The sequence below is a fragment of the Phascolarctos cinereus genome, unplaced genomic scaffold (genome assembly GCF_003287225.1).
Source record: "Phascolarctos cinereus isolate Bilbo 61053 unplaced genomic scaffold, phaCin_HiC Scaffold_2;HRSCAF=192, whole genome shotgun sequence".
Classification (NCBI taxonomy): domain Eukaryota; kingdom Metazoa; phylum Chordata; class Mammalia; order Diprotodontia; family Phascolarctidae; genus Phascolarctos; species Phascolarctos cinereus.
The window spans coordinates 21,656,991-21,798,215 of NW_027555625.1; the positions used below are offsets into that span (position 1 = coordinate 21,656,991).

At 49.6% G+C, this 141,225-nt stretch overlaps 5 protein-coding genes and 1 pseudogene across 5 annotated transcripts; 3 read left to right on the plus strand and 3 right to left on the minus strand.

Annotated features, from left to right (window-relative positions):
- Positions 1–3,145: 3,145 nt before the first annotated feature.
- Positions 3,146–46,202, plus strand: FBXO41 (F-box protein 41). The gene is given in 14 exon segments (XM_021001198.2): positions 3,146–3,640; positions 16,499–17,541; positions 19,187–19,397; positions 21,503–21,576; positions 21,869–22,043; positions 22,045–22,225; positions 23,019–23,260; positions 27,672–27,787; positions 28,634–28,786; positions 29,525–29,620; positions 31,418–31,536; positions 32,042–32,200; positions 33,099–33,214; positions 40,296–46,202. Coding segments are annotated over 13 exon segments (2,589 nt in total). The 5' UTR covers positions 3,146–3,640; positions 16,499–16,657; the 3' UTR covers positions 40,359–46,202.
- A 1,426-nt stretch (positions 46,203–47,628) lies between these two features.
- Positions 47,629–62,894, minus strand: CCT7 (chaperonin containing TCP1 subunit 7). Its single transcript, XM_021001003.2, is given in 13 exon segments — positions 47,629–47,939; positions 47,941–47,985; positions 48,417–48,623; positions 48,852–48,984; positions 49,359–49,456; positions 50,121–50,309; positions 50,583–50,747; positions 53,216–53,387; positions 53,704–53,756; positions 54,266–54,391; positions 54,877–54,983; positions 56,943–57,096; positions 62,765–62,894. Coding segments are annotated over 13 exon segments (1,629 nt in total). The 5' UTR covers positions 62,771–62,894; the 3' UTR covers positions 47,629–47,765.
- A 4,763-nt stretch (positions 62,895–67,657) lies between these two features.
- Positions 67,658–72,519, plus strand: PRADC1 (protease associated domain containing 1). Its single transcript, XM_021001005.2, has 5 exons — positions 67,658–67,861; positions 70,829–70,929; positions 71,318–71,427; positions 71,739–71,906; positions 72,012–72,519. Exons 1-5 carry the CDS (start codon positions 67,795–67,797, stop codon positions 72,130–72,132), a joined length of 567 nt encoding a protein of 188 aa, XP_020856664.1. The 5' UTR covers positions 67,658–67,794; the 3' UTR covers positions 72,133–72,519.
- A 1,038-nt stretch (positions 72,520–73,557) lies between these two features.
- SMYD5 (SMYD family member 5) lies at positions 73,558–88,743 on the minus strand. Its single transcript, XM_021001004.2, has 13 exons — positions 88,602–88,743; positions 85,894–86,002; positions 84,141–84,280; positions 81,261–81,382; positions 80,562–80,631; positions 79,883–79,987; positions 79,277–79,339; positions 77,618–77,688; positions 77,065–77,171; positions 76,746–76,802; positions 75,771–75,865; positions 75,273–75,343; positions 73,558–75,115 (listed from the first exon to the last, which is right to left on the minus strand). The coding sequence occupies exons 1-13, from the start codon at positions 88,695–88,697 to the stop codon at positions 74,959–74,961; spliced, it is 1,263 nt and encodes a 420-aa protein (XP_020856663.1). The 5' UTR covers positions 88,698–88,743; the 3' UTR covers positions 73,558–74,958.
- Positions 88,744–92,957: 4,214 nt separating this feature from the next.
- LOC110218434 (homeobox protein not2-like) lies at positions 92,958–102,802 on the minus strand. The gene is made up of 5 exons (XM_021001153.2): positions 102,284–102,802; positions 101,746–102,154; positions 95,569–95,795; positions 94,664–94,817; positions 92,958–94,034 (listed from the first exon to the last, which is right to left on the minus strand). The coding sequence occupies exons 2-5, from the start codon at positions 102,077–102,079 to the stop codon at positions 93,904–93,906; spliced, it is 846 nt and encodes a 281-aa protein (XP_020856812.1). The 5' UTR covers positions 102,080–102,154; positions 102,284–102,802; the 3' UTR covers positions 92,958–93,903.
- A 28,829-nt stretch (positions 102,803–131,631) lies between these two features.
- LOC110218454 (fatty acid-binding protein 5 pseudogene) lies at positions 131,632–132,281 on the plus strand (annotated as a pseudogene).
- The last annotated feature ends 8,944 nt before the right edge of the window (positions 132,282–141,225 follow it).

Below are 141,225 nucleotides of genomic sequence, written 5' to 3' on the forward strand. Positions count from 1 at the left end.
AGGTTCTGTCAGCACCTCAATGCACAGGGGAAGAAACAGGCCCAGACAAGAGAAGAGATTTTCCAAACTCACATATCTGGACCATGAAGGAAGATTGTTCTGACAGCTGAATGAAAGATGTGTTGGAGATGGGAGGCAGGAAAGCCCATTAAAGTAGTTCAGGAAAAAGGAGGTGAATAAAGGAGGCAGCAGTGGGAATACCAGGACATTTCTTTGATGCTCAATTTGCTCATAGCAAATTTAAGTATGCAAAGAGTATATAACAGCATCTAAAGGACCTAATAAAGACTATCTTTTATATAGTACTTTTAAGGCTTGCTAAGTGAACTCCTCAGCCAATCCTCACAAGAACCCTTGGAAGCCAGAGCTATTATTATCCCCATTTTACAGATGAGAAAACTGAGGCAAATAGAGGTTAAATGACTTGCCCAGGGTCAAGTTAAGACACTTACTGCTAGTAAGTGTCTGAGGCCACATTGGAACTCAGGTCTTCCTGTCTCCAGGCAAAGCACTCTCTTTACTTCTCCACCTAGTTATCCATATTTACAGGATTGTTGCAAGGATTAAATAAAATAATAGAAAAAGAATGATCCATAAACTTAAAAACATTCTGTGTTCCTATGATCCTATGTGCCAGCGATTATTTGCATCACTTGCTGTCTATCCTGTGTAAGAATTCGTCTATAGTCTTCAAGAAACTCTGTCTCAACAGTTATAAAAATACTATGGTGTAGATATATTTTGAGGAGAGCTAATTAAAAGCAAAGGCAGCTAAATGGCAAAGCGGACAGAATGCCTACTGCTGAGCCTAAAGTCAAAAAGACTCATCTTCCTGAGTTCAAATCTGGCCTCAGACACTTATAACTGTATGATCCTGGGCAAGTCACTTCACCCTGCTTGCCTCAGTTTCCTCATCTTTAATATGAGCTGGAGAAGGAAATGGCAAAACCACTGCAGCATCTCTGCCAAGAAAACCCCAAATGGGGTCACTGACCAACAGTTAAAGGCAGAGAAGTCTATTTTTGTTTTCATTTTGTTTTTATATCACCAGCCTTTTGCACATAGTATGGGCTTAATAAGTGTTGAATTGAAGTGGAAAGAGCCCTGGAATTTGGAATCCCAGGACCCTGGTTAGAATCCTGGCTTTGCTCCCTATTACCTGTGAAACTATGACCTTCAGTTTCCTCAGCTTTAAAATGAATGCTCTCTAAGGTCCCCCAAAATCATCTGAGTCAGGGGAGGTTCAAATTCCCCCCTCTAAGTCATATGTCATAGACTTGGAGCAGTCATAGTCACATTTCATCTAGTCTAGGCGGTCTTAATCTGGAATCTGTAGGTTTATATCTTAATAATATTTGACATTTAATGCAATTATATTAATATTATTTAGCATTTAATAAAATCATAATTATTTAATATTTTGATGGCATTGATATTTTACTCATTGGTTTCCTTTGTAATGCCATGTGTTTTATTCTATGCATTTGAAAGTATTATTCCAAGAAAAGATCCCTAGGCTTCACCAGACTGCCCAGGGGATCCAGGATGACAAAGAGTAAGACCCACCCTCACTAGTCCAACCCCCTCACTCTAAAGATATGGAAATGAAAGGCATGCAGAGATGATGTGACTTACTTAAGGTCACACAGGAAGCAAACGGCAGAGTCATAATCTGAAATTCCAGATCTACCACACTAGTGAGCTAGTGAGCATAATTACAGTTATGAGAGAGTGTAAGCCCCTACCTGGTTGACATCTATGTAGCAGACTAGGCATGCAACTAATCACATAGCAGATTGTCAGTTGGGGTGCCCTTTCCCCTTCGACATGCTCAGGTCTTTGGGAGACAGCTCCAGAAGGGTGACTGGGGCACCAAGGGAGAGGCCTTCCCTATTGTCTCACCCTACTCCTTCCCAAAATGCCCATACCCCCCAAAATAGAGAGGAGGCAGGCGCTATAAACTCTGTTCAATTCAACAAATACTAATTAAGAGCCTACTGCACGCCAGGCACTGTGCTAAGGGCTGGTCCTCTAAAGGGCCCGCGTTCCTCGGCAACGCGATCTGCACCAAGCCTTGGTGCAGGGCGCCCCCTGATGGTCAGCGGAGAGTAACCGGCCGAACCGCGGCTGGCTTGACAGAATCCTCCTCCACGTGTGGCAGAAGCTCCTGGGGTCACCTCACGCTTCCCGCTGCTTCCGAGGCAGTCCGGGCAAACAGCAGGATGGACGAGGACCGGATGATAGGGAGGCAGAGATCGGGCGCGGTCTCTCCTCCCTCCCCTCTCTGCCCAACAAAGGTGCCTTCCCGCGCCGCCCAGGCGCCAGGTGTTCAGCACACCTGCACCCAGCTCGGAGGAGGAGGGATGGTCTGGGTCCGGTTCCTCTCGAAGGTCACCCTGCCCCTATCTGATCCCTGGCCCTTCCCTTCCCTGGCAGGAAAGCAGGCACAGACCGGGGGTCCCGGGAGCGGCGCGGTCAACGCCAGGATGAAGAGGAGGCAGAGCTTCGGCCCAGACTCGGACCCGGGACGGGCTCAGATTGTCGGCCCAGAATCCCAGTCCCAGACTAGGAGATTCCCAGGGCGCGTAGTGCGTTTCTAAGCAGAGTCCAAAAATGTCTACCCCAGGCTGACCTCCCCCTCCCGGGCTGGGTTTCTTCCAGCTGCCCGGGGAGGTGAAGAAGGGTCCGTGGCTTTGAGCGGAGGGTGGAGGAGAGCCAAAGGCCCCCACAAGAAACGGAGACTGTTTGGGACTTTGGTGACGGTCCCTAAAGGGGGGCAGCGGAGGTGGTCCACATCTGGAGCTGCCCAGGAGTGGGCGCAGGAGCCGGAGGAGAGGATACAAGGTGGGGGGTGGGGGATCCCCAAGAGGAGGAGCTATGAGGGCTCCCTCGGAGCGCCTGCGGGGGCTCAGCCTCCATCCCCACCCCGCCCACCTGCCTCAAACCCCCGATTAGGCTCGGCCCTCCCTTCCCCCACTCCCCCCACTCCCACCGCGGCCTGGCTCTCCCGCGCTGCCCACCTGGGAGGAGAATGTGGGGCTATGGAGGCACGGAGCTGAGCCGGGCCAGGCCGGGCCGGGCCGGGTCAGGCTGAGCCGAACTCTGTGCTGGGCGGAGCTGCGCTGAAAGGTCTGCGGCGGCGGCGGCGGCGGCTGCTGCTGCTTCTGCTGCTGCAGGGCGGGCAGGGTAAGGGAGGGGGAGGGGGTTCCGAGCGCCCAGCCCCCCGCAGCCCTGACTCCGCCCCTTTCGCCCTACTCCTTGCACACTCCTCCCTCCCATCCTCCTCCTCTCCTTCCCTCCTCCTTTCCATCCCTCCTCCATCCTTCTCCATCCTCCCTCCTTCACCCCCCTCCTCCCCGGCGGCGCATCTGTCTGGGCGTCCCTCCCTCCCCCGGTGCAGCCCCCGGCGGCGGTGGCGGTGGCGGTGGCGGCGCTGTCCGCTGCGGCTCGACTCGGTAGGAAGACAGGCTTGGTCGCCCCCTCTCCAGAGGGGAAGGGAGGTAGAGTCAGGAACGGCGGCCGAGGACCTGGGGAGGGCAGGGCAGGCGCAGGTACCGGCCCCTAGCACGGACCGACAGACCCCACGCCTGGGGCCGCTTGGGCCCCCAGCAGGGTCCCACCTCTGCCGGCCCCAGAGGAGGTAAGTAAAGGGGAGCCGACGGCTGCGGAGAGGGAGGATGGGGAACCCGGATCCCACCCGCACCTCTTCCTCCTTCCCCAAGATCCCCCAGTATCGTAACCACGGGGCCTGGCGCGACCCGCAGCTCCCCGGAGGCTGGGGGCTGGGGGCTGGGGACAGGGGGCGGGCCTGGCAGTGCGGGAGGGAAAGGGTTAATGTTCCCTGGGCAGGGGAGGATTAAAAAGAGAACGATCAGGGCTCTAGAGGCTGGGCCTCCCCTCCCCCTCGGCCCCTGTGTTGGGGACAGATGGGGGGAGGGGAGCATAGGACCGGATTGGGGAGGGGGCGAGATTTGGGAATGGAGGAGGGGCAAAGCTGGGCCCATCCAAGGGCCCTGAAGCCACCGAAATGGAGAGGTAAGGGTTGAGGCCGCGTGGGAGAGGTCAGCTCCAGTCCCTCCCCACCCTGCAATCCTCCAGATCTTCCCCCACCCCAACCTGCTTCTAGAACAGAGGGGGAGGGGCTGAGGCCAAGCTTGGCACCTGTGTGTATGTGACTATCTGTGAATGTGAGAGCATCCGTGGGCAAGTGTGAATCTGTTTCTCTCTTAGCTTGCACATAGGTGGATGTATGTGTGCACGTGTGGGGATCAGGTCAGTCTTATTCATGTATGCAATTCGGTACATATGTACACCCAGGTGCAAGTGGTCTCAGAGGTGTACATCGAGACTACATGTGTGTGTCTACACTTTTGTGGGATTGTCCCTGAATCTGTCTCAGTAATGTCATGTAGGCTGCTCTCCACCATAAGGAGAAGTGATGGCACTGAGGGTTACATGAGCCAGTGTGGGATGCAGACTAGAATCTGTGTGGCCTGTGGGCGTTTTTAAGGTTGTGTGTATTCCTGCAATTCTTAGGCAGCATCTGTGTGTGTGTGTGTGTGTGTGTGTGTGTGTGTGTGTGTGTGTGTGTGCGCGCGCGCGAGCACATGCAGTAGATAAAGCCCACCCACACTCCCTTGGGAGAAGGACTGCCTGGAGGCAGGGGGCTGAATGAAATGACCCAGGGACCTTGCAGAAGGTACAGGGTTTCTGGATGTTTGTCCAACCCAGAGCTGGAAGGAAACAGGACTTACAAAAGGTTGTCAGTCAATGACCCCTTAAGACTCCAGGGGCACATACAAGGTCCCAGTCTTGTGGTGGGACCTAAAAAGTGGGATGAGGAGAATATGAGCAAAATTCCAGGGTAACCAGTTGGTCAAGAGCATTTATAAAGTGCTTGCTATCTTCTGGGCACTGTGCTGATCTCTGAGGGAACAAAGGAAGATAAAAACGTAGTCATTGCCCTCAGGGAGCTTCCATTCTAATGGGGTAGCTCACATTCCAATAATGATTTCATACAAGATATATAAAATGAAGTGGTTGGTAATCTCAGAGGGCCAAGCTGTGGAGACGGTAAGGATTTGAAATGAGTCTTGAAGGGAGCCATGGAAACCAAGGGCAGGTGAGGGGGAGAGAGCATTCCAGGCATTCCAGTACAAAAGCCCAACATCCAGAGATGAATTGTGTTTAAAGAAGAACAACTGTAGCTGGATTGCAGAGTAGAAGAAGGGAAGAAAGCAAAGAGGGAAAAGACTGGAAAAGGTAGGAAGGAGGCCTGGGTTGGGAAGGTTGGGAAGGCCTTTAAATTCGAGCCAAGAATTCTATATTTGATACTAGAGGAAGAGGGAGCCACAAAAACTCATTAAGCAAGGGGCTGTCATGGCGGAATGTATGAGCTAGAGAAATCACCTTGGCCGCTGAGTGGAGGATGGGCTGGAGTATTAATAATAATGAAGAGAGTTCACATTCATATCGGGCTTTACTATATGCCAGGCACTATACTGAGCCCTTTCCAGTTGCCATCTCATTTGAGTAGGAAGTGATGAGGCAGGGAGAACAGTCAGAAGGGTCTTGTAGCCTAGTCAAGAGGTGATGGGGGTCTACACCAAGGTGACTGTGTGAGTAGAAAAAAGGGGAAGGATACAAGAGATGTTATAAAGGTAGAAATGACAAGACAGCAACAGGTTGGATATATGGGGTGAGTGCCAATGAGGAATCGAGAATGATACCAAAATTTTGACCCTTGGTACCTAGAAAGATGGTGGTGCCTTCAATAAATAAGGGGAAGAGGGGAGGGTATGAATGGAAAGGTGAGTTCTATTTTGGATATGTTGGGTTTCAGATGCCCATAGGATGATTTGAGATCAAAAGCCAGCTGGTGCTATGGGACTGGAACTCAGAAAAGGGATTGGGTCTGAATATATAGATCTGGGAATTATCCACATAGACAGATAATTGAAGCTATTGGCGCTAATGAGATCACAGAGTGAGAGAGTATACAGAGAAAAGGTCACCCAGGACAGAACCTTGGGGGATACCCATGGTTAGTGGGCATGACCTAGATGAAAATCTAGCAAAGGAGACTGAGAAGGAGCCATTAGAGAGGTAGGTAGGAGGGAAACCAGGAGAGAAAACCTAGACAGGACAGAGTATCCAGGCGGAGATGGTGATAGACAGTGTCAGATGTTGCCAAGAGGTCAAGAAGAATGAGGATTGAGAAGAGGCCATTAGATTTGGCAATAACAAAGTCATTGGGAGTTTTGGAGACAGCTGTCCCAGGTGAATGATGAGATCAGTGGGAAGGCAGGTTGCAGAGGGAGAAAATGGACATACGTTGTTTGGGCCTGATGGGTTTGGGCTAAAATGTACTGACAGTTCATGCTGTCTTCCCCCTTCCAATTATGTTGTATTTGTTTGCTTGCCTGTGCAATGGGATTGGCTCAGGTTTTTTTTTGTCCATGTCCAAAGTGCTTAGCACCAAGCCCAACATGAAGTATTCATTAAATGTGGAATCGAATTTGTATCAGAAATTAGTAGGACCTAACCAGGGTTGATTTTAGGGGTAGCACCACACCTCAGAGGACCTTTGCCCCCAAATCTCCCACCTTCCATTCAGTTTCACATTTATTAAGCACCTACTGTGTGGGAGGTCCTACACCAGTTAGGTCAATAGAGAGATGGAAAGGACAACCCTTTGCCTTCATGGCATTACAATCTAGTAAGAGGAGTTAGACACAAGCATGACTAATTATCATGTGAAGGAAGTCTAAGTGCTTGAAAGCAGGGCTTTCTGAGGGTCAGAAGAAGGTAAGGAAAGGAATCACAAAGGGAGCCAGGGAAGCAGGAGCTAGGGAGGGAGGCATCATGCCCAAGGCTTGGGCAGCTGGCTGCAAAGAATGGTTTCCTTGGAGTCAGGAAGACCTGAGCTTGAACCCTGCCTCAAACACTTACCAGTTGCCTGACCCTGGCCAAGTCACATATCTCTCAGCCTCAGTTTCCTTTTCTATAAAATAGGGAAATAGTATCACCTACCTCTCAGGGTAGTTACAAGGACCGAATAATATAGATAACATGTAAATTAGAGTTTGTAAACCTTCACTAACAATAGATAGCATTTATATAGTGTCTTAAGGTTTGCAAAGCTCTAATTTACATGTTTTCTCATTTGGTCCTTACAACAGCCTAGAAAGGCAGGTACTACTGTGATACCTTAAAGAGCCATATACATGTTGGCTGTCGAGAGAATGAAGAAGAATTAAAAATGTTGTCATTAATGAGCCAATGTCAACTTGGGTTGAAGTGGATAGACAGTTTGCTCCATTGATATCTTCATGATATCTAGAGAAATCAAGGAAGGCCACCAGCATCTTGGGTGGACCACTTGTGTTGAACTTCTGGGAGGAGGTGGAGGAGAGGTGCCCAGGATGGACAGGTATGGATGGGATGGGATGGGCATGCCTGGAGAGAATACCTGAATCTCACAGGACTGCAGATCCATTGGAGTCAGCTTGGAGAGAGGTCCCTAGTGGAGTACCCAAGGAATCTGACATGGCCTTATGTTTTTTTCATTTCATTTTTTATCAAAAACTTAAATAAAGACATAGAGGTTATGCTTATCAAAGTTTCAGGTGACTCAAGAGTGAAGGGATAGATAACATTCTGGGAAACTGTCAGGCTCTAAAGAAATCTCATCTGTCCTGTCATTCAGGCTAGAGCACAAGACAGGTGTAGTAAGATTCACTTGAATAAAGCTCAATGTAAAGTTCTACACTGGGTTCAAGAAATCACTTTCACAAAAATCAAGTTTCGTAGGATCCCAGGTTTACAACTGGCTTGGGGGAGGAGGGACACAAAGATCTTCTGATCTCATCTTATTGTACAGATGAGGAACGTAAGATTAAGAGAATCTAAGGGACCCAGATCTCTTAAGTTCCATAAACCCACCAATCATACAAGTAATGAAAGAGCAGAGATTTGAACTCAGGTTCACTGAGTACATAGTTAGGACTTTTTCTGAACACCAAGCTACCACCCAAATAGGAGAAGTCTGGCAGCCAAAAGAGCTAATGGCCTCTTCAGTCGAGTTCACAGATGCCTGCTGAGGTGGTGCAGTGGATAGAGCCCTGGGCCTGGAGTCAGGAAGACTCATCTTCCTGAGTTCAAAGCCAGCCTCAAATATTTACTAGCTGTGTGACCCTGGGCAAGTCACTAAACCCTGTTTGCCTTAGTTTTCCCATCTGAAAAATGAGCTGGAGAAGGAAAAGGCAAACCACTCCAGTATCTTTGCCAAGAAAACCTCAGATGGAGTCATGAAGAGTCAGACATGATACATAAATGACAAGTATTATCAGAAAAGAAAATATTTATACAGCACTTAGCACAGTGCTTTGCACATAGGAGATGCTTGACAAATGCTTGTTGCCTTCTTTACCCCCTCTAATAGCATCCAGAATTAGGGAGGGGAAAGTCCCTACTCTGCCCTGGTCAGACACGTCTGGAAGATTCTTGGTGCCACATTTTAGGAAGGCTATTGACAAGCCTAAGTAAGGCATCCAGGAAGGTGAAGGGCTTTGAGCTAATCTAATATGGTGGTATCCAGTCCTCTTCTCATCCCGGAACCCATGTCCCTATTGAGATCTCCATTGGGAAGTTCCATCACCAACTCCAATGCAACATATCCCAGACAATTCATTATTTTTCTCCTGCAAAACTCCCTATTTCCATGGAGGACACCACCACCCAGTCACCCAGGCTTGCAACCTCAAAATGGAACTTAGCTCTTCCCCCTCCCTCACTCCCCATAGCCAGCCAGAACTGCTTATCACTTGCATACTAGGAGATAGTGGGCTCTCTCTCCCTTAAGGTCTTCAGGCATAGGTTGGAAAAACCCTTCGTTTGATAGCTCATAGAAGGAATTCTTTTTCCAGCTTAGGTTGGCCACTGAGATCTCCTTCAGCTCTGACATTCGGGGCTTCTGCTTCTAATGAAAATGTAATACAGACACACTCACACCCAAACCAGTTGAGACCAGTCCCACAAATATGTTCTTCACTTTTATTTGGAGGAAGGGAGAGAAGGTGAAGATACTGGACATCTTAGGGAAAAGAATAAAAGGAACAGGAGGCTGGAGGCAATGGAGAATTGTAATTTCACCGTTTTTGCCAAAGGCTAGCTTTATTTTGAACCTACTAAGAGGAGAGAGAGGCATGATATATATATATACACATAACATTTTAAGGTTTGCAAAATCTTTTACAGATGTTATCTTATTTGATGTTAATAACTTCCCTCTGAGAAAGATACTCTTATTTTTTGGAGGGGAGTAGTCTGCCAGCCCACAGTCAACAAGCATTTATCATTTCCTACACAATACCATGGGCAGCTAGGTGTCACAATGGATAGAGCACTGGCCTGGAGTCAGGAAGACCTGAGTTCAAATCCAGCCTCAGTCATTTACTATCTGTGTGACCCTGGGCAAGTCACTTCACCCTGTTTGCCTCAGTTTCCTCATCTGTAAAATGAGCTGGAGAAGGAAATGGCAGACCACCTCAGTATCTTTACCAAGAAAACCCCAGATCCGGTCATGAAGAGTTGGATATGACTGAAAGGACTGAACTACAGAAACAACCAAAACGCATAATAACAATATAATATATAGTGATAATAATGAGATGGAGAAAGAGAAGACAACTCAGTGGCAGAATGAGTAGAGCACCAGGGCCTGGAGACAAGAAGTTGTTGTTGTCGTTTAGCTGTGTCTGACTTTCCATGACTCCATTTGGGGTTTTCTTGGCAAAGATACTGGAATGGTTCACCACTTCCTTCTCTGGCTCATTTTACAGATGAGGAAACCGAGACAAATTTATCCACTGGGCCACCTAACTGCCCCTTCAGAGTCAGGAAGACCTAAGCTCAAATTTGGCCTCAGACAGTTACTAATATATAACACTGGGCAAGTCGCTTAACTTCTATTTGCCTCAGTTTCCCCATATGTAAAATGGGGATAACAATAGCACCTCCCAATGTTGTTGTGAGGATAAGATGAGATGGTCTTTGAATATATTTGTATGTCTCTTAGCAGAGTGCCTGGCACATAGTAGATGCTTGATAAATGCTTATTTGCCTCCTTCTTTTCTTCGTACTATGTGCCAGGCACTGTGTTTATCACTGTGGATACAAAGAAAGGCAAAGATAGTTCCTCCCCCCAAGGAATTCGCATTCTAATTGTGGAGACATACAAATGAATATATACAAAAACAGCTACATACAAGATAAATGAGCAATAATGAAAAGAGAGAAGGTGCTGGAATTGAGAGGGGTTGGGGAAGGCGGCTACCACTCTATCCACTAGACTTGCTGCCTACAACTGTGCCCCCCCCCAAAAAAAACCCTATTTCTCAAAAGCTCCCGTTCATGTGTTGAACTGGGAGGGGGAGGGGAAGGTGAGCTTGGGAGTTTAAATAGGTTGAGTTGATGTGCATGGCATAATAAAAGTTGGAAGAGGTGGAGAATTTGAAGGCTAAGTGCTACTGGATGACAGGACCAAAGAACTGGGAAGGGCTCTATGTCAGTTGCTAAGGTAATGTTGCAAAATGTAGCCCTTTCACAATAAAGACCAACTTGGGCAATCAGAGGAAGCACCCAATGAGAAAGTATTGATTGATTGATTGATTTTTGTGGAGTAGAACCAACTGTTACCCTAGACCATGGAAGTATCTTTGTTTGCCTCATTAATTAAGGACAGTGTGATGTAGTGAAAAGTAGTTTGGCTTTGAGGTGAGAGGACCTGGATTCAAATCCAAGCTGTGACACTGCCTGAGTGACCTTGGGCAAGCTGGCTCACTTCCTGGGCCTCAGTTTCCTCATCTCTATAATGGGGGAGTGGACTTCTCGGGAGATGGTTTCTGAGGTGCCTTCTAGGCCCAGCTCTGTGACGTTCATCTCCTTCAAGGGTCCTCTGTGTTTTTTTGGTTCCGGTCCCTTCTTGTCCCTATTTATAGCCCTCTCTGCCTCTGCCCTAGCCACTCTGTGCCCCCTCCATGTATCTGCCTCTATAGGTCTCTGACAGTGTGCCCCTGTGTGCCTCAGTCTCTCTTGGTTCCGTGTTCCTGCCAGCTCAGGACATCTGCCTCTCCATTCCTTCCCTTCTCTTCTCTGTCTCAGCTGATCTCAGACAGCTGTGCCTCCTGGGGAGATGTGTAAAATCCTGACTAAAATATCCTGAAGGATGAGTCACAGTCATTCACCACCCATCCATCCATCCATCCTTCCGCAAAGGGGAGGGCAGGTTCAAACTTGTTCTGCATGGTCTCAGAGGCCAGAACCAGAAGCAATGGGTGGAAGGCGCCAATTTGGGCTCCCTGCAAAGAAAAGCTTCCAAATAATTGGCGCTGACATAGAGGCAGGGCAGCTCTGAGAGGTCGTGGGCTTCTCCACCATGGAGGTCTTTAAGCAGAGGCTGGTTGGGTAGAATGGGGATGCCTTTGCTGTGTAGATTGGACAAGATAGCCACTGAGGTCCTGGCTGACTCACGTTCTGCGATTCTGGATGAGCTGAGGTCCTAGGAACTCACTCTCCGGACTCATCCTTCTGCTTGCCTGCTGCTTGCCCTGCCATGGGTACCTTCTCTCCCGTCCCTTCCCTCCAGTTCCCCTTTGTGTTTCTTTTTCAACCGCTAGAATGGAAGCCACTTAAGGACAAGGACCGACTTGCTTTCATACATTTGCATCCCTGGTGTTTAGCACGGTGCCTAATGCAGAATAAGTACTTAATAAATCCAGGAACCTCTTAGAGCAGGAAGGAAACTTAGAGGTCAATGAGAAGAACCTACTCATTTTATAGATAGGGAAACTGAGACCCCAGAAAGTAAGATGACTTGCCCAAGGCACCAAGAGCAGAAGCGGGATTCAGAAGGCTCCAAATCTAGTCTTCTTTCCTTTAACCTCATCATCCCATCATCAGCAAACATTAATTAAGCACCTACTGTGTGCACCGTGGTAGGCAAGATGATTGTCGTTGAATCATATCAGACGTGTCCAACTCTTCCTGACCCCATTTCAGGTTTTCTTGGCAAAGATACTGGAGCAGGTTGCCATTTCCTTCTCCAATTCCCTTTACAGGTGAGGAAACTGAGGCAAACAGGGTTAGGTGACTTGTCCAGGGTCACATAGCTAGTAAGTGTCTGCAGCCGGATTTGAACTCATGAAAATGAGTCTTCTCTGTCTGTGTCTACTTCACTACCTAGCTGCCAGCTAGGCAAGATCATTCCTTCAAATGTCTGAGCACTTTCATAATGGCAGGACCTAAGTCCAGGCAGAGGAGGACATCCTTGGCATCACCTGGGAGCCAGACCACAACAAATGTGTTTCAGGGTCTGGGGGTTCCCTGTCTTCCCTAACAAGTTCCAATTTCAGCAGGGGCTTCATGGGGCAAATGAGATCGCAGTGAGAATAAGCTCTGTCTAAGAAACCAGATAACCTAAGGAGAAGACTCAGGTGTGCATGTATACGTGCCCCGCCACCCACACACACACCCCTCACTAGCCATGTTTCCAAACAGTTTCATATAAACTAAATATTTATCCTTTGAATCCTGGCTGTTAGGGAGTGCCCTATGTGGTCATTCAGTCATCAACCAATAAGCATTTATTAACACCTTGCAGGCACCGGGCTGAGGTCTAAGAATACAAAATCACAAACAGTCACTTTATTAATTGCTTGCTGGGAATGGAGCAAAGTTTAAATGGGATGTGGCTTTGCCTCTTTAGTGGTTGGTCTAATAGGGAGCTTAGACCCAAACTATAATATGTGACGTGATGTGCTAAGCATGTCAGAGGCATACAAAAGAGACTGCTCTGTAAGGTTTTGGTGTAGGCCCTTCTTACCAACAGGGGAAAATCAGGGAAAACTGCCTGGAGGAGGTAGCATCTGAGGTAGACTTTAAAGAATGGGTGTTTCAAGGGGAAGGAGAAGGGAAGAAGCTTGTATTAAGCACCTACTGTGTGCCAGGCATTTGCTAAGCCCTTTACATCTATTATCTCATTTGATTTAGCAAGTGAAAAGAGGGAGGAAAGCAGTCCCCACTTAAGGAGCTGTATGAGTAAAGAAATGGGACATCAAAGATGAAAGTTCCTGGGGCAAGGGGCCCAAGGCATCTGGACTTCACTCCCTAGATGACAGATGTCTCCAAAGTCTGTTGACCAGGAGAGCAATGTGACCAGATCTCATAGCCTCATTGGTTCAGATTTGGAAGTGACCTTCTAGGTCAGGTGTTCTTCAGCTGGAATAGGTGAATTCGTGGGATTTTTAAAATACATTAATATTTTTTAATACCAATATAATTGGTTACCTTTGTAATCCTATACATTTTTTTTAAATGCATTTACAAACATTATTCTGAGAAAGGTCCATGGGCTCCACCAGACAACCAAAAGGCTAAGAATTCCCTGGCCCAGATCATCTAGGGGGAGTTAGGTGGCACCATAGTGTATAGATAGCATGCTGGGCCTAGAGTCAGGAAGACTCCTCTATAAAATGAGTTGGAGAAGGAAATAGCAAACTACTCCAGTGTCTTTGCCGAGAAAACCCCAAAATGGTCTCCTGAAGAGCTAGTTCTGACTGAACAAAAGGTGATCTGTTCTACTCCCTTTGTTTTACAAATGAGGAAGATGAGGCCCAGTGTAATAAAACAAAAGTGGGATTTGAACTCAGCCCCTTTGACTCCAAATCCATCCAGTTTTCTACTGAAATATGAGTCTGGGCAGAGCAAGGTGAAGGATGGAGTGGAGGGGGGACAGAGGGTGATGTCAGGGAGACCTGGAAGGAGACCCTTGTTAGAGTCCGGGCAGATCTGTTCTCTGTGGCCCCATAGGGCAGGATTAGAGCAGTGGGTAGGAGTCGCCGGAAGCTGGATGTGAACTCCTTGGAAGAAAAGAGCTTTCTCACCATTTCCTGCTGTCCAGCAATAGAACTGGCAGAGTTACTGAGTCCTCCCTCCCTGAAGGTGTTGATTCTGTGGAGGATGTTGTCCCCGCTGTCCCCAGTGCCTAGAATGCATTCCCACATCACAGCCATTCAAGGAAACCCGAGGCCATCCCTTCAGGGCTCAGTTCAGCTGCCAGCCCCCTGGAGGGCCAGGGCCTGATTAGGCCAGTTATTTGTGCCCCTCCCCGCCCCAGCCCCCACCCCCATCACTGTGTATTTTTGAAATCTGTATCCTGCGTTGACTCTGCCGGGAATATCTCCCCTCCCAGAGGAGCTCGTGTTTTTGCGTTTGTGTCCCCACCACCTGGTGCACATTAAGCATAGAACACTCACCTGCTTCTCAAATCCGCCTCACCCTTTTGTCTTATATTTTATTTATTTGTTTAGCTGGTTGTTTATTTGTGTAGGAAGTCAGCAAGAGGGATTTGTTTGGGAAGGGGAGAGACCTTCAGAAAACCCAACTTTTATTGTTCAGAGGAACCTCAGCTGTCATTTTAATTCAGACTCTCCATTGTGTCAAGGGGGAAACTGAGGCCCAGACAGGTCGATACACTTCCCAAGGTTACGCAGCCTCACAGTAAAGGAAGTGTGGCCTAGAACTGAGGTCTTTGACTCCTGGTCAGCACTGTTTCCACCTTGACTCAGTACTACTCCCTGAGGAAGAGTTTGGTTTTAGATATTTCTGGGGGGCATTTTCAATCTGGGGCATAAAATATTCAGGAATGTGGGCCTAGAGATGAGGGAGATGGGAGTCATCTGTATGGAGGCTGGAACTTTAAGAGAGGAGATGTTAACAATAATGACTGATCCTTACACAACAGTTAAATGTTTGTACTACCATGTCTCTATAGTATATAATACATAATTAGATAATATTACATGTAATTATACATAATATAATGCATACATATGTATGTACATATACAGGGTATATGTGGGTGTGGGTGTGGGTGTGTGTGTGGCACATGTTGCATTTCCATCTTGGCACAGCATCCTAACACTGAAGAAGGGAAAGGACCTTAGAGATCATCCCTCCGAAGAAACCTCAGTAATTCCATATGGATAGGGGATGAGAGAGAGAGGAGCTGATGAAGGAGGCAGAGAAGGCTTAGTCAGAGAGCTCGGAGAAGAACCAGGACATTGTAGCCAGAGGAGGAGAGAATGTCAGTAAGGAGGCGCTGGTTGGCAGCCACAGCAGACCGATGCCACAGAGGGGCAGGTGATGAAGACTGAGAAAGGGCCCTTGGATAAGGAGATGGTTGGTGAATGACCTTGGAAAGAGCGGGCTGAGGAAGCCAGACTGCAGGGTAGGGAGTAGCGCAGAGAGGAAGCTATTCTCGACCACAGTGGTGCAGAGACTTCCCCCTGTATGGGCAAGGAGGCAGGAGGGCAGAGGAAGGACAGAGGTAGGAGAGGATGGGGAGGATGCTGAGGGTGGAAGCGGGTGCTTTGAGGGTTTGGGGCAGGGGAGGTACAGCCCCGTATGCTAGAGGCTGAGGGGAGAGGGGGATCTTGGCATGTTCCCTTCAGGAGCCCAGGGAGGACATCCTGGGCTCCCATGCTTAGGCTGTGACTCCCCTGGGGGGTGGGGGAAGAGAAGCCCTTAGTGGGAAGAAAAGGGTTTCCATAAACTTCAAGGTGGAACAGTGGGATGCAGATGTGGAAGGAGACCTAGATTTGGAGTTAGAGGGCTGAGGTTCCAGTCCTGGTTCTGCCCTTTACTTCATTTGTGGTCTTGGACACATCATTTTGGCTCTAACTTCTGGGCCTCAGTTTCCTCAATTGTAAAATGAGGGAGTTGATGAGGGACTCAATGACCACAAAGGTCTCCTCCATCTCTTAGGAACTCAAAATCCTTGGCATCAGCACTGAAGTACTGGTCCTGGAGGCAGGAAGAGCTGGGTTCAAAGCCCACCTCAGATACTTCCTAGCAACATGACCTCAGACAAGTCACTATCTCTCAGCCGGCTTCCTCATCTGTAAAATGGGAATAATAATGGCACCGGCCTTAACAAGGCTATTGTGAGGTACTCTGCAGAAAGTGTTTGGCAGCCTTTAAAGGCCTCTACCAATGTCAACATCTGCTGTGTGGACAGAGCGGCTGGCCAGCTAGGAGTTTATTGGGCCCTATCCGCAGGAGCCCGGGCTGTGGAGCCTCCTCCATTGTCTAGGGGCCCAGAGCGTGGCTGGTTTCTCCCCTTGGGAAGGAGCCTGCAGGGCCCAGCTCATTCCTAGGGACAGTCCCAGGGGGAATCCCCAGGTTGGATCTTCCTGGAGCAGGGGGATGGGGGAGCCCCTGATTTCCCAGAGGGGGGCACCTCGCATAGAACCCCCCTCACCCTCTGCATTTCTCTCCTTCCTTTGAAGGGAGAGTTCACTTCAGGTTGAGGTGGGCAAGAACTGCTTCACAGAGGAAGTGTCAGGCAGGAGCCTTGTGCCTCCATCAGCCCTGTTTAGAAGGGGAGGGAGAAAGGGGGAAACACGAACTCTGCTAATCCTGGTCTCCTCTCTTCCAGCATCTCCCCCCGGCTGGCCTGATGCCCTGCACCTGCCTGGCCCTTCCTGGTAGGGCTCCCCAGCAACCAGCCATGACCTTGCCCTGAGCCAGCCCCGCCCCTGGGGCTGACGGGGCGGGGCTGCTGGGCAGAGGGGCTCCCCTTGGGAGGGTCAAGGTCATGGCCTCTCTAGACCTGCCTTATCGCTGCCCCCGTTGCGGGGAGCACAAGCGTTTCCGGAGTCTGTCCTCCCTTCGAGCTCACCTGGAGTACAGTCACACCTACGAGACCCTCTACATCCTCTCTAAGACCAACAGTATCTGTGACGCAGCCGCCGCCGCCGCCGCTGCCGTCTTCCCTCTGGCACCTGACCCCACCGCCATGTTGGCTGTGCCTGGTGCCCGCCGGGATGTCTTTGAGAGCACATCCTTCCAAGGCAAAGAGCAGGGGGTGGGACCTCCGGCCCAGACTGCCCACCACCTGCACCACCACCACCACCACCCCCCTCTCGCTCGATTCCCAGGAGACCTGGTCCCTGCAGGAGTCTCCTGTGAAGACCTGGGTGAGCCTAGCCTCGTGCCCACCACAACCCGCTATGCCCTGCGGGAGATCGAGATCCCACTGGGTGAGCTGTTTGCCCGGAAATCGGTAGCCTCTTCAGCATCATCCACACCACCCCCCGGCTCTGGCCCCCCTGGCCCCAGCCAAGCCTCGGCCTCCCCAGCCTCTCCATCCCCAGCTGACATGGCCTATGAAGAAGGCCTGGCTCGGCTAAAGATCCGGGCCCTAGAGAAACTGGAAGTGGACAAGCGATTAGAACGTCTGAGTGAAGAGGTGGAGCAGAAGATCGCGGGGCAGGTGGGCCGGCTGCAGGCAGAGCTGGAGAGGAAGGCAGCGGAGCTGGAGAAGGCCAGGCAGGAGAGTGCCCGGCTTGGCCGGGAAAAGGAGGAGCTGGAAGAGCGGGCCACGGAGCTCTCCCGCCAGGTGGACGTCAGTGTGGAGCTGCTGGCCTCCCTGAAGCAGGACCTGGTGCGCAAGGAGCAGGAGCTGACCAGGAAGCAGCAGTGAGTGAGCCCTGCCTCGAGCGCTCTAGAGCGCGTGGCCGACAGCGTGCATGTGTGTGTCTGGGTGACTGCACGGGCGCCATGCCTCCTCAGAGATGTGGCGGGGCTCAGAATGGGGCTGGAGCTAATGAGACGGACGAGTCTGCCCATGGACAAGCATTCATGAGTGCCTGCTGTGTGCTGGGCACTGTGCTAAGGCTGGGGGTGCAAAGAAAGGCAAAAACAGTCCATGCCCCCGCGGACCTCCCAGTCCAGTGAGAACAGACAACGTGCCCATCTCCAGGTGCCTACAAGACATAAACGGCACAGATGGAGAAGGCGTTAAGCAGGCCTCTTACAGAGCATGGGAGTTGAGAAAGCATAGGTGATGTTCTGGAAAGAGAGCTGTGTTCAAATCCTGGCTCTGGTACATTCGGGCTGCGATGTTGAGCAAGTTCCTCGTGCTCTCGAAGTGCCAGACAGTGCCCATAAGGCCACATGTTGTCATAGAGTTTCCTTGGCAGGGAGAAATCCCTGGCCTGGACTGAATAGCAAGACTTGCCCCAGGGTTAAAGAAACTGATTTCTCAAGTGCAACATGGGGGAGAAATGGGTTACATAGGAGTTTGTCTGAAAGCCACTGGGGGATGGGGTGCTTCAATTTCAGGCTGTGTCAAGAAAAGAATGGCTTATAGGACCAAGGTGACCGATGCTCTGGTCAGAACACATCTGGAGTAGTTGGGCGCCATATTTAGAAAGGAGGTTGATAAGCTAGGGTGTCCAGAGGAGTGGAACCAAGACAGCCCATGCCCCTGAGGCCAGGAACTCACCTGAAGGCCAATGGAAGGAAAGAGGGATGTGTGGTATGGAGGGAAGACTCAGAAAGGGCAGAGGGACACACTCACTGCCTTCCCTTAGCCATCAAGCATTGAGTGAAGGGACCCCAGAGGGTGGAGCCAGGAGCAGTGTGGGGAGGAGGTGTGCTAACCTCACCTGTGACCCCCAAGGATTTCCTGAGGTCTGAGACATGCAGGGGGCTTGGGCTGGGGGGTGGGAGACCCAAGGTGAGGGTGTCCTTAGGGGTCACAGAATCTGAGGGTAGAAGTGACCTTGAGGGAATCCCCCCGCTAACACACCTGACAAGTGGTTATGCACCCTCTTCTGGAAGATCTCTAAGGAGGAGGGACCCCCTCCACTGCTAAGGCTGCCCATCCCATCTGGGAGTAGGGAAGCTTTTCCTGACATCAAGCTCAGAGAAACTGGCTTCTTTGCAGTTTCCACCCGCCGCTCCTGGCCATCCTCCTCTGGACTCTCTGTAGATTATAGACGCCTTTCCTAAGCTGTGGCACTTAGAACTGAACACAGTACTTTGCAGGGTGCTGGCCGGGGTAGCCGGTGATCTTAGGGAAAAGGACCCTCACGGGTCACGGGTAAAGAGAGTCTCAGATGACAAGGCCCATAGAGGCCATAGCTGAGGGTCCCCTCCAGGGGTGAGGAGATTACCAGGGATCACAGGTAAGGAGGATCCTTGGGAGTCTCAAGTGAGGAGATACCTGAGGTCATAGGTTACAGGGCCTCCAGGGGTCAGCAGTCAGGGGGCTTGCCTGCGTGGGTCACAGGTTCCTTAGGGGACCCAGAAGTAGCGTACCGCCTTCCTCACCCTGCAGGGAGGTGGTTCAAATCGACCAATTCCTAAAGGAGACGGCCGCCCGGGAGGCCAACGCCAAGGTGCGCCTGCAGCAGTTCATTGAGGAGCTCCTGGACCGTGCCGACCGCGCCGAGAAGCAGCTCCAGATTATCAGCAGCAGCTGTGGCACTACCCCCAGTGCTAGCCTGGGCCGGAGCAGTGTGCCTGGTACCAAGGGCACCAGCAGAATGGTGAGTGCCTGGCCAGCTCCCAGACTCCCAGGACGGGGCATGGAGAGGCTTCGGAAATATTCCGTAAATTGTCATCCGTTCCATCCTTACGAGAATGGGCACCCAGCCAGCACCCCCAAGGGTCCCCCCAGCCCCAGCCATCCAATGATGCCTGGGATTTCACCATTTAAGCTTAAATATTGGGCTAACTATTATCCTCTTGACTTCTAAAATACCAGGGTCCCCAAGGGAAGGAAGAAACAAAATATTACTAGCTAGTGTTTTTATAGTGTTTTAAGGCTTATCTCCATTTTACAACTGAGGAAACTGAGGCTAGGAGAGAGGTTAAGTGACTTGCCCAGGGTCACACAGCCAATGTGTATCACGGGCAGGTCTTGAACCCAGGTCTTCCTGGCTCTGAGGCCAGCTCCGTAGCCATCATGCACACCACCCCTCCGGCAGGTGTAGCATTTCTGCATCACTTTGTAGCTGATAACTTCTCCCACAGCCCTGATGGGAGGCTGGCATCTTCCTCCCATCACTGGCTGTCACCTCCAGTGCCTCCTTGGGTGGCGAAGGTCCTGCCAGCCTGGAAAGGCTTCAGGGCAGCCCCAGCAATGGGCCTTGGGGCTGTTCCTGAGCACAACCAAGCTGAGAGCAGAGGGGCATCCTCAGGGGGCCACAGCAACTAGCACAGAGGGCTGGGCCCACCGCCACAGATCAGCAGAGGTTCTGAAAGTATGTGTTGGGGGAGCAATGGTGCTGCTGGGCCTGGGGAGTCTGGGGGAGCTCTGGAGTCGAGTCCCAGCTGTCATCTGCAGGGACCATGAGCAGCCAGAGCTGTAAGGGACCTCACCAGTCCAGCCCCTCTTTTTACAGATGGGGAAACTGATGCCCAGGAAGTGAAGTGACTGGCCCACAGTCATACAGGTTTACACAAATGGGCCATAGCTAATTAATGTCAGAGCTAGTAAGGTTTAGAGCCAAGGCTGAATCTGAATCCACATCTGCTGACAGTCCAGGTTTCTTTCCCCCTCACTCTGCCTTCTTTCAGCAGGCAAGGGGGAGGGGCCTGCAGGCCTCCTTCTTGGACCTCCCCTTTCTTGGAGGGATTGGCCGCTGTCCCAGGGATGCATCTCCCATCAGTCTCCCTGGACCCAGTAGTGTCTCCCTGTAGTTGGAACCTCTCCCAGGATAAGTGGACCAGGCCCACGTGGGCCATGAAGGGGAAGCTGAAGGTCCTTCCGGGACCTGGCCCTGGCCCAGGCCAAGAGCTGGCACCAGAAGAATCAGTCTGGACTGGGGTCCCCATCTCTGGGGTCCTTTGTTCTTCAAGGATGAGACAGAGCAAGGCCCCCCTCAACCTTCCAGGGCTCAGGACAGTCAGGGATGACCTGGGGAAGTGGGAGGGGGAAAAAGAAGGGGAGCGTGAAGGGGTAGGGGGGAGGTGCATGGACATGGATGGGCCAATGACACGGGAGGATTTCATGGAGCTCTCTCTGGGTCTGTGTGTCTGTCTTCCTCCTCTTTCCCTCTCCCACTTTGCCCTTCTGTTCTTCTCTACCATTCCCTCCTTGTACCTTCTCAATCCTTCCCTTTCTCTTCATTCTTCTCTTATCTCTCACTCTTTCCTTCTCTATTTTTCTTCCCATTCCTGTCAATTCCCCTTTTCTCTCCTTTCTTCCTCATCTCTTTTCTCCTATTTCTTCTCTCCTTTCTTCCCTCTCTCCTCTTCTCCCTCCTCTCCTCCCTCCCCTCTCTCCCTCCTCTCCTCCCTTCCCTCTCTCCCTCCTCTCTTCCCTCCCCCTCTCCCTCTTCTCCCTCCCCTCTCTCCCCCTCTCCTCCCTCTCTCCTTTCTCCCCTTTCTTTTCTTCTCCTTTCCTCTCCCTCCTCTTCTCCCTCTTCTTCCTCTCTTCTCTCCCTCTCTCCTCCATCTCCTCTCTCTCCCCTTCTCTGTTCTCCTCCTCTATCCCTCCTCCCATTTGATCTCCCACCTCTCTTCCTTTTTCCTTGTCTTGTCTTCTCTCTTATTCTTCTCCTTCCCCTTCCCTATCATACTCCCCTCTTTTCTCCTCTATGTCTTGTCCCTGTACCTCCCAATCCTACCCTCTGCCCCCTCCCCACAGCGGGACCGGCACTCAGGTCCCATCATGCACAACACATACGCCGTGTCTAATCACCGCTCCTCCTCCAGCACAGGGTAAGCTCTTGCGATCCCAGCTCCCCACCCACCCTTGAGCACCCCTTCCCTATCCTACCCCCACACAGCTATTCCCCTGGGGAGAGCTGTTGACCCTCCACTCTCCCTTCTTCAGCCATCATGGCAGAACCTGCACTGACCTGTCTGCTCCTCTCTAATCAATCTGGGAAGGCTCCCTGGAGGAGGGGGAATTTGGGAAGGTTGTTTAAATAGTGGCTCACCCTTGACTGGGGCTTCCTGGCCCAGCCCTTCCTCACCGCCACCTCCTCTGGCCTTTCCTGCCTCCACCCAGGGCCTCCAGCCGTGCGAAGGCCGTGTCTCAGAGCTCCGGCTGCTACGACAGTGACACGGCAGACCCCTACCCCTCAGAAGAGGCAGCCATTGGGGACAGTGGGGCTGGAGGACCAGGGGCCCGGGCTGAGGGCGGAGGGGGCTTGGAGAGGCCCCAGGTGCCCCGGAGCTCAGGCCCTGAGGCGTCAGGCCATCCAGAATTGGCAGCGGAGGCCTCGCCGGCATAGCACGGAGGGCGAGGAGGGCGATGTCTCCGATGTGGGCTCCCGCACCACCGAGTCTGAGGCCGAAGGGCCCTCCGAAGCCTCGGCCTCTGGACCCACGCCACCCCGAGCCCTCAGCAGCTGCCGTCTGTCCGGTGAGTGCCCAGGCCCTTGATCGCGGTGGTTTGGGAGGGGACAGACAGGGAGTCGCCGGCCAAAGCCTTGTTTCTTTCCTTCTCCTGCCCCTCAGTGACCCTTTCACTCCCTGTAATCTAGGGCCTAGTGGAAAGAGCCCTCCCTGGCTCTCGAGTCTGAGGCCCGAGTTCATATCCCACCTCTGACACTTACTGCTTACGTGGCCATGAGCAGATCACTTCGATTGCCTGGGCCTCAGTTTCCTCATCAAGGGGGTTGCACCGGACAGCCTCTGAGGCCCTTCTAGGCCCTTCCCCACCCAGAGAGGAGGGAAAACTCACACGTCTGCATTTGTCTCAGCTCATCACGTGGGAGTGAGATGACTGTTCCCATTTTACAGAAGGGGGAAATTGAGGCCCAGAAAGGCACAGTGATTTACCCAGGCCAATGAGAAAGTCAGGAACAGAACCTATGCTTCTGCCAAAGTAATTTAAGTTCCAAAATCAGCAGGAAATGAAGAATTCAGCCCTTTGGCTGAATAGCTCTTGGCCCTTTGTGTTCCTTTCTCCCCACCCCTGCCTCTTGTTAAAGTCTATATAGAGAGCAGCATTTCCTCCCTCTACCTCCTCCCCAGCACACTAGCCATGCTCTCCAGGGGTGTCCGTGGCCCAGCCCCTTCCTCCCCCAATACCTGACATGCCCCTCCTGTTCCTGCCCAGCTCCCCACCACTCCCTCCCTTGCCTTCTCCTCCCCTACCCCATGCCTCAGTTTCCCCACCGTGCACCCCGCTGACACTGTGTTAGGTCCTCCAGCCCGCTCAGAGGGGGGCAGCGGGCGGGGCCGGCAGGCTGATGGTGGTAGCCCCTCACGCTCCAACGAAGTCATCAGCCCGGAGATTCTGAAGATGCGGGCAGCCCTCTTCTGCATCTTCACCTACCTGGACACCCGTACCCTCTTGCACGCTGCTGAGGTCTGCAAGGACTGGAGGTTCGTGGCTCGGCATCCCGCTGTCTGGACCCGCGTGCTGCTAGAGAATGCCCGCGTCTGCTCCAAGGTACCCCTCCCAGCCTCCTGCGCCCCTCCATCCCTCCACTCTCCCCTCCTTCCAACCACTCCCAGCCGGTCTCTGCCACCAGCATCCTCTCCTTCTAGTTCATGGGACACATGACCACCAGGTTAATATCCCTTTAGTCATGTAACCCCTTGTCCAGGATCCATCAGTGGTTCCTCATTGTTCAACTGTTATTAAGCACTTACTGTATACAAAACAATGCACTGGGCACTGAAGGGGTAGAGAGGGAGATAGTTGAGATTCCATTCTATTCCATTTATCAAGCACCTACTATGTGCAAGGCATTCTGCTAGGCTGTCTAGTGGTGGGACAGATAACTGCTGACACAGATAACGATAATATCCAACATTTACACAGTATTTCCAAAAAAGACAGCCAAGCAAATGCTTCTAACTTTGGACCCCCATGCCTAGTTTTCCATGTCTATAAAATTTTCGAGGATAATCTTCACATATATCAAAGGCAACCATGATGCAAGGCTTGAGAAACAGGCCAATTTTGGTGAAAAAATCCTGCAGCAGACCATATTTTTATGAAAGGCACAGAGGGTACCACATCCCACTGTGTCTCAATGCTTCTGGACTATTTTTGCAAAAGCACTTGATTCAGTAGGACAAAACATCCCCTTGAAGGTTCTCCAATAAGTTGTCTCCCATGGATATGCCAACATTATACCAGATTCCTTCAGAGATCTGACAACAGAGATAATTTGGTTTAATCCTCTGATTATCAATATCATGAGAGGCGCAGGTATGCTCACCAAAGGTACCTGCCACCATCATGGAGATTATCCAACACAGTCCCAATGGAAGAAAGATATAGATAGATAGTGAGGTCCTGTAGATGCTCCTACTTGCAGATGAAATTGTCCTAATTAAATCAATTCCAAGAACATGAGATTGAGTTTGTCTTAACTATGCACACAGGAAACACTAAGTGGATGAGGAATACCTATTGTCCATGTATATATGTCTAATGTGTATTGGGTGGACAACCCAACTGGAGCTTGACCATTAGTACATATACTTTGAATATAATGGCACAAGGACAATGAGACAGACTTAAAATTGAAAAGATGACAATGGACCCAATTGCCTTTGCCAGTTTCCAAATAATGGCTTAGCACTTTCACTGACTCTAAGTCCCTCCATAAAGTAAAGGACCATCTTTTTTAATTTCAGTATTCTTCTGATGATGGTACATGACTTTAGATGATGGGGTATCTAAGTCTCTGAAAAATTAAAGCTCCATGTATGTAAGCTTTATCAACTCTGGGGATCCTTCTCTCAGTTTCCACTGACACTAATGAGATGGGTCCCCACTCAGGGTTCTAAGGAAGCTCTTGAGAGGCAATGGGGTGGTTTTTTCATAATGGCATCAGCTCGAGCCCCGATCCTGGTGTGTTCTCTCCAATGTTAAATATCATCGATTCATGACCTAATATCATTTAACCATTTAGTAGTCCTTTGACAAAGGGATATTTTATGAGAATGTACAGGGCACTTCCCCCTAGAGCCAAGGGCATACTTTCACCTTTGCCACCTCAGTCCTTGGGAGGGGTGGGCTCTACCTAAAATAGCTGCTATGAGCATTGCCCCACCAAGTTCATTTCTGAATTTGGCATCCAAGCTGGCTTGACTCCTGCTGATGCCTCACCTGGTAACAAATTCTGTCCTACACTCCTTTCACCAGACTTGTAGGTTCACTCTTCCAGTATTTCATAGCCCATTATTTCAAATATTCTCTCACCTCAAAACAGGAGAAAGTAAACACACAGAGGCAAAAAACAGAAGCTCACGTTCATGGCCACATGTGGACCCAGGTGTGTAGATTAGGGCCTGGGGACTTAAAACACGTCTTCCCTTAATTACAGCCAGGCCTCTTTCTGGCCAAGAGGTGAGTTCCAGTTCAGCAGCTAATCAAAAGAGTGCTTTCTTCACCTTGTGGTTAGTGGCCCAGAAAGCAGGCATGATACTTAAGCCTACACCAAAGTTCACATGAAGATCACGTGAACTGCATCCTCCTTAAAGGCCAGGACTGGTGAAGCCGCTATCACACATGAAATTGAAATGTTTTTGCACAAACAAAACCAAGGCAACTAAAAAGGGAAGAAGTCAACTAGGAAAAAATGTCTGTGTTGCATATCTCTGATAACAAAGTTATACAGATAACTAACATAAATATAGTTATATAGACAACTAACATAGATACATGGTGCAGTAGATAGAGCACTAGGCTTGGAATCAGGAAGACTCAGCTTCATGAGTTCAAATCCGGCCTCAGACATTTATTAGCTGTGTGACCCTGAGCAAGTCACTTAACCCCATTTGCCTCAGTTCCCTCATCCATAAAGTGAGCTGGAGAAGGAAATGACAGGTATCCAGTATCTTTGCCAAGAACAGCCCATGAGGTTATAGAGATGAACATGAACATAAATATATAACTACAAAAGTCATTCTCCAGTAGATAAGTGGTCAAAGGATATAAACAGTTTTAAAAAGAATTGCAAACTTTAGACGACTACATGAAACAATGCTCCAAAAAAAATTTTAAATAAAAAAAGTGCTCTAAGTTACTAATAATGAAAGAAATGCACATTAAAACAATTCTGAGGTCTCATCTCACACCCAACAAATTGGTGAAGATGACAAAAGTTGGGAATTGTCATGTTGGTAAAGCAGTAAATAGATCCAGTCATTCCAGAAGGCAATCTGGAATTGCACTGAGAAAGGGACTAAAAGTTCGTCTCCCTTGACCCAGAAATTCCACTGCTAAGCATGGGCACACTCCAAGAAAGTCATTGATACAAAGAAAAGATGCACATACACCAATATATTTACAGCAACACTTTTCATGGTAGCAAAGAAGTGGAAATAAAGTAGACGCCCATCAACTAAGGAAGGGCTGAATAAGTTGTGGTCCATGAATGTAATTGAATATTACTACCCTATAAGAAATGATGACTGTGATGAAGACAGAGAAATATGGGAAGACTTTTATGAACTGATGCAGAGTAAAGGCAGCAGGACTAGGAAGGCAACACACACAATGATTTCAGTAATGTGGCTGTGGAAAGAAGAACCACATCTTTTTTCTTTTGATCTGTTTCTTCTTTCACAGCTGTGACAAATATGGAAATATGTTTTACATGATAACACATGTATAAACTATATCAAACTGTCTACCATTTTCAGATGAGGAAAGGGGAGAGAGAAAAATTTGGAACTCAAAATCTTGCAAAAATGAATGCTAAAAATTTTATGGAAATATAATTGAGGGGGGATTTTAAACTGTTTAATTTAATTTAAAGCTATTTAAAGCTGAAAAAAAAAAAGAACCACAGATCAATTGAGACTGCATGCTGTTAAATTATAATGACCACACTCTGCCCCCAAAGAAAAGAAGAAAAGTTAGCTCCCCTCACTTCTTTGCAGGTGTGGGGGCACTGTGGGTGGGGAATGCTACAGATGATGCCAGACTTTTTCAATGGATTATTAGTTTGGCTGAACAGTTTTTTTTTTTCTTTTTGAAAATTCTTTGTCATAAGAGATGGATCTCTGCAGGTAGATGGGACAGTGGACAGAGTGCTGAGCCAAGGGTCAGGAAGACCCTTACTAGCTGTGTGACTCTGGGCAAGGCACTTAATCTCTCATCTGCCTCAGTTTCTCCCTCTGTAAAATGGGGGTAATAACAGCACCTACTTCCCAGGGTTGTTGTGAGAACCAAATGAGATGATGATTGTAAAGTTCTCAGTACATAGTAGGTGATTAATAAATGCTTTTTCGGGGCAGCTAGGTGATGCAGTGGATAGAGCACTGGCCCTGGATTCAGGAGGACCTGAGTTCAAATCCAACCTCAGATATGTAACACTTACCAGCTGTGTGACCCTGGGCAAGTCACTTAATCCCATTGCCTAGCCACAAAAAAGAAAACCCAAAAAAATGTGTTTTCCATTGTTCCCTGTACAAGGGAGAAGGAAAGAGGAGACAGTGGGAAGTCTAGATACTGTAAAAACAAAAGATATCAATAAAATTGAGAAAAGAAAAACAACCCTTCTCCATGTTCTTGGAGGCCCGGCGCCTCCTCACCTGTTCCAGCCTTTCTTGTCTCTCCTTTCTCCATCCTCTCAGTCTGCATGACTGCTCTTGCACGTATACATGTGGTCTCTGTTGTTCTCCATTTCCTGGGTGAAAGGAAGGCTTCTCTCTCCAACTAGACCTCGGAGTTGAAAACTTCTTCGCAAGCCCAGGGCTGAACACACAGTAGGTGCTTACTCAGTGCTTTGGATAGATTGATTTTGCCAGCTTCCTCTGCCTTCGTTTTCAATTAGCACTGGTGGTGTCTCCAGGCGTGTGCCCTGGGACCCTCACATGTGACTCTCCTCCCCTCCCAGTTCCTGGCAATGCTGTCCCAGTGGTGCACCCAGACACATTCACTGACTCTGCAGAACCTGAAGCCCAGGCAACGGGGGAAAAAAGAGGGCAAGGAGGAATACCTAAGGAGCACAAGGTAGGTGAGCATGAGAGCTTGGGGACAGATCCAGCATTGGCCTGAGGAACGAGGCAGCTGGGAAGGGTTCTGCCCTGGGATTAGGCAAGGCCAGGGTATAGAGGCCGGCCACATGCCAGGCTAATCAAGCAATGGTGGAATTGGGGGGGGGTGCCACATCTTCAATCTCATCCAACAAAGCATTTATTAAGCACTTAACGTATGCCAGGATTATTTACTTATTTAGCATTTAGTGTATGCTAAGCATACAAAGACGAAAATGTGTCATTATTTTTCATTCTACTGGGAAGATAGAATATGGGAGTCAGGAAAACCTGAGTTCAAATCTTGCTGAATGTGCAACCCTGAACAAGTCACTTAAGTTCTCAATCTCAGTTTCTTCATCTGAAGAATGGGGATAATAATGGCCCCTACCTGACAGGCTTTTGGGGAGACCGAATGAGATAATATTTAAACCTGAGCACTACATAAATGCTAGCTGTTATTATTAGAAATGAGGAAACCGTGACCTGCCCAAGGTCACACAGGTAGTGTCTGCCAGAGAATGAATTTGAACCCAGGTCCAGAGCCAGCCTCCTTCTTGGGCCTTGGTTTGCCCATCTCCAGCAAGGAGTGCCCGGGCTAGCTAACCTCTGGGGTCCCCTTCAGCTCAAAAGCCATGAGCCTCTAATTTCCTACCAATAGAATGTAAGCTCCTTTAGGGTAGGAACTGGTTTTCTTCAGGTCCTAGCATTTCCAGTACCTGGCCCATCTCAGGGGCTTGATAAATGCTTATTGGACTAGACAGTTGAATTGGTATCAGGACGCTGCTGGGTGGCCTCCTGACCAGCTGGTCACTGTTCCCAGGGGATGCCTGGAAGCAGGGCTGGAGTCCTTACTCAAGGCTGCCGGTGGGAACCTGCTGATTCTGCGCATCTCCCACTGCCCCAATGTCCTCACGGACCGCTCCCTCTGGCTGGCCAGCTGCTACTGCCGGGCCCTGCAAGCTGTCACCTACAGGTGGGTGTGATGGGAGGAATGCAGGGAGGCAGCAATAAGTGAGATCTCATGAGGCAGAGGTGGTTACCTCACCCCTAGATCTCTCCAGTGCCATCACCAAACGTCGTTTGATTACTAAAGTTCTTCCCCTAAGAAGCATTCTCTGACCCCTGGTCCGAGATGACCACTGGTTTACTCTGCTGCCTCAGTGTTATAGTGAGAGGCAATGGGTACAGAGGCAGGAGCACTGGACACTTACCAGCTGTGTGACCCTGGGGGGGTGGCATAACCTCTCTGGGCCTCAGTTCCTGTGTCTGTGAAATGAAGATTGATGATACTTGCCCAGCTTTCTTCTTCATAGGCTTGTGATGGGGAAAGCCTTTGAAAATTTTAACGCACACACCCCTTACCTCCCTCCCTCCCTTCTTGGCAGAGGTGGGGGACTGTGGATGTGGCTCGTTGCATTTATACTGTCAGACTCAGTGGCTGTTTGATTGTTTTGCTGAATTACTTTTAAAATTTTTTCTATTCTGTTTTACAAGGGCATGACTCACTGGGAGGGGAAGGGATATATTTTGGAAATGAAGGTGATACAAAAACAAAAGATAGAGTGACATTTTTAAAAGAGAAAACCTCCACGCCCTGTGCAGCTTCCAAGGAGGAGGAGGGTAGAAGGGTGGGGTGAAGGCAGCCTGGAGCTCCCAGGAGCACCTGGGAGTGGTCACAAGTGGGCCCTCACTCTATTTCTCTTCCCAACAGGAGTGCAACAGATCCTGTAGGCCATGAAGTCATTTGGGCCCTGGGGGCTGGCTGTAGGGAGATCATCTCTCTCCAGGTGGCCCCTCTTCACCCCTGGTGAGTGGGTCCAGGGGCTACTGGAGGGTTGGGCACCTGATCCAGAAACCCCCAAGGCAAGGTCCTCAGAAACGGGAGAAAGCAGGAAGCTTTGGCACAGAACATTAACACCCGAATCTTGGCTCTGCACATTGGAGCATCCATGCTTGGACTACACAAGAGTCTCCTCTCTGGGCCTCAGTTTCCTCATCTATGAAAGGAGAGATTTGGACTCAGTGATCCCTAAGACCCCTCCCAGCTCTCAGTCCTGTCATCTCATAAGCCATATCACATCTCTGAGCCTTAGTTTCATTATCTATAAAATGGGCACAGTATCATTCAACACTACCACCTTGACAGGTTAGCTGTGAGGACTAAAAAATCATGTAGGTAAAATGCTTTATAAACCACAAAGCATTACTCCCTCCCCTCAGCTGAAAAATAAAGTTAATGATGGAAAGAACAACCACAAAAAATTGAAACAATACAGCGTGATTTAACATAGTAGATGGCATTTAGTATGGAGTATATAAAAATATAGTGGCCAAGCTTGGACCCAAAGAAGAGATATGAGGAGGCACCTCTTTTGGCTTCTCTGCATAGGTGGGGGACTGCGGATGTGGAATGCTACATGCATCAATCTTTTTTGATGCATTGGTTGGTTTTGCCAACTGTTTCCCTCCCCCCCCTTTTATTCCAATCAATCAATCAATCAACATTTATTAAGCCCCTATGTGTGCCAGGCACTGTGCTAAAGTGAGAGGGTGAAGGGCTACACTGGGAAATGTAGGTGATAGAAAAGCAAAGATACCAATAAATGTCATTGACACTTTTTTCATATAACTCTTTAGTGGAGTAGACACATCCTAATGGGGGAGACAACATCAATAGGGGGGTGGTGATCAGGGAGGGATACTTTGGTTTGGGGCGTTTGAGGGATGGTGAGTAGAACCATAGAGAATGGATTGATTTACCCTTTCTGGCAGTGGTCGTGATTAGATTATGATTTCAGAAATAGAAAGTGGCGGGAGAAGGGGTGGTACAGACAGGGAGCAAAGTCCCCTAGGTGAGAAGATGTCCAGGGAGTAAAGTGAAGCGTGGTTGGAGCCTGCCTGGATGTCGGAGGTGACTGAGACCCTCACCAGTCAGGATGGCAGGGCACTGGGCAAGGGCAGGGCAGCCAAAGAGGAAGGGGAGAAAGTCCTGCCTTCATGGTACCCACAATCTAGAAGAGGAGAAAGTGGGGCAAGGTGAGGTTGTATGCAGGAGTGAAGAAAGGCTTTCACCGTCCTGGTCGTCCTCCCCAAGGAGGACACCCTAGCCTATCAGTGTCAGCCTCAGCCTGGTCGCTGCTCCAGATGAGGTCTGCCCAGGCAGAGCTCAGTGGGAGCATCGCCTCCCGATCTGTGGAAGCTCTGCTCCTTCTCTGTGCAGTCCATAGTTCTGTTAGGTTTTCTGGCCCCCACATCCCACAGCTGACAGGTGCTATTAAGGTTCCAGGCCTCCAAATCCCTTAAATCTGTGGAGTACTAAGGAGTTAATAGAGACAAAGACAAGTGGATTCAGGGTTGTATTGTGCAGGATGGGTGATGCATTTTGGGACAGAGATTGAAGGAGAAGCAGCCATTACAGCCTCATGGGGAGACACAGTGGGACAGATAGATCTAGGAAGCCTTCCTGGAAGAGGAGGCATAGGAGAAGCTGCCAGATGCAGACAGACAGTTTAGGGGGTTGGACTGAGAACACTGGGTACTTCCAGTAGCCCCTCTGACCTCTCTTCTCACTCCCCATTTTTGCTCCCCTCACCCTATCTTCTAGCCAGCAGCCCACACGCTTCAGTAACCGGTGCCTGCAGATGATAGGGCGATGCTGGCCCCACCTGAGGGCCCTAGGTGTAGGAGGTGCAGGCTGTGGCGTGCAGGGCCTGGCATCACTTGGTAAGTCCCCGCCAAAGGGAGAGTGTAAGTCCTTGCTCTCTGGGCAGCCTTATCTGGAGGTTCCTTCCCCCTGAGTTATATCTATGCCTCCAACATGGGGCAGTGTGGCCACATCTTGGGAAGGGGGGGGGGTCTGGTGGGGACCAACAGCAAGTCCCAGAACTAAGCAGGGAGTGACCCAGGGTCTACCCTTAGAGTGGAAGGGGATGAGGTATGAAGACTGAGGGCATGACTTAGCAAGATTGAAGAGGCTGAGGAAAGTCCTGGAGAGTTTTTAATGGTTCATTTCCCAGAGGGAATGTACTCCAGTTAATGGAAGCGGGGAAGGATGAGGGGAATCCTCTTACTAAGAGGCTGGAGATTGGCTTAGCCAAGGAAGGGAGGGCCACAAATCAAGTGAAAATCTGTGGACCGTCTCCCCTTAATGGGGAAGCCAAGCTGGCCAGATCTAGGAAGTGGCTGCTCAGCCCTGACCTTTCCTCAATTTCCCCCTACCTACCTCCAGCCCGGAACTGCATGAGACTTCAAGTTCTAGAGCTGGACCATGTGGCAGAAATCACCCAGGAGGTGGCGGCCGAGGTCTGCAGAGAGGGGCTGAAGGGCCTGGAGATGCTGGTGCTCACAGCCACCCCGGTTACCCCAAAGGCCCTGCTGCATTTCAACAGTGAGTCAATGGGGGAGCCAGGGCCACTCCTCCCAGTCAGCATGCCCCGCTATGCTTGGTCTTGTCCTGTTGTGGCTCATATGTCAATCACATGCCAACAGCACCAATCGCTGGGGTGAGGGGTGAGGCTGGGGAGACTCTAGGAAGAAACCAGTGAGGACTAGGGTTGATGTGGAATTAGGTTCTTAGTGACTTTCAACGCTGGGGTTCTGTCTTAGTTATCTCCATATCTCAGCACTTTGCACATGGAGGATGCTTTGTAAGTGATAGGTGAATGGATGGGTTAATGAGTAGAGGGATGGATGGATGGTTAGATTAATGACTAGAGGGATGGAGTGATTAATGAATGGAGGGATGGATGGATTAATAAATGCAGAGATGGATGGATGGATTAGCGAGTAGAAGTAAGGATGGTGGGGGGATAGATTCATGAATGAATGGAAAGAGAGATAAGTGGATAGATCCATGAACTGAAGAAGAGACGGGTGATTGTGTTAATGAGTAGAAGGATGGCAGGGTTGATTAATGAATGACCAGAGTGATAGATGGATTAATGAATAAAAAGATGGCTGAATTAATGAATGGAGGGATAGATGAGTGGATGGATTTGTGAATGAATGAAGGGAAGGATGGATTAATGAATGGATGGTTGGATAGATTAATGAATAGAGAAGAAGATGAATGAATGCATAATTTGCTAGTCCTCTGCAAGTCCAGGTAAAAATCCCCAACCCTTCCTTTGGCATCTGAGTTTTGGGTATTTGTGTAATAGTATAGGCTGGCTCCTAGTATCTGAGAGGCTTGACAAGATATATGGCTTCCTCCTCCATTCCCCAAGTTCTGGGTCATGTGCCCAGCCGAGATCTGTTTCATCTGCTGTCCCCCTGCTCCTTCTCAGGTGTTTGCCGGAACCTCAAGTCCATTGTGGTACAGATTGGGATTGTGGATTACTTCAAAGAACCTGGGAGCCCGGAAGCTCGGAAGCTGTTTGAGGAAATGGTGACCAAACTCCAGGTGAGAAGGTTGGAAGGAGGCTTTGTCTGACCCCCCAAACCATTTCCTCTAATATGACTGTCACAGAACTTGCTTCTGGTGTGGAGTGTATAAAGACTCAATCCCTAAAATGACAGAGACCCAGGGGAGGCTGAATAGGGCTGGGGAACAGTTCTAAGAAGAATGCCTCTTGTTCTCTAAGTAATGGGATGGGGCAGCCTTCATCTGAGGATGGCCTGAGATCTGGAGCCCCTGCAGGCTAGATGGGTGAAGACTAAAATTGGCCAGCTGATGTTTATAAACATGGTGGTGAATTGCTAGGGCAAGGGATGAAGCCATGGTCCTCAGGGAAGTATCCAGGTTCAGAGGATGGTAAGAAAATGATACGGATGGGAAAAAAAGGAGTGATGAGAGGTGAGTGAGGATGGTAGGGGTAGCTGGAAACAGAGGTAAGTGCATCACTCCCTAGAGCCCCTCGTGGGCTTTGGCACTGTGGGTGATTCCCCAGACCACACAGCCTGCACCTGAGAACTCACTTGCCTCCCACACCTACTCCTCCACTCTTGTAATTTCAAGCACTTCTGTGCATCGGACCAAAGACAGGTGGGGGCAGGGTCACCAGTGAACTGATCACCAGATCTAGTGGGGTTTTCTGCTGACATTCCTTTTCCTGACCTCTCTGCAGTGTTTGCCATTCGTGACCCATGCCCTCATTTGTTAAAAATTTATTTATTTGGTTTTGGTTTTCAACATTCACTTCTATAGCTTCTGGAAGACCCAGGCTGACAGTTCAATATCCATGGACCACTAACCTGCCATCCTGCCCCCGGGTTTGTGGAAGGCTCAGCCTGAATCTTATAGTCTCCAGGCTCTCTATAAAATCCCTCCATTCCCTCAGGGCCTCCACAACTGGATTATTAGATTAGAAAGGGGCTGTGTCTGGGTTCATCCCTCCCCATTGTCTGAACAGAAGTCTTCTGGGTCTGGGATAGACTAGACTGAGTTCTCTGACTGTCCAGTGGATATCAAAGACTCATAGGTCTAGGGTGGGAAGGGACCTCAGATGCTATCTACTATACCCCTCTATTTTACAGATGAGGAAAAGGAGGCCCAGAGAAGTTGAGTGACATGTCCAAGGTGACACCGATAATAAGCATCAAAGATGAGGATTTGAACCCAGGTCCAGGTCCTCTGACATCTGAGCTAGGGCTCTTTCCACTTTATCCCACTGCCTTCCAATATGCGGGACACTCAGTTTCTTCCTCATCTGAATCATTATCTCCTAAGCTATTATTATCTGTCACTAATGGCCTCTGCAAATTGTAAGAAGGCAGCTCTTCCCAGAATCCCTTTCACCAACCATCCAATTCTCTTTTCCTTCTGCTCACCAGGGACTCTCACTACCTCCCCAATAGGCAATAGGAGTTGCAATGTACTGTTTTGTTTTGTAGGGCCCCATCCCCTCTCTGGGACTACTTTATAACCTGGCAAGTGGCCCAGTCTTTGGCATAAAATGGCTCCCCATCAATCCGTTATCTCACATGCTCAGGTTTCTTGGCAGAATTCTCTGCCCTTGCCAAAGGTCTTGACCATGAATTTGAGCACCATGCCATTTTTGTACCTATCAGAGTTTTTCTGAGCTGAAGCCATGACTAGGCCGTAGGTGATGGATGCGTTACTGGTCATACAGAGACAGTTACCACTGATGGCGCACTTTCCGATGGGAGCGCCAGGTGGTCAACGGCACTTGCTGTGATAGAGGCCCGGCTCTTTGTGTGTCACAGGTAACTTTCGCCTCTTCTGTGAGCATCGCCACCTTTTCAGACTCACGTCGTCTACGGAACAGGCATGTTTCCTCGGTGGTCTTCCCTACACTAGAGTGTAGACTGAACTCCTACCTGGCTGGTGCCTCCACTCACGTTTGGTAGATAGTGTCCAATTCAGTGCTCATAGATTGGGGGCAGTGCTTGCTCTATTCACTTACTCAAAGGACTTCTTAATGATAGGCATCCCCCTTCAACACCAAGAACTCCAATTTGTGTTTGGGATAACGAGCCTCACTGTCATATTCTTGTGACCATGATTCTCTCAGCACGAAGCTGGCCCCGTGCCTGGCTAGTGTGAGCATGCCATGCAAACATCTTGTCTGGGTCTGCATAAGGCAACGTTAGCCTTTGGGTGAGGGGTTTTACCAAGTCCTTGAAAACTCATTCACAACTCTCGTTCCAAATTGTGTCTATGGGGTGGGTCCAAATTGACCCTTCTTGCCCCTCCTACATTCGATTCTTCCCAAACATAGAACCATGAGTGAGATTAGTGAGCGAAAGCGTAATAACAAATTCGTGATAACCACTAGGTCCCAGGAAAGTCTTTAGTTGGTGACGATTCTCTGGACACGGTTTGCTGGCATGCGCCTCTACTCAGGGTCTGTACTGACTCCTTGACACACTGCCACCCGGGTACTGGACAGAAGTTCTTAAAAACTTGTGCTTACCCACTGACACTGCAGACCAACATTTTCCAACCAACCTCATGTTCCAGAGAGGACAAAGTTATTCTGATAACACGGGAGCTCCTTGAGAGCAAAGGTGTCTTTTCACCCCCAGCACCTGACAGAGGGCCTGACAGAGAACTTGGCATAGAGCCTGGTTCAGGACAGCTGCTTAACAAGGACTTGCTGATGGAAAGATTGATTCAGATATGCCAATGTAAACATGACCGGTTCCCTTGAGATTCTTTGGGGCCTACTTTCAAAATGGTAGAATCCTGCTGGGCAGATAAAGGCTATCTGCTCCCTTGTGCTGGAGTCATGAAGATATGAATTTGAATCCTGCCTCAGACACCCACTGTGTGACCCTGGATAAATCACATCTGTCTGCCTCAGTTTCTTTATCTATAATATTAATATTACTATTAATATTAATTAATAGTAATATTAATAGCACTTACTTTACAGGATTGTTTTAAGACTCAAATGAGATATTTGAGAGGCATTTCACAAACCTGAAAACAATGTGTTTCTATTTCTTTCTCCTTTTTCCAATAATAAAAATAACTAGCTGCCTAACAAACAGTCTAGGCCATCTTGAATTCATGGCATGGTAGACTAATCCACTTTAGTTCTTTCATTCCGTGCCCAATAGTTAATACAGTCTGGCTCTTCCCAAGCTCTTCCCATTCTCCCCTCTTTGAGCATGCAGACTATGGTACTCTTGGATGGTGCCAGCGACTCACACTTCTCTCAGCTGGTCTTTCAGCTCCTCCATACCCAAGAAGGCATTCTTCTGAGGTCAATCTTGCCAAGGTTTGGAGCTGGCTTTCCCTGTACTAGCAAACTGGCTGTCCAACTGTCATTTCCCATTTAATCAAAAAGCATTTATTAATACTTATACGACTAAGCTTATGGCTTGGTAGATTTTGGTGTTACCTCAGATTCCTTTTTTTTTTTTTGCAATACTGAAGTCCTAGATTTTCCCACATCTTTCATATTTGTATCTCCCCTCTTACTGCAACCTTAAAAACCATCCCTTGATGTCCTCAAAATTGTATTGCTTCCAGAATAAGCTTATTCTCTCTCTTTTTAGTCTAGACTTGTCTGTTTTCTTCAATACCAATTCCATTTCCCTTCTGGGTACTTCTGGGACTGCGGTCATAGAATCCAAGTGTGACGCCTCCACTTTTCCTTGATAGTGAAAAGAGTTTGTTAGAAAAATCTTTGCAGATCTTTTCCAATTTTCTTCTGTTTCTTATCCTCCTTTCCTTTTTATCCTTAAATGCCCTCAGGATGATATTGCTTAAATTAGCTCTTTCACCATGCTTTTCATTTGCTTTATGAGTCAGTACTGCTCATGACTGCTATCATCTTTCTCTGTAAGATTTTACAGATGTGTGGGGGCAGCTAGGTGGTGCAGTGGATAGAGCACCGGCCCTGGATTCAGGAGGACCTGAGTTCAAATCCGGCCTCAGACACATAACACTCACTAGCTGTGTGACCCTGGGCAAGTCACTTAACCCCATTGCCTAAACCAAAAAAAAAAAAAGATTTTACAGATGTTTCTCTGCTTTCTACCCCCAGGCAATGTGCTAAACACTGGAGGTACAAAGAAAGGGAAAAATAATTACTTCCCTCAAAGAGTTTACATTCTAATGAGGGAGACAACATGGAAATAACTAGGTATACACAAAATATATATGGAGTAGGGAAAGGTAATCAAGAGAGAATGGCTGCAGCATGCACTGACATCCCAAAACCTGAAAGCATTCCATTTTCAATGTATGCACTTCCCAAGCAGGCCCCCAGGCCCCTCCAGTAATCACCCCTGTTTGTCTGTGTTGGTCCCGTACCACCCATTTATCATCACTATGATAGTTCCCAGCCAGGACTCAAAGGGTCCCTCACTTGTTAGATGGGCCACTCCCCTGAAACCCTTTCCCTCTTGAGTCCCCTTTATTAGAGTTGATATATCGCCTTAGTGCCTGCACTCCATCCTTCACCATTGATTCTGTATCTGGATTTGCTGGAGTCGACCCTATCATTGCACCATGATCCAGTGAAGATGGTACATGAGCTGCTCTCTGTGAGGGGCAGGGTTATGAGTTTGAAAGAGAGCTTGTCCTGAGTTCAAATCCCAGCTCTTCTGCTTACTACCTATGTGATCGTGGGTAAGTGACGTACTTTTCCCGTACTTCAGTTTATTCATCTGCAAAATGAGATTTTTGGAATAAATGGCTTCTGAGCACCCTTCCAGCTCAAGATCTAGATATGATCCTTTGATATTCTTCTGGCAAGCATGGCCTTCATTTATCTCTTCTTTTACCAGGAAGTCTCCAGCTTTCCTTACCAATAAGTCCTGCTGCTATTCATCATTAAGGAGTTTACCAAAAGAATTCCCAAGTAGTCCCATTAATAGTTATTCTCATGGGTCTACCTTGCTGTTTCAAGCAGCGTATATAGCACCATTACTCTTTCTCCAGCCCTACATTCCCTATCTTGTACTTTCCATCTCTCCCCATCCCTCACCAGTTATTCTCATCATATCATTGTCATCATAATCAAAAGTCACTTCCACAACCTTACTGTGCCCCAAGCTTCCAACCATATCCATGACAACTCTTAGACCTGATTCTCAATCGCAATGTAACCCAACCATTCTGCAATGTTGATAAACAACTTGAGTGCATTTACCACAAATAGTATAATAGCTATTTTCAGTAGCTGGTCTGACCTGTAAACACAAAAGCATGCATCAGAAAGCTTCCTGTTCATTCGTGACCTGAAGAGAGAATTTTTTTCCTCTCTACTGGATGCCTGCATTAAATAGGACAAGCAAAATGGAGATCCCAGACAAGCCTCAACAACGTAGCACCTGGCTCAGATTCTTAAGATCTGGCCCTCTTGCATTAGTGATATAAATGCTTAGATTCCTTAAGAGTCCGGCCAATACGGCTGATCTTTAATAAACTTTGTCTTTGGCTGAAAAAACAAACAAACAAAAACAATGTAGCACCTGGAGCATCCCCCTCTTGTATGTGGCATCCCCGAGAAATCTACGCTAGTTTAAGGATATTTTGTGGAGCAGCATCCGCTCAAACCTATAACTTAGAAGCCCCCACCAATGTGTTTAACATTGTGGCTAGTCTGAGGACATAATTACTTCACAGTAAAAGGATGTAATAAAATAGCCTCATAAGAAGAATGGCAATAAAACATTTGTCCTCCTCCTTCCCCACAAACCTGCCACAGAGATACACAATCATCAGGGAGGGTGGACATGCAGGCCTGAGCATGTAGGAAACATGGAGGGCCAGGGCATATTCCAGGCAACTCTTACAAGCCCAGAGATCCTTCTGGTGATATCATGGCACTGCCCTTCCTGGCTAGGCTCCCTAATGAGTGTGATCCTCTGCTGGGCCTGGGGACCTGCATCTATGTTATGTTTCTGTCTTTCTCCAATGGGTGTAACATTTTGCTACTCCCACTTTTCTGCATCTCCTGGGCTCCAGTCCTTAGCTGAGGTTCTCTTGCCTGTAGGAGGAAAAGTAGACTCTGCCTTACTTTTTTTAGCTTAGCCCCAAAATGTAAGCATCAGCTCTTTTAAAAAGGCAGGGCTGTCACTTCCCCAACCCCTCTAGTCATCAGGCTAGGAAAGAAAACCTCAGCTACTTTCTCTTCATAAGGAGAGACATATGTCAGCTTCCATACTCTTTACTTTCCAGGAACCCAGAATAGGCCATGCTGTCGACTGGTGCCTACGGGCATTAGCCTGTGTTTGAACTCTTCCTTTGTTAGCAGAAGCATCTCTGTCCAGAGCCTTGGTAGACCTCCCCTTCAACAGGAGTCGGTTTCTGAATACCATCGCATATCCCCAGCAAATCATTTTAGGGGCTGCCTTCCAACAGATTTAAAAGGACTGCTTGGTTCTCAGCCTCTCCTCTGAACAAAATGCTTTGGGCTTGCCATGCCATTGAAAATTAATTGAGGAGGGGAGTGACATGGTCAGATCTGCTTTAGGAAAATCATTCCAGCAGCTGTGTAGACTACATCTCAATCCAAAGCAAGTCGAATCACATCTACTTACAAGGCAGAATAGCAGCAGCCCATCCCAGGTACCCAAACTCAGTCTCGGGAAGAGCTTTCTTCACCTTTTGTGGGTCCTGACCCTGTGGCATCTGGTGAAGCCTATAGAGCCCTTCTTGAATAATGGTTTTAAATGCATAAAATAAATATGTAGGATTACAAAGGAATCCAGTCAGGCTGAAATACAGTTATCGAAATAGTAAAAAGAAAGTTTGTGAAGCCCTGGTCTATGGGCTATTTTGTGGTTTTAGTGAGGAGGCTTCTGGAAGGCACACGAAGCCATCCCCCCAGTCAGTCCTATTCTCTGAAGCCCTTTGCCAGCCTCTTCCTGATCTCCTGTCACTGTCCATCCTGGGAGAGCTTTCTGGCTTTGCTTGCACTTTTTATAAATGGAGGCACTTGGGCCAGGGAATGGAGTGGCGTTTCACCCAGAGAGTTGGGCAGGGGAGGGAAGACCAAGCCAGGCCGGGCATCTGTCTCTGGTGCAGAAATGACCAGGTTCCTGACCCTTTCTCCTCTCCCTAGGCTCTAAGACGACGACCAGGATTCTCCAAGATCTTACACATCAAGGTGGAAGGTGGCTGCTAACCCCGGGCAGGGGGGCCAGTGGGCACCCCTCACCCACCACCTTCACCCAGAGGCTCTGGAGTGAACCCAGGCCTCCAGCAGACAACCTCTTTGGACACCCCCACCCAAGGGATGCAGGTTTGGACTTGACCTCAAGGGGCCAGTTAGCAGAAGCTGGTCTTGGGACCAGAGAAACCTGGGTCCCCTCCAGAGGCCTTCTGTCTGAGCTCTGGGTCAGTCGCATGGAATACGATCTGCTGTGGAGTCGATGGCTTGGGGGGGCCTCTTCTCCCTCGCTGAGACCCTGGAGTGGGGTTCCCCCTTGCCTAAGCTTCCACCCCAGGCACTGCCTCCCCCAGGAAGGGCTCTTGGACTGAAGCTACCATCTCCTCTTGGGCCCCAGGACAGCACGCCCCGCTGACCCAAGTAACCCCACCAGAACAGGGGCTGATTTGGGGCCCCTCAGAGGACAGGGAGCTCCAGTCACCAGCAGAGGCAGGCACTGACATCCTATACCCTGCCCTGGCCCCATCCTTCAGGGGGTCCTGCAATAAACCCCGACTGTCTCCTTAGCCCCTTGGTCTCTGGGCCCCCCTACCAAGGCTGTCTCCTGTATCTGATCTATCCAGGCTGTGGGCCATGGGGCCCCCTTTTATCCTCCCATCACCAGTCTGGTGGAGGGTACCAATACCAACCTCGGTCCCAGTGGTGCATCAAGGGAGCAACCCAACAGGACCCTGGGTCCCTCTCTGCCACCAATCTCCATGGAAATTCCAGGCGGGCCTGGGAGGGGCAGGACATGCCTGGGACCCACAGCAGCTCTCTGGAGGGACGGGGAGAGGGGACTAGAGTGACATCTTAGCCCAGTCCCCAAACCTCCCTGGCCACCTCTCCAGACTCCAGGGGATAACACTGGCCCCCTATATTCACCTGCCGCTGCTGCCTCCAGTGAGTCTGGGGATGGCCAGGTGGAGATGACAGAGTTAGTATTATTTCTGTAAGACAAGACGATCCAGAGATTTTAAAGCCGAGTTACGTAATGTGCATGTTTCTGAGCTCTCCACTCCAGACCCTGACCTTGACCTTGACCTGAGTCCCCCAACACACAAACCCCTCCCAGGAAGCCTCTGCCTGAGGGGAAGCCCAGGGGTCTGTAGGAAGGAGCTGCTGAGATGCTGTTCAGCCCAGCTCGCCCACACCATGCCCTGAGAGCCACAGCCCTGGAGGAGGGAAGGGGCAGAAGGAAGAACAGCGTTGAGATTTGGGGGGGGGCAGGGTGCAAAATGAATTGAATGTTTTGGTATATCTTGGCATATGGTAAAGGTAGAGGTGGGGGGGGCACCTTGGAGGAGCTTAACCTAGGATTTGAAATCAGGCTTTCCCCTGCCCTCTGTCTCCCCTAAGAAATCACATCTGTGTTGACTTGGGTCTAGGACCTCTCATCCTGGGACCTTGTTAGGGGTTCCCTGTCAGGGAATCTGGCTCTGAATCTAGGCTTGGGAGAAGCATGTTGTGTGCTCTCTCTCTCTCGCTCTCTCTCTTTCTGCCACCCCATCTGTCTCTGTCTCTCTCTCTCTCTGCCCCCCATCTGTCTGTCTCTGTCTCTTTCCCCCCTCTTTCTGTCTGTCTCTCTCTCTGTCCCCACTCTGTCTCTGTCTCTCCTCTCTCTCATCTCTCTCTCTTTCTGCCACCCCATCTGTCTCTGTCTCTCTTTCCCCCTTCTTTCTGTCTGTCTCTGTCTCTGTCCCCACTCTCTTGTCTCTGTCTCTCTCCCCCTCTCTCTCTCATCTCTCATCTCTCTTCCTCTCTCTCTCTCTCTTCTCTCTCTCTCTCTCTCTCTCTCTCTCTCTCTCTCTCTCTCTCTCTGCCCCCTATCTGTCTCTCCCCACTTTCTGTCTGTCTCTGTCTCTCTCCCCCTCTCTCTCTCATCTTTCATCTCTCTCTTCCTCTCTCTCTGCCCCCCCTCTCTCTCCCCCCTCTTTCTCTCTGTCCCCACTCTCTCTCTGTCTCTCCCCCTCCCTCTCTTTCTCTGTCCCCTATGTCTCTCTCTCCCCCTCTCATCTTTCATCTCCATCTCTCTCTCTTCCTCTCTCTCTCTCTCTTTCTCTCTACCCCATCTCTCTCTCCCCCCCTCTGTCTGTCTCTCTCTGTCCTTCCCCCTCCCTCTCTCTGTCTCTTTCTGTCTTCTGTCTCTCTCCTCCTCTCCCATCTTTCATCTCCCTCTCTCTGTTTCTCTCTCCCTCACCCTGTCTCATTCTTTCTCTCTCTCTGACCAGACCCCAGAAACTAGGCACACTTGCTCCTCAGAGAAATAGAAAGAAATCCAAATTTGGAGTCAAAGGACCCGGGTTTTTGATCACCAATTACCAGCTATGTGACCTTGGACAAATCTCTTCACCTAAAGTCCCTCCCAGCTTCAGAAAAATGATTCTGTGATTCTGTCAGGCCTCAGGTGAACAGAGGGTAGAGTCCCACCAACCTTCATTTGTGAGGTTCTGGCTTCTTAAGCTAGGTCCTTGCCTCCATCCCTGTGTTTGCTCCTCAGCTGACCAGGGCTGTCTCAGCTCTGCAGATCTGTCAGTTTGAAAACTTTCCTGATAGCTCTGGCCTCGCCCCTGGCCCAGTCCTCTTGTGGGGCCTAACTGCTTCCCAAGGCTCAGCTTCCCCGCCAGCCTAGCGAGATGTCCACCAAAGGAAGCCCTCGGGAGCAGCTCCCCAGAGAATGTGGCCCTCAGCACAGGGCAGTCTCTTGATGATCTGTGCCCCTGCCTCGGCTTCTCCACCCATCTCACTCAATGTGTCAACATCTCTCTCCCTCTCTCACTCTTCTCTTCTATGCTCTCTTTTCCCATTGCCTCTCCAGAAGCCTGGGGCTGGAGGATTTCTCCCTCTCTACCCTAGGCCCCAACTACCCCTGTCATGTTTCACCCATGACCTCTCTGGGCCTCACGGCTACTGCAGGGCAGCCCTCCCCCTCCTATCACTGCACCAACCCTTTCCAAGGAGGGGGAGGGGCAGGGAGAGGACACTGAAATGAGAAAGCACAAGGTTCCTCTGGCCATCCCCTCCCCCCAGCCCCACCCAGTGTCTGATGGCCACTCCTGGGCCATCCACAGTGCTCTTTGCCAAGGGGTGCCCAGAAGGAGACACTCTGGTCATCATCTCTAGAAATGGACCCCCGCCTAAGATGGCAGCAAGAGCTACTTTGATGGCTGAATTCAATCAGAGCACTTAGGACTAAATGCCCCACTTTGCTGTTTGCTAGCTGAGTGACCTTGCAAGTCATTTTACTTCTCTAAGACTCAGTTTCCTCATCTATAAAATGAAGAAAGTTGGCCCAGGTGGCCGCTAAAGGCCCACTGGAAATCAAAGATACTATGAACTTCCCTCCCTGGTCCCTGGGAAAAGCACAAGGGAGGCCTCTCCTGGCTCCTCTCCACAGCCCATCACACACATCGCTACTGGTGCCTGTCCCAATCTAGAGACCGTGGCTCCTGCAGCCTCCCTCCTGCCTGCTGACTGTAGGGTGTATGTGTGGGGCGTGTGTACGATGCTTCAAGGCAGAAGACGACGGCAGGGAAGTGGGAAGACTGGCCAGTCCTTTCAGACATGTTCAGCAAGCTTGGGGCAGGATGGGGCCAAGCCCCCTGAGGAGGGTAGGCTGACTTCCTTCTGCTACCTTCTCCTGCCCTACTTTCGGGGGGGAGGGGCGGTTTGTGTGTGTGGGTATGTACATAGACACTAACTCATCTGGGGGTTCACAGGCACTCAATCCTGGTGCCACCAGGTTCCCCTCCCTTTCAATAGCCACCAGAGGACCTGGTTCAAATCCAGGCCTTGCCACTTACTACCTATGTAACATTGCCTCCAGGCCTCAGTTTCCTCATCTGTAAAATGAGTGGGTTGGTGGAACTGGTAACACCCAAGTCCTCCCATCTCTAAGGCTGCGCTCCCATGACCATGTGGCATTCCCCACTCATTCCTCAGGTGTGGTAGCTTCCCTCCCTCCCCTGTCTTTCTGTCCCTTTGCCTCTCATTGCCAGGTGGCCATTCCTTCCCTGGCCAGATTCTTCCCCTCCAGTCTTGCCCACACAGGGGCATGGGTGGCATTGATGCTTGGGAGCACTTCTGGGCTTTCCGACTCATTTCCAGGGCCATAGTCTCTCCATGGCCTGAGGACTGACATTCTTGATCCTTTTGAAGCTTTTTTGGAGGAAGGGGGAGTGAGGGTCATAGCCCACTCTCCCGCCCCCTCCCCCACCAAAAAAAAAGACTGATCTTTGCTACCAGATTGTGGGAGGTGGGAGAGAGATGCTTCCCTACCAACAAAAATCTGGGTTGGGGGTTTGTCTTGTTTTTGCCTGTTTGACTATCAGAGTTGGAGCTTAGGATGGTGACTGTAGAGTCCATTAGCCCTGTCCTGTTCCCATCATCCTCAGGAGTCAGGGTTACTGGAGGGGCACAGGCCCAAGCTCTGCCCCTGAAAACCCACCTGGTCAGCAATCCCTCTCCCAGAACAGGGGATCACCCAGTCCCTTGCCAGGGTCTTAGGGTGTCTGCCTGAAGCACTTTTTTTGGCCCCCAGAGCTACCTTCCCAGAAGTGTGATGCTGAGGTGGGCGGGGAGGGAAGTGAAAGAAAACCCCCTAGAATACCAAGGGCCACACGTCAGGGGCCAAACGGTCACCCCACAGTGTGGGGCATCTCAACTCCCCCTCATGGCAATGGAGAACTTGGGCAGGGGAGAGTGGGGCAGACACCAAAGCTGGTGGGCACAGGCATCCTGATAATCTCTAGCGATGTCTCCCTTCCCCAATTTAGCTCAGTTGAACTCCTTAACAAACTGTGGGGGAGGAAATCCAGCCTCTCTCTCACAGTGGCCTAGCATCCCCCTTCTCTGAGCAGAGAAATCACCACTTTGCAGGAGGCCCCCACCAGACCAGACCCAAGGAGCTAATGGGCTCCACGCTGACTACTGGAGGTGGCAGGGATGGTTCAGGGAGTGCGGGGCCCAGCCTGGTGAGGGAGGACCTCAGGTAGGCGGGCATGTTGTAACTAGGAGGGGGTCTCCCTGAGCCAAGGCTTGCCTATCACCCATGAGGGTCATGAATGCCTAGTCACGGAGGGCCAACAGCCCAGGAGATACGTGCAAACAAATTCACCACCCCCGCCGCCCCACCCCAGGGCTTACATTGATTTATATATTTCTATATGGAGTGTGTATATATTATTTATTATGGATGGACATACTGGTTCTGCTCTTGGTCCCTCCCCCCTCCCCCCAGGCAAGGGGGGAAGGGGGGACTCAGACCCAGGAAACCTAATCAAATCCTCCTCCTCCACCCTGGCCTCCTTCCTTGGGGCCCCAGGCCATCCTGGTCCCTCCAGCTAGGGCCTCTTGACAATCAGGCCGGATCTCCCAGTGGCCCAGCTTGACCTGACTTGTGGACAAGTGGCTGCCGGGCCTTTGTTCAGGTCAGGTCTGAGCTGGGCAGGGGAGGCCTCTCCCCCGGGACTGCTCGTCATCTCCCCCTTCCCCCACCACTGCTCTTTCCACCCCGGGAGTGTCCTTCCCAAATACAGACAGCACAGGGTTCCAGAACCCCAGCCCCACCCCAGGCTGCGGAGCCTGAACACCAGAGGGTTCCCTCCCATGCAGCAGGCAGGATGAGCCTTTGGGGTCTCCCTTTCGTCTCGCTCCCTCCCCTGCCCCGGGGGCTCTGCTCCAGCATCACCCATAGATGCACTTTGGTGTTGTTGCTTCGTACCCTTTGCCGAATGTATTCTGAGCGTGTACGTATCTCTGAGGACCTCACGTGGGCATCCCAGTTAATGACTGGGTGTCCAATAAAGTTCTGAAAACCGACTGTGGCTCCCTAGGCACAGGGCACTGGGCTCGAGAGGGAGGAGTGACCCTCTGTACCATGTGCAGAAGGTGGGGAAGGCCTGGGCTTTAATGGGGGGGGCAGTAATGAGTATCTCCAGGTGTACACAGTAGACATCAAATAAATGCTGGTCAGACAGCCAGAATGATGTAATGCCAAAGGCACTAGGTTGAGAAACAGAAGCCCTTGGTTCCAACGCAGGCTGGGATACTTAGAACCCCCACCTTGGCCTGGTGACTTCCTATTTGCAAGATAGGAGGAAACACCTAGCCCTTCCAGCTCTCCCCTCTGAAGCCCTGAGCCCCCCCTTAAGAGCCTGGCCCTCCCCAGCAACCAGCCCCCTTTCTGGGAGCAGAAGGACCACGACCAAGGGCTCCCCTCCTGGCGAGCGAGGCCCATCCGGGGGGGGGGGACCCCCAACCTGTGTTCAAGCATTAGGGCAAGGCCTAGGCTCTAGCTGGAGATGAGGAGGAAGAAGGCCTCCAGTGGCACCAGACCCCAACGGTCCACTCAACTGGCCTGGCCAGAGGCAGAAGGGCTAGGTAGCCAGGACCCCCCGACACTAGGCCTCCCAAAACAAGCCATACCACCTCTCTAATTCCATCAGCAAAATGGGCCAACTACCATCAGGCCTAGAATTTGGATTAAAACGCAGGGCTGGCAACTTCCCCACTCGCCCCTATCCCAGGAAACTCCAGGTTGGGTTCCAACGGGCCTCCTCTGCCATGGCGGACGGCCTTGACTTGAAGCCATCCCCAAGAGGCAGCCCAGCCGCTCCCAGTGTTCTCAAGGGCTGTGGTCCTTGCCCCTTCAGGGCTGCCCCTCCCCCAGCTTCCCCCCAGAGCTCCCAGAAGGGAGGATCCCACCCCTAGGCTAAAGGGGAGACACTGGAGCTTTAGAAATACAAGAGCTTCCTGGCAAGCTCCTGCGGGGGGGGGGAAGACAGGGCCAGTCTACCAGGGTCACTCTGCTCTAGTACTTGACCTTGACAAGTCACCTCAGCACTGTAAAATGATGGCACACACACACACACACACACACACACTCACACACACTCTCTCTAACAGCTCAAATTCCTAGGAGCCTTAGGAGCCTCAGGCGCCCCCGGAAAAAGCCCTCGCCCACATTCAGCCCCATGCACCTGCTCCACTCTCCCTCCCACCAAGCTAAGGGCCTCCTGAGCTCTGCGCCCCAGCCTCTGCTGTGGCCAGGGCAACTGGACGAGGCCAGCAAACACCCCCAGCCTTGACAGAAGGGTCTTGGGTCTGCCGTATCCCAACCCCCAGGTACAACTAGGCCGCACCTTGGGGTGGCTGGTCCATCAGGGGAGATGGCAGCTCATCCTCGGGGAGCCGTCAGAGCAGCCACCCCTGCACTGGGTCCAAAGAATCGCCCTCAACAACGACCTAGGTCTTGAGTTTTATTTTAAATATCCTTCCAGGGGAACCGAGCCAGGCGCATTTGTCCCCTCTTGCCCCTCAACACCGACTAACCGTGCCTGCCCTGCAGACAGACGGGGGCGGAGCGGGGCAGAAGGGCCTTCTTCAGTGAGGACGTCCTCGGCCCCGGCCCCGGCCCACGGGGGGTCCGTCCACGGTGGAGCGCGGGTTCTTAATGGTCTCATCCACAGACACGATGAGGCAGGCGGCCTCGGAAGCAGCAGTGAGGGCATTGATGCGGACCATGGCGGGTTCCCACACGAAGGCTTCAAAGTTGTCTCGCAATGTCCTCGTTGTTGATGTCTACGCCGTACCACATGCCACCCTGAAACAGACAGGATGAGGGGCCCTCCATCAACCACAAGAGACCCAAGTGGCACAAGAGCGACCAGGCGCTACGCGGCTCAGCCCCGGAGGCCAGGCCTCCGAAGAAGGCTCCCTCGTGCGGCCCGGTCCATTGATACCTTAAGCACCAGGGAGGCGCCCAAGTTTAGCACCAGGCAGTCCCTCCTGGCACGCAATCCACACCTGGACCACACCCCATGGTTCCTCTGGGCATACTGAAGGCACCTGACTGACGAGGGACTGTCACTGCCACACAAACCAGGCCACGGCCTCAGAGAGGCAGGTAAGAGGGCAACGTTGTGGCGGGTCCACCTGGGAAGATTCTGTGACCTCCCCAAGTTCGGGCCCAAGCCTCGCTGCCTCCAGGAAGCCCTCGCTTCCCGAGGCGCCCAGCCGGCACCAAGGACCCACCTGGGCGTGCTTGGCCCGTAGCTTGTTGAGGATGTTGGTGGCGTCAAAGCCGGCGTTGTCGCACAGCTGTCGGGGGATGATCTCCAGGGCCTTGGCATAGGCCCCGATCAGCAGCTGCTGCTTGCCTGGGATGGTCCTCGAGTAGTCCCGCAAGTACCTGGAGAGCTCCATCTCGATCGCTCCGCCCCCAGCCACCACGGAGTCGTTCTGCAGAGATGGCAGAGCCCGCCGTGAGGTGGGGGGGCCGAGCCCGCGCCCAGTCGTCACCACGCCACCCAGCCAGGCACACCGCTGCCAACCCGATGCTGCCAACTATTCCCCAGGACGCTGGAGAGACGTCCAAGGCCTTCACTGTCTGCTCCTTGCGTATCTCCCAGAGTGGCACGCCCCCACCCCGTCTCCCTTGGAAGCCTCGGCCACCAGCCGGCCACGCACCTTGATGGCTCTGCGGACGATCATGATGGCATCATGGAGGGAGCGCTCCGTCTCCTCCATGAACTGCTCGGCGCCCCCCCGAAGGATAATTGTGCAGGTTTTGGCCTTGGGGCAGCCAGTGAAGAAGTTGTACCTGATGGGAGAGAGGGCCCCAAAACGAGACCCCCTTAATTCCTCTGCCCACTCCCCTTCCTCCTGCACGCACACCCGCATGCTTCTACCAGAGCTCTCTCCTCCCCATGGCCCAAATCGCCAGGCTCTGGTGAGCAGGACAAGCCTCCCCGCCCACCCCAGCATGCTAACAGCAACAGGATTTCAGAGCCAGCCTGTAGCTCATGCTCATTGACCCCCGTGCCCACTCACTGCCCCCTGCACCTCGCCTCGGCACTCTCCCTCAATTCCCCCCTTGCACACACAGACGAGCTTCCTGCATCTCAGCTGACTGCAGCACATTCCACACCAAACTCCTACCAGCACAACCCAAGCCCCCATGGGAGGCAGGCTCACCTCTCGCCTCCAATCTGTGTCTCCTCAAAGACCTGGCAGCTGCCCAGCACATCAGGGGTCAGAGCATTGACACTGGTCTGGATGGAGCCCCCGCAGGCCTGGGGAGGGGAGGAAGCATCACGGTTTAAGGAGGCCAGGGCAAGATCTCCCATTCACCTAATCACTCTCCTGAGAGCTAGTGCAGAGCCAGGGCATTCCTCCAGCCGTCCTTGTGCCAACTAGGCCCAATCTAAGAAGTGAAGGCAGCAGCTACAATACAGATGTCTCCACTGAAGGAGGGGAGAGCCCAGTAAAAACTATTCAGAGAGCCATGGGAAAAGCTCGCTCAGCATGCTGCTGGGAGCTCTGCCTTGGAGCCAAAGCCAGCAGCTGTGTGGATGCCTCCAGGACCAACAGCTCCCAAGGGCATGGGGAGTAGCCAGCTCGGGACGCTCCCTCCACCAATGGCAGCGGATCCTGGCACAAGGCTTAGGCCACGGCTTTCCTTAGGATTTTAGGGAACAGCAGACATCCTGCCCTAATTATACCTTGCTAAGGATGATAAGAAAATGAGAGCTTATTCCCAGGGTACAATCTTGAAACTGAAAGGAGGCAGGAGCTGATGAACATGCTGGGGGCTTGTGAAAAGCTAGCTAGGGACCAGCCATCTGCCTCAGAGACTCTGTGGTCACGAGGTAAACAGGGGGAGGCTGGGCTCCCCAACCTCCCAGCAGCCCCCCTTGGACTCCTAGAGACCAAATGGAGCCCTTGACAAGCACTCACCATCATCGTCCTGCGCAGATCCTCCTCGGGGACACGGCCGGCACAGAACATGTCCCGGTCAGCGAAATACTGAGTAGCCACATCCCCGATGGGAAGCTTGGACAAGACAACTTTGGCCCCCGAGTTGTAAATCTTCTCGAGCTTGTCATATAGGATGTTCCATTCGGCATCCACGATGGCTTGGTAATCCTAACCAAAGGCAAGAACAAAGGCCCAGGGCCCAGCTCGCCACCTCCTGCCACCCAGAACAGTTGGGAGGGGCTCACGGCCAGCCAACAAGAGGCCAGAACAGAAAGACGAGACCCCAGAGAAGAGGGCGGATCCCTAGCAACCAGCACCCAAATTCCCTTCCCCAGCGGCCTAAGCCCCCGAGCAGCCTTCAGAGACGCAGCTCTGACTAGCTACGGAGACAGCCCAGCCCCTGGCCCCAAAGGTGACTCCACCGCGTCCCACAAGGCCTACCTCCACGGTGTGCACGCGGACTTCGGCGTTGTCCTTCTCGGCCTTCAGCTCCAGCTCGACGTTCAGCAAGGCGATCGTGGGGTCGGTGTACTTCTTGGGCTGCATCTCAAACCCCGCGTAAGAGAACGTTTTCTTGAAAGCAACACCAGCCACCAGCTGCGACTCCTGGAAGCAAGTTGACAGGGTTAGGCTGGGGCTGGTTTGTGTAGACACAGGGGGTGCGGGGGAGAACCCTGAGGACAGACTCCCTCAGGACCAGCTACGCCATGCCACCCTGAATTCCCTGGACCACGTCCCACACAAACAGTCCTCCGGCCTCTGCCTAAAGACCCCCGTGAAGGAAATCCTGGGCAGGCACCCTGGAGGCAGCCCCTGAACCACGAGGGTCCCTCAAATGGGCAGGATGCTTCTCCTGTACAAATCACATATAAGTCACGTATAAATCAGAGTCTCAGCAATGTCTCCCCACCAGGACCCCCTGGCTCTTCTTCTGGATGAGGTTTTCCTTAACTTCTGTTGGCTTCTCAATGTCTTTTCTTCTTCTTTTTTCTTCCTTTTTGCTGGGCAATTGGGGTTAAGTGACTTGTCCAGGGTCACACAGCTAGAAAGTGTCAAGTGTTTGGTCTGAGGCCAGATTTGAACTCAGGTCCTCCTGACTCCAAGGTCGGAGCTCTAGCCACTGCACCACCCAGCTGCCCCTCTCAATGTCTTTTCTAAAACCCAATACCCAAAACAACACACACTCCAGTCATGGCCTGAGCGACTACCACCTACCTACTTATTCAGATCCACAGGCAGCCACTAAGGGCACCCAGGAGGCCTCTGGGTGACCTTGAAGGCCACACTGATTGACCACATTCCATCTCTCTCCTTGAAGAGTAAGGCAACCCTTAGTTAGGAATAGTCTAGAAAGGTCTGTCCTACCTCAAAGGAAATAGCAATGATCTTATTTCCCTTTATAATCACATTTTTATTTTAGGAAACATTATTTCATTAATTTATTCATGTAAGTGTGAGTCATTCATTAGATATTTTTCCTTTAAAAAAAATCTAGGGGGGCAGCTAGGTGGCATAGTGGATAGAGCACCAGCCCTGGAGTCAGGAGGACCTGAGTTCAAATCCAACCTCAGATACTTGACATTTACTAACTGTGTGACCCTGCACAAGTCACTGAACCCCACTGCCTAGGGGGGAAAAATCTACTGTCTGTTGAAGTGCTCCCAAATAAGCATTTCTCTCCTTAAAACAGAGAAAAAGCAAAATCTCATCTTTTTCCCTTGCCCGGAAGCATGTCTGCCTTGGGGGGATTGCTGGCTAGTAACCACTTCCCCTCCCCCGGCCACATCCCACCCTCCTCACTGTGGGCATCCATCCTTTTCTGGGCCAGCATTCCTATTCCATGGCCATTGGGCAGGTCGATCCAAAGTTCCTGGTTTTATTTCCTTTAATGAACCCTCTGTCCAGACCAGGCAGAGCCTGGTACTAAGCTGACTCTCTGAGCTCAACACTGGAAAGGCTTGGTCAGCCCACGGCCCTCTCAGGAGGCCTGACTCCCTTCCTCGGCTCACTCGGACCCCTCCTCTACGGCTAGGTTCTCTTCTCTAAAAGACGCGAGGGACAGAGCTGATGGACTTAGAGGGCAGAATGAAGCTTATTTTCTCCTCTCTCTGCCTCTCTCTTTTTTTGGATGTGGCTAATGCCGAAATCTGTTCTGTGAGATGTACATCTCTGAAATGGCCTCTGTTATTCCTGCCTTCTCCATGAGGAGGGAGGGGGGGAATTCAGAACTGAAAATAAAATGGCATCAGAACAAGAAGAACCCTGAGCCCTCAGGTTCCATCGATGTGGGGAAGACAGTTTCAGAGAAAAGTTCTAGGGAGCCACGTGAGTCTCCTCCAGGTTCAATGGCTTGTAGTCTTCCTGACCACTCGATGCCCACCAGTACATGACGCTTCCTCTTTCCAATCACAGTAAAACAGCCAGTGTAGCCCATGGTGAGGGCACAAGAAGCCTCTCCTCTGCCATCTTGGTCTCTGGCCAAAGCTGGTTTCCTCCCTTACAACCGAGACTACCTCCAAGGTCTCCCTCCACAACTCGGTCCAACACTACCCACTCCAAGAGAAACTGCCTTTTCTCTTCTCCCAAGCATCAATGCCATTCTCTGACAAAAGTGATTTCACCCGCAGGCGACCTCTGATGGCCAACTGCCCGGCAAAGGTGGCGGCTGGCCGGCTGCCCCCGGAGCGCATAGGGCTGTCTGGATCCAAGCACTCCAGCACTGTCATTTCAAGTTCAGGATAAGCCAGGTGATCTGACATGGCAAACTGCTTCAAAGATGGTGCCAACAATGGCACAGCCATTACAGGAGAGGCCCTGGCGCTGCATCTACCAAGCAGGGTGGCCTCGTCAGAAGTGATCCAGAGAGCCCTGTTCCCCAAAAACAAACCCTGGCATCCCAGCCAAGTTACCCATTGAGGTACCATACCAAAACATAACTAATTCATTTAGCAGGATTTTCAAATATCACCAGTTAGGAGAGCCCAGATGACACCACTGACAGAGCCTCCCAGGGATGTGACCCTTTACGGGGGCCGGTGTCAGGCCTCTGTGGGGCTGAGGGCAGCAGCACTCACCTCCAGGGCACCGCCCTGAACCTTCTTGATGCCAATCATCTTGAGCTGCAACAAGTCATCGAGCATCATAACGGCGTCCACCACCATGACGGCAAAAGCTGCCTTCTGCTGGGAAATCAGCTTGGAGCTCAGCGCAGTCATGGCACACTTCTCGAGCAGCCGCCTCTGCTCCCTGGCACACACAGGCAGTCAGTAGCAGGCCCTCGAGGGCCACCTTCCTGTGCAAGCCCTGCCCCCTCTCCCCTCCCATCCTCCCGCCAACCCTTTCCAATCCACCTTTCAAACCTATTACTAGGGACAGATGGTGCCTGTGGGCCCAAGAGTCCCTGGGACACCCATTAACTAAAGCCCATGTTCTGGCACTTGGCTCAGGCTGGGCTTCTTCCTAGGGCACCACAGGAGCTGAAAAGCCCCAGGCCCACAACAACATGTTTCTGCATCTGACCTGCCCGGGAGGAGCCTGGGACCTAGGCACCATGTTGACTTACTCCTTGTCTTCATTCTTTATGGTCACAGCAATCTCCTTGATCTTGTTAACTGCCTGCCAAGAAGGAAAAAAGCCGCTTCATTTGAGGCTGCAGATTAAGTGAGGCCCTGCTTCCCCAAGGAAGCTGCTTCTCACTCATCCCACAAATGAATGGCCTTTCAAGGCCCTGCCCCGCTTGTTGTGCTGGAGGCCAGGCGGACGCCAAAGGCTGAGGGCCATGACTGGGGACTTCCAGGCACAGGCAGTTACAGGCTCCGAATCGACTTCAAAGGCCTTTGCGATTCCATGTGTTTTCCCTCACAACCTGGTCTCAGCTCTGGAAGGGAGCTGACTTGCCCCAGGCCCCACAGAGAGGTCAGGCCTAGCCCACAGGTCTCCTGGCTCCCACCTCATGTTCCACCTGTCTACCACCTCCACGGAGGTCCCAGGCTCCTGGGGGGGGGGAGACCACCTTGGGTCTGGGGGATCAGGAGCTACCTACCTGTGGTGCTAGCAAAGTGTCTTCTATCCTAGAAAAGACACCAAGCCTCAGGCCCGGCCAGCGTGGTCCAGGCTTCACCTACCAGCTGTGTGGCTGTGCGGAAAGCCCGAATGATGATCTGGGGGTGCAAGCCTTCCTCCACGTAGGATTTCACTTGCTTCAGGAATTCTGCCGCCAACAAAGTCACTGAAGTGGTCCCATCACCAACCTGCAGCCACAGAATGACTTAATTCCCAAAGTTCAAGGGGCATCCACCCCTACGCCACCTTGCCCAGTTAGGGCCCCAGAGCAAAGGCTGGAAGGACCCTGGAGGCTATAGGGTCTGAGCCCCTCATGTGACCCACAGAGGAGAGTGACTTATACAGGGTCACAGGCAGGATCTGAAGCCTAGTGCTTGCATCTCTATTCAGTTGTTTACAAATAATTCCTTTTAACAGAAACAATTAACAGGCACCAACCAGGCAACCCAGAGGCAGGGGAAGAGCTTTCTAGGCCTCGGGGGTGGGGTGGGTGTTGTTCCCGCATCAGCTCAGTGCCTGGCACCCAGTAGGCACTTAATAGCTGCCTGTTCATTGAAGGAGTCGTCCAGGACTCTGGATGTGACAGAAAATCACCCCTTGCCCCCCCCTCCCCCCCACAACAGGGGTGGTATCCAGACACTGTCCTGCCCCTCCCCCAGGCTGGCTCCCTCACCTCAGCATCCTGTGACTTGGCAATGTCCACCAGCGTCTTGGCGGCAGGATGGACAACGTCCAGGAGCTTCAAGATCGTGGCACCATCGTTGGAAATCGTTGCTTTGCCTGGAAGGAATGTTGGTGGGCTTAGGCCATTTTCTCCCACTGTATCCCACCTACCCCAGATGACCCAGGATCTCCTTGCCCTCTGACCTGCCAGAGCAGCTGACAGGACAGCTTGTCTGTCAATCACAGGCTCCTGAAGGACCGGGTCTAAAGAGCCGTCCCTGCCCCACCCCATACAGTCCGAGCCTCACCAGCACCAGCACTCTCCAGTCCCAAGTCCAAACTGAGTGCCGGGCCACCCATTCCTACAGCAATTTCTGTCTGCACCTCACAAGTGCAGAGACTCATCGCCAGACAAGGAGGGACCATCCCCTACAGCTTCCACCCCGGGCTTCGTGTACCAACAGCAATCCCAGTGGACGCCATGGGGCTGGAGGAAGGGGCTGCAGGGCGCGTTGCCAAGAGGAGCTGGACAATCACAGTGAAGAGAACACCAGGTTTGGGTTCAAATCCCACCTCTGACCCTCACTAGCTGTGTGATTTCACCTCCATCTGCCTCAGTTTCCTCCTCTGTAAATGGTCATTAAGGTCCCTTCCAGCTCTAAAGCTATGCTGGCCAGAACCCAGAGAAGGTGCCTCCAACTTCTGGAAAAGCACAGCCCCCAGGCCAAGTGTGCAGGGAGCCAGCCAGCCAGCACTGTAGATGAAGAGCTCGGGGTCTGCAAAGGGCTCTCCCCATCCCCATACCTGTGGCTGTGCTGTCCCCCTCCTCAGTGCCCTGGGGGTACCCCCACCCAGATGGGCCTCTAGCAGCTCCCACTGCCAGGCAGCATGGCCTGTCTGAGAACACACACAGGGGAGCTGATGCCCTCTTTACCCTCCCTACCTGGAGCCCTGCATTCAAATTCTACCTCAGTCACTACACTACTAGCTACATGACCCCAGGCATGCCCTACCCTCCTCAGCCCACTTCCTCCCCTATAAAACGAGAGGGCCGGGCGTGACACTCTTTCTGGTCCCTTTCAGTCAGTCAACAAGCACTTATTAAGCAGTTGCTATGCACCATGCCATGCCCTAAGAACTGGGAACACAAAGAAAGGCAAACACAGTCTCTGCCCACTGGACCGCCCAGGCTAATGGGAGAGACACGACACATAAAATGAACACAGAGCGGAAGGAAGGTCTTCAAATATCCGGAGCTGCACTGTCCTGGATGGGGGTGGGGGGAGAGAAGGAGGAGTCAAGGAGGACTCCAAAGGGACCAGGGAAATGTTGGGGGGGGGCGCTCAGGAGGGCAGTTTTGGACACGAGGAGTTCGAGGTGTTTACAGAACGTTCAATTTCGGACGTCTAAAAAGCAGCTGGAAATGCCAGACTGGGGGTCAGCAGAAAGTCTGGGGCAGGACAGGCAGACTGGAGGTTCCCCAGCACAGAGATAATGGAATCCACAGGAGCTTATGAGATCCCCAAGGAAAACAGCCTAGAGAAGAAGCAAAGGTGGCCCAGGGCACAGCCTTGAGCGTCACCTGGAGGAATGGACACTCCCATGGCCCCTTCAAACCAACAATGGCCTGGCGAATGGTAGGAGACCCTTACTAACTGCTTGCTGCCTATGTCCCCTGACATCAGCCCAGGTGGGTTCCTCACTGTCCCCTATGCTAACCTTGCTCATTCCTGCCCAGCCCCCACTTGATTAGAGAAGCCTTCCCTGCTCTTTTCTTTCCCTTCTTTGTAAGCCCAGCTCAGGCCCCACCCCTTCCAAGGAGCTTTCCCAGATTCTCTCCCCAACACTAACCTTCCCATTCTGAGAACATCTTACACTTCCTCCATCTATGCCCCCGTACTGGTTCACTGTCTGACTGAGTTTTCTGTCCTCTGTGCAAGGTTTTTCCTTCCTACCATCCATCGTCCTCTAAAGTAACCGGATGAAATGAGCTCTACCTGCACCCTGAGAATGGGAGGTCCATGGTGGCCTCTACTCATCTCCAAAAGCCAGGAAGAAAGTGGAGCCCAGACTCACCTCTGCCATCGACAATGAGCTTGTCCATCCCTCGGGGCCCCAGGGTGGTTCGGACAGCCTCTGCAATCACCTGGCAGGCGCTGATATTGCTGACAAGCTGAGGGATCCCTTGGGAGCTGTCCGTTCCCTCCTTCAGGAGGATAACCGGCGTGGGCTGGAAAGGGAGACAATGGGCCAGGGATTATGTTCAACCATTCCTTTCGATATATGCAAGTGTGATCAGCCAAAACAGTAGACACAGTGACTACACTTACTCGTAATGGGTTGTTTTTCTTGCCTTCCCAAAGGGTAGGAAAGGGAAAGAATTTGGAAATGAAATTTTTTAAAGTTGAATTTTAAAATCATTTTTTAAAAAGATTTAAATACAACTCCCCAACTCCGTTAAAAGAGCCCAACTCCATCCAGCCAGCACTGCCTTCAGGAAGAATCAGGACACTGGAATGAAGCAGAAAGAAGGAAGCTCTGTCCGTTCAGGTCCCTGGATGGAACGGTCGCTTGTCTCGACATCACAGTTCAGTCAGAGGAGCAGATGGGGCCCTAGTGAGAGCCTTCAGTGCCAAAGGCTTCAGGTGTGTTTCAGGGATGTTTAGACAAGATGCCCTCAGCAGGGCCAAGAAATGGTAACCAGCTGGAAGCTGCAGAGTGGGGGGTGAGGGACAGTCAAAGCAAACTGTCTGTAGCTCAGGGCCCTTGCTCAAACCCCTCAGTCTGGATGCCACTGCAAGCTGACACCACAAAGCTCCCCCCAGTAAGGAGCCCCTCACTGCTGGCTAAACAGCATTCTACATTATCCACAGATGAGAAGAAATAACCAAGAAGTGTCTGGAGTCCCCAGAGTACAAATCAAGATGAAACCCCAGCACTGAGGATGGATGGCAAGGCTACCCTCCCAAGACATTTTTCCTCATAAGCAAATCAGGGCTTCCCTGGGATTTAAAGTGGTAAGAGACCTAAGAAATTCACTTAACAAGCATTTATTAAACATATTACTATGTGTCAGAGAGGCAATGCAGCCTAGCAGAAGAACAGGCCTCAAAAGGTACAAAACCTGGATTCAAATCCTGCCTGTGACACATGCAGACTGTAGGACCCTAGAAAAGTACCTTTACCCTCACTGCAGGGTAGGCAACTCTTTAAGAGAAAAGGAGCAAGCTGCCCAGCTAGGACTCTCCGATACCAGTGAAATCACAGGTGATGTCCCCATCCTCCATGGGCCAGGTACTGGAGACATCGAGCCCCAATGAGAAAAATCCCTGCCCTCCAGAAGGGTCCCCTCAAACAGGGGAGAACCTCACTTTACAGACCCCCTATGAGCTGGCCTAGACGAGGCTTGAGGCTGGGTTCTCTAAGGAAGGCTTGGCTGGAGAAATTAAGTCTTGGAGACAGCTTTCTCTATTGCCCTTTGCTGTTGTTTTCTGGCCAAATCATGAGCCTCTTCAAGGCTCAGCTTCTGACTGGCCTCTGACACCATGAACTCCAAGGGGCCACTTCCTAAAAGCCTGCTGAGTGACTGAGAGGGCTCCTGGTGGCATGCTGTCTGGCTTCTCTGTCACAGCTCCCACAGTGACCCCAAGTCACACACCACTGAGGGTGCCATTCAGCAGAAGCTGCCCCGAGTGCTGGCTCTGGCTTTAAGCGGGCAGAGGAAAGATCCAGGAAGAAAGGCAGGCCAGGAATTCCAGCCCTCCCCAACCCCTCCCCGACTGCCTAGGCCACCAGCAAAGGCTCTAAGCCTGGGTCAAGTGCAGCAAAGATGGTCAGGCCAATAGTGAGGCAGCCAATGGAGAAGGTGGGGATGGAGAACAGCAGGAGCCTTGGACAGACCTTGGACAAGTCAGAGAACCAGAGATTCTGAGCTGGAAAAGCTGTCAGGGGCCAAGTGGTCCAATGCACACTGCACCGGTAATTCCCTCTGCATCCCCCCTTGAGAGGAGGTCCGTCCTTCCCAGGGTGGCCTCGAAGTCTAGACCACGTCAGGAAGCCTTTCCTCAGCTTTAGCTGGCGCAGAAATCTGCAGACCGAGCACCTTCCATCCGGCATCAAGGAGAACCCATCTAGTCCTCATCTGCAAGATGGCGAGAATGGGTTCATCTCTCTAGTCTCTTCTACCCCAGTCTAAACATCCCTTTCAACCACTGTGTCCAGAAGATTAATGTCCTAACTACACTGTGGTGCCCAGAACTGGCCCTACTGGCCCCCAGTGCAGCCTGGCGGGGCAGACGCCAGGAAGGCTCTATCACCTGGATCCTGTATTCTGTGACCTGTTTTAACGTAGCTTTCCTTCATGGCGCTTTCCCCTCCAAAGATCTCTAAGGCAGAGGTTCCCACCATCTTGAGAAGGGGGACAAAAAATGTCAAAGACTTCCACATTACGTCACCATTCTAGTGGTATCTGTTAATTGAGAAAATATACCATGACAAATAGTTACACTGAATTTCATAACACTTTTAAATGAACTGGTATTTTACTGATCAGAACACTGACACATTTTAAAAAGCCGTCCATATGTCTGTCAGACATGATTCGGTCTGTAGAAGTGAAGGGAGGTTTGCTGCATAACTGGATCTGCAGAGCCTTGGCCCATACTGAGGGGGTGGCTGAGATCCCACCCAGCCTCGACGCTGTGCTCTGGCGGCCTGCTGACTGACAACCCAGGGTGATTCTGTGACTTATAGAAGTCAAGAACCTGGGGCCTCTTACCCAATCATCAAAACAGAAAAATCCATTTATTAAGCATATGCCGGCATGCTGAGTGTGCTTACAATCTAAAACAAGCCAGACAGAGTTAAGCCACGCTACCAACCGTACACACCAAGTGTGTTGCATAGGTGCAAAAGGGGCAAGTGAGGCCAGTACATGTGGCACCTTGGAAATTACACAACAGACCTGTTTTCAATCACAAAGCACTTTCCCTCATATCGGTTAGTTTATTAAAATACCTATATTAATTTAACAAAAGCCTAAATAGACAGCTATTCATGAATGCTACACAATTATAATGGCCACGCTGGACTCTGAGAACCCAACCTTCCCTCCCTGTACTGCAGGTATGGCCTGGGGGCTGAGGGGTACAGGGGAGTGGGGGGGGCAGGGGCAGTGTGTGCACCAAGGGAAGGGCATCCCACACAGGAATGGAGCACATGCAGGTATGGTCATCATGTGCTTTTACAGAATTACTTTTTTCTTTCTTTTTAAATCTTTGTCACAGGGTATGGCTCCGTGGAGAGGGGAGGAAGGAAATATTTGGAAACAAAGGGATATAAATACAAAAGTGGTCAATAAAAATAAGGTAGCTTTTTTTAAGTGTCCTGTTTGTTTCCATGTCTCCTGAGGTTTTTCTCTTTTCTGCAATTGTAAAGCACTTTATGGTTAACAAAAAAGAGCCACGGAGGGCAAGTGACTATTATGTCCATTGATGATGAGGGCAGACTGAGGCATAGAGGTTGAGTGACTCCTACCTCTAAGGGGTCAGAGAGCAGGAAAACAAGGCGGGAAGCCAATTCCTTAGATCCACGTTCATATTTCTTTTTGTTTTTTCTTTTTTCTTTTTTTGTTGGGCAATGGGGGTTAAGTGACTTGCCCAGTGTCACACAGCTAGTAAGTGTTGTGTCTGAGGCCAGATTTGAACTCAGGTCTCCCTGAATCCAGAGCCGGTGTTCTATCCACTGCGCCACCTAGCTGCCCCTATGTTCATATTTCAATATACATCAGATGCCTACTTTGTACAGGAGGCTCTTGGGCACTGGGGGATAAAAAGACAAAAAAGAAAAAAAAAAACGTCCTGGTCTCAAGGTGCTCCCCTTCCCCAGAGACTGGGCTGGCCCCAAGTACTCAGAAGGAAAAAGGAGGTGAGGTCAGACTAGGGGCTTTAGGGAAAGTGAGGTCCTGGCCTAAGGGAAGATTAGGATCCTGAATGGCAGGTGAAGAATAAAAGGCCATTCTCGGCCTGTGGAGAGGGGGGACAAAAGCTCCACTTTTCACCCACGTGATGTCAAGTGGATGAAGAAGCGTGAGCTAAGGCTGGAAAGGAAGACTGAGGCCAGATGGGGGGGGCAAATAGAGAGGCAGTGAAGGTCTGGGTGGGATCTAGTGTGCCTCATAATAGTCTCACATCAGCTGCATGAAAGATGGATCAGAGACAGGAGGCACTGAAGGCAAGGAGAGAGAAGGGAGGGATGAGATGGCACCTGTGGCACCCAGCAGTGAGGGCCTGCAGGGATTGAGGACACTGGCAGAACTAGGCAGGAGGCTCCAAGTCCCAAGAAAGTCCCTCCCTGCTACTGGCCTGGGTTTTTTCTCTTCCTCTGGACTGCTCTCACCTGGGCCTGTTGGATGGTTGATTGAACTTTCAGGCTCTAAGTGATCTGTCGTCCCAGAGGGGGCCAGCTGGGACAGTGGGGCCCTCAATGGAAGAGACAGGCCAATCCGGGGGTGAGGCAACACATGGAGAAATCAAGGGGAGCCATCCTGAAGTGCTTCCCCCACCAATTCTCTGCTCCCTTTTGAGGGCCAGCTCAGATGCCAAGCCTTACCCTGAACCATTCCGAACGCTCTTTCCTCTTCTCTGCACCCAGAAAGCCCCTTGGAACTATTTTGTAAATACTTATCTGTTTACATTTCAAGAGGCAGCTAGGTAGCAGATATACTGGACAGTGTTATGTATTTGTAGGAGGGAATACCACAGGTTTACAGGTATATCAGATGCAGTTAGCTGGTAGAGTGGGTCAGAGTCCTAGACCTGGAGTCTTCACTTACCCACTGCCTGATTCAGTTTCCCTATCTGTAAAATGGGGATTTGTGAGGAATGAAAGGAGATAACTTTTGCAAAACTCTTCGAAAACCTTATACTATCTACTATCACTTTCCCCACAAAGAATGTAAGCTCCTTGAGGAATTTTTCTATTTCCCTAGCACAGCAACCAACACAGCGGAGATTTAAAAAAGAGGGGAGGGGGGATATTTGTTGGAGGAACGAATGAAAGCTGGATCCAAAGATATGAGAACCATCTCCACAGAAATAACTAAATCCAAGTGACCAAAAGGTCAAGGAGAATGAGGACTGTGTGAGCAGGAATGAATGAATGAACGAATCATTGGACTGTAAGCTCCTGGAGGGCATCAGAGCTAAGTATCTGGCACACAGAAGCGCTCTATAAATGCCGATTAGATGGACGCACCGAGGCAGCCGGCTAACATCCCGTGACAGCTGCAACCTTGGTGGAACCCCTTCCTCCTGGAGCAGAATTCACATGACCAGACTGAGGCCAGCGTTCCGCGGGCCCCGGTTCGAACCCCCGGCGCTCTACTCACAGAGGTGGGAGCAAGGCCAGGGCCTTCGCCTCCCTCTCTGAGCCTCAGTTTCTTCCACGGTATCTCTGCAACTCCACAGCTTCCCTCGGGTTCGGCACAATTAACTCTTTAATAACCCTCGTGGAATCCACGCCGTGGCCCCGCCCGGACTACAACTCCCAGCATGCCCCGCGCCCGGGGCCCAGCAGCTCCTTCTAGGCCGAGCCTCCGGGCATGCTGGGAGTCCGAGTCCCGAGCCGGCCCGGGTGGCGCTGGGGCCTGCCCTCCCCGCTCGGCCGCGGCACCGCGAGGATGCCCGGCTCCCGCCCGCGGCCTAGCCCCTGCCCCTGCTCCAGAGGCTGCGCCAAGCCCCAGCCCGACGGTGAGCCCCGAGCGCGGCTATTGCGCCGCGGGTGCCCTGGCCCCGCTACAGCGGTCCCGAAGGACGCAGCGGCGTCCTTGGGGACGATCCTCGGCCGCCCAGCAGGCGCCCCGACGCGGATGGCAACGGATAGAGCCGGCGGCCACTCACCATCATCCTGGACTGCGAATCGGGAGCCCTCCGGCGGCCCACTCCTCTGCGCGCTCTGGCAGCCTCCAGCGGCCCACAATGCCTCGCGCGCGACAGCGGGCCAGAACCTTCGGCGCGCTGAGCCGTTGGGCGCGCTGAGCCAAGGGGCGGGGCCCTCGGGCGGCGCTAAGGTTGGAGCGGCCATAGAGTCGGCGAGGGAGGGAAAGAAGGGCTCGACGGGCCTCCAGGCGCGCGCCCTCCTCAGCTGGGGAGGGAGAGTCTCCACAGGCCAAGAGCGGGTACCTGGAATCTCTTTCCTAGACTAAATATGCAAAAAGAGACTCAATTTTTGGATGTGACCAGTTATGAGAATTTGTTTTGCTCGGCTATACCTATTTGTTACAAGGATTTTGCTTTTCTTTTTTTTCGGGGGTGGGCAGAGGTGAGAGAGGGAGAAAAATAAATGCTTGAAAATTGAAAAAAAACCATTTCAATAAATAAATACATCAGTGATCATTTATTAAATGATGACTATATGCCAAGCACTGTTTTAAGCGCTGGGGATGCAAAAAGAAGTAAAAGACAGTCCCTGCCCTCAAGGAGGTCACAATCTAATGGAGAAAACAAGTAAACAAATAAGAGAATAATTAAATAATAAACTAGATAATTACATTACGCAATTATACAAAATAAATAATTAAGAGAATTAAGAATTAAGAGATATTGGGAAAACCTTAAACTTAACTTTAAAAACATGTTGCCTGGATAACCTCCTTGTTTGGAGGTCGCATGGTTCATGCAGCCAATAGAGGGCTAGTCCAGGGGATCAAGATGATCTGAGTTCAAGTGTCGCCTCTGATACTTAGTCGGTATGTGACCTTGGGCAAAGTCACCCCACCTTCCTGAGCCTCAGTCTTGCTCATCTGTAAAATGGAGAAAAGGAAGAGCTTTCATCATGTAGGATTATCGCAAGATTTGAAATGACACAATGTATATTCAGTTTTTGCAAACCTCGACTCATCAAATAAATGTGAGCTATCATTTACTTAGGAATGCCTAGATTTAAAGCAGGGGCTCTATTAAAAAATAAATTTGTATTCATAGGTTTTGCTTTACATCGCCTAAATTTACCCCTCTACTTCTACCCCTGGCCATCTTATAACAAAAAATAATTTTTAAGGAAAAAGAGAAAGAAAAGAAAAAGCAATCAACAAAACTGATCAAAAAAGAAACATATACAATGTTTCACCCCAATGGACCTTAGGTGTCTTCTCTCCATTGGGGCCTTGCTTGTTCTTTGTTATTTTATAACATTCACTTTTGATTTTTTTCACCATTATTGCTCTTCCCCTTTACACTGTAGCCATTATTTACATTGTTTCCTTGGCTCTGCTAATTTCACTCTGCATCACTTTGTGTAAGTCTTCTCACACTTTTCTGTATTCATGATATCCATTGTTTCTTGCAGCACAATAATATTCCATTACATTCATGTACCACAATTTGTTAAAGCTATCATTATTGTTATTCTTAAGCTGGGTCAACAAATTTTTTTACTACTTTGATAACTATATTTCAACATAATTGATTACTTTTGTAATCTTAGGTATCTTATTTCACACATTTAAAAATATGATTTTGAAGGGGTCCATACGCTCACAAAACTGCCTGAGGGATTCAGGACCAAAAAAAAAAAGTTAGGAGCCCCTCACCTGAGCCTAATCTAGTTGAACTCATTTTAAAAGATGAAACTTGGGCCAATGAGGTTGAAGTAATCTACCCAATGATATGTGACATAGCAAATGTCACAAGAGGAATTTTAACCTATGGCTTCTGACTCCAAAGTCAGAACTGTTTCGAAGTGAGGTCCTGCACATACTGAGACAACAACATGTACATATTTAGATTTACACATAACCTATATAAAAGAGATAAATGGGAGATAATCTTGGAGGGGAAGGCATTAGCTGCTGGGGGATGGGAGGGGGAGAAGAGACACTTAATCTGAATTCTGAAGGAGGCCAGGGAAACAGACAGGCAGGAGAAGGGGAAGGGGGAAGTAGGGAGGGAGAGGGAAAGAGAGAAAAAGAATGGAAAATGACATAATCAGACCCAGCTTTAGAAAAATCATTTTTGGCAGCTTGTGTGAATGACGGACTAGAGTGGGGAAGAGATTGAGACACCAACTAGGAGGCCATTTTAATAGTCCAGGTAAGAGGAAGGAAGGAAATAAACATTAAGCACTTACTAGGTGCCAAGCATTATGCTAAATGATTTACAATTATTATCACATTTGATCCTTATAACAACCCTGGGAGATAGGTGCTATGATTATCCCCATTATACATATGAGGAAATGGAGGCTGACAGAGGTTAAAAGACTTGCCCAGGATCATACAGCTGGTAATTAAGGTTAAATTTGAACTCAGGCCTTCCTAACTCCAGGTCCGATGCCTCATTGTGCTAACTGCCTTCTATCTTCTCCAGGAGGTAGGTGTTATTATTATCCTCATTTTACTGATAAGGAAACTAAAGTTCTATGAGACTAAGAGACTAGACCATCCATAATAATAATAATAGTAGTAATAATAACTCACACTTATATAGGGCTTTGAACTGGAAAATGTTTTACAAATATTATCTCATTTGATCCTCACAACAACTCTGAGAGTTTTGGGTTGTTCAGTTGTTTCAATTGTGATCCCATTGGGGGGGTTTCTTGGCAGAGATACTGGAGTGATTTGGCATTTCCTTCTCCACTTCATTTTACAGATTAAGAAACTGAGGCAAACAGGGTTAATTGACTTGCCTAGGGTCACACAGCTATTGAGTATCTGAGGTTTGGGACACCATCCCATGGTCAAAAACTGAAATTCCTCTATCTACCATATTCTCCTCTCATTCCATGTCTTCCAGTGCCTCATTCCCCCTTTCTTTATCCTCATGATGCCTTCTCATCCCTGGATGCATCAGTACTCTCATTGGCCTTCACCCCAGCTCTGACAGTTTCTTCCCTTAGCAGTCTGGATCCGTTAATGAGTCAGTTGAACAACTCACCGTCTTCTTTGCTTGCATCTCTTGCTCTCTGGTCCTTTCACCACTCGTGCCTTGCTGGAGCCAAGCCCTGAATGACTCTCATAGCCAGCCTCCAATCATCCCACTCACCTGCCGCTAACCAGAGCTGGAAAAAGTCAGGAAAGGGTGGTGATTGGGTCCTTACAAGCTTTCACTGAAGAGAAGAGATCTTTTGACTCCTCCCTAATTGACTGGCTATCCCATTCACTCCAATGGCTGTTCCAAACTGGTGCAATGTGGGTTAGAGTTAAAGAGAGGAAGACCAAGGATCAAATCCTGCCTCAGACACTTACTAGCTCTAAGTTCCTGAGCAAGTCACTACCTGTTTGCCTCAGTTTCTTCACCTCTAAGATGAGGTGGCTGGACTCTATGATTTCCAAGGTCTCTTTTCATCTCTAGATCTAAGATCTTATTATACACATACATCCTTTCATCCGAGGACATTTATATAAGGTGTCCCAACAGTCTTAGGGTAGTTTTAAGTTACTAAACTTTTGGAACACATCGTATAGCATTTTAAGTACTTTACAAATATCTCTCCGCCTGCTGCAACCCAGGTGGACCCTTGGTGACCCTGACTTCAGAGCATGCATGCATGGCTACTCTGTGGCCGATGTCCCTCACGAGCGAGGATGCAAAGAAAGCCTCTTCATTGACTGCTGAGCTGAATGTGTATCCAAAAGACACTCAAGGGTTAAATCTCTCGCTTTCTTCCTTCCTATTTTTTTTTTTTTGCATTCCTTCTTGCTGGCCAAGATTTGTAAACACACGTCTCCGAGCTCAGGAGGGCCAGGTGCGGGGCAGACGTGAAGAGGGCACAGGTGCTGTCCCTCCTCCCACCTGGCCAGCCCGTGAGCACGTGGGCAAGCCTATGCGTGGGAAAGGGCTGCCTCTGTTTGCATTTTCTTTCCATCCTTCTGTTTTTCGGGGCTTTGTAAGGGACTGGACTCCGTCTTTATAGGAAGCCTCCCTCTGTAAGAGCTCATTGGTATTAATTGGCCAGACGATACTGGGGCGCTAATCACACGCCAGAAAGGGAGCTCCAGCCAATAGCATTAGAAAGACACCTCAATCCTCCAGGGGTACCCCTGGAACCATGAGGTGAAGTTGTAGCTATTCTCTGGGAACCAACGTGTCACTGGACTAGGAGTTGGGGTAAGGACACTCATCATCTGTACAACGGCTGCGTAACTGACCGGGGCAGGCGGAAGAGGCACGCGCCGAGGATCTCTAGCCAACAACTTCCACGCTAGGCTTTTAGTCCTCCAAACTCGTTGACCCAGGGAGGGACCGCTCTGGTGACTCCCCGCCCCCTCGGCCAATTCCAAGATGCTCGGGGAATCTTAAAGAGCGGAAGAAACGCGATCCACTGGGTAGGCCCAAAGATCTATTTTCCCGCCCCGTGGGCCGCTGGCGCAATTTCCTGCTTCCTGTTTATTGGGGATGGGTTGGTAATTCCGAACAAAGTTGTAGAGGCGGGGGGGAGGAGCCAGGGTGAGACTTGGGTCCAATCAGATCTTAGCCCCGCTCCCTTTCCCCAATTGGGGCATCGGCTAGGGCAGACGCCAAAATGACAAGGCTATTGACAGCCATTTCCACCAATCGGCTGTCATCCACGCTCCTCGTTGCCACCAATGAACATAGGGCGTAGGAGATCGGTAAAAGAAGGTAGGGGCGGGAGGCGGGAACAGAAGATATCGAAAGGCATTGGACCCAAACAGCCCTAGCCGCCTTCCTCGTTAACCAATAAAGTGGAAGGGGCGGGAGGAGGCGGTCTATCAACGGGCGTTTTTCCCAATCAGGTCTCTCCCCTGGCCCGGCCAATGAGCGTAGGCAGCGGGGGCCAGGGGCGGGTCAACCGAAGCAGCTGTCAGGGGCGCGCGGTCTGGAAGAGAAGGCGGTAGCGGCGGAGGCGGCGGCAGCGGCGGAGGCGGCGGCAGCGGCCCCGGAAGGGAGTGTCCCCCGGCCGGCCCGAGATGGTCCGGGGCGTCGCGGGCTGGGGCTGCTTCTGGCTGTGGTGCTCCACGTGCGTGCTGGCCCACGGTGAGCCAGGCCTGGCCGGCGGCCGGGCCAGAACGAGCGCCAGATGTACCAAATGTGCTGGGGAGTGGGGGCCGGGGTGGGGGGGGCAGACTGATGATCTCTGACCCCACTCGGAGACCCGAGGGGCCCGGGGCTGGGGCTCAATTTCTTCGTCTGTCACGTCACGTCGGGGGGAGGGGGCAGACCCTACTCCTGTCTGACTCCCGAGGTCGCCTCGGGCAGGACCTGGGATCCTGCTCGGGGCTGGGTTCCTCACTACCTGTCTAAATGACCTTGAACAAAATTGTGCCCAGGCCTGGAGCCTCATTTCTGCTCCCCTCTGAGATGAAGGGCTAGACTCGGTGGCCTCCAAGCCCCTTCCAGTTCTCCATCTGCGACTCTATAAAGTCCCTTCCTCTGCCCGGACCTCGGTTTCCCCCTCTGTAAAATGAGTGGGTTGGACTCTGAAGCCTCTTCCAGCTTTACCACCTGTGACCCTGTAAAGTCGCTTGCCCCACCCGGGCCTCGGTTTTCCCCTCTGTAAAATGCATGGGTTAGACTCTGAAGCCCCTTCAAGCTCTCCATCTGTGACTCTTTAAAGTCCCTTCCTCCCCCGTGGCCTCGGTTTCCCCGTCTGTAAAGTAAGTGGGTTGGACTAGGTGGTTCCAGCTCCAGCTGTGATCCTAAGACTAGCCTGTGGTCAGATGAGTTTGATGTGGCAGTGGACAGAGCTCTCGGTTCAAATCCTTCTTCTGACACTTATTGCCTGGGTGACCTTGGGCACGGGGGAATTTCCCATCCAGTGAGGAGTTGGGACTCAGAGATCTCTTCAGTAGACAGAGATTAGTGGGCTCAAATTCACTTCCAAAAGACAACTTTCCAGCTGCTTGTTTCTTGCAGAGAAATCCAAGCTAGAAACTGGGGAGAATGCCAAGCGTGGACACACCTGACCTGTTTGAGGGGCCTCCCAGTCGGGGGAGGGGGGTGTTGGATACACACGAGCAGATGGATGCGTGCGTCACCCAGAAAGCGTGCTAAATGCAGGAGATGGGGGTGGACCCGCGATCTCATTTGCAGAGGGAACTGCTAGGGTAGGAAACTCCCCTTCTCTCTGAAACTTGGAGTCTGGGAGAGTCGTTTGGGGATACTTGGTCAGGCAGGGTGTTAGTGGAGGGGTAGACGCGGGTCACAGGACATGGCGCTCCTTCCCAACCCCGCCTCCCGCCCCCCCCCCCCCGAACGCCGGTCTCAGGGTGGGAGATGAGTCTGGGAATGATGATGGAGACCAGATGGGGCCAAGGCGCTCATGTCAGGAAGGCCCCTGCAGGGGTCTGGGGGTGCTGACGAAAGGCTCGAGCCCTATGCCTTTCCTGAGAAGGGCAGCCTCTGCCCTAGATTACCAAGGGCCCTGCTGGGGACAGCTCGGATTCTCTTGTCCTACTTGCGGCTTCCGTGTACTTACTCCTCTTCCTTCCTCACCTGCACTTCTTAAACTATTCACCCAGCTCAAGGATAAGCCACCTCCTCCCAGAACTTCCCAGAGCTTCTCCTCCTCCTGTGTTGTTCCTGTCTGCTCTAGCCCTTCTCAGTTTGAGTACAAGTTGCATCCTTAGGATAGAATATAAGTCCCTAAAGGGGGATAGTGCTTAGAATCAGGAGGACCCCAAGTTCCAGCCCTTGTTCAATTCTGACCCTATTTGGGGCTTTCTTGGCAAAGATCATGGAGTGGTTTGCCATTTCCTTTTCCAGCTCATTTGACAGATGAGGAAACTGAGGCAAACAGGGTGAAGTGACTTGCCCAGGGTTACACAGGTAGTGAGTGTCTGAGGCTGGATTTGAACTCAGGTCTTGGGGCAGCTAGGTGGTGCAGTGGATAGAGCACTGGACCTCAAGTCAGGAGGACCTGAGTTCAAATTCAACCCCAGACCAAACACTTGACACTAGCTGTGTGACCCTGGGCAAGTCACTTAACCCTGATTGCCTAAAAATTTAAAAACAATTTTTTTTAAAAATAGTGAACTCAGGTCATTCCAACACGAGGCCCAGCACTTCATCTACTGCATACTACCAGCCCTGCCACACACTTACTAACCCTGGACAAGTCCCTTGACCTTTCTCTGGACTTGTTTCCTATAAAATGAGGGGGTTAGACTTGATGTCCTCCAAGGTCCCTTTCCAGCATTAGATCTATGGTAAGGTAGGCATGAGTGTTCACTTTGTCTCTATCTATCCTCACCCCCTGGCACAGAGTCTGGTACAAAGTTTTTGTTGAATCAGTTGGCTTGTTTGTTTTAGTAACACAGATACCGAATGCTTATCTTGGCAACCTCAGGCAAATCACTTCCTCTTCTGGAAAATTAGGTGGAGTTGGACTAGCTGTTCTCCAAGGCCTTTTGGCTCCAGCATACTAAAGATCTTTGGACTCGGTTCCCAGCCAGTGCCACACTTCCAGGCCCTCCCTCCCTCTGAGGTTCCCACAGGAATACTGAGATGCCAGGCAATTGCATAACACAAGTGAGAGGATCCCTGCAGAAACCTAGGGCAATGGGTTTTCCCTGGCACCTCTGCCCTAGAATCCCTTTCGTACAGTCATCGGGCCTCAAACCCCTGCATGGCCCAGGCCCAGGGGCTCAAAATCGCCCTTCTGTCTTCCCCAAGTTTGGGGAGTCTCACTCCTCTCCCCCATTTAGGTCAGGCTGCCCTAGGCCGATGAAGAGGGACAGTGGATCAGTTCTTCCATCTTCCACCACCTTAGCCATAGGCCAGACTGGGAACGGGCAAAGCTGAGATCCCACTCTCCTCACACTGCGTGTGTAGACTCTGTAGTGCGCCATCCTGTCTCCCATTGACTTCCCCCTGATGGCGGGTCTGTGTCCTCCCCATCACCTCGGGGGCTCCTTCGGAGCTCAGGCCTGATGACGTCCTTGAACACCCTGAGCTGTGGGGCTGGCTTGTCCCCCAGGCTCTCACCTCTCTGCCTCTCCATAGGTTTGCGCATCCATGAGTATCTGTACTTCCAAGTGCTGAGTCCAGGGGACATTCGCTACATCTTCACTGTCACTCCTGCCAAGGATTTTGGGGGTGTCTTCGTAAGTGCAGGGCTAAGACAGGGAGCTTTGCTCCCTCTCCCTTCTGCCTGGGGGAATTAAGGATCACCTGCCCTTCTAATCCCCATCAAGGGCTGGACCATCCCAGAGCACATCCCAGTGTGCTCCCTGGGGGCCTTGCACAGTGGAAGCAGGCAGGCCCTTCACGGAGTGCACTGAGTCTAATGAAAACAGGAGACCCAGGTTCTCCCATCCAGTATGCTTATGACTTGCTGTGTGACCTCAAGCAAGTCATTTGCCCCTTTTTTGGTGCTAGTCAGCCCTGCCCTAGCTGCCTGTGAAGACACAGCCTCTGGCTGCCCCCTTACTCCCCAGTTCTACCCTTGACTCTTTCCTAGGGAGCTCCATGGCCTGACTTTGTGTTTTGCAGCACACAAGGTACGAGCAGATCCAGCTTGTCCCAGCTGACCCTCCGGAGGCCTGCGGACCACTCAACAACGGGTTTTTCATCCAGGACCAGATTGCCTTGGTGGAGCGGGGGTGAGGGCCTGGTCTGACCAGGGGTCTGGGGCCAGATGGGGCGGGAGGGGAGGCAGGATGACGGGAAGCTTGTTGGAGGTGGCTGGTGGGACCCCTGGGGGGGGGTTGTCAGCTGGGTTCAGGTTTCCAGGGTTATTCCCTTGGCACACATTGGTTTTGATGGCTTACTTGTTGGGTTGGTGGTTATCCATGGTAACAGTCATTCCCTTGACATCCACTTGTGGGTTTCTTTTTGGTCCTGGGGCGGACCTGATTTGGTCCATTTCCTGGACTCTCCATGCCTCCTGATAGCCTCATCTTGTCTCTGCCAGAGGCTGCTCCTTCCTGTCCAAGACAAGGGTGGTACAGGAGCACGGCGGTCGAGCGGTGATCATCTCCGACAACGCAGCCGACAATGACAGCTTCTACGTGGAGATGATTCAGGACAGCAGCCGCCGCACAGCAGACATCCCGGCCCTCTTCCTGCTTGGCAGAGATGGGTGAGGCATGGTCCCTGCTGGCAAGGAGCCCGGCTGTCACGGGGGAGAGATGGCCTGTCAGGTGGGCCACAGCCAGGTGCAGCCTTCTTTTCCTTCTTCCCTCAGCTACATGATCAGACGCTCTCTTGAACAGCACGGTCTGCCTTGGGCCATCATCTCCATCCCTGTCAACGTCACCAGCATCCCCACCTTTGAACTGCTGCAGCCGCCTTGGACTTTTTGGTAGAAGAGATGCCAGGCCCCCAGCCTCAGGGGAAGGAGGCACCAAAGCCCTGAGCTTTTGCTGTTTGAGGCTGGCCAACAGTGGGGGAAGGAGCCATGTCTTGGGGATAGGCTGAGGGAAGTGGGGGCTCCCATCCTTTGCTTTGGTAAAACAAATGTACCACTGACTTCCTCTTCCTTCCCTCCATGCCCTGCCCAAAGCCCCTCACCTCTGGGGCACAGTGCTCTGAGATACCTAGAGCTAAGCCGGTCACAGGCTGGGGCAAAGGGACCAGGGAGGTTGGGGTGAGAATGGTGCTGTTCTGTGAGGGAGGGGCAAAGGGGGAACCCCCTTCCCCCACCCCCTGGGCAGCCACTGCTGTTAGCACAATAAAGTCTTCCTAGATTTTTAGTGATGTTGTCAATTATCTGCCTCTCAGAATCGTCCAGAGCCCCTAGGGCTCCACTCTGACCTCCTCACCTAGAGAAGGAAGCACACACCAAGAGGGAAAGGGATGTGCCCGAGGTGCCCGGGCTCGTTGGGTGGCAGCCAGGGCAGGTGCGGGAAGCAGGAGCACAGCACCTGGGCTCCATGAACTTGTTGAAAAAACAAACCAAACACGTCCCGAACTGTTCTTTCCGTGTAATTGGTTTCTCCTGTACTAGATGCATGTAAGAGCATTCCTCAGAGGAGGGCTCCCCATGGGCTTTCTGGCTGGTGCCTGAGGGAGCCGAGACAGACCATGAAAATGCCTCAAACGAGCTCTCGAAGAGCAGGCTTTGAACCTGGCCTCTGGCAGCCTGGAGGTTTGACCTTGAATAAATGAGCTTGCGTCTGCCTTGGTGTCAGAGTTCACAAGTCACTGTGAAACTCTGAGACCCTGGGGGACAGGCTTTGCCCATCTTGGAGGGTTACAATGTCAGTTATTGGGGAGGGGGCAGCGGGTGATGAGAAGAGCCTCTCAGATTAGATGGGGCCCTCTGGGTCTTGCGACAGATATTTCCCACCCAGGCAGAAAGCACTGGAAGAGGCCTGGGCTTGGCCAAAGGCTGGGAAGAGGGACCGCCAAGAGGTATGTCAGGAGAGGACAGCAACTGGGAAAGAGCCAGGTCCTCACCCCCTCCCACCTGTGTGAAAGTCACCTACACTTTTTGTTTCCATCTGAAAGGGGGGACAACAATGCCTTTTCTCGCCACTCACAAGGTTGTAGAGAGGCACTCTGCAAACCCCACAATGTTCTGTGAAAGGCTGCTGTGGTTCCTGCCACAGGCCCCCCCCCCCCGGAAAAACCTAGGAGGAGGGGGAGACAGAACGGCAAAAGGCCCCCGACTAAGTGAGGGCTACAGGGGCAAGGGGAGCCCTCCCAACCTGGCTGCTCAGTCAGCTGGGGGCCCACGTGAGGCCAGCGCACTGACCCTGGAGACTCCCGGATCCGTACAGAGGGGCCTGTTCGCCAGCCACGGTTTATTGAGAACACTGAACGGTTGGGTAGGATGGTGGTCTGCATGAAGTGAGCACCAGACAGAACAGGGAAGGGGAAATGGAAGACGTGACACATCCCCTCCTCAGGGTGGGGGCAGGGGACACAGAGAGGGAAGAAAGGAGCAGCACATCCTGTCACACAGCACAACATGGAGTGATTCAGAGACCTGGGACTACCCGCCTGCCTTCTACACGATGGGGCGGGGCCGGACGGTCCAGACCGGTGAATGGCCCCTCTAGGCAATGGAGGGGCAGGCACTGATTAGGGAGGGCCAGATGCTTTATACTGAGAGAGGAGAAAGGCAGGTCGCGGATGGCAAGCCCCCAGATGGAGCCATGCTAGCCCTTGGCTGGCCACCACGGCCCTTCTCTGTCCCAGGAAGCCTGCTCGGTCCCTAGGTCCTCACAATTAACAAGCTTGCACAGCACCAAAGGTGGGAAGGAGAGGAGGAAAGAAGGAATAGCATTGCAAGAAAACCAGCTCCCTGAAACCCGTGACTGGAGGCCTGAAGCAGAGGCTATCAGTACACATAGCCTCCATATAGGAAGGATTGGGGGCAGGCAAACAGGGGCTCCTCCCCAGGAGGAGACCCACTTCTCGCCCCAAATGATCCCAGGCAAAGAGCAAACGCTCAACCCCCTGTGAGAGCCCCAAGCCCTCCAGCTGCCAGCAGGGGCCAGTTCCGACCCCTTCCAGGGAAAGGCTCAAGTCTCCCCCAGGCCCAGTAGGTTCCAACCACCACCCCTGCCCAGGCAGGGAAGAAAAGGCACAAGACGAGATTCTGAGGGCTTGGGGAAGGAGCATCTAGCCTGACCCTGGAGCTGGGGAGCCCCTAGACAGGGAGGGAGGCAAACCCAGACAGAATGGGCCTGCAGCCCTCCTCCAAAGGGGCCAACCACTTCCTGAATCAACTAAAAGTGACCCGCGAGGCTGGGGAGAGCCCCTGGAAGAGAAGGGAGGCCGACTGATGCTTCCTCAGTGGGGGCCCCACATTGAGAGTGCCCAATAACTCAGCTTTGAAACTTTGTTCCCAAAATAAATAAATCAATTAACAGGCTGGGGTAGGCAGGAGCTCCAAGAAACTGCAGCCAATCCTGGTTCCCCACTGGAATACTCTCACAGTGGGGGGCGGGGGGCTCTCTAGAGAGGCAGGGAGCGGAAGGGAGGCCTGGTCCCCCCCCCCCACCTGGCTGTCCCTCCACAGGTCCAAGGGCCCCAGTTTTCCACACCAGGCTCACGACTCCCCACTCCCTGGGCAGCCAGACTGGGAAGCAGGGAGGTCAGATGCTCCTCGCAGAATGGGGAATGAGGTTGTGAGGCAGCTCCCAAAGACCCCTTTCCTGCATGAGGAGGTCAGGGTCGGGACATCAAACATCAGTCATCTCATCCTCCAGCTCGGCGTCCTCCGGCTCACCCTCCTCCTCCTCTTCCTCCTCCTCCTCCTCTTCTTCCTCAGAGGTCACACTGGGATCCTCTGCCTCAGCCAGGCATTTGGGGCAGGAGCAAACAAATAGGTAGTTCTCTCTGCAGAGCATGGAGCCGGGCATTCAGGGGCTGGGCGTCCCAGGCCCTAGAGGCATGAGCCCCTTCCCCAGCTGCTCTGCCCCAACCCTTGGTTGCTCCCATCCCCTCAGCTGCTCCCGTACCCCCTGCTCATCCCCCCCCTTCCCTCCTGGGGTACCTAAGAATCCTGTGCCGGCTATGCCGGCTCCGCTCACGCTGGCAGCAGTCCAGGTAACTGATACAGATTTCCTAGGGGATGGAGGGCGACAAAGAGACAGGGCCCTCTCCTCAGCCTATGGCCATGCCCACTCTGTGACCCCCAGGGAGGCTGGGCTACAGACAGGCTGTGAGCCCCTCTAACTACCCACCCCCCAGGGCCCAGCCAAGAACGAGAAGCCGGGGGTGGGGAGAGCCAGGGAGTCAGGGCCCAGAGCGTTGGAGCTGCCACTGAATCCAAGGCTTACTCTGAGGGAGGCCCAGGCCACCCACATGGGACGTGGGAGAGCCAGGGGCTGCCCTAGAAGAGGACTGAGGAACGAGTTCTGGTTCTGCGAGATGGCAGGAGAGTAGGTGGAGTGACCGGGACAGGAGGTGGGGAGCTCAGAGCCCAGCCAGCCCGGTAGGGACCCCACCCCAACCCCCCCAGCCAAGGGCGCTGGCCACGCCCCCCCGTTACCTCTCCAGGCTTGATGTCCTCAAGGGCCGTGAGGTGGAGAAGGAAATTGTTTTCTGGGAAGGAGGTCTCTGCGTTGGGGACACAGCTGTGGTTGCCTGAGAAAGAAGGGAGGTCAGGAGGCTGGTCGGTAAGAAATAGAAAGGGACCAGCTAAGGCCTCCCCCAGCTCCCTGGAGTCTACACAAGCTGCGTATCCGGACACTGCCCAACATCACTGACACCTGTGGGATCCCAGGCTCAGAGCCAGCAGGGACCTATGAGCAATCCTCGTTTTACAGATGGGGAAGCTGAGGCCAAGCTCACACAGATGGTCAGGGAGATGGCTCCTCTGCCTCCAAAACCAGCGTCCTTGCCACGGATAGAGTGTAGCCTCCTGAGGGCAGGAGCAGCCCAGGGCCCAGCAGGTGCTCAATAAAGGCCTCCTGATCCACTAGCACTGAAAGCCCGGCCCATTCCAACTCAATATGGATGAGAGCTGGGAGCGAGGCTGCGCCCCTGCCATCTCACGTGCTCGAGGGCACGCACAGCTGGCATGGGCAGCCTGGGTCTCTGCCTCCCCGGGCAGACTCCCACAGTCCACACCCCACCCTGAGACAAGGGCTCCACGCCTGGGACGCGCAGACCCACAGAGACTTGGTGGGTCCATTTTCACTGACTAACTGAAACTGAGCATTCCCTTCACTTAATTTTTTAAAAAATCATCCTTCTGAGGAGGGTCCCCGAAACTTCATCAGACTGCCCATGTTTGGGTGGCACATGAGCCCCATAAAGCGGGCAATGTCCTGCTCCCCTCCTTGGCAGCCGGGGATGTCCACAAAGGCCTGGGAGGCGTATGGCCCCATGGGGCGAACAGTAAAAAGACTCCCCTCCTCCCCTCATGGGGGACCTGGCTGTCCCACACACACCGTGGAGATCCAAAGCCCCTGAGGAGCCAGAGATGCCCCTGGGGCCCTGCCCGCCCCCACAAAAGACTCACAGCAGCTCTGGAGCACGAAGAGCCCAGACCCTTCACAGTTGAGGAATTCACCACTCACTGTAAGACAGACGGACAGACAGGTGTAGCAGCAGGGGAGGCCTGGCTGGCACGACCTGGCCTAAGCCCACCACCTCTGTGAACCCCCTGCCTGCCTCCCGCCCGAGACCCTTTCCAGCCCAATGACGGACTTTGGCCATCCAGGCAGGACAGCCTCGGGCCCTCACGTTCTGGGCAGGTTTCCCATCCGTATGTCTTGCTCCATCAGAGAAGGAGCTGTCCATATGTGAGGGGAGGGGGCAAGCAAGCAGGCCCCACCCACCTCTCTCAATGTCCTTGTACAGCTGATCAATGAACGCATCCAGCTGCTCGCGCTCCTGGGGCTTCAAGTTGAGGGCATCACAACCGTGGACCCACTGACTCAGGGAACTGGAGAACACGGAGCAAGCTGAGCATTAGCAGATGAGGGGTCCCCCCTGCCTGAGCCCCCTCCCCCCAGCTGATTCTGTGGCCGGGGGAGGCAGCAAAGGCCAACCCTGAGAGGCGCAAAAACAGAACAAGACCCAAACCACAGGCCACGGGAACAGTCACTTAGAGGAGAGCTGCCAGCAGGCAGGTCCCGCCTCAGTTTTCATCTGTTCTTGGTACTGGCTACTTCACCAGGGTCTCACAGGTGCTCCAGCTCAGGGCACATCCATGCCCACCTCCAGGGCAGTGTGGCCCCACAACGCAGCTCTTCATCCCACAGAGGGGACACCTCCCACTGTCCTTGGCTCCCCCACCCCGGCTCCAGCCCAAAGCTCTGCCCACAGGACATGCTTGGTGGAGGCAGCTGACCTTCCACTGCCCCGGCCCCCCGCCAATGTCGTCATTACCTGGTCCCAATTCCTTGACCATTTGTCCCAACAAGAGCAAAGAGAGACCGGAATCCATCTGGCATAAACCACTGCACATTAAACCCAGAGGGAGAGAGAAATGAGAAGAGGCAGGGTCCTGGCCTGCTCTGGCCTCACCTCAGCGTGCGCCCCAGAGAGCAGCCCCTGGTTAATCCCTGCCCTCCCTGCCCACTGGGGTCCCTCATCCCACCACTCCTCGGTCACCAGGCCGAGCCCTACGCTCTCCCCTCAGCTCCAGGCACAAATCTCCAGCTGTCCCTGGGAGGCATCTCCACGTGGCTAAGGAAGAACTCTGCATCTTCCCTGTTATTTGCTGGGCCGTATGGTAACTTAGAAAGCCACAAGGCCACACTGTATTTTTATTTTGTTAAACACTTCCTGATGGAACTTTCATCTGGTTTGACCCCCGGAGGGCTCCATAACCCCCCGTCCTCAGGATCACCTTCATCGGCACACAGTCAAGCCATCTCCAGTCCTCTTGCCTGCATGCCCCCGCCAGCTTCCAGTCCCCCCCCCGGCCGAGCCATCAATGCCAAAGTGATTTTTACAAAGGAAGGCTCTGACCACGGCATCCTCTCTGCTCCAGGAGCCCCGGGGGCTCTTTATCATCTCCAGGATCAAACACAAACCCTGCTTGGCTTCTGAAGCCCCCCATTAGCTAGCTAACCCCTTCCTCTTTGTCCAGCCTTCTTTCCTGACTCCCTCCCGTGGATTCCCATGGCCTCCTGGCTGTTCCTCCAACCCAACATGGCACCACTGCACTGCCTGCACCCTCTCCTCTGCCTCTTGGTCTCCCTGGCTCAAATCCCACCTCCTGCAGGAGGCCTGTCCTGGCTCTCCCACAACTGCCAATGTCTTCCCCTCTGACTGCCTTCCTTCTGCTCGACATGTACCTTGTGTTACCCAGGTACCTGCTGTTTCCCCTCTTCCACGGGAGCTCCTGGGAGGGGGCACTACATTTGCCTTTCTTTGTTTCCCCAGCACTTACATGGCGCCTGGCTACAATGAACACTCAATAAATGCTCACTACCATCCACTGTCGTCCTACACCTTGAATGCAGACAGGCTGGGGAGTCTCAGAGTTCAGAGTCGGCCGAAGATGTTCAAGGCAGGCAGGAATGCCAGCGAGGTCAGTCAAACCTTGGCTTTGGCTCAACCGGTGAGGCCAAAAGCCCCCACCGGACTTAAGCAGCTGACCTCTGATCCCGAATCCCTCCTCTGCACCCAGTAGATGTCCAGGGAATGCCAGGATGGGACAAGCTCCCAGCAAAGGACTATTTCCAGATCCCATACCACCTCAGTTTTAAGAGACTCCAAGAATCAATCTGACATCAGCCCACTCCCCAAATCAAGGGACCCCAAGGAGGATGTGGGTAGCCAGGTGGCACAGTGGATACAGCTTGAGCCCTTCCTGAATTTAAATCTGGCCTCAGACACTTACTAGGTGTGTGACCCTGGACAAGTCACTTCACCCTGTTTGCCTCAGTTTCCTCATCTGTAAAGTGAGCTGGAGAAGGAAATGGCAAACCACTCCAGTATCTTTGCCAAGAAAACCCCAAATAGGGTCAGAAGAGTCAGACAGGACTGAAACAACTCCACAACAGCCATGACAGGGAGGAGGCTTTGTGCCCGACTCACCCGACTGAGCTGTTCTTCATACAGAGCCTCAGTGAAGAGTCGTCTCAGAAGCTCCAACTGGCCCTGATCGGGGAGGAGGGGGCAGAGGTGAGGAAGCTCCTGGGGATCCCCAAGCCCGGGACAGTCTCCCGGGCGCTGGGGGGAGGCCAAGGAGGAACCTCGGCAGGCCACCTCTCCCTGTTCCCCTCTAGCTACCTCCCAGCTCTTGCTCAATAACTTCCCCCAGTTTCTAGCCACTACAAGAGGTCTGCCCCAAACCACTGAGGATCCCAGGTACAGAGCCAGACAAAGCCTCAGAGGGCATCCAGAGCAACCCCCTCACTTTACAGAAGAAAAGAGGCCCAGGGAAGTGACCACAGGCAGAGCCAAGAGGCCTGGCAAGAGGAGGGGCCCTGAGGGCTGTCAGGAACACACAGCCCGGGGGCGTCCTGATCGGCTGCCAGGCCAGAAGCTCCCTGAAGGGAGCGCTCCTTGCTCAGACGGGGCCTCCTGTACCCTGCAGGGCCCATCAACACCCCCCCCACCCCTAGGCTGGCCAGCATGGACCGAGCATAGCCAGAGGCTGCTGCAGCAGAGCAAGGCCTGCTGGGGGGACCCAGGACTGACCTTGAACTTGTCTCCCAGGAGTTTGTGGACAATCTCTTCCTCCTCGTTGGCCGTTTTATTACAGAACTGGGAGAAGAGTTTGATCCAGCGTTCCTTGTCCTTTGCCTACAGGGCAAATACACACACACATCACAGAGCTACATGGTCTCAGGCCAGTGTGCTCCCCCCTGCCCAGGGCCCCAGGGCATCTACACTGTCCTCCCCACCCCCACCCCAGGGCACACTGCTCCTCTGATTGGCCCTGCCCACCTGCCCCAGAAACCCAGGAAAGGAAGCAAGAACCCCTTGGGGGAGGGGGCTGGCTGCAGGTGGTAGCTCTGCATGCCCATCGTTCACTCTTACTTGTACCAAGCCAGCTATATCTCAGACACCTCTGGGTATAATTTCCCTGTGACAAGAAGCCACATGGGCCTTCAGCTTTTCTTTGGTGGGCCCGGTAACAGCTAGGCTCATGTCCCACATCTGGATAACCAGAAATCTGGGCCGTCCTGCCTGTATGGGCCCTCTGCACAGAGTTACCTCGAGTCCGCTGCCCATGCCCACCTGGCTGAATTAAAGTCATCCTGGGGGGAGAGCACAGCCCTGGGCAGCTCTGGGGCAAAGAAGGTGCCAGCTCGGGGCTGTGTCCCCTGGAGGAGGGGGAGGGGAGGGGGAGGAGGAGGCAGGAGCTGACACTCACCTGCTTCACAGTCGCCACCATCCGGGCCATCAGCATGATGCTGGCTGTCTCAGGAGGATAGTGGACGCTCCTGCAGGGGGAGAAACAAGCCTGGGTCAGGAACTCTGGAGAGGGGCCTTGGAATGACTTGTTACACCCCATCCTCACCCAGCAGAAACTGAGAAGAGGAAGAGAAGCCAGGGACAAGGCCGGCCTCGATGACCCTGAGGACTTCACTGTTGGAGGAAGGGACAGAAGCCTCTTGGCCCTGTGACAAGGAGATGCTGGGAGGGGTCAGGGAGGGTCCTACTGGACACCCTGGATACACTCTGGAGTCCGGAGCTGGCTGAGCAGCCCTCCAGTGGGCCCTCGGCCCAAAGAAGGATCCAGCCTTCCTGCCTGTGCCAACATCCTGGGCTGGCTGGGCAAGGGCTGTAGAATAGACTGAGATCCCCCAGGCCCAGGGAGGCCACAGCAAAGGAAGTTCTGGGAAAGTGATTTCAAGGGAAGAAGAGGGGTAGCTAGGTGGCGCAGTGGATAGAGCACCAGCCCTGGATTCAGGAGGACTTGAGTTCAAATCTGGCCTCAGACACATAACACTTACTAGCTGTGTGACCCTGAGCAAATCACTTAACCCCACTGCCTAGCCAAAAAAAAAAAAAGGCAATCAAGGGAAGGAGGGAGAAGGGAAGATGGCTAGGGAGCAGTGGGGAGGCTGACCTCCAGGCCTCCTGAAGCTTGTTGAGAGGATGCTCGGGGTCATTCTGGGAAGGGCCCAGGCACAGGGCTCGATGGTACTGCTCCAGGGCTGCCTGGCGACACTCCGCACTACAATATGCCACCTGCCAATCAGAGGGGAGGGTCTATGAGGGGCCCTGGTGGGGGGGGCCTCATCATTCACTTAAAGATACACAAATAAGCAAGAACTGAAACAGGCCTACCCTCAGAGGGCTTACAGTCTATGAGGAAGACAGGATGGACAGATGGCAAGCATTTGTTGAAATAAATTTTAATTATACAACGCTAACGCTAAATGCGCACTGCCCTAAGGAGGCCCCCAAGGACGTCAGAGGAAGAAGATGATCCTGTGATCCTAAGAGAGCTCCCCACAAATGGAACCAGCCCGCAGCACCTTCAGGGCTCGTGTCAGCAGCATACTTCCATTCTTAATTGCCTCTTACAGACCAGACAGTTTTTTTCCCTTTCCTAGTCAAAGGCTTCCCATAATTTACATCAGAGTCACTTGGGCAGGTCTTATTTCCCTGGACCTTCTCATTTGTCTCTATCTCTGCCAGCATCAAGCTCTCCATAATGCATACAACAGGCACATAACAAATGAATTAGGTAGCAATGCAAACATGGAGTTGGGGGGGGGGAGCAAGATTTCCAAGGGAATGGGGGAAGGGAGAGATTCGGATAGAAGGGGAAGACCCAAACCTGCCTTCTAGGTTATAAAGGACTCTGCCAGAACCTTTAGATATCAGAAAAGGGTCAGCTATTTTTATTCATGTTGTCATTGACAGATACCATCGGCTATGTCATTTGAGCCCACCACCTACTACCACCAAACCTAGATGGTGAAACTGAGGCACAGGAAGAGAATGAAGTGATATCCAAGTCATTCATGACGGGAGAGTCTGGGAGGGAAGGCATAGAGGGAATGAGCAGGACTTACGGAAAACAGTGAGAGAGTGTGGTGCAGACCCTGGTAGAGCGGGCTGGGTTCAAAGCCTGGCTGCCCCACAGCCTGCCTGTGTGACCTTAAACCAGTCACTTCCTTCTCTGGGCCTCAGTCTTCTCAGCTGTAAAGTGAGTGGGTCGGACTAGATAAAAACCGTTCCAGCTCTACGCCGATGTTTCTGGGAGCCTAGGAAATGGGCCCATTGTGGGACACCAACGTCCTTCTCCAATGCTAGCCTCAATGCAGCTGAAACCTCCAGAATGAGTCTCCCCCATTGGAGTGCAGACTCCCTGAGAGCAGGAACTCCTTGCTTATGTATTTCTTCCTCAGCACTCAGCACAGTGCTTTGCCTTTAGTAGGCGATTAATAAATGCCTTTCTTTTTCACTTATCTATTCCTTCATTCCTGGAGGTTTCACCAACAGAGTACAAAAGGGGCAGACTTTAAATACAGGCCAGCTGGGCCAGGAGCTGTGTGTCTGTCGTGTGACAGCCACTGTGGCAATGTCTGAAGAGGCCCAGCACTAGGTCAGATTCCTCAGCCACCACAACCCTCCACAAACAACCAGAAGCCTAAAGGAGTCACAACCCGCAGTGGTGGGAGGTACACTCCAAGGAGATCACTGAAGTTGGCCGTTGCCTCACCCGAGGCTGGCTCTAATCATGGCCAGTCACAGCCTCAGCCTCATTTTCCTCTGGGCAATAGGGATATCTGTACTGATGACCTCATTGGGCAAGCATGAGCATGTGCTGAGATCACGTCCCAAAAGCCCTCCGCAGCATCTCCAAAGTCTCAGAAATGGGAGCCAGTACTGCGATGATCATTACAGCAGAGATGTTCTCATCTTGGTGGATGGAGCTCACAGGGAAATGGTTCTGGGATGGCTGCTGCACACACAGCCCTCAGACTCTTCTGTTTAATGCTCTACAGTCTGTGGCTCCCCGGAGAAGGGAGAAAAACCCAGGTCATCCTCCAGAAGCTCCCAGATACAGCCTGAGAAGCAGGTGGGTCCAAGCAGATGAGAGGGGCCCCTCTTCTTGTCCCCTCTCATTCTGGTCTCCTCTGCCACCTCACTACCCACACACCTTGGAGGTAGCTGAGAGCCTGGTATGAAAACATCTATTCAAAACACTGTGGGCAAATAGGGGCAAGGGCCTGGTTGAAGTCCAGGCCAAGCTGCTGACTGAGTTCTCCGGGACATTTCAAGGTCTTTTTCAGAATGTACGCAGTAGGTGCTACAATGATGCGCTGGGCGGTTTTTCCCGCGTCACTGCCTACTCCATACTGATCACCAAGGCTAAAGGTCACCTACCAGGCACCACCTTCTGGGGCAAACAGAGTTTGCAATTTTGATCCCAGATCCAATGTGCCTGACTCGGCCACTTGTTGCCAACATCCTGTGGACACTGCACTGGAAGGCCTCGTGACTCTGCTGTGGATTCACCGTCCTTTTACAGACCCCATCGGGAGGTGAATTCTTATGACTGCTGTTGTCATCATCATGGTGGGCACCCATGTGTTCTCACTAAAGGCTCGGGGATTCAGGAGAGATCTCAACTCAAACCTGCTTCTCCAAGCAGAAAAGATCCAAGGGCCTGCTGAGTCCAACTCCCTCATTTCACAGATGAGGAAACTGAGGCCAGAGAGGACAGCAACTTCATTGGGCTTACACAGCAACCACGAGGCCCTGGGCAGACAACCTCTCTGAGACTCAGTCTCCCCATCTGTAAAATAGGGAAACAGATACCTGCAGCCCCCACCTACCAGAACTGCTGAAACATTAGAAAAGTGCTTCATAAACCTGAGACACCATTTGAACATCAGCTGTAATTCAGTTACTAGCCCTAGACAACCTCTGGCTCTTCCCCGTGGTCTACCACCACCTCCCCTCTCCCCTCCGCCCCTCGGCTAAGTCTCACCTGACAGTGAGGACACATTTGGTGGAGGTCCTTCCGAATGCTGCACTGCTCAGGATGAGGCAGGGTGCCACAGGCCCTCCCCGACAACCTCTGGGCATTCTCCTCTGCCGTCTCCAAGGCCCGGAGACAGTGGTCACAGGCTGGCAAACGAGTCACACACAGAAGCTCAGTCACAGCCTCTTCCCCTCCAGGCAGGCGTCTCATCCCAAAACCTATCTCAAAATCCCCATGTTCCGGGGAACTTCCCCCGGCCACCTCTCCCCCCATCTCACAAGTCTTTTAACCTAATGGATTTGCACTCAAGGGTCCTTCTCACTAGTTTCTCTCTCCCTGCTCCCCACACTGGACCATGGCTCTCTGAGGGCAGGGACCATCCTTCTGCAATTGGCTCAGGGGTGCCCCAAGAACGACTCCCCTTCCTCCTCCCTCTTACCAGCACCACTGGCCTCTGAACACAAGGCAGTGGGAGCTGGTGAGGGGGCCTTCCCGACGCCCCTGCCCCACAAGCAGCAGCAAGTACTACTGGCCCTCCTCTGCAGTCCTGGGTATCAAAACGCTGCCAGCTTTCCACCACAGAATCAACTCGGTCAACATTAAATTCCAAGGATGTCTGGGCCATTAATGCAGAAGTACAGAGCTGGCTGTTAGACCCGAGTCTGGTCTCAAGCCCTGCCTCGGTCACTAGACATATGACCCTTGTTACTGCCTGAGCCTCAAGGTCCTGATCTGTGGCACCTGCCCCAGCCGCACCAGGGCCTCTGATGAGACAACAGGGATGGCACACTCGGTCATCCCTTCTAGTGCCAGGGTCCTCCACAGGGCACAGTGAAAGGGGAAGCTGGTTTGGAGAGTGTATCCCTCACCACAAACCTGAGTCCTAAGAGGTGGGGTGATGGACTGGAATTAAACATACAAAGATCTGGGTTCCAATCCTGCTCCTGAACACGCCCTGGCTGTGTAGCTCTGGGCAGGCCCTTGACTCTCGCAGGGCCCCCGGGGCAGCTCTCGAGCTGGTCCTGTTCCCATAGGGATCTCCCTGCACTGATCTCACCAGTCAGACTCGGTGCCCCACCAAGAACAGCCCCTCAGAGCTTGCATTCTGCTGCCAATGTCTGCAACACCCTCTGCAAACTCTTAACTCCATGATAAACTTGTTGTGTCCAGTTTAGGGAGGAGGAAACTAAGAGACTGGATAATCCAAGGAGTCAAGCCCCAAGAGGAGGCGGAATTGAGGTGGATAAGGAAGAAGATGGGCCCGGGGCCTCAGTCAGGGCTCACATCCCTCGTCCCTCCCTCTTTTCTCAGCAGTGGCCAAGGGGCCTGCAGACTAGCCAGTCTTCAGCAGGGGAGCAGGTCACATAAGAGAAATGAGCCAGACTCCTCGTCCCTTCCCACTTCCAAGCCCTCGCTCCACTCCCGTGTCCCGGCCGAGGACTGGCCCCAGCAACAACAGCTACGTCCCTGAGCGCAGGGACAGGATCTGTACGCCCCAGGCTCAGATTCCAGCCCGGGCACTGACCCATGAGTCTGTGGTCCTGTGGTGGTTTTGCCACCATCCTATCGCTACAATTTTGCAACTAGCATATTAGTCTTCGTGATATAATGAAGGTAACAGGCGTAATTGTACCCCAGGGAAGAAGGGTCTTTCATCCCAAAGATACACACCCACCCCACACCTCGCTGGATACTGTCGGGAACACGCAGCAACAGGCACCAGGGAACCCCAGCAATGAGCATAGAGAGGGCAGCTCACCTCGGTAGCGATAAAGTGCATTCCAAAGGAACTGGGAGGCCACCAGAGGCCTCTCCACAAAGATGGTCTCCCCTTTCTGGACTGGCCTCGTAGCAAAGAGCCCCTTCCCCTAGAGAGGGAGGAAAAGATGGCTTTTTGTATCCCCAGTGCTCAGCTTAGCACCGTCCACGTAAGTAACCAATCGGCCAACCCGTACTATGTGCCAAGCACTGCGCTAAGCTTTGGGGATACAAAGAGAGGCAAAAGACAGTCCCTTCCCTCAGAGAGCTGACAATCTCACGAGGGCCGGGAAGAGAACATAAGACAAATACAGACAAATCAAGCTCTTTTGTAGTTGTTCGATCGTTTTTCAGTTGTGTCCAATTCTTTGTGACCCCATTTGGGGTTTTCTTGGCCAAGATACTGGAACACTTTGCCATTTCCTTCTCCAGCCCATTTTACAGATGAGGAAACTGAGGCAAACAGGGTCACACAACAATAAGTATCTGAGGCTGGCCCTGAATACTCCAGGCTCAGCATTCTAGCCACTGCCACACGTAGCTGCCTAATTAAGCCATACACAGGACCAATGAGAAATTGCTATTGTTGTTGTCTGCCCTTCATTCTTAAAGAGGACCAAGGACATCACGGGCTGATGTCTGGACTAGTGTGTGAATCAGATGTGAGTGAGGCAGAGCTGCACACAGTCGCCAGCCTCGCTCTCTCTTCCAGTCTCTCAAGTCCAGTGGCAGGAGAGAATTCAGGACTGGCGACGGCCCAGAATGCAGTGGAGGACCTTGGCATCTTAGACATCTGACCAAGCTTTAACTGCGCCACCATGCCTGCTTCAGCCACCGTCATGGCCTTGGTACACGTGGTTCTCACTCGCCCATTCCCACCAGGGAGCATCTTCACATGCTCGGGGTAGACACCCCCCGGCTCTCTGACAGGTCTGAGGCCTTGGTTAGCCTCAGCCTGGTTTAGCCCGTCTGCAGAAACGGTTTGCCAGGGTGTGGCCACTATGTGTGCCACAGGCAACAGGCTGGTGCCGAGCAGACACCAAAGGTAAGTGAGCAGCCCTTACACCAGAGGTGCTAGTCCTCCCCAAACACCCCATGGGCAGCTAGGTGGCACGGTAGATAGACTGCCAGGCATGCAGTCAGGAAAACTCTTCTTTCTGAGTTCAAATCTAGCCTCAGGCACTTACTAGGCTGTGTGACCCTGGACAAGTCACTTAACCCTGTCTCAGTTTTTTCATCTGTAAAATGAGCTAGAGAAAGAAATGGCAGACCACTCCAGTATCTCTGCCAAGAAAACCCCAGATGGGGTCATGAAGAATTGGACATGACTGAACCAAAGCTAATCAAATTCCGAGAATGGAAAATCACTGTGGTAGTTGAATGAAGGACAGGCTGCAGCAGGCAGACCCCTCAAAAGCTATTGTAATAGTCTGGCTGTGAGGACGTGAGGTGGGGTCAGGGCCAGAGCAGTGGAGGGGACATACTGGAGAGATGTTGTAGAGGTGAGATAGACAGGCCTCGGCAAGAGCTTGGACATGGGGGTGGGGGGAAAGGGTAAGAGTGAGGAGCCCAGGATGATTCCTACACTGTGAGCCCTCCGCAGTCCTAGGGAAGGTGGGGCGGGAGGAAGAAAAATAATGATATCTGTTTTGTACTGTTGAGCTGAAGATGTTTGGTGGACATCCAGTCTGAAATGTCTGAAATGCAATCGGAGATGTGGGGTGATAGGGGTCAGCAGAGAGAGGGGGCAAGAAAGGCAGATTTGAGAGTCATCAGCAGAGATGGCAACGAAATTCTTGGGAGCTGATGAGATCATCATCTCATCAGCTCACCAAGTGAAGTAGGATGCAGGGAGGAAAGAGGAAGACCCAGGCAGGGCCCTGGGGGACACCCCCCCAAAGACGGACACCTCCTGCCCAAGCCAAGGGGTGTGGACCAATGACACTCCCAGCTCGGGGATCCTGGGTGTCTCCCAATCCCGGCCCTCTCTGGGGAGGGGAAGGAGGCAACGGGCCAGGGAAGCCTCCAGCAGCGAAACCGTGGCAGGGATTAAGAGGGACGAGGCAAGGGGAGGGAGCAGAAATCATACAATTGGGGGGGTAGAGGCGAGGACTATGCAATCGGGGTGAATATGTCTGATTCTCATCCCCCTCCCAGGCTAGGGGCTTCTTCTGGCAAGGGTCATCTGGCCCTCTGGGGGCCCAGGGGGGCTTTATGTACGGCCCAAGCCACGGAATGGGATGGTGGTGGGGTCTCTCCTCGGGGCCAGGCGCTAACAAGGGGGGCGGGAAGGGGCTTCCTGGGGGAGGCGGCGCTGAGCCTGGGCCTCGAAGGGAATCGGGGGTCCTGTGGCCACACTCCAGGCGTGAGGACGGCCGAGGCAAAGGCCCAGAGGTGGGAAAGCCAAAGCCACGCGTGAGACACGAAGAGGCTGGCGGCCAGGCCGGAGGAGGGGCGAGGGCCCAGGAATGATCTGGGCCCGGACAGGGTGGGGGAGGAGCCTGGTCGGGGCGGGGAGCATGGGGGAGCCACCGCAGCTGCCAGAGCACGAAAGGGACGCCGTCACGGCGGGGCCGGAGGAATCTCGGGGCCGCAGCAGGGGACAGGCAGTGGGGGTGGGGGAAGGGCCGAGACCGGGGAGGTTCCTAGGGCTCCGGGGCGGGGGTCCCCGGCGGGGGCGGGGGCGGCTGGGCCCCGGGCCCGCCTCACCTTGGCGCTGCTCACGAAGCGGACCTCCACGGGCCCCCGGGCCGGGCCCGCCGCGCCCACGCAAAAGGAGAACATGTCGCACATGGAGGCCGCCATCTTGGGGGGCGCTGGCACCGCCCTCTGACACCTGACCCCGCACCAGCCCGCTCTCCCCGCGCACGCGCTGCTCTGCTCCCGGGCCCGCCCTCTTCCCCCTCCCCTTCTCTGGCCCCGCCCCTTCCTCGGTCTCCTCCCTCTCCGCGCTCTAGCTCCGTCTGTCATTGTCTCTCTTGTCACTGTCCTTCTCCACCTCTTTGTCTCTTTTTCTCTCTCCGTTCCGGCTCCGGCCCCTCCTCCCCAGTTCCCCCTCCCTCTCCAGCTCTCTAGCCCTGCCCCCTTCGGTTCGCACGTTCTCTGGTCCCGCCCTCCCCAGCCAGGCCCCATTTCTAAGTCTCTCGCCTTGTGGCCACACTCCCTCCTTTTCTCGTTATTAAAGGGAGGAGCGGGGATCTGCCGAGATCCTCCAGCCTCAGCATCCCCAGCAGCGGGTGTTGCAGGTGTGCCGCACCTGTTTAACCCTCTCCTCTCTCTGTTGTCCTTCCCCTCCCCAGCCAGGGCCCTCCCTGGAAGATGGCGTCTCTGCCGCCTGCGCTAACAACTACGCGATCTTCTTTCGGGCCCCTTCGGGCGCAGCCCCCTCCCCGCTCTGGAGGGGGGACCTTAGGCAGCCCCTCGGGAGCTCCTCTGGGACTTTCTGGGGAGATTGGCCCCACCAGCCGCATTCCACCTGCCTGGATCCCCTCCCTCGACTCCATCCGCATCTCTCGTGCCCTGAGCTCTCCCCCAAAGGGCTAATGTCTCAGGATCTTCAGGGGTCTTCGGGTCCCCAGTGTTTGGAGACCGTCCCCAAGGTCACCTGCCTTCCCATGCCGTGCAAGCTGGAGGCCAACTCCCTGTATTACTGTGTCTCCAGAATGAACAAAAAAAAATGCTGAAAACAAATGGATACCTGTCACTGGACGGTTTTTTAAAAATTATTTTAAATTTTTAAAATTTAATTTTAATTTTTTTTAAACAAAGCTTGCCTCATCCTTGACTTCCCCAGCTTCCTTCAAAACTCAGCTCAAATCCCAGCTTCCAAAGGAGGCCTTTTCCATTCTCCCCCTGTATATATCCAGCTTGCACGTTTGTCTCCCCCTTTAGAATGAGACCTTTGGGCCAGAACGTGGTAAGAGCTTAATAAAGGCTTGTGGACTGAAGTAAGATGGCTGGAAGAGACACTCCAGGATCAAAAAACTGAGAAAAATAATAATGATAATATAGCTAGTATTTATATAAGCACTTTAAAGTCTGCAAAGAATTTTACAAATGCTATTTGGTCTTCACAGCAACCCATTGAGGTAGGTACTATTATTAGCCCCATTTTACAGAGGAGATAACAAGCAGACAGAGGTTAAGTGACTTGACCACCGTCACACAGCCAGTAACAGTTCCGTTTGCCCCAACTAATGCAGATACCAAAGCCTAGACTTCTTGGAGCTGTGACTTTACCAGCTGGCCACATGTGCTCTCTAAGTGTGAGCAAGCTCTCCTGGGGACCTTGTATATGTGCCTGTGTAAGAAGAGAATGTGTTCCTTGTGGTGGGGGGGGTATTTCTGTAACAACTATGCTTGCTTTATCTGTTTAGCAAATACCCTTTGTAAAAGCTGATAAAATCTGGCTTGGGTAGAATCTTTTTTTAAAAAAAAATATTTTAAAATCTTATTTTATTTCACGCTTTCCTATAAACTCCTCTAAATTTCACAATTGAACAAGTTTAAAATCTAAGACAGAAACTATGTTGTAATTTACTATAAATGTATCAACCCTCTGCAGTAACTTCAGTTTCCAAGCCCACTGGCAGGCCTGGTGCCCTCCCCAGAGGATAAATGACTACTACTCTCCTCTGGGTTCTAGGGGGTAAACCTAAGGGGCTGGAGCTTTTCAAGGACTATTACTTAGGAGCCACCAGGAAGAACAATTAGAAAGCTCTTGTAATAGTGGAGAGGAGAGGTGATGAACACCTACTTGGGTGGGGGCAGTCTGAGTGGAGAGAAGGGGACATAGAAGAGAGGGTGTGAAGGTAGACAGGACAAGAGCTGGCAACAGGGATATGTGGAGTGACTGCAAACGTCCAAGAGTCAAGGAAGAACCCCAGGTTGCAGGCCTGGGTGACTGAGAGGATGGTAATGCCCTACAAAGAAACAAGAAAGTTGGGAAGAGCGAAGGGTTTGGTGGGGAGAAAGATGTCTGCAGTCACTTGAACGTGTTCGGTTTGAGATACCTACAGGACATCCAATTGGAGATGACCCCAGGCAGTGTGTGATGCAAGGCAAGAACTCAGGAGGGAGACTAGGGCTGGATCTATGGATCTGGGAGGATGCAGCATGCCTGAGGTGGGGGGGGGGATGAGAGTATGGGCAGAGGTGTTGGAGGGAGCCTCCAGATCACAGATCCACTGAAGACACTTTATATTTACTTATCTGTACAGACACATCCTGTATCCCCAGCCCCTCCCACTCCCCCTTTGCCCACCCAAGTAGAAAGCTTCTGGACGGCAGGGAACACTGTAGGGATTTTAGTGTTTGTGTTCCCGGAGGCTTGGAGTTTTTTGTTGCTGTTCCAAGCAGTGATTTCATCAATGTGGGAGTCTCCCTGTGTGAAAAATCTCTCTATCCATGAAGATCTTTACCTTATTCTTTGGGAGCTGCTTGGGGCACTGAGCAGTCCAGTAATGGACCCAGGGTCACACTAAGTGTCAGTGGAGATTTGAATTGAGCTCTTCTTGACTCCACACTCCACTGGACACAAATCATAAGCATTTAATGTTTGTGGAATTGGACTGCTGAAGGATGGTGGGCTGAGAGGACGAGTGTGGCCAGACCAGCTTTGAAAGGTTTCTCCTGGAGCTCTGCAGAGCCTGATGTGCCTCCAGGTGGCCCTTCCAAGGGGACAAATGACTTGGAGTCATCTTCACCTCTGAGACTCCCTGGGAGGCTGGATTCAAAAGCCCAAGGCCCTGCTGTTTGGAGGACAGAACAAGGATAATTGCTGGCCATTCTGGAAGATGCAGCCTCCTTTAGGGACCCTAAAAATACAGCATCATTGATTGTAAAATTCTAGTCCAAGTAAATAAAAAAATTCAACATCTCCAAAAATGAGCCCATAGCCCTCCCAAAGCAAGGTGGTGAAATAAGAACAGGTGAATGGCCTCTCCCTAGCCAGTCTTCCATCCTGGGGCCTGACTCAGCTCTTAGCTTATCCCCTGCCCTTCTCAAAATGGGTTTTCCAAGAAATACATGCTCCCTAGGATTTAAGCAAAGGGGAAAGACGGGATTTGGGGGAGGAGGGTGGAGAAATATAACCCAGTTAAGAATGGGTTAAGTGCTTCCTTCCCTCCCTCTGAGCTGGTGGGAGTCAGCCTTCAGCTGGGGAGGCCGAGTCAAGAGGCTGCATGCCCAGCCCAGGGGACCAATAGACACACCTGCTGTCTGAGTTAGCAACAGGCCCCTTTCCTTGCTCCACCTGCATTTCCCAGGGACTGAGCAACCCGGGCTTCTGCAAGAATTAACCCTTGGAGAGGACAGGATGCAGACCCACTCCCAAACACAGCTCTTAACCCACCCTCCTCCCCACCCTGCTTTGCCAGGACAAGAATCCCTTCCCCTTTGATAAGGACAGTCAGTGGGAGCCCGGATGTAGAGCCCCCCAGAGGGCATCTCGTCCCAACCCCTTGTTTTACAGATAAGGAAACTGAGGCCTGAGCAAGTAAAGTGACTTGTCTCAGGTCATAGTGTCAGTCAAGGTGGATTTGGAGTCAGGAGGACCCAAGTTCAAATCCAAATCCAAACACGGGCTGTGTGACCCTGGGCAAGTCACTTCATCTGTTTGCCTGTTTCCTCATCAATAAAATGGAGAAAGGGGTAAGGAAAATGAGGCAGACCAGCGGGCTGTGCTCTCCCTCTAAAGCTGGCTTTGTGTTTCATGCAGCATTTAGGGTACACAGGCGGAGGGAGCAGACATCTGTGTCCTGGGCAAGGTCTGGATGGGGTGTTCAGGGCTGTTCCCCACCATCTCTATCACACATGCTTGGTTCCAAAGAAAAGCATCTTTTCTCTCATTGTCGCGTTCTGCCCTCAGATGCCAAGCAGACCAAGGCAAATATGCCTTCCGAATAGCAGCCCTTCGGATATCCTGCTTGTTCCCCCCATCAAATAAGGGGGTTTGAAAGAAATTACATAGATGGTCCCCCCCCACCTAAATCCCATGATCCTCTTCCCAGCTGAATTGCATGCTATTCTGTTTCACATACTCATTAGTCATACAATACACATATATTAGTCAATCAACAGGCATTTATTAAGCACCTACTGTGTGCCAGGCACTGCATTCAGTGCACACTTTTATCAAGTTCCCCTAAACCTGCTATTTCATACCTTTGCACATGTGGTCACTCCTACCTGTCCCTTCAAACCGTACAAAGTCCTGAGCACAGCTGAAGTCCACCTCCTCCGCAAGGCCTTTTCTGCTTCCTCCCAGTTAGTAATACTCTCTTCCTCTTAAAATGGAACAGCAGGGTGGCTCAGTGGATAGAGCACCAGGCCTGGAGTCTTCCTGAGTTTAAATCTGGCCTCAGACACTTACTAGCTGTATGACCCTGGGCAAGTCACTTAACTCTATTTCTTCATCTGTAAACCTCAGTTTCCTCACTGTAAAATGAGCTGGGGAAGGCAATGGCAAACTTCTCCAGTATCTTTGCCAAGGAAACCCCAAAAAGGGGTCATGGAGACTTAGACATGACTGAACCACAACAACTTAAAATTGCTTTGTGTTACATGCCTTCCCTCCTAGTAGAGTGTAAGCTGCTTGAGGGCAGGGAATTGGGGGGGGCTTTGTATTTTTAGATGCTAGCACATGCCTTATCTATGGTCAGACTTAATAAATGTTTGTTCAATTTTAAACGATTTTTAAAATGTCTTCTCCACTCTTACTTCAACTCTGGTATTCAAAGAATAATTAAGGGGCAGCTAGGTGGCGCAGTGGATAGAGCACCAGCCCTGAACTCAGGAGGACCTGAGTTCAAATCTGACCTCAGACCAAACACTTAACACTTGCTAGCTGTGTGACCCTGGGCAAGTCACTTAATCCCAATTGCCTAAAAAAAAAAAAAGAATAACTAAAAGGATGATTGGGCAGGATGGAAGACCAGAGTATGAATGTAGAGTAGAATGGACCTGAATCCAGGCATTTTTATTCCTTTCTCCACAAATCTTTTGGCAGACATCAAGCTGGAGTGGAGAGTATGACTACTAGCAGGGGCCACTCATGGATGGGGGTGGACAGCTGGCATGTTGGAAATCCTGGCTCTTCCACTTCCCCCGCTGCCTCGTGTGACAGGGCCTCAGTTTTATCATCTGTAAATGAGAAAATTAGACTGTGGCCTCTGTGGTCCCTCTCAGGCCTAGATCTATGATCTGAGGTCCCAAATGCAAAGCCCCTCAGAGGGCATCTTGTCCCAAAGTCTTGTGTTGCATCTGAGGAAACTGAGGCCTGAGCAAGTGAAGTGATTCGTCCCCGGTCATGGTACCAAGCAGTGTAGAACTGTGATCTGATGACCAGAGAGCCCAAGGACATGGCTGCTCAGGAAATTGGCATCACTTAGATGCATGAAGACAAAAGACAGCATCCCTCTTGGATCAGACAGATAAGAGATCGGGGGCAGATGCAAAACAAGAGAAGAGGTAAGAAAGGGCTCAATACTGGTCTGATGGTCATTTCCCACTTCCTGCTCTTTGCCCTCCCCAATGTCAAAGAGGAAAGCCCAGCCTGAGGTAGATGAGCTTTCTATGTCACAGGAAGGGACACAGAAATGAAATTTAAAGTCAGGAAAGACTGGAGGGAGCCCTGGTGCTCCCTGAGTGTTACCCCAAAGCAGGGCAGGGGAGGGAGAGAAAGGAAGAGAGACGCAGCTGGACCACCCAGGACATACTTAAGTCAGTGGTGACTAAAGGGGGCTATGCTTCAGCTGGCAGTGCCAACATACTGTCATTGCTGTCTTCTCCGCTGCTGCTACTGGGCTCCTGGGGCGACATGGGCGGGGAGAAGGACCCCTTGGCTGGGCTGGGCAGCTTTTGTTTCTTCTGTGCCAGGCTTTGCTTCCTCCCCTTGATCCTGCGGTTCTGAAACCACACTTTCACCTGCGTTGTAGGAGAGGGGAAGACCAGAGGTCACCAGCCGGAGCAGATGCCAGGGGAGATCTGGGGTCATCCTTGCAGAGTAGGTGGGAACTTTGAAGTCACAAAACAGTTTTGGGGGTGGGTCAAAACTTCATGGATAACCAAAAACAGTCACTTAGGCTTGGCTCTGGGAGGCATCTTGGGGATCAGCTTAGTCTGGCATTCGAGGCTCACCACAATCTAACTCAAAACTCCATTGCCATCTTTTCTCTCCTATATCTCCCAATATTCAACTTCTCCCACCTGGAAGTCTGCCTCCCCCCCATGCTCCTACATTGCAAGTCTTTCTCCTCTGCAAGCCTCCTTTCTGTGTAAGGAGGTCCCCTGGCTCTGGAAGATTATACCAACAGAACACAAATGCTGGGTGAGGGTGGGGTCACTGAGCTGGAAAGGCAATGGGCCCAGAGACTGTCCTGCCATTCACTGACCAGCTATGCTCATCACTGGATGGGTGGCCACCTGGTGAAATTCTTTTTTTGGGGGGGCAATTGGGGTTAAGTGACTTGCCCAGAGTCACACAGCTACTAAGTTTTATGTGTCTGAGGCCAGATTTGAACTCAGGTCTTCCTGACTTCAGGGCCAGTGCTCTATCCACTGCACCACCTACTTGCCCTAACCTTGTGAAATTCTAGGGTCACACACAATAAGAATGTCCATCCTCCAGCTATGTCAGAGCAGGAAAGTGGAGAGACGAGGGCTGGGGGCTTCCCACCTGGGTCTCTGAGAGATGCAGCTGCCTGGCTAATTGGGTCCTCTCCATCCCCACCAGGTACGGCTGCTTCAGGAAGGCCTTCTCCAGTTCTTCCAGCTGCTCAGAGCTGAACACTGTTCGGCTCCTCTTCCGGCTTGACTTGGGGACTGCATTTACCTTGTTCAGATAGTCAGTCTGGCCCCAGGTCACAGGTCCTTGCAGGGCTGAGTGCTCCACCAGCTCCTGGCCTGGAAGGGAAGAATCAGGCACCTGAGCTTACACACAAATCTATCCCCACCTGCCACCCTCCTGGGCAAAGCAAGCAAGCAACAAACATTTATTGAGTCCCTATTGTATACCAGACACTCTCCTATGCTAGCAATGGAGAGACAAAGATAGAAATTAAATGGTTCCTGTCTTCGGAGCTTACATTCTACTGCAGGGGAGGGGAGATACACCATTCATTTAAAGCTGTTCATAACCAGGCCCTCTCCTGCCGCCCCCCAACCTTCATGCCTTACTCCCATCCACTCACTCACTCTACTAGCCAGCTGGTCTACCAGGAGGTCCTCAAACACACCACTTCACCTCCTGTCTCTCCAGATCTTTGTACTGGCTGTCCACACCTGGAGGGATACTGGCTCTTCCTCCTGGCCCCCACCTTTTAGTTTCCCGGGCTCCTTTTAAGACTTGGTCCAAATGCCACCTTCCTCAGGAAGCCCTTCCAGGTCCCCATGGCTGCAAGGCCATTCCCCTCTCAGGTGCTCCCAGAGGGGGGCCAGCGCAGGAGAACACTGAGGTGGGAAAGAGAATTCAAGGGAATAGGAAGCAGTAGGTCAGTGTGGCTGGGACAGAGCACAAGATGAGCAATACTGTGTAACAAGCCTGGAAAAGAGTCTGGCTGCAGACTGGGACAGGCTTTAAATGCTCAGGCAAGTCTGTCATTCTCCCTAGAGGGAAAAACGGGGCCATGGAAGCTTCTTGAGCAGGGGAGTGACATGATCAGGTCTGTGCTTTACCTAAAGATAACCATGATCTTTCTTCTTGATTTCTCTCTGGCCAGGTAGGCGAGTGATTAGAGCAGATCCAACAGCTTAGTTTAAATTTAATTTAGATAGAAAAGCTGTGATCCCAAGCCACACATTCAACCTCCTACCCCTAATGCCAGGCAATAGTCACAAATGAGAGGAATGAGGTGCTCAGCATTACCTCCATCAGTGAATTTTGGGAAGGCAGGGAGAGGAAGAAGAGAAAGGGTTAGAGAGCTCCCCAGTCCTCAGTCAGGGTGATCTGGTAGAGAGCTAGACAGTACTCAGAAAACTGTCCCTGCCAAGCACTGAAGCCCAGGGGAAAATCTTTTCTCCATTCAATAAACCTGTCAATATACACACACATACAGACACAATCTATTTGTCTGTTGGTCGACTGAGCAAGTTATCTATCTATCTATATCTATCTAATCAGATACACATACACACATGTATAGATGTGCATATGTGGAGCAACCTACAGAGTTCAATAAATACAGATTGAGCAGCCTACTATGTGCAAAGCTATGGACTAGGCTCCATTTCCCTTTTAGAGGGCTCTGGGCTGGGAATGCCCTGAAAGCCAGAACAGGGAAACCAGAAACTCTCTTCTCAGAAGTTTGACCAGCCAGGGCTCCCAGCCTGTGGCCCTGAAAAGAAAGTGTTGCTAAAGGAATCAGCTTGAACTAATTGGGTTTTCCCCTAGTCCCTCAAGTGGCCCCACACCAGGAAAATCCCAGAGGGTTGTCTGTGTCACCTGACCACACAGATGTAACTAGCTCCTACCTCCAGATGTTTAAATAGAGAGCAGGGAGGTGTTTGTAAAAAGGCCAGAGTGCTCAGTTAAGACAGCTGTGGACTGGCAGAAAAGGGGGGGGGGTCTCACCAAAATGGGAACCCTGGGAAGTAGGTGAACTGGTTGACCAAGGAATCCCACAATTAGGGAATGGGGAGATCAGCCTTCTAGTACAAGATCCTCACCAGATTAGTAAGGATGCTTACTAATCTGCCCTAGAAAACTCAAAAAGTCTCATCTGAATGTGGTTTTGCTTAATAATAGCATTTACTGAAGCAATTACTAACAGCATTTATTTATATGGCACTTTGAGGTTTGCAAAGGGCTTTATCTGCTTTATCCTCACAACACTATGCGGGTTGGCAGAAGTGTTTATAGTCAAGCAACAAGCATTTAGTAAGCACTTACTGCATACTAGGCATTATGCTAGCAGCTGGAGAGTGATACAAGAACCAAAAAAACCTCCCTTCAAGAGCAAGGGGATAGTTCTCCAATACTCTGGCCTGGTCAGGCCAGGTCTAGAGCAGGGAGTTCGGTCGTGGGCTTCACCATATGGGCTTCAGGATATGCTGAGAAGCTGGTGAGGGACCAGAGAAAGGCGAGCGGGGTGGTGAGGGGCCTCAAGGACCTGTCATAGCAGGATTCTGTGGCCCGGAAAAGAAGACTGAAGGGAATGTGAGAGCTGCCAAGTATTCGAAGGGCTGTCACAAGGAAGAGGGTTGGACTTAATCAGCCAGCAAGCATTATTAGGCGATAAGGCATGGAAAATGAAACCGTGCCTGGCCTCAGGGAGCTTCCACTCTATGAAGCTTAGATCTCACGGGGACGCAGGTGGGGAACAAGAAACAACATGTACATGTGTAAGAAGATACAAAAACAAGGTCATGAGAGGAGGCAAAGGCAGGAACAGCGTCCCCCATATGGAGTAGGGAGCTCAAGCCAAGCATTGAAGGAGACAAAGGCTTCTAAGAGGCAGAGGAGGGAGGGCATTCTGGGCAAGGGGGCAGGCCTGTACAGCGGCCTGGAGGTGGAAATAGGAGGGAGGGAGGGAGAGAGAGAGAGAGAGAGAGAGAGAGAGAGAGAGAGAGAGAGAGAGAGAGAGAGAGGAAGAAGGAGGAGGAGCAGGAAGAGAGGGGGGTAAGGAGAGAGACATAGATAGGGAGTGACAGAAAGAGAAAGAGGGAAGGAGGGAGAAAGAGAAGGAAAGAAGGAGAGAAAGAGGAGAAGAAAGAGAGGAGTAGGGAAAGGGGGGGAGAAGAGAGACAGAGAGAAAGTGGAAGGGAGGGAGAGAGGAAGGAGAAGAGAGTGAGAGAAATTAGGAAGGAGGGAGAGGGGAGGAGAGAGAGAGAAAGAGAGAGACAGAGAAAGAGGGAGGGAGAGAGAGAATGAGGGAGGGAGAGGACAATGGGAGAGATGGGGAGAAGAGAGATAGAGAGAAGGAGGGAGGAGGGAGAGAAGAGAGAGAAATTAGGGGTGAGGGAGAGGGGAGGAGAGAGAAATTGGGAGAGAAGAGAGAGACAGAGACAGAGAAAAGGAAGGAAGGGGAGAGGAAGAAGACAGGAAAAGACAGAGAGAGACTAACCCACTTTCTCTAGAAAAACAGAGAAGGGGAACAGCATGTAGAGAAGCCTGGGAAAGCAAGGTGGCGATAGGCCTTGAATGCCAGACAGAAGAAGTTTTGTGTCTAACGACAGACTTGCCCTGTTTGACCCAGAATGACAGAACCAGCAGTGGGTCAGAGGTACCCAGAAGCAAGTTGCTGGTGACAGTCAGGAACTTCCTAACAATTACAGCTTCAGACATGGGAGGGTGGTGCTCCCCCTCCTCAGAGGTCTTGGAGCAGAGGCCAGAGGAGGCCTTGGTGGCTTCGTTATAAGGAGGATTCTTTGGGAGCAGAGGCAGGACCAATCTCCAAGGTCCCTTCCAACTCTTTCTCTGAGGTCCGGCTGGTCTGGTCCTGGAGGATTTTACATGAGACAAAGCAGACATTCCTCTGGAGGCTGGTAGATGTCCTCTCCTGCTGGGGTAGACTCACTCTACAAATGCAGATTGACTGTAAGGGAAGTCTTCTAGAATGGCCGGAGGCACACAAAGGTTAATTAACCTGCCCAGGGTCACACAGTCAGTGTGGGGGGGGGGATGGGACTGAGTCTCTCCATTCCTGACTCCAAGCCCATAATGGCTAACACTTATATAGCACATTAAGGTTTCCAGAACACTTTACACACACTGTCCCCCGTTGTTTTTCGAATAAGACATTCCATCTTGCAGCTCTTGGCATTTTCTATGCCCTTCCCCCAGGCCTGCAACTCTCCCCCTCCAGCCTCAACTAAAACCGCACCTTCTGCCAGAAGCCCAGCTTAATGCCAGTGCTGTCGCTGAGCAATCACGTCCTGTTCATCCTGTCTCTACCTTGTTTCTGCCTGGTTATGTCTTCCCCATTAGACAGTGGCCTTCTAGAGGGCTGAGACTGTTTTTCCCTTCTTTGTGTCCTCAGGGCAAATAGTAGGCGCTCAATAAATGCTTGCAGATTTGACTTAGCTCATGTGATCCTCCCAATAACCCTGGGGAGGCAGGGCTCTTTCCATGTATCATCCATTTTGACACTGAGGCAGACAGAGGCTAGTTAAGTGACATGCCCAGGGTCCCACAGGTAGTATGGTGAATTTGAACTCGGGTTTTCCCCACTCAAAGTCCAGCACTCTATCCACTACTGCTCTGTCTTGCTGCCTCTAATTCTATAAAGCAGGGATAAATAAAGGCATGACTCGCCCACTTCACAGGGTGACTTGGAGCAAAGCACAAACAGGAAACAAAATCAAAGGACCAACAATACTGTATTTTTGTTGTTTAGTCGGTTTGTTTGTGGGGTTTTTTTTTCATGTCCGACTCTTCATGACCCTATTTGGGGTTTCTTGGCAAAGATACGAGAGTGTTTTGACATTTCCTTCTCCAGCTTATTTTACAGATGAGGAAACTGAGGCAAACAGGGTTAAGTGCCTTGCTTAGGGTCACACAACTAATGAGTGTCTGAGGCTGGATTTGAACTCAGGTCCTCTTGACTCCAGGGCCAGCACCACCTAACTGCCCAACTCCATAGAAATACAACCTATTGTCATCATTCAGAGGAGGGGTTCTTAATCTTGTCTGTGTCAGGGACCCTTTTGGCAGTCTGGAGAAGCCTAAGGACCCCTTCTTATCCAATCACAGAGGAAGCCAATTATACTGGAATACAATTACTAGGCTAAAAAAAGCAACTAAGTTCTAGACTCTGGGTTAAGAACCCCTGCTTTAGACTGAGTGGGCAGGGCAGGATGGTCCTGGGAGATCACCACAAGCGGAGTAGTCACTGAAGGTTCCTGTACAGGTCGAACTTGACCTGGGCTTTGAGATCTTATGTGACCTAGAAATGTTCTAGAAGGAAGGCAAAAGGTGGAGGGAAGGTCTAGTGAGAAGGGAAAAGATGCGGGGAGTGAGTAGATAAAGCTTGAACTACTAAGATTACAAGGAGGGAACCTTGAATTGCTGACGGGGGTGGTTTAGAACTGAGGCAGTAACCAGCTGGATGGTACCATGGCTAGAGCACCGGGCTTGGAGTCAGGAACTTAACAGCACTTAATAGCCATGTGATCCTGGCAAGTCCCTTAACTTCTGTCTGCCTCAGTTTCCTCATCTGTAAAATAGGGGTAATATTAGTACCTACCAAGGATGTTGTGAGGATACTTCTTTGTGCAAACCTTAGTATTAACATAAAATGCGGAGCTACAGCTGTTTCTTGAATACAGCATGATTTAATGTAGGAAGGGGGTTGGTGGGGTTGCCCTGCTGTTGCAGTGCTGAGTCCCTGGACACCGGGAGAGACAGACCTCCAACGGATTAAGGGGTGAAAGCTGCCTTCATCAAGGCTGGGGATGGGAATCCTGATTTGAGTTTTTCTAAGCTGCCTTCCAGCTTCTGAGGATTCTCTGAAGTGGGAAGCCTTCACGTGCAGACCCCTGAAAGTGTAAAGCCCCCTGTTCTCAACCTCCCTCCTCACCCAATCCTCTCCTCCCCTCAAAAGCTCCTCCTTGAGATGCCTCCATCTCCTCCAATACCCCTCCTCCGCCTCCTCCTCAAGTCTTCTGCCCCCTTACAAGACCGACAACTTCCCACCCAGCCTCCTCCCCATTCTTCTTTCAAGCTGACAGGAAGCGAATTTCTTTTCTTTTCGTTTCATCCCCAGACACCCCGACCCTTAAGTTACTACAGACACCCAAGGTACTCCGCTGCAGGGCACAACCCTCAAGCTCCAAGAGGGCCTCAACCGCATACTCAGAGAGCCGGACAGAGGGATGCGCTGCACTGAGCTGAGGGGGTCAGGGGCCCGACCCTTACCTTTGACAGGGCAGGCGACGTCAGGAAAGACACCGGCAGGGTGTGGGACGCGGATCGCCGACAGCAAGGTCTTAGGAGAAGGCTGGTACACATAAAGATTGGGAAAGGAGGACACCCAACCCACAGAATAATCGCAGGTCACTCGCCAGTTCGGGGTGAACGGGGAGGTCAGGGGTTCTCGGAGCGCCAAGCCAAAGACCCCCGAAACTCGAGCGGGTTCCCGTGGCTGAGGGTTGGCCTTGGACAAGATAGAGTCGATGGAGAAGGGCAACTTGGAGGAATCCAAGGGCCGCTGGGGGTCAGAGGGACTTCTGCCCTCATGGTTCTGTGTCATGCTGGCGAGACCTGGAGAAGTTGGGCGGGTGAATCTCCGAGAGCCACAGAGTGTAGAGTAGCGAAGACCGGGACCCTAGAGCAATAGAGAGCAACAGGAGGATATAGAGGGGGTGAGAGATTTAACCTTGGGGAAGGGACAGGCAGCTGGAGAAGCGGACGGAATGTTGGAAAGAATGGCATAGAGCGCCTACCGTTCACCTACCAGTCCGTCCCGCGGAGTGGAATGCCGTCCAAGGTCCGACGGACAGCGTGGCGTGGCCGGCAGGGTCGCCGCGATAGCAGACCTGGGGGTTCCGGAGTACCGGTCCAGGGATGGATGTGGGCGAGCAGGTGCGGGCGTGGGCTAAAGGCAGACCTGGTACTGAAACCCAGGAGGGCGGCTGTGCACTCCAGCTCCTTCCTTCCCAGGAAAACCAGAGAATGCAATCCCGGGAGCCAGGAGCTAGTCTGGGAGTCGGGGGCGGGGTCCGAAGCTTTTTAAGGCGACCCCCTGCCCACCAGCTCCAAGCAAAATGAATCATTCATATGCAAAATGGGCGGGCGTCCTTGGAATTTGGAGACCCAGGGTCCCTCTCACCCTTCAACCTCCCACCCCTCAGCCAGGAGCACCCTGAGGCCGAGAAGGGGCTGGGAGCCGCGGGAGCCCCAGGCACCTGGAAATCTGCGATGCCGAGGGTTTCTTAGCTCTTAAACTCGAGCTGCTCCTTCCCCTCCCCCACAAACCAACACTTCCACTTCCGTATCTCCCCCCACCCACCTACCCAGACCAGAAGAAGGGGTGGGTCTGGGGAAGTTGAAGCCGAAGTCTGACGCGACCCGACTGAGGAGGTGATCCACTACTCTAGTCTTTCCTTTCTACGCACCTCTCCCACGCTCCACCAAAACCAAAACAAAGAACGTATTTCTAACACTTAGTCTGGCATCTGGCACACAGTAGGAGCTTAATAAATGTGTATTGACTGACTGGACTCCGAAAAGCTTCCGTGCGTGTGTGTGTGTGTGTATTTGGCCCTTCTAACCTCTCAATAAATTTTTTACTTTTCTAATTAAATTTTATTATTGTATAACATTTATTTTTCCTCTTCCACCCTTCCCCAAAAACAAAGCAAAGTATTTCCAGCACTTAGTTTGGCCTCTGGCACACAGTAAGCACTTAACAAATGTGTATTGACTGACTGAACTCCAAAAAGCTTCCAAGGGGTGTGTGTGTGTGTGTGTGTGTGTGTGTGTGTGTGTGTGTGTGTGTGTGTCCCTTCCTTCTACTACTTCTAACCTCTCAATAAATTTCTTATTTTTCTAATTACATTTTATTCTTATATAACATTTAATTTCTCCTCTCCCACCCTTCCACAAAACAGACAAACAAGAAAACTTGTTACAAATATGCGTAATCAAGAAAACCAAATTCCCAAATCAGCCATGTCCAAAAATCGGTGTTCTCTTTTGCATGTTCAGTCCCTCACCTCTTGGTCAAGAAGTGGGCAGCACTTTTCATCATTTATCTTCTGGAATCCTGGTTGATCTTTGTGTTGATCAGAGTTGTTAAGCCTTCCAAAATGGTTTCTTTTTACAATGTTAATGTCATAGTATAAATTTTTCTCCACTCCTGCATCATACAGTCTTCCCAAGCTCTCCACAACTTTTTTACATCTCACTTCTGTTACCCAACATGTTAGCTATAGCTCCTAGCTTGGGCCATCCACAAGCTTGATGCCATGCTATCTTCGTCTTTAATCAATCACTAATTTAAAAAATGTTGAAAAGTGCAAGGCCAAGGCTCCATCCAGCAGGGGTCATATTTTACAGTCTTCCTTGTCCCCCTCTTGGCTTACAGCTTGGGGAACATAGCTGATCCTCAAAAAACCTTAGTTAAACTTTTAAAAACTACTGTAGAGCTATTATTAGAAATGATAGGTGGGGCAGCTAGGTGGTTCAGGGGATAGAGCACTGGCCCTGGATTCAGGAGGACCCAAGTTCAAATCCTACCTCAGACATATAACACTTACCAGCTGTGTGACCCTGGGCAAGTCACTTAACCCCATTGCCTAGCCAAAAAAAAAAGAAATGATAGGTGCTGAAGTCTCCATTTCCCCAATAACAATAAAGGCTTGTTAATTGGTTGAGTCTAATCCTGGCTCAGTTTCAAAACAGTTGTGTGATTCTGGGCAAGTCATTTCATTTCAGTTTCTTTAGCTGTGAAATGGACATAATAATTGAGGCTTCACACAGGGTTGTTAGCTGAAAAAGGAAATGGCAAACTACTCCAGCATCTTTGCCCAAAAAAACCCCAAATGGGGTCACAAAAAGTTGGACATGACTGAAACAAGTGAACAGTATTGTTGTTGTGATGGTTAAATACAAGTAAGCATCCAAAGGGACTCTAGAAGCTATAAAACATTGTACAAATACTGTCATCAGCAAACTCCTTCATAACAGTAGGGACTAGGTTTTACCTATAAGCTAACAAAGAAATCAGAACCATAACCTTCTAGGGCTAGTAGGGATGTCTCAGGTTATTCAGTCCAATCCCTTGTTAAAGGATCTTCAGATAAATTGTTTTTCAAGCAACAACTTCTATCTTTTTAAGAGAATTTTATTTTTTATAAATTCTGAACTTAATATCAAATAAAATGAACACATGCATATGCATAGCAGAACAAAAAAGGATTGTAGATGAAGCTGCATGTTTATAGTATGTACAGTTTACTGTCCTTTTAAAGTATATAATAAAAGAAAGATGGGACTTTCAAAGCTGTCCTGCTTGTCTGGGCTTCTTTCTGAACTTTTGTTCAGTGCGTTTTAAAAAATGATTTGGCAGAACTAGGAGAACGTTGTACACAGTCACAGCCACATTGCGGGATGACTGACTTTGACAGACCGGGCTCTTCACAGCAATGCAAGGATCTAAGACAACTCCAAAAGTCTCAGGATGGAAATTGCTATCCCTACCCAGAGAAAGAACTATGGAGTCTGAATGCAGATGGAAGCAGACTATTTGCTCTCCTTTTCTTTCATTGTTTTGTTTTATCGCTTCATTCTCGTGGTTCTCCCATTAGTGCTAACTGTTCTTTACATCATGACTAATGGGAAAATATGCTTAACATGAATTTATAAGTAGAGCCTATTTCCGATTGCACCCTGTCTTGGTGGGGTGGGGATTTAAAACTCAAAATTTTATGGAAGCGAATGTTGAAAACTAAAAATAAGTTAACTATAAAAAAAAAAGATTTGATGACAGTCTTTTCTTTTAATAGGCTTCCCTATCCCTAGCCTCCTTGATTCATTCCACCCTCAACCATAAAAAAAAAACGACTTTATAACAAATATGAATAGTCAAGAAAAATATCTTCCCACATTGGCCATGTCTTAAAATATATTTCATTTAACATCTTGAATCAATCCACTTCTTTGTCAGGAGGTGAGTAGCATGATTTAGCCTCAGTTCTCTGGACTACTAATGGTAATAGCTAGCATTTATGTAGCACTTAAGATTTGCAAGCAATTTACAAATATTATCTCATTTGATCCTCACAAAAATCCTAGGAGGTAGGTGCTATTATCCCTACTTTAAAGATGAAGAAATTGGAGAAGAATGAGATTAAGTGATTTGCCCTGGGTCACACTGCAAATAAGTGTCAGAGGCTAAATTTGAATTCAGGTCTTTCTGATTCTAGGTCTAGTGCTCTGTTCACTGGGCCACATATCTGCCTACTACAATTGCAGTTACTAATTTTGTTCCTTAATTGAATCCTTAGTCTTCATTTCTTAAAGCAAAGATCTCAATAAAAAAAAAATAGAGGAACCAGTTGCTAAAGTAGAAATGATAGGATCTTTGGGAGCAACCATTCTAATACAGAACTCCTGGTAGGTTGGGAGGGAAAAGCTATACCCTAGATTTGGGGAAGACAGATTCCAAAGACTTCGGAGAAAGAATAGGTAGGATCCCATGCTCTAAAATTGTATAGGAAAAGATGCCAGGAACACAAATGATTCCAATGGAGAAGAAAAGCGAAAGTCATTCCAAGAAATAAATGTGTATACCAGGAAACTCTAGCCAACTTAAATTCTTTCATTCTATTTAAATATGGGCCTAGTGGTAATATCAACTGGGCATGCTCAGTTTCTTCATTTGTAATGTAAAAGGGTTGGACTAACTGATCTCTAAGGCTCTTCTGATTTAAATCTATGATCCTATGATAAGCAACAGGAAAATATCCCTATTTTCAAAAAAAGGGAGATAGCATAAGCTTTCCATTGTAGGTCAATGAGCTTGACTTCAATTTCCAGTAAAATTCTGGAACATAACATTAAAGGGATAGTTAGAAGATATATAGAAAAGGAAGCAGTGATCAAAAAGACCAATATGACTTCATTAAGAACAGGTCATACCATGCCTATTACATACAATGCCATCAAGTTATATTTCCTTTTTTTGACAGTTTTACTAGGCTGGCAAATTAGGGGAATTCTCTAGGCATAATTTGTCCCAATTTAAACAAAGCCGTTGACAATCTGTCATGCTAATCTCCTGAGCAAGATGGAGAGAGATGGGCTAAATCAGGTCGATTCAGAACTGGTAGAATAAGCCAAACCAGAGTAGTCGTAATGGTAGTCAATGGCGGTCAACTTGGAGGGGCATCTCCCATGAAGTCCCACAAGCTTCTTTTGTTGGATCTCAATGACTTGGATGAAGGCAGAGATTAAATCTACAGGTCTATGTATTGATCAAAGGTGAAGCTAAAGGAGGGTAAATGACTCCAAGATTTCAAACCTGGGTGCTTGGCCAACTATGGCTAGTGAGGGCATTGGAAAGATGAATGGAATTAGGTTCCGGATTCACCACTCACCCCCTCACCAGATGTGTTATCCTCTGGCAAATCACTTTGCTTTTTTAAGCCTCGGTTCCTCCATCTGTAATATGAGGGAACTGGAACCAATCCACCTCTAAATCTATGATCTTATAAACATTTTAATAGGATGGAGCCCTCAAGGGGGTTTTGGTCAATGAGACCAGTAGACATCAAATGTGAGAGATCAAGTCACAGATTAGAGGAGGAGGGGCAAGGGGAGGAAGGGATCATAGATCTAGAACTGGAAGAGGTCTTACTGCATTTTATGAAAGAGGAAACTGAGGCCTAGAGAAGTGAGGCGAGTTGCCCAGCATATTAGGTGGGATTTAAATTGAGGTCACTGATAATTGAGGATGACAACAAAGGGGAAAATCATTGATGGGGCCACTTTTCCAGTTGTTCAGGAAGGACTTTTATCTCACCCTGATCCTTTTTGATGAGCTCAAAGTGGAAGGCCTGAGTCTATCCACCTGCAGGCTATGGGCCCAAGAATGGGTGTGGGGACAGAAGGTGAAGGGCATGGGACTCGTGCTCAGGAGTTTTGGAAAGCAGCTGGGGATAAGAGAAGGGAAAAGGATAGAGAAGGGAGAAGAGGTGGAGGCTGGGGAGGGCATCATGTGGGGGCAGGAGGGGCCCTAGATGAAAGTTTTCTGCACCAGCATGGTCAAGCCTCATTTCCTAAGGGGGTGCTGAAAAGCCCCATCCCCTCCCCAACCTGCTCCTCCCTCTGTAACACCCCCGCCCCCCAACGCCACCCTGCTGGGCTCTTTTTCCTTTCCTGGGAAATCTCACACCTCCCATGTATTGCAGACCAAGCTGCCAATCCCTCCCCCTCACACCTGAGACTAATCACCTCCAGCCACCCCCTAGTGGGGCTGAACTACTACCCACATCTGGCCAAACTGGCCGGGTGCCTGGGTTCTGGAAGCCTTAAGCAGAGGACCCCTGTAACTGGATAGGCCACCCATCTCTGGTCCCTGAACCTCCCCTCCCAATATCCACACCTGTGTCTTTGCCCCTCAGCCTCAATTTCCATCCCTCTTCTCTTTTCCCCTTCTCTAGTTTTCTCTCTGGATTTCCTTTGCCTGTACCCTTAAGCCTCTCCATCCTTCCCCTTCCATTCATATGGTCCATAGAACTTGGAATAGCATAGGACTTCAAAGGTTATCTACCTAAACCCAGTCATTTTGCAGATGAGGAAACTGAGGCCTCATGGAGGTCAATGATTGCTAGCAAGTGGTGGAGCTGAGTATTCCAGCTCCTAATCCAGGACTCTCTGGCCTCTTCCCACTTTCCTTCAAACCCTCTGTCCTGACAACCTCCCAGATCCCAGAATCTCCTCCCTCCCCAGGAGGAGTCAGAGTCAGGTAGGGGAGGTGTGAATGACTCCATCCTCATTGAAAATTGTATCCTAAATTGGGGCATTAGCCTGCCTGTCAAACAGCCCTACATGGGGTCCGGCATTGTCATTACATTGTCCAGAAGGTTGTCAGGGGAGAAATGGAGGACAATGGACTTGCTCCCTTTCCCCCACCCCTCCCCACCTCAAGAAGGATTTATTTTTTTTTAATGTAAATAGTATTTAACTTTTTTCCAATTACATGCAAAGATAATTTTCAACATTCTTTTTTTTTTATAAGATCTTGAGTTGCAAATTTTTCTCCCTGCCCCCTACACCTCTCCCTAAGAGGACAAGCAATCTGATTTGGTTCTACACATCCAAGTTGGCCTTAAATGCCTCTTAGACAGGGCAGTCTGCAGTTCTGGGGAGCCAGTAGAACACCAACTTTGGGGACATGGAAAAGGGAGACCTAACCTGGGTCATTCTCCAACCCTTTTGTTTTGCCAACTCCAGTGCCAGCCCCATCCACAAAGTCTTAACCTCTCTGAGCTGCTGGCCTGAGGTTGGGCACAACATACTAATTCTTCTCACCCAGGCTGGCTAAGGAGGTGAGAAGGGCATTCAAAGGATATCCCTCCTCCATCGTCATTACCTTCTTGTAAAGATTCAACATTATCTAGAGGCTGTAGGTCCAGGCTATGGATTATCCAAAGCCCCCTTTTTTGCATTCCCCCCTCCCCAGGAAAGTTCCTACTTCCCCCTCTAAGTCTGGTCCCCTTTGGGTCCTCTGTGCATTTCTGAGTTTTAGACTCTTAGATAGACAGACAGACAGACAGACAGACAGACAGACAGACAGACAGACAGACAGATAGATAGATAGATAGATAGATAGATAGATAGATAGATAGATACCTTGTGTTTTGGGGGAGTAGCTCAGCAAAATTAATCACATTCACTCTTTCACATTCACAGTCCCTCAACTCTGCAAAGAAGAGAGAGAAGTGCCTATTTTTATCTCTTCTTTGAGGGTCCAGCTTGGCTGTCTCAAGCACAAAGTATTTTGTTTCATTCTTCTTTCCTTTCCATTCACCCTTTGTATATTGATTCTTGGCTCTGAAGGGGTATCAAGTCTCCTTTCCTCCCCACTCTCCCAATCCTCCAACTCTCCACCCTGTCCTCCACAGAGCTTACAACCCTCAAGCTGGAAGCAAAGACCCTTAGAGAATGTCGAATTCACTCTTCAATCTATTTTTTTTTATTGAGGTGGAGACTGAGCATCAAAAACAGGGATCAGAAGTAACTTGTCTGGTCAGGATTAGAAAGTAGTGCTGGAACTGGAACCCAAGACTCCTGACCCTCAGCACCTGGCTCTGGACCCTCTGTGACCTTTCTGTGGGGCTGTCCCTCCTTGGGATGTTTCTCTCTAGGTCTGCTTAGCTGTCTGCCTCTCTCTCTGCCAACGGCCCTCATTCATTCCATCCCAAGCCATTGGAGTACAGAGCCCAGGGACAGGCACCCTGGGGTTCACACACAAACACAGCAGCAGACAGCTGCTGGAGTCCCTGCCTCGGAGGCACGGGCAGTGTATTTGGGGAGACAGGATGCACACAGCAGGACCCAAGGGTCCAAATCCCAGGATGAGCTTGTGCCACAAATCGCCTACAAAAGCCAAAGGGACTGAGGGATTGGGTTAAGTTAAGGCTAGCCTGGGAAGTCTTTCTCAAGGAGACAGAGGGGACAGAAGGGGATCCTCAAGGTTTTGCCTCCCAAACAGGTGGTTGTGAATCTTTTTCTTTCAGTAGAAGAGTTTGCTGGGAGGAAGCAGGAACAATTAGGGTAAGATGAAGCTGGGGAGTTGGCTCCGTAATAAATCCTCAATATCGATAGATGTAGGGAAAAAAACTCTGGCTCTGCCACTTGGGCCTCAGTTTCCTTATCTGAATAATGGGGCTAATGATACCTAAATACCTTCTTTCTCCAGGACGCTCTAAGGATCGAATGATACGATGGCAGGTTAGAGATTTAATTTGCCAAATAGCAGCTATTAGGGGCTGGTATTCAGTCAGTATTCCATTCATTCCCCAGGGAGTCACCGAACACTCAGGGTTGTACAGTGCTGTCCAGAGACACAAGACAAGGAGAATTCCTGCCATCCTGGAGTTCAGAGCCTATTTGCAATGACCACATATATCCAAGAAACAGAGAGAAATCTAAGGCATTGGACTATGGGAGGTAAGTTCGCTTATGAAGGTGCCAGCCTTTGTCCTAAGTGCCATGGAAATAAAGAAAGGCAAAAATAGTCCCTGCCCTCAGGGAGCACATAGTCTAATGGGGGAGATGACAAGTAAACAACTATGTACAAATGAGATAAATTAGAAACCATGTCGGAGGAAACATACTAGCAATTAGGGACAGTCCTCTGTTCATATTTTTGTTGTTCAGTTGTGTCCGACTCTTCATGACTCCATTTGGGGTTTTCTTGGCAAAGATACTGGAGTGGTGGTTTGCCATTTCCTTCTCCACTTCATTTTACAGATGAGGAAACTGAGGCAAGCAGGGTTAAGTGACTTGCCCAGGGTCACACACATAGTAAGTGTCTGAGGCTGGATTTGAACTCAGATCTTCCTGAACTCCAGGCCTGGTGGTCTATCCACTGTGTCAGTCTGCCCCTTCGTCCATGTAGAAATATGAAAATAGTAGGAAATAAAAATGACTGAATTAACGAAGAGGAGGCCCCTACCTGTGTGACCCTGGGCCAAGTCACTTTCCTTCTCAAGGGCGGATTTCTTCTTCAAAAATGATGGGATTTGGATTAGCTGATTTCCTACATTCCTTTCTAGAGAAATCAGTGTGGGCCAGAGGTTTCAAGCAAGCAAGCATTCATTAAATACGTGTTGTGCATAAAGCCCTGTACAAGAAAGACTTCCTGGAGGACCCAGGCGGTCATGTCGATCAACAAACATTTATTAAGGGCCAGCTAGGTGGTATAGTGGATAGGTCACTGGCCTCAGGAGGACCTGAGTTCAAATCCAGCCTCAGACACATAGCACTCACTAACTGTGTGGCTTCCTGAAAGTCACTTAATCTCAATTGCCTCATCAAAAAACAAACATGCAAACAAAAACATTTATTAAGTGCTTATTGTGTGCCCAGTACTGTGCTAAACACTAAGGAACAAAAAGAAATGCAAAAACACTGCCCCTATTCTCCACAAGCTCAGCTTATCACGGGGGAGACAGGCTGCAAAGAGCTGTGAGCACACAAGTAATACCAAGGGTAAATGGAAGATCACATTCACACATACATACATACAAGATACATGCAGTGTAAATGGAGGTCTGCCTTCTATCATGTTTAGCTGTATAAATGGCTGAGTTTTTCGGGAAGTTTTAATTCCGTTCATCTGTATTGGGGGCTCTGCTGAGTTTTTGAATTACCAAGATAAAAACTAAGTAATTCTTGACCACATTCTACAGGAGGTGAATTGCTAAGGGGGACATCATGTGCTCAATTAAGTAAAAATACCAAATGTGTAGTAATTGGGGTAGGGGGAGGCACCAGGAAAATCTTGGTAGATTGTAAACTCCTTGGAGACAGGGACAAAATTTGTATCCTTAGAGCCTAGCGAACTGTGCACATAGTGGGGCCATTGTTGATTGATTGAAATCAATCTTGTAACCTCCAGCAAGTAACTGGCTTGGCCCAGCCATCCATCCATCCATCCATCCATCCATCCATCCATCCATCCATCCATCCATCCCCAGGGCTTTTTTCTGTCCCCAGCCCTCCTTCCAACAGCCCTTTCTCTCCTCATTGACCTCCTCCTGGGGAGAGAAGAGAGAAGACAGGGGGGTTTATCAAGTGCTAATGAAAGTACAGTCTCATTTCCCAGAATTAAGCAGACAAAGGGAGCCTGCCTAGTGCCAAGGTGTGAGAGTGTGAACTGTCTCTGAGCTGAGAAAGCTCTGCTAATAGCCTGTCTCCTACCTGCCTGTTCCATGCCTCAGTATCCCCTCCTCTTCACAGTAGAGTCTCTGGAGAAGGCAAAGAGGAAGAAAACAGAGCTCAGAGACTGGGGCAAGCCATGATCTGATGGTACAGACATTCAGTTCCATTCAAGAAACGGGGATTAAACATATGCTCTGTTCCAAGCACTCTGCTTAGGCAATGGGGGAAGAGCCAAACTCTAAATGATAGACCTCCACACTCTGTTAGGGAGATAGGAGTCAAAAATAGATGATTACCAATTTAGAACTTGAAGGGACCCAACATGCCCATCTAGACTAACCCTCCCATTTTACAGATGAAGAAACTAAGTCTGACAGAGGAAGTGATTTAGTCAAAATTGTAGTCTTTATCTCTTCTCCCCTCCCCCAAAAATTAAAAACTAGAGTTTGAAGAGGGAGGGGGAGATAACTCTAGTAACAAGTAATACAGGATTAATTGGGGCATTGGGAGTAGAAGGAAAGTGAGGAGAGGAAGTCATTAGGACCAGGTAGTCATCAGGACCATCAGGAAGTCTTCCGAAAGGTGATGGGGATCACAGCATTTAGCACATAGTAGGTACTTAATAAATGTTGATTGACTGATTTGAGGTCCCTTCTATTGCTAGGGTCATGCTCCTATTCCTTATTCCCCATTTCCATCATTGTCCTTGTCTTTGGACCTTTGGTCACAATACTACCTTGGCCTGGAATGCCTTGGTGTGTCTTGGCCTTTCTTCTCTAGTTGTCTAACTCTTACCCATCCTTCAAGGCCCAATTCCAGTCCTGTCTCCTCCCAGAACCCTGCAGAAGCATCCCAGCTAATGGTGCCCCATCCGTCTTCTGAGTTCTTCCTACTCATCACCCAGAGCACATGCTCTCCTAGGCTGGTCTTTCCCCAGAACTACCTCTGCTGTTCAATAGTCACGTGATCACTTGGGCAAATTACTTAACATCTCCAAGCCTCCACTCTATCATCTGTAAAATGAGGACTAGAACACCTGTAGAACCTACATTATGGGTCCTTTGTGAGACAGAGTGGCCCGCATGAGAAGCAAACTGTACTCCATATTTCTTTCCCTGGATGTGGACAGCAATTTCCTTCATGAATCTTTTGCAATTGTCTTATAAGTCTGTCAAAATCAGTCATCCCATAAGTGGCTGTTACTATGTACAATGTTCTCCTGGTTCTGCTCATTTCACTCTGCATCAGTTCATGTAAGTCTTTCCAGGTTGTTCTGAAGTCTGCCTGCTCATCATTTCTTATAGCACAATAGTATTCCATTACATTCATATACCATAGCTTGTTCAGCCATTCCCCAGCTGATGGGTATCCCCTCAATTTCCAATTTTTTGCCACCACAAAAAGAATGGCTATAAATATTTTTGTACATGTGGATCCTTTTCTCATTTTTATGATCTCTTTGGATACAGACCTAGAAGTGGTATTGCTGAGTCAAAGGGTATGCACAATTTTATAGTCCTTTGGGCATAGTTCCAAATTGCTCTCCAGAATGGTTGGATCATTTCACAACTCCACCAACAATGTATTAGTATTCCAATTTCCCACCATCTCCAACATTTATCGTTTTTCTGCTTTGTCATGTTGGCCAATCTGATAGGTGTGATGTGGTACCTCAGAGTCGTTTTGATTCGCATTTCTCTAATCAATAGTGATATAGAGCATTTTTTCATATGACTACAGATATCTTTAATTTTTTCATCTGAAAACTGCCTGTTCATATCCTTTGACCATTTATCAATTGGGGAATGCCTTGTATTCTTATAAATTTGACTCAGTTCTTTACATATCTTAGAAATGAAGCCTTTATCAGAGACACTGGTTATAAAAATTCTTTCCTAGTTTTCTGCTTCCCTCCTAATCTTGGATGTCTGAATGCAGACGGAAGCAGACTATTTGCTCTCCTTTTCCTTTGTTTTGCTTTGTTGCTGTATTCTCATGGTTCCTCCCATTAGTTCTAATTGTTCTTTATATCATGACTAATGGGAAAATATGCTTAACATGAATGTGTATGTAGAGCCTGTATCAGAATGTACACTGTCTTGGGAGGGGGTGAAGAAATGGGAGGGGGAGAAAATTTAAAACTCAAAATCTTGTGGAAATAAATGTTGAAGACTAAAAATAAATAAATTAAATTTAAAAATAGATGGCTGCCAGGGTAAGCTGGAACCAACTAAAAAAAAAAAGAAGAAGCACCAGCAAACACTAAAAGTTCCTGTCACTGAGAGATTCATGCTGTTCCTTATACCACAAGGAGCTGAAGACCACTCTCTTTTCTGGCCTTGTCTTATAAAGCCAAAGGGGCTGTCACTGGGCCCCATACCTTTTCTCATTCTATTCCCTATGGGGGCCCCCTCCACCCAGCTGAAATCCTACTTATCCTTTATGGCCTCAAATTCCATCTTCTGACTTTGTTACTGTGTGACCCAGGGCACTTCTGAGGCAAAAGACAGTCCCTGCCCTCAAGGAGCTTACAATCCAATGGAGGAGCATTTAGTATACCCCCCTCATATTAAAGAGGACGAAACTGAGGCCCAGGGAGGTAGTGACTTCTCCAAGGTCCTAAAGGCAGTACTTGTCAGAAGGCTATTTGAGAGTTATGTAGAGGGAGCACAAAGACCAGCTCATGGAGGGCTTTGAATACCAACCTGAGGAAACTGGATTTTATCTTGCGAGCAATAGGGAGCCATCGAGGGTTCTAGTGAAGCATTGAAAAGCAGGGCTGCAGGACAGATTAATGCAGAGAAGCACTGGGCTTGGAGATAAGGCGATAGAGGAAAGCAAGGGACAGGGAATGATGATGACAAAAGATGAGGCTTAGGATTCACAGCTTGCTTTCCTCACAAGTATCTTCTTAGGGAGCTCAGATTTAGAGCTAGAAGGGACCTTACAGACCATCTTATCCAACCCTCCCCTGAATTTGACAGATGAGGAAACTGACGCTCAGAAGTGAAGGGACATGGAGTACAAGTAATATCCCCATCCTTTGAGAGGTGGGGGGACCTGGATGGGGTACTTCAGCTGATGTAAGACAGAATTCAGAGTGAGCCCTTTGGCGGCCAGCTCCAGCCCTTTTTTCCCAAGTCCACGCTACCTCTGATGGGTGTGTGACATGTGGGAGAAGAGATTCAGCAGGATTTCATGGATGGTCAGAGGAGAGCAATGAGGGAGGGGGAAGATAGGGTCCAGAAGGACCTTGGAGGGTGGCAAGTCCAACTATCTCATTTGTCAGATGAGGAAAATGAAGAACTCAGAGCTTTGGTGAATAGCACAAACAGGAAGTATCTGAGGCGGAATTTGAACCCAGGTCTTCCTGACTAAGTCAGGATCCTCTCTACTCTATCACTTAGCTTCTCCAAATTAAATATGACTCTATGGGCTCCAATCTGGGCTTCTAGGAAATGATGGTTCGTACTGTTAGACACCCAGGCTCAGAAAGACAGGCCGGCAGTTCCTTATACCTTTCCTTGCTCCCCTGCCCCTCACCCATGCCATCCCAGGCAGGGATGTCACTGGATACCAACTCTCCTTAATCCCTCTTGAGCCCAGGCCAACAGCCTGTCATGGTGCGGTTAGGACAATGGGATCAAGACGGAATCCTCCCAGTGTGGATCCCCTGGGAAGCGCCAGAGCCAGAGCCCAGCCCACAGAAGCCTGATAAGCTCGCCTCCAAATCCTCCGAGTCCAATCCCCTCCACCTCTAATTAGGAGGGCAGCTCATTCCCAAGCCCAGGGCTGCCCCGATGGAATCCCCTGCTGGGGAGATCGGATACTAAGCTCTAGAGTAGGAGGAAGTGGGCTCAGCCTGTCCCCTCGGGTCCTAGCCCAGGCCCCCTCCCCACACACTTTGCTCCCACCTTTCTCTGTCTGCCTGGCTCCCTCCTCCCTAAATTTCCTGCTTCTCTGCTTTGTTAAATCAACTGACCCCAGGGCCCAGCTCAGCCGGGGTTAGCAGGCTACGGTTTACCTGGGAGAAGACTCCGGCCATCCCTTTTGTCTTTTCTTTTTTCCTTCCTTTTTACTTCTTGGGTCCCGCCAGGGATAAGAGGCAAAGGACTGACTGTTTCAGGCATCTAGGGTCTCATAGGGTCATGAGATTTAGAGCTGGAAGACACCTTAGAGATTGTGTAGTTCAACCCCCTTATTTACAGAAGAGGAAACTCGTGACTTGTATTGAGGACGAGCTGTTTAGAGTGGAGGAAAGGACCCTCAAAGGTCATCTTGTCAAGAGTCATGAACATTTTACATGTCAGGGATCCTTTTGGCAGTCTGGCAAAATCTATGGACCCCTTCTTTGAATAACGTTTTGAAATGAATAAAATAAAATACGTAATAATACCTAGAATGTATAGAGCTTTTTAAAGGTTACCTCACTCGATAACCAAAGGTTAGTAAAAATAAGGACAGAATTTTTTTTCCTGTCCAAAATCACATGCCCTATGAAATCTATTCCTGGACCACTTTGAAAGTAAGGACCTAAATTAAGATCCCCTGATCTAGTCCAATGCTTTCATTTTGTAGATGAGGAAAATGAGGCCCAGAGGTTGTGACCTGCCCAAGGTCACCCAGAGCCTGACTTCTGATTCCAAAAAATGAAATCAACAAGCATGTATTAAATGCCTACTGTATGTCAGGCAAAGACAAGGTAGAATCAATCCCTGTCCTCAAAGAATTTACAATCTAGCCACATAAATATCTCCACAATCTGACTGTGTCACCTTACTCCTCCACTCAATCAACTTTAGCTCCTCCCTTTTGCCTCATTGTGCCATTACTCTCCCTTCCAATTCTACAACACAAACTGGCCCTGTCTCTCTTCACACAAGCTGCTCCAGTCTGCTAATTATCTCTGATTTATCCTGTGTCTAGCTTCTCTGTACATCATTGTTTGCCTGTTGTCTGCCTGCTTAGACTTTCAATTCCTTGAGGGCAGGTAGGGGCTGTCTTTTTCCTTTCTTAGTATCCCTAGCACTTAGCATGGTGCCTGGCACTCAGCATCTGCTTAATGCATTTATCATTCATTTACTAAATAATAGTATTATTATTGAGTTTATATTAAATTATTTTGTTAACTGACTGGTCGTCCATCATGCTCAGGATAGACTCCCTCCTCATTGCTGTTGTCTCAGAATCTCTTTCCTCATCTAGGTTGCGGCTCACATACCACCTGCTTCATGAATGAAACCTTTCACGTATACGTGTGTGTGGATACATACATGTTATATAAGTATATGTACATATATATATGTGTGTGTGTGTGTGTGTACATATGTTGTTGTTGTTGAGTCATTTTATTCCTGCTTGTGACCATCCTACCACTCTCTTTTAAGCACTCTCTCAATTCCTGCTTTTTTCCCTGTTGAGTTTGATTATTTTTCCATCAAACTGTGTGTGTGTGTGTGTGTGTTTAACCCTCTATCCACTTCAGATAAGTTATCTTAGTCTCCCCCACCTCCTCTTCCTCCGTGTTTGCATACTCTTCTCCTTAAGCACTCAAATTATAAGAAACAGCAAATTCCTCCTCTCTATACTAATGGATTTTTTTTGCTTCCTTTTTCTCCTCTTCATATCCTCAGAACAGAACCTATCCCATCATTCAGTCCACCCTTAGGACCTCCATTTTTCTTTTTTATCTCCCTCAATATCTTTTGAAAGATTTCTGATTCAGACAGAAGACTGGTTTCTTCTCCTGTTAGAATGTTAGCGCTACATCATCATATACTTTCTTCCTATTGCTCAGATAAATACATCTTTCTGAATTTCATTGGACTCTTGTATTTATATTTCAAAGGTGCTACTCGTCTATGGTCTTTTCATTAGAAAGTTTTAGGCTCCATCAAAGATCCATTTTTCCTCCCTGTAGGATTATACTTTATATAAGTAAGATAACATTAACCTGGGAGCTTTGGATTTAGGCAGTGACATTCCTGGGATTTTTCAGTTTCCTTTCAGATGGTGATTGAGAAATTCTTTTATATGTTTACTCTGCCCTGTGGTTTTAATAGATCTGAGTGGTTTTCATTTATGATTTCTTGAAATGTAGAAATACAATGTTCAGTCTTGCCCCCCCCTTTTTAAGCAGGGTTTTCAGGGAGTTCAGTGATCCTTAATTATCTCTCCTTAATCTGTTTTCCAGATCAGTTTCTTTTTTAATATCAGATAGCTTTCTTCAGTTAGATTTCTTCTATTTTTCAATCTTTTTATTTTGTTCTAATATTTCTCACTGTCTCATAGAATCATTGATTTCTGTTGAGTCTCTTCTAGTTCTCAGGGACTCCATTTCTTGGGTAAAGTTGACCGTTTTTTTCTTCTATGCCACTCATTCTCCTTCCACTTCTTTTTCCAGTGCCCTTCTTTCATTTTAAATCTCTTACTTCATTCCTCCCCATTCCACCCAGGTGTTCATGTAGTCCTTGGGGAAAATTCATTTCTCCTTTCAGTGTTTGGTTATGGAGTTACTTGTACCTTCTTTTGGGGTATCTAAAGATTTGCCCTAATTTATTATATGGGTGTGTGTTTGTTTTTGTTTTTGTTTTTTTTAATTTACTCTTCACTCTCACTTTAGTGGCTGAACTGGGGTTTTTTGCCTCAGGGGCTCCACCCCCAGCTGTAATTTTTTGGGGGTGCAGGGGATAAGGGTGGACAACCCTGTTTGATCTTGACTTTGGTCCCCTGGGTTGATCTCTAGCTCCTGAAGTTAAGCCTCCCTGGATCTTTGAGGTCCAGAGCTCAGGGCCTTCTCTGACATCACCCATCCTGGGGCTTCCTCCAGGGAGCTCTTCGGTTTTGTCTCTAGTCATCTTACCTCAGGGCTTCTGGTGACCTCTTGGACAATTCAGGACTAGGAGGAGTCATTCTATCTTCTCATTGGATTTCTTGATCATTCTTTGATCTGGTACAGACTTCAAGGTTTTGTCCCAATAGGTTTGTGGGAGTTTGGTGGGCTGCCTCCAGCTTAGGGGGTCATCTTGGTCAAAAGTCCTTGCATTGTATTTTAACTGACCAATGATTATAAAAGAAGCCTGGAACTCTTGGGACTACTGTGGTCAAGCAGAGATCAATGTTTCCCTGCTTCTGTGTAATCTTGTCATCCTGGATTCACAGCCATCATCCTTCCCTGCAGGAGATACCTTGGCAACTTTCCTTCCCGACTCCCCATGACTTCTTCCCCTAGGGAGCTCAGGTCAGACTTGTGGACTAACTAACTACTGGGCTCCAATCTGCCACGGCAGGCATTTTATGAACACAGACATGGGTCTGATGGGGCTGACTTCAGCATTTGAAGGATTTAGGTCCTTATCTGTATAGGCATCTCCTATTTCACTGCAAATCTCTACCCTGTGTGTGACTTAGCAGACAGTCTTGGAAAGCATCTGTGGGAGGGGGGGAAGGAAGCATTCTCTAGGGTGCTAACCTGGTATGTGTATCCAAAGACCAACCCAGGTCAGTCCTGGGAGGTACATTTCCTATTTGGCCACAAGGCAATTCATTTTACTTTGGCTCCTGCATTTTCCCCCATTGCAAAAGCAGAATGTAATTGCAAAGGAAACTCCCCATCCCTCTAAAAAAAAAGCTGGAAGCCCCCTACATATCTGACAGTGAGGGAGGGGTTAAATACACTGGCCCATGAATGCAACAGAGAGCTGTTGTGCAAATAAGACTCACAAGAATGAAGAATATAAAAATAGCTAGCGTTTTAAGGTTTGCAAAGATCTCTACAAACGTTATCTCATTGGATCCTCAAAATAATTGTGTGAGATAGTTGATGTTTTTACCCCCATTTTACAGATGGGGAAACTGAAGCTGAGAGAGGTTAAGTGGGGTCACATAGTTAGAAAGGACATGAGGCAGACTTTGAACTCAGGTCTTCCTAACCCCAGATCCAACACTCTATCCACTCTGACACCTAACTGCCCCTAAAGAAATCAGGAATTTTGTGGGGCAGCTAAGTGGCACAGTGGATAGAGCACAGGCCCTGGAGTCAGGAGGACCTGAGTTCAAATCTGGCCTCAGACACATAATACTTCCTAGCTGTGTGACTCTGGGCAAGTCACTTAACCCCAATTGCCTCACAAAAAAAAAAAAAGAAAAAAAGAAAAAAAAATCAGGAGAGACCTCTATGAAACAGTGCCAGTAAGGAAGGAAAGTGGAGTCAGAGGAAAGGAGTAAGTAGTAAAGCCAGTGAAGAGGAATAACTTGACAAAGAATTCTTATGGAGATCAGAGGGAGCCACTGAGGAGTGGTGACATTTTATTCACTGAACTTAAGGAGAGGAACTGGGCCCATGATTTTATTAGTTCAGGGAACTCCTGGATCTGGAAGTCCCTCCTCCAGTTCAGGTCAGCACCTTCTCTATAGAGTTACAGTTGTAGGCACCACCAACCACCCTCCTAATCACCCATGCTCCCAACCAACATAACTGTCCTCAGCTCCTCATTCGCTCTCACTCCGTCATGTCCAATCTGTTGCCAAGGCTTGTTGATTTCACCTCTGTAGCATCTCTCAAACATGCCCCCTTCTCTCCTCTAACACTACCACCCCTCTGGTGCAGACCCTCATCATCCCATGCCCAGATTATTGAGTGATAGCCTGGAATCTGCTTGGCTCAAGTCTCTCCCCATTCTAATCTATACTTCATTCAGCCACTAAAGTGGTCTCCCTAAAGCTGAGGTCCAATCATGTCATTTCCCCCATACTCAATAAATCCTAGTGGCTTCCTATCACCTCCAAAATCAAATACAACATGCTCTGTTTGGCATTCAAAGTCCTTCATCACCCAGCCCCCTCCTCTCTTTCCAGTCTTCCAACAACTTTCTCCCTCCACAAGTCCTCTCTGACCCAGTGACATTGGCCTCTTTGCTGTTTCCCAAACAAGACCTTCCAATCTCCTGACTCCAGACATTTTTTATTTCATTTGGTTTTTTGGAAGCAATTTCAGATAAGTGACTTGCCTAGGGTCACACAGCTAGTAAATATTTGAGGTCACATTCGAACTCAGGTCCTCCTTACTCCAGGGCAGGTGCTCTATCTACTTCATCACCCACCTGCCCTGACTCTTGGAATGGTTTCCCTCCTCATTACCGCCTCCTGACTTCTTTCAAATCCCAGCAAAAATTCCACCATGTTCAGGAGGCATTTCCCAGTCCCCTTTAACACTGTTGCCTCCCCTCTACTAATTATCTCCAATTTATCGGTTTATACAGAATATGTGCAGAGTACTTTGCATGTTGTCTCTCTCCCCCATTAAACTGTGAGTTTCTTGAAGGCAGGGACAGACAGTCTTTTGCCTTTCTTTCTGTGCTTAGCCCCAGAGCCAGACACTTACCATGCCTCTAGTAAATGCTTCTTGACTTGGTGTGACTTCAGGCTTTTAATCCTAGGTCCCACCACCATCCTCCCATTCACTGACAGTAACAAGTTTAAATATGAATAGTGACTGAGTTCATTTCACTAGCATTCATTAAGTACCTTATTGAATACTTTTGACCACTGTACTTGGAGAAGAAGATTTTAAAACAAAACCTAAACCAAGCTGGCTTTTAAGGAATTTACATTTTCCTTGTGAAGGGATACTAGGGAAAACTTGAACAAAAATAATTAGAAAGAGTGCTGAATTAGTCATCACAGGAACTCCCACTTACTGCCTGTAGTTAGAAGAGGACCAGTGACATCACTAAGTGGTCTTGACTTGTGAGCGAATTGGATCTAAGTGAGGCGGAGCTGCATAAAGTCTTCAATCTCATTCTTCTGACAAGAATTGCAATTTTTTACAGCCATATGAAAGAATGCATAAATCATGAATAATAAGAGAAATGCACATCAAAACAACTTGAACATTTCACTTGGTCGTCAACAAATTGCCAAAAGATGGGAAATCAACATGAGAAGGCTTGTTGGAAAATACACACACTAGTGCATTGTTGGTGGAACTGTGAATTTTTGTAGCCATTTTGGAAAGCAATTTGGAATTATGCAAACAAAGTGACTAAACTGTCCATATCCTTGGACTTAGAAGATTCAAAATGGGAGGCATCTACTCCAAGAAGGTCTTTTTTTTTTCAGATATAAGGATGCTATAAATAGTTTTTATTTAACATTAACCTAATATCCAAGACATTTCTGAATTAGAGTGAGATGCTCAAACAGGCATCATTCCCCCATGCCCTCTATGTGTCTTTCTACCCCAAGACAATTTGAAGCGACATTTCCTTGTTTCTTGAACAAGGAAAAGATCACACACAATATAGTAAAATACAATTTGGGTTAACATTCTGGAATTGTCATTACTTAGTTCCTTCTGGAACTCCTTCCAAGCATTAAAATGTGTCTGCTATCAATATTTTAACTTTGAAAGCAAAAGAGCATACAGCCCTGAGGAGGGTCACAGCTTCAAGTAAGTGAGGAAAGCAATGATCTTATCTAGACAAGAGTCAAACTTTGTTATCACCCTTAACCCATTTCCCTAAGGAAAACCTTAGCTTTTTTTTCTATACACTTTCCTAAAGGGAAAAGTATAAATAGGATTTTAGGTTGGAGAAAAAAATTATTTCTTAACATTTCAGTTGAATTAAAAAGGAGATATTTAATATGCTGTTACCTATCAACTTCCAGGACACTCTCTTTCCTTCCTCAAAGAGTTCAGTGCCTGGCTCACAGGCTTTCTCTCCTCTCCAACCCCTGCCCTCATACTACGGGACTTCTTCTCTCAAGCACACTAACCTCTCAGTACCTTAACTCATTCATTTCCCATGATGTACCCCACTACCCTATGGCAGCTACCACAGAGATGGCCATGCCCTTGATCTTGCCATCTTCACAAATGTTCATGAACTTTGAAATTCACGTAATTGACTGAAATCTGTTGTCATTCACCTTTCTCTTGGGCTTCCGGTCCCAAACCCTGTTCATCCTCGTGATCTCACCATAACCTCCAGTGCTTCTACCCCTCAGCTTTTTCTCAAACCATCACCCCTGCACAGGCTAAACTCTCCTCCCTTCCCCAAAATGACCCATTGGTGAGTCAACTGCAACTCTACATTGTCCTCTTCTCTTGAGCCTCTTGCCCCTCACCCTACCATTGATCTTACTCTGCCAAGCCTCAGATTTGGATTACATCCACCATCTGCCTCTTCTCTCCTACTTGATTGCTGCTGAATAAAATTGTAGAAAATTAGAAAACCAGGCTGACTGTATCAACCACAAATGAATGCTACATAATCTCACCTGGGCCCTAGCTGCAACAATCACTACCCTATTTGCTACAGTTACTTTTCCAAAACTTCAAACCTCTTTAAGGCCCCTCCCCCTTGGCTCCCATTACCCCATCCTTTCAACTGAAAACTTTGCTTCATTCATTGGTGAAAAACATGAAGACCATTAGAGAAGTCCCTTTTCTTCCCCTCCTCCTCTTCACACACCCCTCAGATACATTCTGACACTATCTCCTCCTCCACCTCTGCAACACACACAGAGGTGGCCCTTCTTGCCAAGGCTAACCCTTCTACACGCATGAGATCCCATTCCATTCGATCTTCTCTAGCAGGTTGCCCACTCTATCATCCTTATTCTCTTGCTAATTTTCCATTTCCCCCTGACTATTCCCAACTGCCTACAAACACACCCATGTCATACACACACCCCCATCCTTGAAAAACCCTCACTTGATCCATCCCTCCCTGCTAACTACTACTGTCTTCTCTCTATCCTCCCTGGTGTGGCTAAGCCTCTTGAGAAGGTCATGGCTGTCTATAGTCATCAGTGCCTTCACTCTCTCACCTCCTCCCACCCTGTATACAAACTGTTGACAAATCCTATCAATTCTACCTTCACAACAGCTTTCATATGCATCTTCTTTCCTCAACAGTGCCACCTCCCTGGTGCAGGCCCTCAGGGAGGTCATTTATAAAACTAAAGTCTCCATATATGACAAAATGGTTATAGCATCATATTTCACGGCAACAAAGTGGAGACAAAGTAGATAGTTAAATAAATTATGGTGTTTGAATATAATATTACTGTGCTGTAAGAAATGGCAAATATAATGAATACCAAGAAACATAGACTTGCATGAACTGATGCAAAGCAAAGTGAGCAGAGCCTAGAAAGCAATATACGTAATGAGTACTGCAATGTAAATGGAAAAAACAAGTGCTCACAAAATAATCAAAAGTGAATATTACAAAATTATAAAGAATAAGCATGGTCCCAAAGAAGAGATGAGAAGACAGAACCACTACACCCCTTCGATGAGGTGGGAGGCCCTCGGGTCAGGCACATTGCATATAAATCGCCAAACTTTTTTGGTATATTCATCAGTTTTGCTTATTTTTTTCTTACTTTTTCTTTAAAAAATTATTTTTATATAGGATGACTATGGGAAGTGGTAGAGGGAGGAATACAGAGGAAATTTTATAAAATGTAAAAACAAGAGATAACAATAAAATTTTGTTAAAAATGAAAGAAGCTGAGACTCAATGAAATGACCCAAGATCTAGTCTCATAACCTCATCTGAACCTGGGCCAAATAGGAAGTCTTGATCCCTCCTCCCCCCCTCCTCCAATACTTTTCTCTGACCTCCAGAGCCTATCCCTATCCCTTCATCCCTCCTTTGTGCTTCCTGTTTTCAGCCAAATGATTCTTCCCCCCTTCCCCATTTTTGGGACCAAGGCTTGCATTAGAGGCTGCTTTTCTTCGGTGGAGAAACAGACTCTCAGGGAAATTAGACTGGAATGGCTGCTCTGGGTGTCTTCCCCTCCTCTCTTCTTCCTTAAACTGTCTAGTCAGCAGAATTCTGGATTAAAAAAAATTCATAGCTAAAAGACATGTTCAGTTTCAGTTAGATGTTAGTGAAAATGAAGATGTAATATTTTTTCCATTGAAGTTCAAGTACCTCCAGAATCCAGATTAGAGACCTCTGTTTTACAGGTTGATTGAACTTCAGGTAATGAAAGAACCATCCCTCTTCTGTTCCTGGATTCCAAGTAGGGGTGTGGAGATGGAAGACAGAGATGGAGATTTCAGTTCTATTTGAGATTCAGGAAAGTTAGAGGAAGGTGGACTAGAAGCTGACAGACTCCCATCCAATAAAATTATTTTTTCACAGAGTCTCTCCTTTCTTGTCTCCATTCTTCCTATCCTTTCATCTTTAGACCTGTCTCTTCTCCCTTTCCCCCCCTCATTTCCCTTTCCCCTTCTCCCTGTCTCCCCTACCCCTAATCTTTGTGGGTATTTCCCATACCCCCTTTCCTTTTTTTTCTTTATCCTCATTTCCCATTTCCCTTGTCTTTAATCCTTCCCTCCCTCTTCTCCTCTCCTCTTTCCCTATCTCTCCCTTTTTCCTGCCCCCTCTCTCCCCATCCTCTTTGTCTCCCATATCCCTCTCTTCCCAGTCTCTTTTCTTCCTTCTCCCTAATCTATAGCCCTTTCTCATCTCTACCCATCCCCTCCTTCCTTCTGTCCCCCCTCTTCTCAGTCTATACCCCTCTCTCTCCTCTTCCCTCTCCTTCCAGTCTTCTTTCCTTCTCCCTTTCTTTCTTCTCCCCCTTCCTCATCTCTCTGCCTCCCCTGCTCCTTCTCCTCTGTTCCAATTTTCCCCATCCCTCGTCTCACCTTGTCTTCCCCCTCTTCCCAATCTATACCCTCTCTCCCCCTTCCCTTTGCTCCGTCTCTTCATGACCCTTTCCATTTTCCCCTCTCTACCTCCACCTGTTCCTCCTTTTCCCATCCCCTCCCCCTTCCCCAAGCTAAGGCTTTTAGGTCCCCAGGAGAACCTTCATTAGGGGCCCTTAATGAGTCACTGCAGGCTGAGATTACTGGGAGCAGGAAGTGGGAGGAGGGAGGGCTTTCTTCTAGCCCTGTTCCTTCTTCCCCTCCCTGAAGTGACACAAAACAAGTGTGTGTGTGAGTGCATGTGTTTGTGTGTGTGCGTGCACACATTAAACAGTCCCAGCTTCAGAAACTTCCCCTCCCCAACCTGACACCCCAGTGCTGTTGGAGGACAAACACAGCCGTATTTGCAGAAAAGTACAAAGACAACCTTAGCTGGACCACAAGGGTGGGGGGTGGGGGTGGGAGAGCGGGGGAGCTTGGCTCCTCTGTAAGAGTTGGGAAATATGGTTAAGAATATAACCGGTCCCACCTTCCCCATTTCCCCTGGTTCCCTCCCCTCCCCACACCTGCTTCCCTAGCTTCGGGCATTGGGGAGGACTGGTTAGGAGTTGTCATTAGAATAAGAATGGTAATTAAGTGCTGCCCCGTTAATAGCAATTTCAGCTCATTAGCAAAAGGCTTCACAGACTGTTTCACTAGCATTCAGTAAGATTTTACAGATGAATAAACTGAGGCCCAGAGGAGTTTAGAGGCTAATTTGCGAGTCTAGTAACGGCATTTGAACTCCAGTCTTCTCTACTACAAGTCAAAGTATCTCCCCACACCAAAGCAGAGCTGGCTTATATATTTATTCTGCATTAGTTAAATTCAGAGATTAAAATGTAAATCCCATCTGAAATGTTTAGCCATTATTATCTACCCTGGCAGATTTTTAGAAAGGGCAATTAGTGAACTGCTTGTGAAACCGGCTTTTTATTCCATTTTTAGCTAGAATGACTATAAATTCCTAATGTTTAGAAAACTTGGTTTCAGACATCTACACAGGGAATGTAGGTCTTTTAAATCTTTTAAATCACATCAACAAACAACTGTATGGAGAAAACTTTTTCCTCTGATACTCAGCCAAAGAAGACAGACTCTGCTACATGCAAGTAGACATATACATGAAGAGAAAGTAACCGTGAGACCATCCTCAGAGTTATCCCCAAACAGTGACATTTACTGGCCCTGTTATGGCACTGCAAATGGAAATGAACTGTTGACTACCAGCCTATGCCAGTGTTCTTGCTCAGGTTAGAGACAAGGTTATGGGAGGGTTCAAGCCTGGAGTATTCTGAACGTTGCCCCTTAGGCAAGACTCCTAATTTGGTGGAGAAATTGGGGAGGTCACCCTGTGCGACTTTCACTCGTGCATTTTCTGGCATATTGAGGGCTCTGGAAAACTACAGCTGAGTGTCCTCCCGCCATTTTCAGTTTGACTAAGAATAGACTAAGAATTTTTATATTTTTAAATAAAATTTTATTGTATTTTAAAATGTAAAAACAAGGGCAGCTAGGTGGTACAGTGGATAGAGCACCAGCCCTGAAGTCAGGAGGACCTGAGTTCAAATCCAGCCTCAGACCAAACACTTGACACTTACTAGCTGTGTGACCCTAGGCAAGTCATTAACCCTAACTGCCAAAAAAAATAAAAGTAAAAACTATTTTTAACTCCCTGACTGTTACCTTCCCTAAACTACCCCCCCATTCCCCTCAAAAGCAGTGGCTGATTTCTGCCTAGGCCTGTTTGCTGATCCCTGAATGTACCACAAAATACCCAAGAGTGAAAGTCATGAAGGGTCATCTTACCATTTCTCCACCATAGTTTGCTGACCCTTGTGTCTAATCTATAAAACTCCCATTTCTATTTGCTCTCTTCTTGGCTAAGCAAATTTACTGCTATTCACTATATGTGATGGTTTTTTCTGTAACTAGTATTTGGCGGGAAGGGAGCAAGCCTATGGATGTAACCTAGGAGTACTCATCCCCTTTAAAAGATAGTAAATAGGGAAGCTAGAAGATACTGAACCCCAGAAAAGTCATGCCCCTAGACCAGCAATATTTATGGGTCAAGGTGACAATCATAGTCTATCCTGGCAAGGGGTTGGCATGAGTCTAGAGATATCTATCTATGCCTCTCCTAGAGCTGCCTGTCTGTAGGCTTAAGTAGTCTATGTGGATATACACTTCTCAGATGGGTAGGACACACTCTTATATTGACATTTCTATAAATGTTTACACAGCCCTTTCTCCTAATATCCTTGAAATTACTTTGCAATTACTAGTTATATATAAACAAATAAACACACATGTATCTGTAGTTACTTATCTATGTACTGAAGCATGTAAACTCCTTGAGGTCAGAGACTGCTTTGGTGTGGGGATGAGGGAGGTTGTCTACACCTTACAAAGAGAGAGAAAAAGGTGAACAGAGTAGACATTTGTGGAATCAAATGGAACCAATCCATGAATGCAGACCATTCTCTGGAGAGGTGGGTAGGCAGGCACTAAGAGCCCCTTTCGAAAGAGGAAAGATTCAGAGACCACCCAGTAAGTCAGTAGTCAGTATAATAATAACAATACCAATCAGCTTCCTAATTGATATCACCTAATAAGCAATAAGAAAGCACATGAGTGGGGGCTAGAAAGATGCCCCAACCACTCCAGTTAACCCTAGAACCCTGAGGGGTAAAGTGGCCAGTCTGCCAGTGAGAATGGGTTTTGGCACTGCGGCTCTGATGCCCACCACACTTGTAAATGGGTGTTGGAGAGAGTGGCATCATCTCTTGTCCAGACTCATCTCTCCTTCCTTTGACCTCCTATTGCACAGCCATTCCAAAACCTCCACTTTGGGACTAGATCTTATTCTGACTTAGTTGTTTCCTAGAGGAGTGTCCCAAATTTAATGGAATGTCAGAGCAGGGAGAAAGGTGGGTCAGAGTCCTAAGAAGAGAAAGGATTACAGCTGGCAGGGACCTCAGAACATAGAAAGTTAGAGCTCTGATGGGGACCTCAGGACATAGAATGTTAGAGCTGGGAGAGACCTCAGGACATAGAATGTTAGAGCTGTGGTGGGGGACCCTAAAACATGGAATGTCAGAGCTAGAAGGGACCCCAAAACATAGAATGTCAGAGCTGGGAGGGCTCTAAAGACCACCTACTCCAAACCCCCTATTTTGGACAAGGGAGGCCAAGGCTTCAATCGCTCCAAGTTCTAGAGTACATCACAGACAGAGTTAGAACCAGGACCTAGGTCTCCTGCTGCTTGATGGATCCACCCCCTCTCCTCTGGTCTTGTAGAATCACCTGAAGCTCTGGGAAGCTTCATGAGCCCTTCTCCCCAGGGCAAAGGACCTGAATTCTCTTTCTTTAAGCTTTCAGCTTAAAGCTGGCCACTGGTCCACAATTATGGTGCCGAGCTCTGAACAGCTAGCTCCGTGTGAGTGGGGAGGTGGAACAGAGCACCCTTCTTCCAGGGGTGGACAGGAAGGCTCTCTGAAGGAGCTGTTTTTAGCTGGGCTCATATGTGTGTCAGTTGGTCAGGATGGGGGGCAGGTGTAGACCATTCACACTTAGAAAATTATGATATTGTTATTTGGAAATGACCTTAGGGGCATCATTTTATAGAAAAAGGACTAAAAGGGCAGCATGGCATAGTGCACAGGGCACTGGCCTTGGGACTTGGAAGAGCTGAGTTCAAATCATGCCTCACGCTTGCTGGCTCTGTGACTTTGGCCAAGTTGATTAGCCTCTCTTTAGCAACTTCGTTTCTCCTCCATAAAATGAGGGAGTTGTATTTGACAGTCTCTAAAGTCCCTTCCAGCTCTAAAAGGTATCAAGGGAAAGAGAATGCTTGAATCCAAGAATTCCGCTCCAGACCCACGGGTCTTTCCATTGTACCACACAATGTCACTTGTCAGCTAAGAACTAACCCTTTGGGGCTGCACCAGCAAGAGCAAGGGCTGGTCTCCAGCAGGTATCTAGGTGAGCACTGGAGGCAGGAACAAGTCCAAAGTGAGAGGTTCTTAAGCTTCAAGATCAAAACCAAAATCCTCTCTTTGGTGTTCAAAGTCGTTTATAACCCAGCCCCCTCCCACCTTTCCAATCTTTTTACACCCCACATCCCCCCCTTTTTTTTGGCTAGGCAATTGGGGGTTAAGTGACTTGCCCTGGGTCACACAGCTAGTAAGTGTCAAGTGTCTGGTCTGAGACTGGATTTGAACTAAGGTCCTCCTGACTCCAGGGCCGGTGTTCTACCCACTGCACTGCCTAGCTGCCCCCTCTTTTTACTTTTTGATCCAGTGATACTGGCCTCCACCTCTTAGCTCTGGGAATTTTCTCTGGCTGTCCGCCAGGCCTGGAATGCTTGCCCTCATTTCCACCTTCTGGCTTCTGGGGCTTCTTGCCTCCAACTTGCAAAGTGATTTTCCTAAAGTGATCATGTCACTTCCCTCCTCAATAAACTCTGGGAGTCCTTCACAATCTGGCCCCAATCTACCTTTCTGTCAGTCAATAATAATGTATAAAGTACCTACTATGTGTCAGGACCTTTGCCAAGGTCTAGGAACATGAAAAGAAGCAAAAGACAGTCCCTGCCATCAAGGAGCTCACAGTCTGATGGGGGAGACAACATGCAAACATAGACAGGATCAATTAGTGATAATCTCAGAGGGTAGAGATTGGGAAAGGTTTCTTGGAGAAGTTAGGATTTTAACCGGGACTTGTAAGAAGCCTAGAATGCAGGAGGTATAGATGAGAAGGGAGAGTACTCGAGGCCTGGGGGATGGCCAATGATTATGCCCAGAGTAAAGGGGTGAAGGGTGTTGTGTGAAGAACAGCCAGCAGGCCATGTCACTAGATCATAGCATACACAGAGGGTATGAGGTGTAAGGAGCCTGGAAAGGTAGGAAGAGCCCAAGGTATGAAGGGCTTTAACAGCCAAATGAAGTTTTCTATTTGATCCTGGAATTTTTAAAGAGGAGGGTGACATGGTCAGACCTGCTCTTTGAGAAGATCATTCTGACCACTGCCTGGAAGATGGACTGGAGTAGAGAGAGACTTTGGGCAGGGAAATCAACCAGTGGGTTATTGCAATAGTTCAGGCATGAGGTGATGAGGGCCTGTACCCAGGTGGGGGTGGTAATGCCACAGAAGAGAAGGGGAGTATATGAGAAATATTACCCAAGTAGAAATAACAGGATTTGGCAATAGATTGGATAGGAGAAGTAAGATAAAGGGATATGTTAGGAAAAGGGGAGGGTTTGTGGGAAAGATAATGAGTTCTTTTAGGACATGTTGAGTTAAGACAACTACTGGACATCCAGCTCAAAATGTCCAACAGGTAGTTGGGGATGTGAGACTAGAGGTCAGAAGAGATGATGAAGCTGGAATCATCTGAATGGAGACAATGATAGAAAAGGATATAAACAACCTAGCAGGCTGGGCAAAATTTATTAAAGGGAACATATAAATTCTTAGAATTATATTTTTAAAAAATTCAACTTTAAAAGTATGCGATGGCAGAATTGTGGCCAAGCAGCAGTTTATGTAAAAAGGATCTGGTAAGTTTAATGGACCACAAGCTCAATATTAGCCAATAATGTGACGGGACAGCCGAAAAGATCTAACACTATCTTAGGCTTTGCTAAGAAGTGCATAGTGATAGAACACTGGCCTTGAAATCAGGAGGACCCTACACGCTGGTCCTCTACCTTTCAGCGGAACGCTTTGCTCTTCTCAGGGTTTCTTACCTCCTCTTCTCGTCTGAATTCACCATGACCTTTCCCAAGCAGCTGCTGGGCAGGTGGCGCCTCGTGTAAAGTAAAGGATTTGACGAGTACATGAAGGAATTGGGAGTGGGGATGGCCCTGAGGAAAACGGCCGGAATGGCCAAACCAGATGTTTGTATCTCTGAAAATGGTGGTGTAGTTACCATTAAGACTGAGAGTACCATAAAAACTACACAATTCTCTTTTAAACTTGATGAGGAATTTGATGAAACCACACCCGATGGCAGGAAAACTCAGACTCTTTGTACCCTTGACAACGATACCTTGATCCAGCTACAGGCATGGGATGGGAAGGAAAGCACAATAACAAGAAAAGTAGAAGATGGAAAGCTATTGGTGGACTGTATTATGAACAATTTGACTTGCCACAGGGTCTATGAGAAGGCCAAGTAAAGAAATTCCAACTTCATATGGGACAGGAATTAGCTGCTATGAATGAACCAGCTCTGTTCAATGAGCAAACTCTCCAACCAAACTTTCTTGCTTTTTTCTTCTTCTCTTCTGTACTGTGGTCTGTTATCAGTGACTGACTACTTGCAAACAGTTTTGTTTCCAAGCTTTGATGTAATTAGAATTGTTTTGGCTAGTAATTAAAGAATTTTGCTGTATTAAAAAAAAAAAAGAAATCAGGAGGACCTGAGTTCAAAGCCAGCCTCAGACCAAATACTTGACACTTACTAGCTGTGTGACCCTGGGCAAGTCACTTAGCCCCAATTGCCTGAAAATAAAAATAAAAATAAAAAAATAAGTCCATAGTGTCTGCAACAAGGAAGATCATAGTCCTTCCCCTCGTCAGTCCATACTTGGAGAGTTTAATTCAGTTCTAGTTTTAGGAAGAACATTGTAAGTTGGATCATGTTCTCAAAGGAGGGCAACCAAGATAGAGAAAGGACAGGAAGACAAAGAAAGTAACTGGGAGGACTGAAGATGGTGGATATGATGGTTGTAACCATGGAGTGTTTGAAGGTATTTGCTTCATTTGGAAGGAGTATTGCTTGGCCTCTGAGGGAAGAGCTAGGAGCCAGGAATGGTAATTACAGAAAGGCTGATTCCTGTTCACTGTAAAGAAAAATTTCTTATTAATTAGAGCTGTCCCAAAGTGCAACTTAGGAAGTAGTGAGCTCACTGTCACTGGAGCTCGTCAAAAAGCTGTATTTTCTTGGGGGAGGGGAAGATGAAAAATAAGGGATTCTTGTTGAGTTGGACAAGATGGCCTCTGAGCGACTTTCCAACTCTAACAAAGGTCATAGGTGGGAGAGGGAGAAGTGTGTGTGTGTGTGTGTGTGTGTGTGTGTGTGGTGGAGGGGAAGACAGAGGCAGAGTGAAAGTGGTAAATGGAATATTTATTGACTTCTTGTTTTTCCTTGGTTCTAGAGGAACATGTTGGCCAGGAAGAAGAGGTGAGCCAATACACCTCTCTTCCTTCTTTGCAGAGGTGGGGACTTTGGGTATGGAATATTGAGAACTGCCACGTTGGAAATTTTGCTAACTATTTCTTTTCCTGTTTCTTTTAAAATCTTAGTAACCAGGAGTGGCGCCTGGGTAAGGATTTATTTTGAAATGCAGGTGATGTAGAAAAAAGAGCAATAAAAATAAGATTAGACAAGAAAGAAAAAGCAAGAAAATGGGAGCTGGGTGGGTTGGGAGGGTGTTGTAAAGGCTGGTTAGGGCTTGGTAACCAAGAAAGAGAGGAGGTTGGTGGTGGTGCTGTGGGATTTGGGGAAGTAGGAAGAGACAAGAATTGGCCCCTGACTTTTATATATAGTAAAGGTTTAGAATCTAGAGTGCTTTTTATGTAGAGGGACCTCTTATGAGGGAGACCTGGGTCCAGCTGGTCTAACCTATCCTGGAGCAAGAATTCCCCACTATAACATAAGCAACAATGCTCATGCAGCTTCTTGCTGAAGACTTCAGTTAAGGGGAACCCCCTCCCTTGAAGCTCCCCATCTGCCTCGCAGCACCTTCCCCCATTGCTCCTAGGTTTGCCTTTATTATCTCTTCCATTCCAAGTTCTTTCTTCTTCAAGCTCATCATCCCTCATTCATTAAAGATTTTCATATGGAAGGGTGAGTTTCCATCCCCCATCCCAATGAATTTAATTGCACACAGAGGGCCCAGACCTCTGCAACTGAAATAATCAAAGTATAAATTAGGTGGGATTAAGCTCTTAATCAATTTGAAAGTATCGTTATTTTCCTGTAAATGTTGTCATTCAGTTGTCTCAGTCATATTGGACTCATGATCCCATTTGGGGTTTGTCATTTTCCTTCTCCAGCTCATTTTACAGATGAGGAAACTGAGGCAAACAGGGTTACGTGACCTGCCCAGGGTCACACAGCTAGGAAGTGCCTGAGTCCTCATTGGAACCTGGGAAGATGAGTCTTCCTGACTTCAGGCCCATCACTGTGTCCACTGTGCCAATTAGTAATTTCAAGTCCTTTGATAACTGGATAAAGGGAGGCAATACCACTTTGGAAAAATCTTGAGATATAGAAATAGCAACCACTCACGTTGTGCTGAGACCTCTTCAGCGCAGAAGAGGTCTACTTTAGAGAATTCCAGTTTGAGAGCTGGAGCTAAGCTCTAAAAAGGAAATCCCTCTTGGGTGTGGGAAAGCCAGGTAACTGGCTTCAACTCTATTACCACCAGACTGGTCCAGTCATTGGCCAACTCTGAACTAGCTTGCTGGTTTTTTATATGTCCCATGTGGCTTGATCTCAACCAATCACAAGACGTTTCCTGTGTGACATCATTTGCCTTTCATCTAGTGGCCCAAAGCCTATAAGGATTAAGGATTTCTTCTAAGCCAACCTCAGGTGTTTTCATTCATTGGGCTGGGTGGGGTGGGGTGGGGTGAAACATAAAACCTTCCACCTTCTGGATGATCCCTAGCTTGTCAACGTCCTTCCTAAAATGGCAGTGCCCAGAACTGAACATGACACTGTAGAGACAGTCTGACCAGGGAAGAATGCATGGGAATCATCAGCAAACATGTTTTGAACATGATGCTTTGGCAAAGAGTACTTGGGACAGGGCAGAGAGTGATAGATTTGTCGTCAGAAGGCCTGGATTGAAGTTGTGTGGCCTTGAGCAATTTCCTGAACCTCCATGGTCTTCCTTCCCTTATCTGGTTTAAAATGAGGAGGTTGGTCTAGGTGATTTTGGAAAGTTCTTTCCATTTCAGAAATCTAGGTCTGGCACATAGTAGCCTCTATTGGTGCTTGTTAATTGATTCCTTTCAAGAGTCTAGGTTGGGGGCAGCTAGGTGGTGCAATGGATGGAGCACCAGCCCTGGAGTCAAGAGGACTTGAGTTCAAATCCAGCCTCAAACACTTAGTAGCTGTGTGACCCTGGGCAAGTCACTTAACCTTGATTGCCTCCAAAAAGAAAGAAAAAAGAGTCTAGATTGAAGGGGCTGCTTGGATGGATGGATGGATGAAAGATGGGTAGATGGGTGGGTGAGTGGGTGGGTGGATGGATGGTGTCCACTTCTTGGTTTCTCTCCTGATTTCCCCCAGGAAAGATCTGAGGACCATGTAGGGCAGGGCCAGACTGGACAGGGAAACTCCTTCCCATCCCCACGGCCAGTCAGCTGAGCATCAGCCATCTGGGGCCTGCTTCATGTTTGCCAACCAGCTGAAGATCCTGTCCGGAAATATTTTTGTTTGTTTCTAACCTGCTCTGTTTGCGGTTCACACTTGCAGGGAAACCTGCCTCCTCCTGGGGCCTGGCTTCAAACAGACCACCCCTGGTTAGGTCTCTATTTCCCCAGTCCATCCCAGGGGCACTGCAATGATGCAGCCCACCAGGAGGTCAGGCAGAGGCCCAGGTGGGCTGAGAGGGGCTGGAATCCTCATCTGTAAACTCCTTAAGGTATCATAGCCCCGACCTCCGGCCTCAGAGAGGCAGCAGTGCCTGGTGGCCAATCCTCAGCCATAAAACCAGGGTTCACATCTTGCCTCTGATGCTTAACCAGCTCCACCTCACCCAGAGATGGTCATACCCTTGATTTTCCCATCACTCACAAGTATTCCTATTCCATGTTAGATCCTGGAATTCTTTTATCTAGTCACAGACTTTGATCATTCCATCTTTTCCTCTGTTTTTCACCCCTTACCCAGTTCTTCATCCTCAAAGTGACCTCTAATCCCTCAGCCCTCAGTTCTTTCCCAGACCTTCACCCCTACTCTGCCTGCACTCTCTTTGATTCCCCATCTTGATGTCCTAAAGAACCAGCTCAATGATACACAATCTTCCGCTAATTCCTTCCCACTTTGCTCTAACTCCCACAACACCTTGTCAAACAAGGCTCAACCCTGGTTCACTTCCACCATCTTACACATGAAGATGAATGGAGCTGGAGGAAATAATGAAACCTCCCTGACCAGGTCCCTACAAACCAGCATTTCAATCTAATTTCAATCAGTCCATGCCTCCACACTTGACACCAACGTGGCTGTTCTAAACCTTCTGTGCTTCCTTCGGCCTCATTGAATCACTTCCCTCCATCAGCTCTCTTAACTGTGGACTCCTACCCCCAAAATGACACCATTCACCTAGAGCTTTCCTCTCCCTTTTCCTCCGCATTTCACCTTACTCAAACAGCATCCTTTCCTATCTCCTCCCTCCCTCCGGCCTCACATGAAAAGTGGGCCCTTCTGCTGGCTGAAGTCAATGCCCCTATCTTGCACCCTCTCATCCTCTCTAGCAGATTGCCTCTACTATCTTCTCCATGCTCTCTCTAATCAGCAATCTCTCCCTCTCTATTGGCACCTTCCCCTATGCTTATAAATGTGACCAAACCTCCCTCATCCTTAAAAAATCCTCCCTCACTCCTACCATCACAACTACTGATCATTCTATGGGATGATCTGTCCTTCCCTTCTCAACTAAACTTCTTGAGATATCTCTCTATAATTGGTGCCTCCTCTTCCCCAACTCTCATTCTCTTCTAAAGCCTCTGTGGTATGGCTTCCCAACCTCATCAGTCAACTAAAAATGCCCTCTCCAAAGTTATTGGTAATTTCCTAATTACCAAATTCAATGGCCTTTTCTCAACCCTTGGCCTTTGTGACCTTGCTGGAGCGTTTAACACTTTTGATCACCTCCTGGATACTTTTTTCTCTCTCATTCTTCATGATACTCTCCCCTGGTATTAAAGAGGAAATAGGTGGCTCAGTGGATAGAGTGATGGATGACCTGGAGTTAAGCGGACTTGAGTTCAAATCTCAGCCTTAGACGTTTATAGTTGTGTGACTGTGGGCAAGTTCTTTAGTCTCTGCTTTTGTGTTCTCAATTATACAATTGGGGTAATGATAGCACTTACCTCCCAGGGTTGTTCTAAGGCAAAAATAAGGGAATATTTCTAAAGTGCTTTCACACAGTGCCTGGTACACAGTAGGTGCTTAATAAATGCTTATTTCCTTTCTTCTCCTCCTACTTGTCTGATGGCTCTGGTTGAGTCTTTTTAATATCTTTCTCCAGCCCAGTCCCACTGTCTGTGGATATCCTCCAAGACTCTGTCCTTAGCCCTCTTGATCTCTGCCTTCTATGCCATCTTTCCTTCTTTTTTTTTCAGCCAAAGACAAGGATTATCAGAACATCCGTCATATTGGGCAGACTCTTAAAGAGTCTGAACATTAGTGAGCCATTGCATGCCATCTTTCTTAATGCTCTCATGAACTAGCTCTCAAGGATTCACTCATCTTTTCTATGCGGATGATTCTCAGAGGCTCAGAGGCCCTGGAGTCCAATGCCAAACTCATTCAGAATTCTCCCTGCCACATTTCCAACCTGGTTGCCTAGACTTTGCTGAAAACATCTGGCTCAGGGGAATCCCCTGCCTGCCCATCCCACCTTGGGACAACTGTAATTTTTAGGGAGTTTCCCCGCCAGAGACATCCTCTACACTTGCTTCTTTGTGCCTGCCATCCAATGCCCGCAGTTCTACCCTCTGGGCCCAAGCAGAGTAAAGGCCCCTCCCCACTTGGAATCCCTCACACCAGCTGTCATGACCCCCTCCAAGCCCTCTCTTCTCCAGGCTGAGTAGAAGCACCTTTTGCTTCTCCAGCCATTGCTGTCATGACCTCAAGGCCCACCAGTCACCACTCAGCATACTCCCCAGCTTAGCAGCCCTACTTAATGAGGCCATGGGTTTCTACCACAAGGGAGAGACAAAGTAGGATCCTGCCCTCAGTTTTGCCTTTTACGAGCTTAAGGAAAAAGGGGGTCACACTCATGAGCATGCCTATTCACAAGCAGCTCCAAACCACTAAGCCCAACTTGAGAGGGCTGGGGGTCTGAATTCTAGGGCATAAAATAAGGTGACAACATTTTGAGGGGGGCTGGATCTGGCCTTTTATTAGTATGAGACATTCCTGGTGAGGAACCCCCCTCCGCCAAAGCAGACAGAGAGACAGACAGACAACCACTTCTGCAGTTGGGTCTCAAAGAGCTGTCCTGGGTCCTGAAAAGGGAGGTGGTTTTCTAGAGTCACCTGACTGCACGTGTCAGAAAGGTGGGACTTGAGTCAATCAATCAAGAAGAATTTATCCAGCTGGGACACCATTGTACTAAGTCCTGGGGATGAAAAAAAAGAAGCAAAAATATTCTTGGCCTCAGGGAGCTTAACAACGACCGTGATAGCTAACATTTACATAGCATTTTAAGGTTTTAAAGTGATTTACGTATTTATCTCATTTGATCCTCTCAACCACTGGGGAAAGTAGGTGTTAATCATTATCCCCGTTTTACAGATGTGGAAACTGAGGCTAGGAGAAGCTACAGTAACATGCCCTGGGTCTCATGGCTAATAAACATTCATCACTCTATCTACAGCCCCACCTAGCTTTTTTTTAATTCTTCTTCTTCTTATTTTTTATTTTTAGGCAATTGGGGTTAAGTCACTTGCCCAGGGTCACACAGCTAGTAAGTGTCAAGTGTCTGGTCTGAGGCCGGATTTCAACTCAGGTTCTCCTGACTCCAGGGCTGGTGCTCTATCCACTGCACCACCTGACTGGCCCCCCCACCCTCCATCCCCCCACTTAGCTTTCTGAGATGATGTCGGGAAAGAAATGATAAGGTTTGGTGAATATGGGATGTGTGGAAGGAATGAGAGGAAGGAGTCAAGAACGCTACTAAGGTGGAGAATTTGAGTGGCTGGAATAATAATGGTTCCCTAGCCTGTAACAGGGAAGTTTGGTCAAGGGGGAGGACTTTGGTGGAAAGATAGGAAATTCTAGTTTGGACACGTTGAGTTTGAGATGCCCATGGGACACACAGCGAGAGAGAGAGAGAGAGAGAGAGAGAGAGAGAGAGAGAGAGAGAGAGAGAGAGAGAGAGAGAGAGAGAGAGAGAGAGAAAGAGAGAGAGAGAGAGAGAGAAAGTGTGGATGAGAAGGTCTAGGTAGGAATCATTGGCATAGGGATGAAAATAGAATTTCTGGGCACTGATGAGATCCCTGAGAGAGGACAGATAGAAGAGAAGAAGGTCCAGGGCAGAGCCCTCAGGGACACCCACCGTTAGCTAGCTCACTGTGCTTTAAGATCCAGAAAGAGAGACTGAGGAGAGCTCATATAGGTAGGAGGAGGAAGAAAGAGCGGAGTCAGCAAAATGCAGAGCCAATGTCAGGAGGGAGTAGGTGGTCAACAACATTGAAGGCTACAGAGAGATCCTGAAAGATGACGCCGGAGAAAGGGCCGTGGGGCTGGGCAATGAAAACGTCATCAGTAGTTTTGGAGGTAGAAGTTTCTGTTGAAAAGGTGGAAAGCCAGACTGCAGACTGTACAGAGGGAGTGAGACGAGAAGGGGAAATAGATTGCAAATGGCTTTTTTTGGCAGGGGAGGGATTGGATAATGGCCACCAAGATGTTGGATTGGGTAATAAGTATCAATGGAATGACTCCCAAAGGAGGAGGGAGGTTGCTGACAGATGTCAGTGGAGGGAGTGTGTGTAAATTGCATTGGGTAGAAACGACCAGTGAGTATGAATAATACATGTGTATGTGTAGGTGTAGTATATGCGTATGTGCATATGCATATGTATGTGTATGTGTATGCATGTATCTATATATTATGTGTGTGTATGTCTTTGTATGTGTATTCTCTCTTTATGATATACTCCTAAATTGCTAAACTAGAAAAAACTCATGCCTGTTCTTTACCGCTACCCCCCATTCTCAATCATGACTGTAATTTATCATTATTATTATTATTACACAGGCAATCCATCCAGTCAGTGGTCACACATATTTTATCGTATGAGAGTACAAAGGGCAATAAAACTATTTCCTTCTGAAGACTACTACATGCATCCAAGAAAGATCTGATAAATAGAAATATGTATAGAATGATTTTACATATATGTACATATTTGTGTTGAATGGTAGCCATGGGGGAGGAAATAAATTTACATGATAACTTTATTATATATTTAAAAGGAATAGCAAGTTGTATACAATAGATTTGCAATTTCATGTGCAATCAACTTTTTAAAAATTATACTATGTATGTGGAAATGCTTGTTTTATTCCATAAATTAAAAATAAAATGATTTTTTAAAAGTAATTTAAAAAAACTTCCTTCTTCTGGACAATCAGCTCTCAAACTTTTTTTTTTTGTCTCAGGACCTCTTAACACTCTTCAAAAGTATTGAGGACCCAAAGAGATGTTGCTTGCATCAGTTACATTTATTGCTATTTATCATATTATAAATAAAAATCAATAAATATTTAAAACATTTATTAAGTAATTTTAAATAATAAGAAACCAATTACAAGTTAATATAAACAACACTTTAAATGAAAGTAACCATTTTCCAAAACAAAAATATTAATGAGAAGAGTGACATCGTTTTCCCTATTTTAGTACACAGCTTTAATGTCTGTCTGGCTTATTCAGAGAGACTTAGAGTCTCCTAACTGCAATTTATTGTGCTATGTTATTTGGATTGTAAGCTCCTTGAGGGCAAAGAATATCCTTTGCCTCTTTTTGTATCCCCTGTGCTTAGCACAGTGCCTGGCACAGAGTAGGTGCTTAACAAAAATTTATTGGTTGACTGACTGGTTGAAGTATAGAAAGAAAATCCAGCCTGATATAGCTTTGTATTGGGAAAAGAGAAGAGTATTTTAATAGCTTTTTCAGATTATTGTGGACATTCTTCTTTGATATGACAAGTGGTACTTTGTTAAAGGTAAGTTGCAATGTGGAGTCTGGAAACCTCACCATATATTTGTAAGAGAATGAGTGAAAAAGGCAAATGATGTCTTCGTATTATTATGAAAATAGTTTTGACCTTTCAGGCCCCTGATAAGGCGTGAGGGACCCCCAAGGGTATGAAGACCACACTTGGAGACCATTACTTTGTGGAGGGGAGTGGAGGGAGGTTAGCTGAGGCAGGGTGGGAGAGCACTGAATCTTTACACTTTGACATTTACTTTTTTACCTAAGCCTCAGCTTCCTCCTTTGTGAAACAAAGGAGTTAAGCTACAGCAGCAGTGTTTAACCAGGGAT

Excerpts from the sequence above, each read along its gene's own strand:
- PRADC1 (XM_021001005.2), top strand. The coding sequence starts at position 67,795 with ATGGTCCGGGGCGTCGCGGGCTGGGGCTGCTTCTGGCTGTGGTGCTCC. Across the intron at positions 67,862-70,828 it reads CACGTGCGTGCTGGCCCACG|GTTTGCGCATCCATGAGTAT; the intron begins GTGAGCCAGGCC and ends GCCTCTCCATAG. Across the intron at positions 71,428-71,738 it reads ATTGCCTTGGTGGAGCGGGG|AGGCTGCTCCTTCCTGTCCA; the intron begins GTGAGGGCCTGG and ends TGTCTCTGCCAG.
- SMYD5 (XM_021001004.2), bottom strand. The coding sequence starts at position 88,697 with ATGGCGGCCTCCATGTGCGACATGTTCTCCTTTTGCGTGGGCGCGGCG. Across the intron at positions 80,632-81,260 it reads AAGCTTCAGGAGGCCTGGAG|GAGCGTCCACTATCCTCCTG; the intron begins GTCAGCCTCCCC and ends CTCCCCCTGCAG. Across the intron at positions 75,344-75,770 it reads AGGACATCAAGCCTGGAGAG|GAAATCTGTATCAGTTACCT; the intron begins GTAACGGGGGGG and ends TCCATCCCCTAG.
- LOC110218434 (XM_021001153.2), bottom strand. The coding sequence starts at position 102,079 with ATGACACAGAACCATGAGGGCAGAAGTCCCTCTGACCCCCAGCGGCCC. Across the intron at positions 94,818-95,568 it reads TGCATCTCTCAGAGACCCAG|GTGAAAGTGTGGTTTCAGAA; the intron begins GTGGGAAGCCCC and ends CCTACAACGCAG. Across the intron at positions 94,035-94,663 it reads CGGAGAAGACAGCAATGACA|ATGATAAAACTGAGGCCCTG; the intron begins GTATGTTGGCAC and ends TCTCATTTACAG.